This window comes from Diplotaxodon limnothrissa, linkage group LG9 (assembly GCF_057381915.1).
Source record: "Diplotaxodon limnothrissa isolate DT_005_m linkage group LG9, D_limnothrissa_male_GT1.1, whole genome shotgun sequence".
Classification (NCBI taxonomy): Eukaryota; Metazoa; Chordata; class Actinopteri; order Cichliformes; family Cichlidae; genus Diplotaxodon; species Diplotaxodon limnothrissa.
Window position 1 is genome coordinate 14,105,389 of NC_140604.1, and position 121,896 is coordinate 14,227,284.

The 121,896-nt window shown below is 41.2% G+C and overlaps 2 protein-coding genes across 11 annotated transcripts; both read right to left on the bottom strand.

Annotated features, from left to right (window-relative positions):
* Positions 1 to 49,113: 49,113 nt before the first annotated feature.
* On the bottom strand, positions 49,114 to 92,723 carry LOC146625324 (uncharacterized). Of its 9 annotated transcripts, none has more exons than XM_085362762.1 (8): positions 54,189 to 54,250; positions 53,557 to 53,657; positions 53,268 to 53,355; positions 52,501 to 52,571; positions 51,023 to 51,107; positions 50,506 to 50,644; positions 50,066 to 50,138; positions 49,114 to 49,905 (listed from the first exon to the last, which is right to left on the bottom strand). In XM_085362762.1, exons 5-8 carry the CDS (start codon positions 51,096 to 51,098, stop codon positions 49,870 to 49,872), a joined length of 324 nt encoding a protein of 107 aa, XP_085218888.1. In that variant the 5' UTR covers positions 51,099 to 51,107; positions 52,501 to 52,571; positions 53,268 to 53,355; positions 53,557 to 53,657; positions 54,189 to 54,250; the 3' UTR covers positions 49,114 to 49,869. The 9 variants fall into 9 exon arrangements, with proteins under 9 accessions (XP_085218888.1, XP_085218882.1, XP_085218883.1 ...); XM_085362756.1 differs by having other exon boundaries at positions 51,023 to 51,188; XM_085362757.1 differs by having other exon boundaries at positions 51,023 to 51,188; positions 53,557 to 53,662; positions 54,189 to 54,241.
* Positions 92,724 to 115,628: 22,905 nt separating this feature from the next.
* Positions 115,629 to 120,817, bottom strand: LOC146625325 (uncharacterized). 2 transcript variants are annotated; one of them, XM_085362766.1, is made up of 6 exons: positions 119,834 to 119,866; positions 119,046 to 119,114; positions 117,563 to 117,728; positions 117,047 to 117,185; positions 116,606 to 116,678; positions 115,629 to 116,449 (listed from the first exon to the last, which is right to left on the bottom strand). In XM_085362766.1, exons 3-6 carry the CDS (start codon positions 117,636 to 117,638, stop codon positions 116,414 to 116,416), a joined length of 324 nt encoding a protein of 107 aa, XP_085218892.1. In that variant the 5' UTR covers positions 117,639 to 117,728; positions 119,046 to 119,114; positions 119,834 to 119,866; the 3' UTR covers positions 115,629 to 116,413. The 2 variants fall into 2 exon arrangements, with proteins under 2 accessions (XP_085218892.1, XP_085218891.1); XM_085362765.1 differs by lacking the exons at positions 119,046 to 119,114; positions 119,834 to 119,866 and adding an exon at positions 120,756 to 120,817.
* Positions 120,818 to 121,896: the final 1,079 nt, after the last annotated feature.

The following is a 121,896-nucleotide window of genomic DNA, read 5'->3' on the forward strand; positions in this document are numbered from 1 at the left end:
TCTGTTTTTATTTGAAGGAGACATAGATAGAGACAAGATGAAGTCATAGAGTTCAAACAGGTCGGATAGAAAAGGGAACAAAGAACATGAGTGATGCTCAGAAGTGACATTTAATAAACGGATCTACTAGTTAAGCTGCTGATGAAAAGAAAGCAAGTTTTATTTACAGAGGTGTAAAAAAAACAAAGTTAAAAAATGAACACATACAAGTGTTATGGCGGACAGGCCCGAGCGAGAGGGTGGACCCAAACTGCAGACTCAGATGGAGGCAGTTAATGTGGCTTGGACGTGAAAACTTTACTTCACAAAACTCAATCCTTAGGTGAGCAGAGTCCCTGAAACAGAAGGAAAGAGGAGTCAGATGGCTCACTGGTGGGAGGTCCAATATATGAGTGAAAGTATCCTTTTGCTCTACTTGGAAAAAGAACGGCTTGGGTGGAGAAGCTGATGGCAAGGTCCAGGTGAGTGCTGGTTAGTCCCGAGAGTCGAGTGGATGGAGGCAGGCAAACGAAACAGTGAACCAGAATAGCAAGGATAGTGGCTGGGTTAGATTGTGAGTGCAGTGTCCAGGTGAGTGTTACCAATGGTTAGACGTGGAAGGATGATCGGAGGAAAGGAGTGTTAGCAGATAATCTGGAGATGATTCATTGATGATGCTGGACTTAAATACAATCATGTAATTAGCACCAGGTGCTTCGAGGGGCTGCCGAGGCTCCATCTGTAGGCGGAGAAACCCATCATTCACCGCGACCATAACAAATAAGAACCAAGTGAACAAAAAAGAACACAAAAACATCTGACTATGAATCTGTTTTTTAAATGAAGCCACAGACTCAATGATCTGATCTTCTCAATCTGTAAACCCCTTGTCGTGCATTAAGATCATCAGGTCACTTACTCCTGGCCCAACCTAAGTTTAGACTGAAGACCAGAGGCGATCGTGCCTTTGCTTCAGCTGCACCCAACCTTTGGAATAGCCTCCCTGCTTCTATTCGTGCCTTGGACTCTATCCAATCCTTTAAATCAAGATTGAAAGCATATCTGTTTGACTTGGCTTTCCTGCCCAGTTAATACCCTTTTAAACTTTTATTAAATGAATTATTTTGCTACTAATTTTACTGTGGTTTTTGTCTTCTTAATGGATTTTTTATTCAAGATCTGACCTTCCCTCTTTATTGAGGTTGATGCCTATTTTATTTAACTCTGGTCTGTTAGTGCCTCTATTCTGTTTGTGCTCGTGCCTGATCTGTAGCCTGTCATTGACTTATGTTGATTCTCCATATTACTGTGAAGCACTTTGGTGTGCCTTCGGGTTTTTAAATGTGCTATATAAATAAAACTGTGTTGTATTGTATAGTATTGTAATATTTACCATTTAATAAATATATTGACATGTACTGCATGTTGTTATCTATAAGTTAATGCCAATCTACGCGTGGCATTACATGTGGTACCTGGACGTGCCACATGTGGTCCAGGCTGATGCCCTTGTCCGTCTGTGCGTTGGTGGTTCTCTGTGTGCAGGACTAGGCGCTCAGTTACGTGCTGGCTCACTCCCGGCGGCTGCTTGGCGGGGACTGGCACTCATGGCTCAGTCAGGCCCCTTCTGAGAGGTGGAGAGGCCCTTGGGTCTCCAAGCCTAGGGCTCGGTCCGCTCTGGTGCAGCTGGCTGCCGGCAGAGCCTGTGGGCATGTCACTGTCCCCTGTAGCTTCTGCAACATGGCTGCTTGGACCCCTTGTCTGGGGATCTCCTCAGCTCTTTTCAGGAGGGTGGCATGACTGCCCCTCCGGTGATCCTCTGGTGGATGTCATGAGCCTGGATCTCCTGCATGCCTGCTTCATGTACTGGGGGACGGGTTATGGCTCCCCACACCCACTATCAGATTGTTACATGGAAAAACCTTTTGAATACAAGTGCTCTCACGCACACAGGTGTGCACACAGATGTTCACGGACACATACTATCTTCCTTGGCTGCTGCCTCAAAGCAAACCGTGCATTGGTGTTGTGTGCTGCTCAATAACCTCAGTATTTATGATTTACTGTTACTTATACTTATCTAGGTTGTTTCTGTGGTTTCCTTAATGTGTTTTCTTTATGCTTGTTTTCTTCTTTTTCTTCCCAGCAGGTGATCTTGCAGATTTTGTCTTGTCTCTGCGCGCCTCTTCCCCTCAGTTTTTTGTTTATCTCTCCTTTCCTTAAACTTCTGTTGTTTATGTCTCTCTCTTTCCTATCCGTCAGTCATGTCTGTTCTGTTTGTAATAAATTTAAAATAAATAAATAAATAAATATCAAGTGGGTCATTATGGCAAAGCCATAATGACCCACTTGAAAAAATAAATTTGTTGGGCACTTTTCTTGGCCTTCAGACAATAAATCTAATTGCTACAGTGCAGAACGTGACAGGAAAAAAAAAAGAAAAAGAAATAAATATGTTAATAACGTCTGATACAGTATCTCGGCGGCAGCACGGAGGCACGGTGGTTAGCACTGTTGCCGCACAGCAAGAAGGTCCTGAGTTCAATTCCAACATCAGGCCGGGGTCTTTCTGTGTGGAGTTTGCATGTTCTCCCCGTGTTTGCGTGGGTTCCCTCTGAGTACTCCGGCTTCCTCCCACCGTCCAAAGACATGCACTTGAAAAGATTCGGCATGAGCCCCCGCATCCTCAGGACCTTCTATCACTGTGCCATTGAGAGCATCCTCACTGGATGCATCACCACCTGGTATGGCAACAGCACCGCCTACAACTGCAAAGCTCTCCAGCGAGTAGTGCGGTGCTCTGAACGGATAATTGGAGGTGAGCTTCCCTCCCTCCAAGACATCTACAGGAAGCGGTGCCTGAGGAAAGCGGGGAGGATCATCAAGGACTCCAGTCACCCCAGCCATAAACTGTTCAGACTGCTTCCATCAGGAAGGAGGTTCTGCAGCATCCGGTCCCGTACCAGCAGACTGAGAGACAGCTTCTTCCATCAGGCCATCAGACTGCTGAACACGTCATAGACACCTCAGCTTCACTACTGGAACTTTAACATTATGCACTCCACACTGTATATAAATGCCACTTGTTTTGCACATATTCAACTCTGTATATTTTATATATTTTATTATTATTATTATTATTTTATTTTATTTTTTTACTATTTAATTTGTAAAAATGTGTATACACACACACACACACACACACACACACACACACACACGTAGGAAAATATTTAGTATACACATCCAGAAATGCATATACTATTATATATTGTACATTTATTAGTTTCAGGTTGGCCATTCTTGTATTTTGCTCGTTTGTGTTGTTGTGTTTGCACATCTCTGTTGCTTGTGGGGCTCGCACACAAGAATTTCACTCGCATGTGCTGTGCCAGTGTGCCTGCACATGTGATGTGACAATAAAAAAGTGATTTGATTTGATTTGATTTGACTTAGTGGGGATAGGTTAATTGGATAATCCAAATTGTCACTAGGTGTAAATGTGCGAATGAAAGTGAGTGCGAATGGTTGTCTGTCCCTGTATGTTAGCCCTGTGACAGACTGGCGACCTGTCCAGGGTGTACCCCGCCTCTCGCCCTATGACAGCTGGGATAGGCTCCAGCGCCCCCCGCGACCCTGAAAAAAAGGATAAGCGGAAGCGAATGGATGGATGGACAGTATCTCGGCTTCAAATAAACTGCAACATCTGCATGCGTGTCTGTTTTATGCTTTGGAGAGGCAAAGCATGAAAAGGACACGGTGTCACGACGTGTCTGTTACACACTTTTCTGTGCTGTCAGGATGGAGCAGCGACATTCAGTACGCTACATGTTACTGGTCACAATACAGAATTTACTGAAATTAAAACTGTATTTTTACACACAATCAGCCAAGAATTTGAGGTTAGATGGGAAATGAGTGGGAAATCACTGATACAGTATATACAGAGATTTTTGTCCATAGTTACATGAGGTAATCACACAGATACTGTTGTGTGGTCAGCAGCATTCACAAGTGGGTGCTCGGGCCTAATGCATGCAGAGACAATACCCCAGCCCCATTACACCAGCAGCAGCAGCAGCCTGAACCAATCTTCTGATTTTGGTGAGTCTGTGTGAAGGTTTCCTGATCTAAGCTGACAGGAGTGGCAAGTGGTGTGGTCTTCTGCTGCTGCAGCCCATCTGCTTCAAGAACTGATGTGTCATGAGATGCTCTTCTGCATACTTTTATTGAGTGGTTATGTGAGTAACTGTTGCTGCCAGTTTCTGAAATACTCAGAAACGCCTAGAACCATGCAATGTTCAAAGTCACTTTAATCACCTTTTGCCTGAAGCTCAGTTTGAACTTCAGGGGGTCGTCTTTACTATGTTTAAGTGCATTGAGTTGTTAGTGGGCAGCTGAACAAGAGCACCTAATAAAGTTTCATGGTTAAGAACGTTTTCTCAGGGTAATGCACTAGTGACTAATTTTAAATGATGTCGTTTTTATCTTGTTTGTTAGTAAGAATATTACAATTATGACTACTTCCAGTCACAGTTTCCTAAAACATTCTCAAAAAGGGATACGGGACAGTGAGACGCTGACAATTCTGAGAACAATTTTCATCATCATTTTGTTGGATGCTTTCTATGCTCAGTCATAGTATGAATAGGCAGTTGTGACTGAAACATAGCGGCAAGAGAAGCTTTACTCGTTCATATAACACGAATCAGTGATGCGATGATGCTATTTCGAAATAATGCCATGACTACAATTCACATGACCTCTTGCTCCTTATGTTCATCACATGAAACATCCACTTCAGAGGCAAACACGAAAATATTTTTTAAGAAATACAGCAAAACAAAAATTGCACACACACACTCACATACGTTTGGAAATAAGGAAAATAAAGAGAGAGAGTTACTACTTTTAACAGCAATGGCTACATTGCTAGCTTCCTTCTTACAGACTATTAGCGGTGGAATGACAGACCAATGAATATCTAAAAACAGATGTTATCTAAAGTGTACAGTGTTAGAAAAAGACTGAAAACAAGCTCAGACTTTACTGCAGTCAAAGGAATATGAATATACAGTTCCCTGCAGTTCCCAGAAGGTGCTCTTTGCTGCCACTATTTTAAACAAGATTAGACTACAGTATTTAAGACTTGTTTACACTTGCAAAGCTGTATAATTTTCATGGTAAACAAAAAAAATTGTAAACAAAACTGCAGAAACATGCGCGCCCTCCAAACTATGACATAAAGGAACAACTGAAATAAGGCAGAATGAGGAAATGCTGGTCATTCTGACAAAATGGAAAGAGCAAAGAAGATGGGGGGAGACAGGATGTGACTAACATCACGGTAGAAAGCAGAACTACGGACACTTAGACTTTCAGTTTAAAGTGTTCTCGTAAGCCTTTAAAACCAAAAGCATCCTTGGCCGCAACCGTTTGTCTAGAAAACAAAACTGCTGACAAAAGGATTTTTTTTTTTTTAACCACAGTGTGGAGGGATTTGGTTAGTGGATCGGCTGCAAGGGGAGGAGTGGAGCAGCAGGTTCAGGGTGTAGTGTCAGGGAAGCCTCGTCTTCATAGCCGGCAAACATCACCTGATCATGCCTTGCCTATTTCAGTAGTGCCGGGCCAGAGAAGAAAACGGAACAGCGAGCACTGCAAAGTGTCAACGAAAAGTGTCAAATGAAAAAGTGACAACACAGTCATTGTGATTAAAAGATAACAGTGAGCATTCTGAGCCGTGTAGGGTCCTTCAGGGTTACACACAGTTACAGCCAACTGATCTGAACCTGATGTGGTTTACTCTTTTAAATTAAAACTGTTATTTTTGTTCAGGAACTTGATTGTCTTGATGAGCAGCTGTTATGTCACCACAGCCTGTTTGGTCATCCTGAAGTCACTTCATGATTCACTAGGGCTGCATTTCTTGTTAGTTTAAGTGTTTGAGTGAAATGGTTATTAGCTTCTCTGTAGCAGGTGTGAGAAGCACAGGCAGGTTTGCAGAGTTTTCTGAGAAGTAAGTGTTGGTGGGCTGCCACGGAAAGTGTTGCAATGAGAGAAGACAATTGCACTGCGGTTCTCTAATGTCTACACAAACTTACACACACGATAAATAGCGAACTTGATTGTATTTCAGTTGCTACTTCAGGAGGGAAGTTTGCATATTTATGTAAAGCTGATTCTCTGAAGCCCTTATTAAATTGCATTTGAAATTTTTCTTTGAGTCTTTGAGTGGTACGCAGCACTTTTAGAATTCAAAGGAGCTTGCAAAGAAAAGCGTCTGTACTTCTTTAAGTTGCTTCACACCTTGGCTCAGGTGATTAGAGGATCATCAGGGGGTCCTTTTGTCCCTCTGTGGGGGGAAACTCCCACTAGGTTTAAATCTGGGACTCTCCACCATTTGACCTTAGAACTGAAGAAGCTTCTCGGATGAGAGGTGAAACATCTTCAAGCAACTTAAAGAAGTCCAGACGCTTTTCTTTGCAAGCTCCTTTGACTACGATGACCTGGATGACTGAGAACCTTCACAGACATAGCACTTTTAAAACTTAACTCACATAAAGAGCACTCCCCTATATTCCACAAAAAAAAAATCTAAATTAGGTTTAAAAGTTGACACAAAGGCCAAGATAAGCAATATTTAACAGCAACTGCATTTTATTTTATCCACTTACAATCAATATGTTCTGATGTTTTGCACTGAACCACCTCTAGAGGCCTAGAATAGGAATGAATGAGGCCAGGAAAAGATGTTACTTTACAAAATGGGGGTCAGTAATTCCTCACTAGGGGATTTAGTTGCTACAATAAAACGGTTGCTTGAAAGCTGAAATGGTCACTGTTTCAGCAAGCTGGCTCTCCTGAGGTTGGCTGTTCAGTACTGTGACCCCAAAGAGGTCAAATACACTGCAGCTTAAGAAAACACCAGCAAACAGAAAAACACTGAAAGGCGCACAAATCACAATGGAATTTGAATTAAAATGAGGAAATGGGAAAAATGTTGCCCCCCCAAAAGAAACAACAACAACAAAAACAAACGAACAAACATTAAACCACTCACAAAACACAACAGAGGTGTTTGTGGGGAGGCAATAAGGTGACGGACCTGTTGGAGACGTGACAGTCATCAAAACATGTGAAGATTTGCACTGAGTGTGCTTAAAAAAGCAGATGGGTCATCAGTGCTGTGAGAGAGATGCATAAAGAGATGCTGGTATTGTGCGTTTTAATTGCATGATTCATAAAATACTGTAGATACATTTTTGCTATTAGCTCTTTATTGTTAGCTTGTTACTTTCACAGCTTTTGCAGCAGTTTTTTTTTTTTTATTTGTTGGTGTTTTCTTAAATTGCAACCCAGATTTGAGCCTCATAATAATAATAATAATGGATTGCTTTAATTCTGTTTATTGAACTTTTGGAGCGTTTCAAAATGTAACTTTGAAATCAGGTTTCTGTAGTTCAAAAAGGCTTTATTTTTCACTAGAACAGATCAGAGCGTTAGTCATGCTCATCAGGAACCCTGCTGGTGTTTTTCAGCATGTGATGCACTGTATTTTGGACTTTGACCCAATTAACTTTCAAGTGAGAGCACAGAAACTGTTTGAGGAAATAAGGAGGTGAGACAAGACTCTTAAGCCTGAGTTCCCCAGAATTTACCATATCAAGATAAAAATAAACTTCCTTCCTAAGTTTCATATGACCTGCTTCTCATTTTCTGTTTCATCATGCTGGATGTTTTTCACAGGCCTCCAAATGCAAAATGGACTGTCTCTTTTTGCGTTTTGAGAATTTCCCATTCAAAAACTCTGCTCTGAAAGAAAAAAGTAGCCCAGACTGAAGAAAAATAGTCTAAAAAACCTTTTTGTTATATAAACATCGAGCTTGTACCATAATAGGAGCCAAATACTGTGTGACTGTGGCTATTTTAATAACTCAGATTCAGCACATGACATTTTTGTCATTAGCAACATGGAAAAAATGTGAAGCTTCCATCTGACACAATTTCAAAAATTCAGGGAGTGCAAATGTGGTTGATTAAAAGTTTGACCTGTTATAAATTAATGTATATTATTAACGTAGACTGTAAGTGGGGTCTAAGATGTTGGGAAATCATGTGCAACCAGCTAGGGCTGCAGCCCCACACAGTGGCTCTCTGCAATTATAAATTCTAAGTTACCAAGCTGGAAAGTTTTCCCGTTCAAAGCCATAAAACCAGCAAAGTTTGGCAGTAATATTTATTATTTATAAAATAAACCACTGTATGTAGGGGGTGTCAGAGAAAACTGACATATAATAATCTAATCAGACCAATGTGCAACCAAATATAGCACATGCAGGTGTTGCACCAAGCCCATTAGTTGGTGGCAGTGGCTCAGAAGGTTATCTGCTCCAAATGTTGGCGGTTCCATTTCTGCATGCTGGTGTCCTTGAGCAAGATACTGAAGCCTGAATTTCTCCAGGTGTTTTCATTAGAGTGTGAATGTTAGCTATAAACCACTTAGACATAGAAAAATACTTGAATGAATGTGTGGGTGAATAAGACATGTCAGATAAAGAAATTTTAGAGTAGTTGAGTAGGTCCAGTCCAATTCTCATTATAAGTCTTCTTCTGGAGTATTTTAATTTAGTGCCATGTCACAAACCTAGCATTAATATGATGTATAGCATTCACCTGTGCTTTTCCAACTGAATATTTCTATTCTTGAACAATAATCCTCTTTAATCTTTATCTTATACTGGGCCTTTGTATACCCACTGTCTGAAACAAGCTTAAAATATAGAAAATGGAAAATAAAGCAGAAAATGAAAGGAAAGAATAATCGGTCTTCTTCACACTCCCGGACTCATTCATTGATAGGACCCTCCCTTCCATCTGTATGACAAAATATCCTGCTATGGTCCATAAAATTCAAGGTATGAACTGATGGAGTGATCTGAGACTGTGGTGCATGAACAGAGAGAGATACATTTACAGAGCTTGAGTCCTCCATCAGAGGCCTGAGAGTTTGAGGGTTGTGTACAATATCTTAGCTTCCTAGAACTGCAATCTTTTGGTCAGAGACCTCTGATGTTGTTTCTGGAATCTGCTGGAGCTGCAGTTTGGGAGTTACAGCTGCTAATCCTCCTATCCTCCACTTTTTACTTTCCACATCTAATACATTCAATTTCGGGGCGCAAAAGTCATATTTCACAACATCTTGGCTGGTTTGCCAGCAGCTGTCTATCTGGAACTCAAAGGACAATGCGATATGTGCATGTATGCATTTTCTTGAGTAAACTAAAGTTTCCCACACGTAGTTTCACTTTTCAGTTTAATAACTTGAGATTAAAGAACATTTTAATTTTCCCACCTTCACATAAACAGGACACATCTGCTTCACTTGTATCCTTTTTGCTGTACACTAACATACATCATCTCTTTGAACTTTTGCCACGTCTACATAACTTGCGGTTTACCACTTGTGTAAAGTTGATGCACGAAGGCCTGTGCAAACAGCTGAGAGGTGAGGACAGTGTTGTTGACACACACCGACTAAATCTTTGAAAAAGGGGGAAATCAATAGATTCTAAATGCACTGTGGAATAACTTAAAGTGGATCAGGTCATAAAGGAGGGAACTGCTCAAACTTAGTAAAGTAGAAAATTAAATCAGGCTGAATGTCTGCAAGACGTCCTGATCTTGTGAAATCTTCAGTTTTTTCATGTGAAAATGTGTCTCATTGTACATCAGTAATCCTGCTTACTGAAACCAAAGCTTTTTTAGGTTTAGTGGGGATGTGCTTTGTCCGGTTAGTGTGGCTTCTTTGTTTTTCCTATTTCTGCTTTTTGCTGATGTTCTTTTGGCTTTCTCGTGGCATTCACCTTTCGCTTATTTAACACCTCCCCACACCCTTCCAGTGTAAGACTGGTGAGGAATTGTTTTGGCCCTGCTTTGACGTTGAAACCAACAAACTGACATTCATACAGATACTGTGGGAAATGGGTGTGAAAATGCTGGTCGTGCCCCAGTAAAGAAGGGACAACACTCTTTGGTACATTTCTCAGCACAGGCCGTGGGTGTTTGAAACACTCATTTGGTCTCGGTTTTTAAACCTCTAGTACTGATGTGGCAGCAGTGTGCACTTTTTTGGGCAACTGTGGTGTCTTGAAGTCAGCCTGAAACTAATCTCTCCCACTTCTCCCTTTCAGTGTGCTCATGAACTCGAGTAGTGACAGAAAGAAACAGGTGAAACATATTTAGGATTCTCTTTTATACCCATGAAAAGTTTCTTAATTTAGAGTTCCTGATGAATCCCATTTAAGTCTAAAGTGAAAAATATAATTTTATTTTCATGTCAAGCACAGTTTCCTTACTTTAATTGGAAAAGACCTGCAAACAGATTTGTCACAACATGCAGTAATGTGATTACACATTTGCATTCAGTTATTATATACTGAGAGGAAACCAGAACATTCAATAGTAGGGCTGCTCAAGAATATATTTATAATTTTTTTTAATGCGATTATTAATCTTAGTTATTTAACACATTTACAGCTGTTAAACTTAAAACATTTTTTAGGGGATTTCTCTGAACTTGACACTTCACTTATATTGAGTTAGCACCCTAAAAATGTGTGTTTATAGCCATAAATTCCACCTAGCAAGGGCAGTGCCTATTCCTGGTGTTGTTGGTTATCTTTGGGTACATACGTGGGCAACAAGAGTCCCAAGCTGCACTCCCTGGCAGCCAGGGGGTGGGGGATGATGGGGGAATAAAGCCAACGATCAACCAACACTGGTTGTGTGCAAACACGAAAAAAGCACCTGCAGCCAACACATCCAATATTTTTAACTGAGATCCTCTGTAATAAGATGTTCATTTTGGTACCCCAAGTAGGTTAACATTTAATAGAAAAGGGGGAAACAGAAAACAGAAAGTTGTTAAACTGGACGATGTTAAGGGGATAAATAACAAGTGATACATTTTTGGATTCTTGGTTTTCAAAGAATTTCCACTGACAGTGGAAACTGTGACTTCATAGTTTCCACGTACCATGAAGGAAAGGATTTCATTTAAAGCTCTTGGTAACTTCCTGCCTTCTCTCTAATGTCTGCTATATAAAATGCAGGAAGGGGGAAGTAATTATGCCCAGTAAGACAGATAACCAGAAGAACTGCTGGGTCATGAGCCACATGCTCAGACAAAGTCAGCTTTTTGTAATTCAAAGGGCTTTATTATTCACCAAGAAAGATCACACCTTTAGTCATGCTCACAAAGAGCTACACAGGATATGATGAAATGATGGTCACTTTGTTGCAAACATGTTAAGGCAATCGCCATGACAACCACCTGTTAGGAAACAGTCTGTGGCAGGCTGAGCTGTGAAAATAGCCACCGGATGAATCTATTAGAAGCGTTTGACACAGAGCAGGTGCACGCGCTCAATATGTTTCACACTATTGCTGGTTAATCTAATTATATATAACAGGCCACTTCATTAGTGGTGATGAAAATGTTCCACCGATTTTGGTCTAAGTTGACACGTCAATTTCGTCTCCCATCACATCCCAAAAGTGTAGAAGTCCTTTGACTAAAGTGAACTCATTGTCATGTTTAAGATACCAGTTAAGGAGAATTTGAGGTTTGTGACATGGCATATTATTCTGCAGGGAGCAGCCATCAGAAGATGGGTACACTGTGGTCATAAACGGAGGTATATGTGGTCACCAAAAATCAGACAGATGTCACAAATGAGCCCAAAGTATGTCAAGAAAATATCCCCCATACACTTACACCACCAGCAGCAATCTGAACTGTTAATATAAGGCAGGCTGGAGCCATTCTTTCATTAAATTTACACCAAATTCTATGGTAAATGGACTGGTTCTTATATAGCACTTTTCTACTCTTCTGAGCACTTAAAGCGCTTTATACAACTTGTGCATTCACCCATTCACACCAGCACATTGTTCTAAGTAACATTCACACACATTCATAGTCCGATGGATGCATCGGAGAGCAATTTGGGGTTAATATCTTGCCCAAGGATATTCGGCACGCAGACTAGGGGAAGCCAGGAATCGAACCAACAACCTTCCGATCAGTAGATGACGTGCTCTACCGCCTGAGCTACAGCCACCCCAACCCAAACGTTGCAGCAGAAATCAAGACTCATCAGACCAGGCTTTTTTTTTTAATGTCACATTTTCCAATTTTGGTGAGTGAATTATACTCTCAGTTTCATGTCCTCATCTGACAGGAAAGGCAACCACGAGTGGTCTTTTGTTGCCATCTAATCAGTTTCAAACAGTCTCCCTATTCTCTTCTGGTCCCTGGCATCAACAAGACATTTTTGCTAACTGTCGCTAACTGTATAGTTCCTCTTTTTCAGACCATCCTTGTAAACCTCAAAGACAGTAGTGTTGGAAAACCCAGTAGATTTTTGAAATTCTAAAACCAGCATGTCTGACAACAAGTCTATTACATCACTTTTCTTCCTCTTTCTGATGCTAACTTTAAGCTTCAGCTGGTCAGCTTGAACATATCTACATGCCTAATTACATTATTTAATGACATGTGTTTGGCTGATTAGATATTTGTATGAACAATCAGTTGATCAGGTGTAGCTAATAAAATTCCTGGCGATTGTGTGGTTCTCCAAGGACGTACAAAATAATTGTAATAAAACAAAAAAACAATGTCAGGGACCATATACAGCTTTTCATATGACCTCTGAGATGTGGTTTCTATCTAGTTTATCACATTCATTATTTGTCATTGATTTGATTTGTGATCCAGCCCTGAGCTGTTTTTCAGATCAAATTTTAAATAACACAGGGGGATGGCATGAAGTTTTGATGTTCACATTTAGTGCTGCCATGTCTTTTTTACTCTAATGACACATTAATGTTATCAATATTTGACATGAATTAAACCACTGAATCCACAGCAGGTGCCACCTAAAAAGTGATGCTGTTTTTATGATGTTACCTGCTGTTGACGCAGCCTTGGAATCTGTGTACTGCTAGATTGGTTCATCTGGGCCAAGGTATGACTATATTTGGTCAAAGTGCTACGACCCATTAGAAACCAGAAAATGTCATGTAAGCCACCCAGTCTTAAATATCCACGCTAATTAAAATACAAGCATCATGGGCACCAGTTTAGCTCAGTGGGTGTGCAGGGAACCATATGCTGCCAGCATGGAGAGCAGGAGGCCTGGGTTTGAGTCTGACCTGCAGCCCTTTGTTGCATGGCACCCCTGCTTTCCTGTCTCTGGCCAAAAAATATATATGGGAATAAAGTGTTTCCTTCAAGAAACGTAAACAACACAATCTGTTGTCCCTAAATTGCTAATGCTATGCAGTCATAAGCAAGGTAGTATTGCATGTGACCTACCTGCAATGGGATGCAAACTTCAATACAAGAGCAGTAATGAGTAAAATCACAAACTAATCACCTGCTATCAGCAGTATTTACTCACTTTTCATATAAATGTATCTAAATATTTAACTCTACATACTTCTGAGTAATTTCATGCATCTGTGCTTATAGTGGATGTATTAACTGATTTGCCTTGTGAAGTGTTTTTGAGATCAAATTTTAAAGAACACAGTGGGATAACACGAAGCTTTGATGTTCACATTTAGTGCTACTGTGTCTTTTTTTTTTACTGTAAATACACATTGTTATTAATATTTGATAGGAATCAGAATGAAACCACCAAAAGCACACCAGGTGCCACCTCCATAGTGATGCTGTTCACATGTTGTTATCTGTTGTTTAGAGAGTTTGAAATGACTCATCATTGGAAGTCATGTACTGCAGGCTAGGTTGTCTCATCAGGGCCGAAGTATGACAGTTTTTCTATTCTTGTAGGAGTTGGGTGTTAGTGTGAAAAACTTTTTTGTCAGTTTGCTGAAAACTTAATAAGTTGATGCCTGGTTTTATATATATATATATATATATATATATATATATATATATATATATATATATATAAAGGAATTGCTTTATAACCAGGCATGTTGTTAGACAGGCTGCAAACTAAAATTTTTCGCATCCTTCTGCATGCACACAGAACGGTGGGGAAGTCCCAGAGCAGATGCCATACTTTTGACTACAGAGATCCTGCCACCTGACAGAAACACGGTCTTATCTTTTCATTCATAAAGTCACTGTTACACCCCGGCCTAGGCAACCGGAGTGCAACACGAAAAAAAGTAAAAATAAAGGAAAAAATAAAACCACGAAGGCTCTCCACCAAAATCCCAAAACGAAATTTAAAGCAAGATACCACATTTATTTACATCACCAAACACAAGACACCAAACTATGTACAACACGGGGGGAGATCGCGACCATGACACACTGAAACACAGGGTTTAAATACATAGAAGGAGCAATTAGGGAATGGACCACAGGAGGGAAACACAGCTGGGGCAAATCAGACCTGACGAGACAAGGAAACGTAAACTGAACACACTAAGATAACAACAGACCTTCAAAATAAAACAGGAAACACATGACAGTCACGCAAAAAACAGAACACTGACAACACCGAAACGTAACATTTCCCCCCACCCAAAAATCAAACATGTAACCCCAAGTGAAATGTTTGATCAAAAGCGGATGAAGGCTGGTGGAGGCTGGAGCGGTCCCTCGGACCCTCCCGCAGACGACGAAGGCTGGAGTGGTGCCCCGGACCCTCCAGCGAAGGCAGACGAAGGCTGGAGCGGTCCCTCGGACCCTCCAGCGAAGACGGATGAAGTGTGGCGCGGTCCCACGGACCCTCCAGCGAAGACGGATGAAGTCTGGAGCGGTCCCACGGACCCTCCAGCAAAGACAAACGAAGGCTGGAGCGGTCCCACGGACCCTCCAGCAGACGACGAAGGCTGGAGCGGTGCCTCGGACCCTCCAGCGAAGGCGGACGAAGGCTGAAGCGGTCCCTCCAACGGACCCTCCAGCGAAGACGAGCAGCCCACCAGCTGCAAACACGGACACGCAGCCCACCAGCTGCAAACACGGACACGCAGCCCACCAGCTGCAGAAGGCTGGAGCGGTTCCCCGGACCCTCCAGCGAAGGCGGATGAAGGCTGGACCGGCCCTCGGACCCTCCAGCGAAGACAGACGGCTGAAGCGGTCCCTCCCTCGGACCCTCCAGCGACGGCGGACGGCTGAAGCGGTCCCCGGGCCCTCCAGCGAAGACAGACGGAGGCTGAAGCGGCCCTCGGACCCCCCAGCGATTGGACGAGCCCCCATATGTTACACCCCGGCCTAGGCAACCGGAGTGCAACACGAAAAAAAGTAAAAATAAAGGAAAAAATAAAACCACGAAGGCTCTCCACCAAAATCCCAAAACGAAATTTAAAGCAAGATACCACATTTATTTACATCACCAAACACAAGACACCAAACTATGTACAACACGGGGGGAGATCACGACCATGACACACTGAAACACAGGGTTTAAATACATAGAAGGAGCAATTAGGGAATGGACCACAGGAGGGAAACACAGCTGGGGCAAATCAGACCTGACGAGACAAGGAAACGTAAACTGAACACACTAAGATAACAACAGACCTTCAAAATAAAACAGGAAACACATGACAGTCACGCAAAAAACAGAACACTGACAACACCGAAACGTAACAGTCACTTAAAAAGGTGTCTGATATGGTTTAAATAAAAGTACTGTGGCATCAAAGAAACTCATCTCCACACCTTGTAAAAATCTACAATTCTACAAAAGTGAAACAAAAGTATTGTACAGTGAAAATAAGGCTGATATGTTCAATAAAGATCAAACAAAAAACCCTCACATTTTAGCATTGTATATTCCCAATACTCCATGATAGCTTAAACTTTTCATTTAGTCAACATTACATAATATTATTGCTTTGGAGCCTATATTTAAAGTGCCCATATATAAAAACATTAGTTGAGATGAGGGAATTTCCAAACATCAAGTTATTAAAAAAAAACCTGCTTGCTGCTCTTGGTGCTCTCGGTAGCTTTGTACAGAAAATAACGTAAAATCTCTGTGTTTTTAAAAACGAGGAAGGAAGTGGTCAGTTTATTTCCTGTGAAAGTTTCTAAGTGTTGTAAGGACAGCAAAGTGGACCTGTTATTAAATCCATTTGTACTTTTTGGGAAAGTCTCAAAGCTGTGCTGAAAGCAGTGATGTGTTCACTATCACACTATAGCTGATGAATTATGATGGTACCTGCAATTGGGAATAACTAAAGATAGGAATGGATACAGAAGATTTACATCTATTAGTAACTTTTCCCCCTCTTTTCTAGTCTAGATGTGCTGAGGGATTTTATGACAGCCACATCATTTAGTATTTCAATATATTTAGCTTAAAGCTACATGAAAAAATAAAAAAATAAAAAATGGATATGTGCTTTGTGAACACTCATTTTCATTAAAACCCTGAATCCTCTATAACTTTTGACTGACTCTACAGATGGCAGAAATTATTTATACATGAAAGGTCCAAAGTTACAGCTAAGAGGTTAAACGAAAGAAAGAACGTTGTGTCATTTGTGGCAAAAGCACAAAATGATATAAAAAAAAGTCTCCACTTTAAAATCTGCCCCATGCAAGACATACGCGGTCAATTCAGAAATGATTAAAACATAACAATCAATTAGCATCATTACCAGAAACTCAATAAATTAAGAGGACCAATCTTAAATGAAGTCAGTTATTTATAAAATGCAGTGTTTCTACTGATGTACACCGTCCTCCAGGAGTGGATTTAAATGTAACATGGAAAAGATGGAACCTGCTACCTTTACAGATTATACAGATTCATCTGTCTGGCAGCTAAAAATAACAAAGACATTCTGAGTTGTTAAAAAAAATAGATATTCATATGGTGGAGCAGGTTGTCTAAAAATCTCACTATTAGTGGTTAGAACCCCAAACCCTCCACATGATCTCTATTAGACCATTTTAGATTTCTTCAACTGAGATTATGAAAATAAACACGTGCTTCTCAACATGGTTTAAATTTTCAAGGGCTTAAGGGACTGTTTTAAATATCTTCCAGCAGAAACGTACGGTGGCCCTGAGAGGCCAAACGGGCTGCGACTTAAGAAAAAAACAGCAATAAGAAAAATGCTACAAAAGCACACAAAACACAACGGAAATAGGGAAAAACAACAACAGAAACAGGAAAAAGAAAACAGAAACAGGAAAAAACAGATTTCCTAAAGCACAAGGGAAGTGTTTCTGGGGAGACAATAACCCGACGGACCAGTTGCAGGAACCCAAAACATGGTAGGTGTGTTTTATCATGATTCATATAATACTGATGACAGATTTTTATGCTATTATGCTAACACACTTACCTCTCATCTTTTCTTTCCTCACCAAACCGAGAGATCCTCCACTTCTTTTAAGTGCCTCCCAGCGCAGTTCTGAGCATATTTTGGTTCCTGCAACTGGTCCGTCGGGTTATTGTCTCCCCAGAAACACTTCCCTTGTGCTTTTGGAAATCTGTTTTTTTCCTATTTCCGTTGTCGTTTTTCCTATTTACATTGTGTTTTGTGCACTTTTGCAGCATTTTTCTTATTGCTGGTGTTTTCTTAAGTTGCAATCCATTTAGCCTCTCAGAGCTACCGTAGAACAATCTTAAGCAGTGATTGAAGTGGCAGTAAATCTGAAACTCTGCACTGAAACCATGAAGATGAAAATCTTTGAAAGTAAGACCACACAAAGGCCGTCCACACAGTATACGGCATCAGTCTGAGGTAACAACACACTGCAGCAGTCATGGTAAGGTTAGTGTTCAGTGGTCAGTGTTTCTCACAGTTTTTCCGCCATCTAGTGGAGAAAAGAAAACCTTGAATCAACCAGTCGTCTTTACTGACCTTGCATACAGCACAACAATGTGGACAAAGTGGGAAACTGCACTTCTTTAATTATGAAGGATATTCTTAAACACAGGTTTAATAAATCAATAAATCAAGATCAGGTAATCTAAATTCAGAACAATGTTTGGTAAAATAATCTGCTTTGTGTTGTCTGCTGTGGACGCAGGATTTAATTTGGAGGATGGCTATAAATTGCACAAACTGGTTAGATCCTGCCATGCATGTATCTTCTGCTTCCCTGCACAACTACATGTGCTATGGCAGTTTAATCCATGTCTTTTTTGTTTGTTTGTTTCTAAGATAGACGGACACAAAATATCGGACTATAGACTAATATAGATAATATATATAATCAAGGCCCTGGGACTAAATCCACCCCTTTTTAAATTTGTTCAATCTATCAGTTTTGGCTCTGAAAAACTGCAAAGTTAGGGATTTGAAGACGGATGACGCAAATCAATATACCCACTTAGGGTGGCTGACATGATAAATGCCACTTTAATTAATCAGCATGGCCCTCTGAACATGGAAAATTGAGTTCAGGCGATCATTAGACTAACAATAGTAACTTTGTAACAGAGCATTCCAAAATCTCCAAAACATTGATTCTGTTCATCTGGACGTAGCATTTTGTGGGAGAAATGTTTTGTCACTCCTCCAGGTGACTTCTTCAGTCTCAGCTGACTGCAGGTTTCCCAAATCTTATAAACTGTCATGATTCGTTGTGTGGCAGGCAGGAGAAGGACCCAAGATGCAGACTCACAGACACAGGGATAAACTTAAAGATCACAGTTTTAATGCTGGCTTAAAGGTGAAACACAAAACAGTACTGAACTAAACTGGAAGAACTAAACATGAGATGTACCAGGAACCACGGGGAGAATAACACACAACATGAGGGAGAATGCGACGCCGAACAGAGGAAGACGCAGACAGAAATACACAGAGGGTTAACGAGGAAAGTGGGAACACACGGGGAACACACGGGGAACACAGCTGACACAGATAACCATAACGAGACAGGGCGGGGTGAACATAACACTGACGGGAGACGGGCAGAGTCAAACAGGAAGTACACAGAGGTTCAGACAGGAGGAGAGAGCACGGGGAGAACACAGACATAACAGGCTGGGGAAAACATGGAATAAAACACGAAAGGGGACAAGGGCTCACGAATACATAGAGGGGCACACAGGGGGTGAGAGTCACAAAGGGAAAGCACACAGGGAACAACACAACAGGGCAACTCAGGAAACAGAACCTAAACAGGGAACTAAATACAAAAATACAAGAGAACTAAGAATACTGGGCCAACACGGCCCAGGACCATGACATAAACAGTACATTTGCATAATGACTGAAACCAGCCCAGTGAAGGAACAAAGAGCTGGGAGGTCAGTTCCTTAATTTTAATTATGCGACATCGAGGGTGTGGACAAGTGGGTGAAGAATTTGTCTGACAGACAGCTCACCCAAACAGAGAAAAACATCCTTGCTAAAGGGTTGGATTTTGCTGTCACACCGAGACAAATCCCGCTAGTGGAACTAATCACAGCCACAGACACAGCAATTCGAAACAACAATATTGCAGAAGTGGAAGCAGAGCAACTACGGAGGAAAGTTTTGGCCTGTCTCAGCAATGCAAAGCCCCCAGCATCCAACATCACCATAGAGGAGAGGAAGGCACTCACATCACTTAGTAATGACAACAACATATGATCCTTCTAGCAGACAAGGGTTGGTGCACAGTTTTGCTAAACCAGAAAGACTATCATGAGAAAATTTTGTCACTGCTCAGTGATGAAAATACTTACGAGCCCCTGAAACGAGACCCAGGAAGAGGTTACAGGAAGAGGGTGATAGACTGAAGCAGTTGGAACAAGACAAGGCTATTGACCGGAACTGATACCACAGGCTATATCCAGGGGGATCTACACCAAGTCTGTATGGCTTACCGAAGATACATAAACAGGGTGCACCTGTAAGACCAACTGTCTGTATGATCAACTCTGTGACCTATAAAATTTCCAAGTTTCTGGCTTCGATCCTCAACCCGCTGGTAGGCAGCTCTGAACACCACATCCAGAACACTTTGGATTTTGTTGAGGTGGTGAGAGATGTCATTATGGAGGCAGATGAAACCATGGTCTCGTACGACATTACATCTCTCTTCACTTGCATCCCAGTCACAGAAGCGTTGGAGGTAGTCCGTAAGAGATTACAGGATGACCCCAACCTCAGCAACAGGACCACTCTAAGCATCGACCAAGTGTGTTTGCTTTTGGAACTGTGTCTTCATTCCACCTACTTCACATACAAGGGTCAGTTCTACAGGCAGAAACATGGGTGTGCCATGGGCTCCCCAGTTTCACCCATCGTAGCCAATTTATACATGGAAGAAGTGGAAAAGAGGGCTTTGCTATCCTACTCTGGAACACCACCAGATATGTGGATGACACCTGGGTGAAAATAAAATCTGAGGACGTACCACAATTCACAGATCACATTAACTCGGTGGACCGACACATCAAATTCACCAGGGAGGATATGAAAAGTGTCAGGTTAGCCTTCTTAGACTGTGAGTGGGACACCATCCCCACTGACACAGCGGCCAGGGAGGCAGATGAACAGCACATCAAGAAGGCCCTGAGTAAATGTGGTTATCCCAGCTGGACTTTTGTCAAAGCTGGAAAGGCACCTAAAGAAAGCTCCAGCCGATCCAGGAAAGAAGGACAACCACTGCCCAAGCGAAAACCTGTAGTGATCCCATATGTGTCAGGAGTATCGGAGCAGTTGAGACGCATTTTTTCTAAACACCGGGTCTCTGTGGCGTTTAAACCCCAAAACATGCTGCACCAAAAATTGGTCCACCCCAAGGATCGGGTCCCTCGACACAAACAGAGTAACATAGTGTACGCTGTTAAGTGGCAGGAGGATTGCCAGGATTTATACATCGGGGAAACCAAACAACCTCTGGCAAAGCGGATGGCACAACACAGAAGAGCTACCTCGTCAGGCCGGGACTCTGCAGTCTATTTACACCTACAGGCCAGTGGACACTCTTTCAATGATGAGGATGTACACATCTTGGACAGGGAGGAACGCTGGTTTGAGGGCGGAGTCAAGGAGGCCATTTATGTGAAAAGGGAAAGACCATCAATAAATCGAGGAGGGGGGCTAAGGGTACATCTTTTGCCATCTTACAGTGCTGTGATTACAGCCATTCCCTAACTCTCTGTGAATGGTACTCATGGCCATTGATCAGTGGTCTTTGATCAGTGGGTTTTGGTCAGTGGGTTTTGGTCAGTGGTTGTTGATCAATGTTCATGAGAATTTGCATAATTAAGATTAAGGAACTGACCTCCCAGCCCTTTATTCCTTCACTGGGCTGGTTTCAGTCATTATGCAAATGTACTGTTTATAAGATTTGGGAAACCTGCAGTCAGCTGAGACTGAAGGAGTCACTTGGATGAGAGACAAAATGTTTCTCCCACAAAAACGCTACGTCCAGATGAACAGAATCAACTTTTGGAGATTTACTTACCTGGATGATTGAGCATGCATCAAGGAGCATTCCAAAAGTTCTCTAAAAGCATCCAGTACCCCATTGTGACAAATTGAAGAAAAAAAAAGTGTACTTAAAATTATTGGAAATTTCAAGTAAACAAGATGACAAAACAAGTGAAGAGCTTTGAATACCCTCTATGAAACCCTCTGAATGACCTCCAAGGCTGAGCCCACATTCTTCAGAGGAAGCTCCCTCCTGCTCCTTGTTCCTCTCACGATCCACAATCTTACTCTTTGAGTAACTACACACAACTACTAAACCACTACTTTCCCAAAATAAATTCCATATAAGACATGAAAGACACCATGTGGGAGTGTTTGTCTGTGGTTGTGTTTCTTAGTACATCATTTCCTCAGAATAGCCTGTTTAGTTTCCACATTTCCTCTTTTTGTGACAAACTACAGTATATAAGATCACACAAGCGTCAGCCTAACAAACTTGCTTAGAGCACTGATCCAGAGTCAGATTTGACGCCTTTCAGCTCGTGAAGATGAGTCCCACTCTCTCCATCAGCCGCTGGATTTTTCTGTTCTGTCTGCCTGTTGTGATGCTCGTCCCTGTGGAGAAAGGTACAGCTTTTCTTTTAATGGTGTTTGCAGTGTTTAAAGTATCGAGAATGAAAAACTATCATTATTGTAGTACAGATGGTAATCCAACCAGAAAAATATTTAATATTTTATTTTATAGTGACTAAAAACATCCTCAACACAGCATTTCAATAAATAGCAATTAAATAAATCTTTTGAGATAAATAAGGAGCTGAAGGTTTTGAAACTTTGAAAAGCTTGAACTTCTCTGAGGAGAAGCCTTGCTCTTGTTTGCTCAGTTGTCTGTTTGTTTTTTTCTTTTTGAAGGTGGCTGATAGAAATTAGTGGACATATAAAGGATCTAGAGTTGATAGAGATTATTTTAGTTACAATATATTTTAGTTACAATATATATTTTTACAGACAAATTTACATTAAATTTACAGACAAATTTACATTAAATTACCGCATAGGCCTAATTAGTTTGCTGTAAATTTATTCCAAGTTTTATCGTGCTGTTTAATCTCATACGTGTCCTTTTTTTTCTCTTTGTCCCAGACTATAAAGCCCATTTCTCACTTCGAAGTTTGGGTTTGCCGTGCTGCCGTACGGTGATCACCCAGGAAATAACGATAATCACAAGTTGTTTGGAACAACAACCACGTTATGGCTGCAGTCAACACGCATTCCTGTGAGCAAGATGTGATTCAAACAAAGTCAAATATTTTCCATATGTAATCATGATTAGCTCTCTTTAAAGGCTTTGTAGTGAATAGATGTACTCATAGATGATGTATTACCAGATAATCTGTAAAATAACAGATGATGCATGATTTTGATAAGAATGAGAGAGGAAAACTAAGACTTAGTGTCTCAAGGCATATATGTAAAAATGTTTAACTCTTTCACATTTCTTTAGGATAAAAGACAATAAAGATAAAACATGGTGCATTGATCCAAATTCTGAGTGGCTCAAAGACAAAATAGAGAAGGTGAGTAAGGCATGGCGTTACACAAAGTTACTCTTCTTCAAACAAATGAAATGTATATTACTGGATCATGTTGTACTAATCCGACTAATCAGAAGTGCCATACTTTTGTACTTGCATTTGTTATTTAACATTTATTAATGAACAATACTTTCCCTCATAGTTGAGCTACTTGCTGTAGTGCTGAGTCTTCAGCTGCCTCAAATCTCAATGCAGTCATTAAAATTTCCAAAGACCCCCTCATTCTTCACTTTTAAATCATTTTTAAACACGTTATAGATTGTTGAATTCTTAATGCCATCTTTACTCCTAGCTACCACTGGAACGTTTAGTATTAAAAACCTTTTCAACCAAAATTCCTTCAGATAACAGACAGTCTGTTTCAGTGGAAAGATCGCCTATAATCGATCTATCTGAAAGAAACTGTACCAATAAAACATTACAAGCCCTCAAAACTTCTGTTTTGACTCTATCTTTTTTCTTCTCTTGCAGGAAGAATTGAACTGTCCTCCGGTGATTAGTGAATAAAGTAACAATGAGACCAAAAAACATCAGCGTAAAGAAGCTGCAGACAACAATTATGTTTTTTTAAATAATTAATAAATTTTATATATATTTATGCCTATTTATTCATAATGTTTTTTCCACATTGGGCAATTGATGTTATTTTAATTTATTGTGAATACAGTAATAAAAAGTTCTTTGTGACTATAAATAAAATCAATAGTATTGGACAATAAATAAATATGGAGCATATTAAAATCTACTGGTTGTTGTAATTTCTTTGACATGAATGATGGGTGGCAGTGCAGCGGGGATTTTTGTTCTGATTCAATGTCACATTTCTTTCAAATTCTAAGGATTTCAAAGCATTACAGGTAGAAATAAATAAATAAAGGAGTTAAAGTAAAAGCATTATTTATCAAAACACAGAATGCTGATAATGAAGGGAAACTTGCATGTGAGAAGAAACTAGGGATAGTTTTTTATATAGTTCATGTAACACGAGGCATAATTACATCTAATTCAGCCAATTATAATTAAAATTGCAGCACATTATGTATGATGAGGCCTGTATCTGATATGTGTTTCTCTGATGTCCCAGTTTTTTGCCCATTGAGTCAAACTATTTTTAAATTCCAGGATAACGTATTTACACAGATCAGGAGATGTGCTATGAATGTTTGCTTTAGTCCTTCTTACGCAAAAAAAAAAAATAGTGAGCAGTATCTAACCAGTTCAGGAGCTTGTTGACCCGGGGTGTAGGTTAAAGATCAACTCGTGACACTTCATTCATCTTGCACCAATCCATACAGAACTGATGGACTCGTCTTTCTTCACAACAAGAACTACACCATGTGCTGTGAAATTCTTCTCTCACCCTCCAGCACACCCGCCAATTCCTTTTGAGATATTTGGGTTTGTTTTTTCTTTTATGTAACGATAGGGGCAGGAACAAACCATCATGACAGGTAGTCAGGGACAAAATAATCGAGCAGCTGGTGTTATTTGTCTCACAGCAATGCAGCAGATTTGTTATTTAACAACACAGGAGACACAGACAACTATTTACACTGATATCAACACTTACTGGCAATTTAGAATCACCAGAAACATGCACCATATATATGTCTTTGGGAGGAAGCTGGAGTACCAGGATCATGCAAACTCCACACAGAAAGACAGTCCTGGATTTGAGGCCAGGACCTTCTTGCTATAAAGCAACAGTACTAACCACCACGCCACTGCAAGACCCTTACTTACATCAAGCACTGTAGAGAAGTAGTTATTAAAAGCTGTGCACATGTCCGAAATGTTACCTCGCTTTCCAACATAGTGAAGTTCTTCTTTTACTGTTAAAAACAAGTTGTGATAGAATCAAAAATATTAAATTTCTTGGTCTGTAAGAAAAACCAACCAAGAAGTAGTGCAGGCAGATAGATAACAGTGTTTGCTTGGAATAAATGAACCAAGTGCTTCAGTTTATCTAACTACAACTTCTCCTCTCTCTCCACTTTTGCTTTCCTCTCTCACTCTCTACACCACAGGGAGAACTACAGTGTCCTAAAGGCATCTCCTACAAACACAGATATGAATTCCTGGATGAAGATGAAACTGCGACCACAGAGAAGCATCAATAGAATAAAAAATGCTGATTTTCAGGCTCATGTTAAAAGTTGTTACTGAGAATAAATGATCAATTTAGAAAGGTGACTCTCTTTTTCCTTTGTATTGATGATTCACTGTATTTCTATGCTTACTGTCTGCAGCAGTGACAGAAACACCGGAGTTATAAATAACTGATCAGCTAGTTCACTGACCTCAGAGACCATGTCAGCTCTGACATCAGAGGTGTGCGACTGACAGCGGTTTTACTAATACACATGTTATAAATAGAGTCATTGCAGACCTGAGCTTGTAAAGCTTTGCATGTTTCACCTCTGAAACATCTCATGACACAGCTTGAATACACACAGGACCAAATGTGTCTGAATTTCCACAAGAAATGACTTTGCACAGTCAACAATGAGCGCCATGGCAACAGTAGTGGTGATGAAAAACATATGAACGAGTGAAGAAACAAATTTAATTTCTAATGCGAGTTATGGACATCACATGTTGGTGTATTTTGTCGGCAGCATAACACAGATTAAAACCATAACCTGACTGGTCAGCAAGAAAATGTAGCTTCTGTTGTGATGTCACTGTAAAATCACATATTTTATTCTAATATTTTAGACTCGTTTTGGCAAGACGGGATGTTACCTCAGCTTTAGAGCCACAGACACCTCTGGTATCATAACGCCTCCATCATTCAACATCAAACTGGATAAATCTGACAACAGCTTCCCATCTGACCTCTTCAAAGTTTTTAGTTGTTGACTTATTTACTTATTTTATATACAATTTAATGAAGGCATGTAAGATGAATCCTTCATAAGGTTTCATTTTGACTCTGATGAATAAACTAAATGTGGGACAAACACAGTGTTTGTGTGGGACAACAGCACATTACCAAAGCAGGGAGGCTGTCAAATATCTTATATTTTAATGCAATGTTTTAAATTCTCTTGCTAAGTCAATACAACAGGAAGAAAAGGAGGCTAAACTTTGTTGTTATGATCTCACACAATAGGCTGTATTTTATTCAGCTGTTCTGCCTGGTAACAGTCTTTGGGTTTCAGTAATGATGTATCCATAGATCAACATGCCTTTTTTAGCCATTTCTGTATATTTTAGCAATTTTTAGCCAAGTATGACTTACAAAGGGGCAGGTGAGTAAGTGACGGAAGTGACGGACAAGGTAAGCGACTCATGTTGTAACTGACGTCAGACGCCGGAGATTTTGGCGGAAAATTAAAGCAAATGGTAGTTTAGATTTGAACAAATTCATTTAAGCTTCAGCATTACCAAATACACTTATCAATTGTCTTATAACTAACACTATTTGTCTAAATAATCTCCAACACCCTGGAGAACAACGAGGAGAGTTTAGAGACTCTCCAAGATTACATCGATCAGTGCTTTCAGGATCTCGTGATGAAGAAGACCCCGTGTGCAGCTTCCCCGGCCAAAGCTGAGACGCCGTCGTCGAAAAGACAACGCCCGGCAGATTCCCCCGGCTCAACATCGCCAGCCGGCAAAGATATTGCCGACATATTGGAGTCAATCGACAAGCGATTGTCCAGTTTCGACGCAAGGCTGTCCTTGGTGGAGATTCTTCACCGAGAATTTAAATGCTTGCGAGAATCCCTGGAGTACAGCCAGCAGCAGGTGGAAACGCTTTTGCTGCTGAAAATGCCACGCTAAGGGAGTCGGTGAAATGTCTCACAGATAATGTTACCCAGCTCAATAAAGAAAATAAAAAAATAAAAGAAACAGTTATCGATCTACAAGCTCGTAGCATGCGTGATAATCTGGTATTTTCTGGTATTCCAGAAGCCGCTGGAGAGGACGCGGAGACCACGGTAAAAAGCTTCATCAAAACCCACCTGAAGCTGCCGGAGGACACTGTGAAGAACATCGTCTTCGATCGGGTACATCGCCTCGGCCCCATTCGGGCTACGGCCGGGAGACCACGTCCTATCGTGGCCAAATTCGGCCACTTCAAACAAAAGCAACATGTGAAAAGCCGCGGCAGGGAATTAAAAGGAACGGACTTCAGCGTGAACGACCAGTTCCCCAAAGAGATCTTGGAACGACGCAGGGTCCTCTTCCCAATCCGACGCGGCTTCATCCAGAAGGGCTCCCGCGCTGTCATCGCTGTGGACCGGCTGTACGTGGACGGACAGCTCCACCGCGACCCCAACATCACTCCGTGGCTGTATTAACCTCACACCAGATAAGAATCAGCTACACCATTTCCCTATCCACTCACACTAACTTGCATTAACATCTGTTTAACTTACCAGTATCAAATCGCATCTTAAAGTGTGATTTCATAGCAGAATTAACACCGTCACTCTCCGTCAGTGATTTAATTGGAATGTTTACGTTTTGTTTCTGTTTTTTTTTCTTCTCGTTTTTTCTTCTTTTTTTTTTCCCTCCTCTCTTTTCCCCCTCTTGGTTTTATGCTGCTCACCCCTGTCCTTGGTTTCTTTCTTTATTCCTTTCACTGCCTCGATCACCTGCTTCGACACTCATCCACAAACATCCTTTATTTCGACACATACGCACCATGCGCTCAACGGCAGCACATTTACATCAGTCAGACAGCGCACACAGTCATATAAGATACACACACACTTAAGCCAAGCCTACTCATATTAGTAACTATGCATACACAAAGTCAGACTCAGGGAGCATCTCGCCACACATTTTTTCTCTCTCTCCTTCTCTTTATTTATGAACAAGTGACGTATTCTCTCCACCTGTCTAAGCAACGCACACAGCATACATCCCTAGTTATACACAAACATCTATGGGTACACTGAGGTTCATTACATGGAATATAAATGGAGCTGGCTCCAGAGAAAAGAGGTTAAAAATATTTAACCAACTCAAAAAACTACAGGCAGATGTTGTCCTATTACAAGAGACCCACAGACCTCTTAGAGGTTCGAATGAACTTAAAACACCTGAGTTTCCTAATGTGTTCTCAGCTTGTTATAATTCTAGACAAAGGGGAGCAGCAATTTTAATACATAAAAATATTAATTTCACAGTACTCGATACAGTTATAGATCCAGAGGGCAGATTCTTAATCATTAAACTATCTATACGTGATAAAAAGCTATGTATTGCAAGTGTATATGGTCCAAATGTTGATGATCCCTCATTCTTTCACGGTTTTTTCAGTGCACTCTCTGAACACTTAGATGGCACACTTGTTCTTGGAGGTGACCTCAACCTTGGACTAAATGAAGACATGGATAGGCTCAATACAGCGGGAACTCAGCGTAATTGGCAGTCCACAAATATAATCAAACAGTATATGAGCGACTTTGGTCTTTGCGATGCATGGCGCTCCCTTCACCCCACCAGTAAGGAATATACTTTTTTCTCACGTCCATCACTCCTACTCTCGTCTGGATTATTTTTTGGTCAGCAGCTCACTGCTGAACGACATTTCAGACACTGAGATTCACCCTATAGCTGTCAGCGATCATGGTCCTGTATCTTTAACACTAATGCACAAGAATAATACTACGCCAAGAAAAAACTGGAGATTTAATATATCACTACTTAAAGATGAAGACTTTATTAAATATTTTAAAAAAGAGTGGACTTCATATTTGAACTATAATGACACTCCCGAAACATCAGCTTCTGTTCTATGGGAAGCAGGGAAAGCTGTGATGAGAGGTAAAATAATTTCTTTCTCATCACATAAAAAGAAAAAAGAAAACAAAAATATTCAGGAATTAGAAAAAAACATCAAATCACTAGAAGAAGCCTACGCGTCCCACCAAGATCAGGAAACATTGAACAAAATATGCAAAACAAAACTAGAATTAAATGAGATAATTGATAAAAAAACAAAATTCTTAGTACAAAGACTACGCCTACAAAATTATGAACATGGTAATAAATCCGGTCAATTTCTAGCAAACCAGCTAAAAATAAATAAAGAAAAAACAACTACCGTAAATGTCGGGCTATAAGCCGCTACTTTTTGCACAAGCTTTGAACCCTGCGGCTTTTAGTCAGGTGCGGCTTTTCTATGGATTGTCCGTGATTTTTGTCATATCGTAAGACGATTTGTTTTGTGTGTTCCGCTGTTGTACGGCACTACGTTGCCTGGCGGAAGGATCGGGGTTCAAGAGTGGTATGTTAGTCACATGTCCGTCCGCCAGGCAACGTAGTGCCGTACGAAGTAGCGCGAAAAACAAACTTCAAAGTAGCGCTACGCATTCAGCGGGAGGCGTGGATGATGAGCGGCGATAAACTTGCAAGTTATGCCCAACTCCACCGGTGGATTCTGACAGCGTGGAAAAGTGTGAAAACATCCACGATCACCAACGGATTTTGAAGGGCTGGACTGCTGCATGATGGAGAGGAGGACACCGCCACGGCCCTTCTGAGGGTGTTCGACTCTGACACTGACAATGAGGATTTCTTTGGTTTTGAAAGTGACAACGAAGGAGAGAAGAAGAGTGGATGACGAAGCCATCCTGAGCCTGTTTGTATCCGACACTGGAGAAGAGGACTTTGGTGGTTTTAGTGCGCAGGAAGAAGAGAAAGATGGTGAATGACTGACTTTTCTTCTTGTTAAAGCTGTGTCACTGCACCTGAGCCTAAAAGGTAGTCCGAATCTATTTTTCTGGTGTGCTGTAGGCTACTGTTATGTACTACATGTGCAAATATGTACCCATAACTTGTTTTTCAAAATATTAATAAAAGTGATGTCTCCAAACAGCCATCTCTTTCCTGACAATTCCCTTTGTGCATATTCTCTTACATATGATAAGTCAACATTGAAACACCTGCGGCTTTTGGTCAGGTGCGGCTAATGTATGTACAAAACAGGATTTTCCCCTGATTTTAGCTTGTGCGGCTAATATTTAGGTGCGCTTTGTAGTCCGGGAAATACGGTATATGTGCTGTTCAAGATTCATCTGGGAACACATTATATGATCCGATACAAATAAACAACATTTTCAGGGATTTCTATAAAACGTTGTATTCACCACAAATAAACCCATCTAAAAAAGAAATTGATCAGTTTTTGGACAACATAACTCTTCCAAAATTATTGGACACTCAAGCAATGGCACTGGATTCACCACTGACACCAGGTGAACTCCAGGAAGCCCTGATAAGTATGCACAATAATAAGGCTCCAGGTCCAGATGGCTTTCCTGCAGAATTCTACAAAGAATTCTGGACGATTCTGGAACCAGTTTTCTACAGAACGTTGTTGGAAATTAAAGAAAAGGGCAGACTTCCATCAAATATGAATTCTGCAAACATTAATCTCCTGCTAAAACCAGGCAAAGACCCTGTATATCCCTCAAGCTATCGTCCAATATCCCTTATAAATGTAGACCTTAAAATAATCTGCAAAGCTCTCTCAAAGAGACTGGAGAAAATAACCCCCCTCTTAATTCATCCTGACCAAACTGGTTTCATAAAAGGTAGGCACTCATCAACAAATACACGTAGATTACTTAATTTGATAGACTACTCATACAGTAAAAACCTAGAAACTACAATATTCTCTTTAGACGCAGAAAAAGCATTTGACAGAGTTAACTGGAAATTTCTATTTGCAACTTTACACAAATTTGGTTTTGGATCCTCTTTCATAAACTGGTTAAAAATATTATATAATTCCCCAACAGCTTGTGTTAGAACAAATGACCAGACATCCTCCAGCTTCTGTCTCTTGAGGGGCACCAGGCAGGGATGCCCACTCTCCCCTTCACTATTTGCAATTTTTATTGAACCACTAGCAGCAGCAATTAGACAGAATTCAGTAATTAAGGGCATAAAATGCAAGAACGTGGAACATAAAATCAGCCTTTATGCGGATGATGTGTTACTCTTTCTCCAAAATTCACAAACCAATATCTCTGGGGTGATTGAATTGATAAACTCTTTTGCAAGAATATCAGATTACTCAATTAACTGGTAAAAATCTACAGTCCTACCGATTAATTGCTCCTTCCTTCCTCCTCCTGCCACTTGTTTTGCACATATTCAACTCTGTATATTTTATATATTTTATTATTATTATTATTATTATTATTATTTTATTTTTTTACTATTTAATTTGTAAAAATGTGTATACACACACACACACACACACACGTAGGAAAATATTTAGTATACACATCCAGAAATGCATACACTATTATATATTGTACATATATTTATTAGTTTCAGGTTGGCCATTCTTGTATTTTGCTCGTTTGTGTTGTTGTGTTTGCACATCTCTGTTGCTTGTGGGGCTCGCACACAAGAATTTCACTCGCATGTGCTGTGCCAGTGTGCCTGCACATGTGATGTGACAATAAAAAGTGATTTGATTTGATTTGATTTGATTCCATAATTCCTCTTCTACACCACTGCAATCGGGAAATATAAAATATTTAGGTATTAATGTTTCTCCCAAGCTTGCAGATCTAACTAAATTAAACCATATCCCACTTTTAAAGAAGGTAGAAGATGATCTGGCTAGATGGAAATGTCTACCCATATCACTCATGGGAAGGGTTGCCGCTATAAAAATGATGGTCTTACCAAAAATAAATTATTTATTCTCAATGATCCCAACTAAACCGCCACAAGATTGGTTCAGATCTCTAGATTCATGTATGTCCAAATTCCTTTGGAAAAATAAACCCCCACGTATAAGCTTAAAAACACTACAAAAGACCAAGGATAAAGGAGGACTAGAACTGCCTAACTTTCAGCACTACTTCTTAGCCAACAGGCTTCAGTTTATCTCAGGATGGCTAAAACACACCCTCTTAGATGAACCTTGGCTAGATGTAGAACAAGCACTCTGCAATAAACTAGAGATCTCAGACCTACCATTTATCAGCTCAAACATCCAACGACATGAATGCTTTAAAAGCATCAACATCAGCTCTTCTCTGACAGCATGGTGGGAGTTTCTAAAATTGACGGCGTCCTCATTAATCCCATGCAAACGTACACCTATCTGGAACAACCCTGACATATTACAAAACAATAATATGATAAACTTTTCAGATTGGAGTGGTAAAGGAATCAAATATTTAGAACATATACTAGAAGGAACAGAATTTATTTCATTTGACGGACTAGTTACACAATATGGGATCAACAAGAAAAGATTTTTAGAATATCAACAAATTAAATCCATAGTAAAAAATAAATTTAAACCGGGTCAAGTTGAACTACAAACACCACCAAGTGTGGTTCAATTTCTTACTCTTAAAACCCCCAAATTACTATCCAAAATATATAGAATGCTTTCTAAAACAGATGAATCAATATCACTTCCTATTGCAAAATGGGAAGCGGATTTATCAGTTAACTTAGACCTAAACTTCTGGGCTCAGATTTGCTTAAAAACCTTTCATCTAATTAGAAATCCCAGTCTTCAATTAATTCAATACAAAATATTACATAGAGTGCACTATACAGGTCATCGGATGTTCAAGATGGGCTTTACGTCTACCAACAACTGCTCACACTGCCAAACCAATTCACCGGACAATTATATCCACGCTCTTTGGTTCTGTCCACCAGTTCAGAAGTTTTGGCGCGAGATATGTGAAGACTTATCGAAGTGTCTGAAATGTAACATTCCAACTTCCCCCTTAGTGTGTTTGTTGGGCAGCTTAGATAATGTCACTTCAGAAAAGAATATCGCCCATATGGTTTTCACTGCCCTATGCATAGCCAAGAAAACAGTCCTCATGAACTGGAAAAATAAAAATAATCTTAATTCTAACCAATATAGAAATTATCTATTAGATTACATTAGTCTTGATACAGCCTCTGCCACCACATCAGATCAATTGCTCTGGGCTCCTTTGATCAGCTCCATCACCTAGTGGGGGTGGGGGGTCATAGTTTGGTCCCGCCTTCACTGTTGTGATTGGTGTGGGGGTAGGGACAGGCTTAGGGCGTCGGGGGGTTCCCCGGAGGCATCTTCCTTGGGGGGCTCAACCCGGGGTAGCGGTCATGTCCGGTTAGGGGCTCTGTTGGCTCTCCGGTGACTGTTTCCTCGCGGCTGCGTGCAGCGGGGCTAGGGGAGGGTCTGTGCTGACGGACGTGGGTTACTGACCTGGTAGCCTGGCTGCCCCTGGGTGGGTCCGGGATGGGCGTGAGGTTCTGGGGGCGCTCCGTCTCTGGGCTGGGACCCGGACCGGGCCTCGGGGGCTTGGGTCCTGGTTGGTGTGTTGCCGGGGTTGTGGGCGGGTGGGTGCATGGGGGCCCAGCCCTGGAGCAGGGTGCCGCCGGTGCGTCGAGCCACCTGGGGGGCTCTTCAACTGGTGGGGGAGATTGTCACATCTTGCAGGAGCTTTCCTCTCCTCAGGAGCTGCCTCTGCAGGAGGGGGAGATACAGGAGAGGTGGAGGAAGGTCTCAGCCTGGGTGTTTATTGTCTTATGTAGTCTGGAAGATGAGTGGATGGTGGGGTGGGTGCAGTTTTCTCTGTGGTGGGGTTGGGTGGACTGTCCCGGGCTCTGTGGGGCCGGGCGGCGCTGCTGCACTGGGCCCGGTCTGGATGGGCCTGGGCCCCCTTTCCCTGGCGGGTCGCGGAGTATGGGGGTGCCTACTGGGGTCAGCGGGGGAGCTGGCCCCAGGGAGGGGTCACTTGCCCCTCCCTTCCTTCCCTCCCCATCTCCAGCTGCCTCCCTCTTCCCGCTCCACCACAACCACCCACACATGCAGGGCCTTAGAGTAGGGGTATGTCACCAGGGTGCAGAGGAGGCTACCCCCCCCTCTGTCCCCTTCTGGCTGCCTCTGCCTCAATTTCATCCCACAACTTAGACATTCACATTACTCACACTCTCATTACACATACATATAGGATCTTGGGGGTGGGCACGATACACGGAGTCCAAAGTACCATCAGGGTGTACACCCCACCCCTGGCATCGTTGCCCACCTCTCAATTTTAAATACACGTAGACATTGAGGGCTAGCAGGAGGGACCATGCGCTTACCTGCTGCTCTCTGGCAGGTAGCTCCAAGCCCTCCTGGGTTTTAAATGCACCTTAGAACACACATGCATCAACATTACAATGAGCGGGTGGAGGGAGGTTCGGAGTCTTCTCTCACCCCCGTTCTCTGCGACCTGCTGGAGCAGGGGGGCTAGGACTAGGAGGAGGAGTTGGCCGTCCGACTGCGGTCTGGAGTGTGGAGCCTTCCTGCTGCTGCGGAGTCGGGGCGGTCTGCCTCCCCCCACCGCAGGGAAAAGGGAAACACCACCTGGGTCTGGGTGCAGTTCCCCCCTCCAGGGGCGGGGGCACCTAGACCCGGTTTGTAGAGTATGCTTGGGGAGTGTGATTGTGTGTACAACGTCTCTTTATGTCTGTCTCCACGTTGGTTGAGTGTGGAGTAAGTGCATATGAGAGCATGAGGGTGGGAATGGATGTTTGTATCTGTGTGTGCCTGTATGTCTGTGTCTATATGTCAGGTTGGGTGTCAGGCGCCACCTCTCTGGGGACATCTCAGGCCCTCCAAGGTTTGGAGGCCTATCTCCCCCTACCACCACTTCCCCTGCCAGTGGCGGACCCCCTCAGACATCGGTGCGTTGGTGGTTCTTTGTGTCTGGGGATGGGCGTCCAGGTACACACCGGCTCACTCCTTGGCGGCCGCTTATCGGGGCCTGGAGCCTGGGGCTCGCTCGGGCCACTTCGGAGGTGGGGTGCCCCCGGCCTCTCGGCCTGGGGCTCGGTCACTCAGGCACAGCTGGCTGCCGGCGGAGCTCACGGGCGCGTCACTGCAACTCCCCCTGGCTTCTGCTCCGCGGCTGCTGAGTGAGCCCTCATCTGGGACTCTCCTCAGCTCTTTCCGGGACAGTGGCGCAGCTGCCCCTCTGTTGGTCTTCCTTGGTCTCTTGTGTTCTGGGGGCCTCTGGATGTCTGGAGTTTTGATCTCCTCCACACCTGCTTCACGCCCTGGAGGACGGGGCTGTGGCCCCCCCACACCCTCTAGCAGATTATTACATGAAGGAACCTTTTAAAAAAACAAAAAACAAGCGCGTCCATGCTCACAGGTGTACACACGGGTGATCACACCCACAAACTACACCCTTTTTGGCTCCTACCTCAAAGCACACTGTGTTCTGTTGATCTTATGTGCTGCACAATAATGTTTAACATTTAGTATTTACTGTCATATTCCCATATATCATTGTGATGATGTCTATTCTATTACTCTTGTTCTCTTCTGCTTGCTTTCTTTTTTCTTTCTCAGCAGGTGATCCAGGTGATTGATATATGCATTTTTTTTTCTCTGCCCATTCTGTTGGTTTTTGTCTTTTGCCCTTCTCCCCCGTCCCTCTTCTCAGCTGTTTCTCTTTCCCTCTTTCTTTCTCCCCTTCTTTCCCCCAGTCAAGTCTGTCCCGTATTCAGTAAGTGAAAATAAAATGAACAATAAAAGGTGAAAAAAAAAAAAAAAAAAAAAAACCAAATAATGTCACATCACATCATATTTTCCCTCAGTTTCTCAGAGTATATTGCTGCATCATTTTCTTTGTGTTCATTTCCATCATATTTACCAAAATCTGCACAGCGTGTAACTTTCGTGACTTTCCCTGAGTATCTGTGGGTATAGAATTAGACAGACTAAACTTCATTTAAGTATAAGAAATGTTTCCATTCAGTTGCACTGACTAAAGCCAGACCTTATGAAAGTGCATGTCCTGCAGAGTCGGTCAAAATGTGGGACAGGGGGACATAAAATGTTGTGCAGCTGCGCTTAAAAAGGGACATCAGGTCACCCTATACAGATACAGGGTTCATGTTCCAGTGTCCTCATAAATGCACATAATGTACATGATCCAAAGCAACACTTTTCCTCAGTTTCCTCTTACGTGAAAGTTTTCTTTCATTATCAGCTTTTCGTTAATATTATTTGTAAGGATTAATAAAAATAATGGTTTTGCCTCAGCTCTGTTATGAACTGATTTCTACCTGTTATATTTTACATGTTAACAATTTGAAAGAAATGTGACACTGAGTCAGAACAGAAATTTCTCTGCACTGCCGCCCAGAAAAGAATCACCAAACTGCATTAGATTTTACTTTAAACATGATCCATATTTATTTAGAGTCACAAAGAACAACTTTTATTACTGTCATCTACAACAAATTAGGAATGATGTTGATGGCTTAAAGGCTAAAATAATAACTTACATAATAAATAAATAAATACATCTGCAAAAAGAATTACAATTAAATAAGTACAAAATGTTGTCTTTGCTCTGATGTTTTGTGGTCTCATTGTTGCTTCATACACTTATCACCGGAGGACATTTCAGTTCTCCCTGTGGAGAAGAAAACAGAGAAATATTTACAGTTAGAAATATTTTATTATTACTGTCTGTTAGGCTGATCTATAGTTTTGTCTTTCTATGTTACTTCACAGTGGGAGTCTGACATTATCATCCATCAGTTTCACACCAGCAGAGGCTAATCAGTGGCTTCCCCCTCCTACATTTTTAGAGGAGGTTTCCTTTCATCCCATATCTCTTTATAAAACACTGACTTCACTGGATGAGCCACAGCAGTTGTGGCCAAATCTAAAAATAGCTCATTTTTCTTAGAGAAAGAAACAGTGTGTTGGAAAGTGTGGGTGTGCAGATTTATTATGAAATGGCTGCAGCTAATGACACCCGATGATTGCTCAGCACAACAGTCACTACTTACTCTTTTACATAAGTGGAGTGCTTTTACTGACCCACAGTCAAGTGGGTAATAAAAGCTTTAACTTGAAAATATGTACTTTAATATAAAAAATCCTCTTATAAATTAACCAATAATGTTGTACACATTTTGTGACAAGACGTAACAGCAGTAATCAGCTGCCTTGTTAGTTAGTTCCTAATTCCATAGTTGAACTCCACCTCCACCATGCTGGGATACAGTTGGTGACAGTCGCCAACCTCGTGTGCATAGTGACACCAGCTCTCCTGCAGGTCCTGGTTAGAGCGGCCCAAACCAGTAGCTCCCAGTGGATTTCCAGAAAAGAACGTCTGCTGTCACCAGGCACAGTTTGAGATGATGGAGCTGGAGTTCATTCAACCGCGAGATGAGAGATTTGAGGCAGCTGAAAGACACAGCGACTAAACTAGACGGGAGGGGATTTTCCAGTGATAAATTCACTGTAGTCAACGTATCGTGCTGACTATGATGGAAGATGGACGTTTGGCAACTTAGTTTAGTCGGGTGTTTCCTTTAGTGGAACTCAATCCAGTAATCTTGTTTGCAGAAGAGTCACTTTGAGCGATGTCACCTTTGACTCACCTTCTCTATTTTGTCTTTGAGCCACTCAGAATTTGGATCAATGCACCATATCTTATTTTTATGCCGCTTGTTGATGATGCTAAAAGCAGAAACACAAACAATTGAAACAAGTTGTTACATCAGTGTCTCAGTGCAACATGTATAATGTACTCGTTATTAACATGGAAAATTTCTGAGTTGTGTTTAAATCTAGGCTTGCTCACAGGAAGGCGTGTTGCCTGCAGCGATAGCGTGGTTTTTGTTCAAAGCAACTTTGGATTGTCTTTACTTCCTGGGTGATGACCTTGTGGCAGCACGGCAAATCCAAACTCTGAGCTGAGGAATGGGCTGCACGAAAAGAGAACAACAATGAGCTTAATCAGCATGACATGACACGAGTGTTATTGTAAGTATGAAATGAACTCAACAAATATTAGGAATACTGCTATTATTCATGATTATTAAATGTTCCTGAAAGACATTGATAATTTTCAAAACAATATTAAACATCTCTCTGGTGTCATTAAAGTTTGAGATACAATAAAGATAGTGTTTCCTTCTATATAGCGAAAACACTGCAAACACCATTAAAAGAAGAGCTGTACCTTTCTGCACAGAGACGAGCATCACGACAGGCAGACAGAGCAGGAAAATCCAGCGGCTGATGGAGAGAGTCGGACACATCTTCACGAGCTGAAAGGCGCCAAATCTGACTCTGGATCAGTGCTCTAAGCAAGTTTGTTAGGCTGACGCTTGTGTGATCTTATATACTGTAGTTTGTCACAAAAAGAGGAAATGTGGAAATTGAGCAGGTATTCTGAGGAAATGATGTACAGCAACAAACACTCCCACTGTGTGTTCTTCATGTCTTTATATGTTCACGTTTGTTGTTTTCTTCTCCTTTCTTCAAACTGGCCACATGCTGCCATCATCACCTCTTACTCGTCATCACGCTCATAGCTAGATTGATAAATTGTGGCTGATGTGCAATCCATGCATGTACTCATGCCGGACCTTGAACTTTGACCTATTTCTTCACCTAATAGGAGTTATGTTCGAAGGGTTTTTCAGATCCACATTTTTAGCTTTGAACAGCAGAATCCAAAGCTTGACTGTGTGGTTGTAGCAAAGCCTCCAATGAAAGGGATTTTCTTATTGTCTATCCTTTTTTAGGTTTGTTCCTTTCAGTACACCACCCTACAGTTAAAGTTACATGTTCAGTGGACATTTTTGTAACTTTTTGACTACAGACAGAGCTCATTTAAAAGTATACATTTACAGAGTAAATCAGGCCGCCAGTTTTCGGTTCGTGAGACAACACCAACTGCACAGAGCTGCCATGAAAACTGCTGTTTAAAATGAATTTTAAAAATCTATAAAGCATGTAAGAGCACAGCGTGTCATGCCTTCTATCCAATTAAAACCTTAAAAACATAAAATCATTTACCAGAGTGCACACTACACCAGAAAAAGAGCAAGATCGGGAGAGAGGAAAGTGAAGTGTAGTTGGGATCCAATTGATCCAAAGGAGAGAGCGGAGTTCTATGTTCCTACCCTAACCTATGGCCACAAGTTGGGGCCATAGTATTGAGTATTGACTGAAGGAGTAAGATCAATGATTCATGGATTCAAGCAGCTGAAAAGGGTTTCTGGACTCAGACTCAGAGATCATTCAGGAGGAACTCACTCCATCTGCTCCACATCGAAATAAAATTAATCTTCTCTCTTGTCTAAAAATTGCTGAGGTCACAACATGACAACTGACAGAGAAACACAGGGCTTAAATACACATGGGAGTAACGCGGTAATCAGACCTACAAGACAAAGGAAGCAAAGCAGAATACATTAACAAGGAACAGACTGTCAAAGTAAAACAGGAAGTATAACACAGAGATGCAGACTTGACACTGAGCCCGAGACACTACCAGTGTTGGGTAAGTTACTTTAAATTAGTAACTTAGTTACATTACTAGTTACTTCTATCAAAAGTAACTCAGTAACTTACTTAAAGTTACTGAGTTACTTTAAAAGTAACTAGTTACTAGGGAAAGTAACTTTGGTTTTACTCCGAATTCTCTTGTTAATGTCTTGATTCCGTAACTGGAAACCCAGCAAGATTGCCAGTCTTCGAGCTTGCTTACTCGCCACAAGTGCACTGTGCCACCTACCAATTGGAAGGAAAAAATAATGTGCATAATTCCACGAGAGAAATCCCACGCCTGGACCGTCGTTGGCCGCCGCCATGATTCTAGCCTACGTCACAGCGTATTGTGCGCTTTTTACATCCAACACGAAAACTGCAGTCGTGGTGCTTTCGTTTGTACTCGGAAACTCGGAAATTCTGCCTTCCGAATAGGAAGATGTAGGTAACACCAGACTGCAGATGAGCTGCATACAGGGCTGGACTGGGACAAAAAAATCGACCGACATTTTGACTAGAGACCGGCCCGCTGCTAGGGCAAGCTATAGGTAAATGCAGGAAACACAAGTTAAAAAGCCAGAACAATACTACAGCAGTGCATGCTGCAATGCTGCAGGTGAGGATGATGAGGGTATGCCAGCTTAAATGTGAATGGACAGCACTTTTGAGAAGGCTAGCCGAGTTAATCACACACAGACACTTGATAGAGAGGGATGGTAGAGATCAGCACCTGGAGGACAAGGAGGACTAGAAAGAGTAGATCATAGTTTAAAGCAGAAGAAATGAGCTTTGTCTAATAGGTGTCTGGACTCATCCTCAGATCATTCAGGTGTTCACAGCAAAACTGATAGTGCCCACATCTAACAGAAAGAACTGAGGTTGTTTGAGCAGCTGACTAAGACACTTCCTTGGTAAGGTGTTTCTGGCCATGAATAGGAAAACTCAGAATATAACAAATCATAAACAGAGAAAACTACAGCAACATGAAATCACAGACCAAGAAAGGGTATTAGCAACAGTGCTCCATGTTGAAAGATGTCACAGTTCCTAACATACCTTTAATAGACTGAGAAAGTGGGGAAAGTGAGGCCCTCTTGAAGTACATCTCCTCTGCTGGCAACTGTAGTGGGAGGGGCAAAGGTGCAAGGAGAGGAGCATAAGTTACCATGGTGATGTACGCTGATAAACAGTGAAGCACTTTGGTTGCACAGAGAACGCAGGGTTAACTAAATAAGCCTGAATCATCCTGCTTTGTACAGGCCTCTGATGTCTGTGTTTGGGTACCTCCAGGGGCGATTCTAGGATCAGAGCTTTGGGGGGGCTGAGCACCCAGAGAGCTGCCCGGCCAGCTGAGATACACTTTACTCGTCACAATGAGACTTCTTCCCTGTCTCTTTCGGTCCCTGCATCCTCCCTGTCCTCATCGTCTGTTGTCTTCGTCTCCTTTATCAGTCATCATAATTTTACCATCTCTGTGCAAGTCTGCAAATTTCTTTATTAAATCATAAGATTCTTAAATTCATCAAGTCTCTCTGTGCCTGGGTCCTCGTCACAAAACATGACATCACTGTTTTGTACATTTTAACACAATTTAATCCCCACATTTGTGAAAGAAAAGAAAAACACTTTTTTGAAAAGTCTGTAACAAAACCATCAAATCAGATAAAGGTTATTTAAATGCTGCTAAAGAAGAATGGATTGGAATAGAAAAAATACATTTCCTAACCTTAATTACTGGGGGGGAATAATAAGTGATGCTCATAGTGAGTTAAAAAGTAAACTGAGTGCATTTTTTGGACAGAGATTCACTTTTAATGCGTATGTATAATATAATACAGATACATAAAAAACACTCCAGAAACATAATAAATTATTACAAATAAATTATTACAAAATATTTTTTAAAAAAAAGAATATAAAAATGGAGGCAACTTTGCCTGTGGTAGAATTTATACAATGTATGAAAAAAATCTTTACTGCAGATGCTAATTTTACTAATTTAATAACACTAATTTTGTGTTGTAAGATTTATGAGTTTCATGCTTTCATAGTGGTCCTTAGGAGAGCTTGACATTTTATCAGGTGGTCCACACTGTAAAAAGTTTGAGAAACACTGATAAGTGTATGTGTGCTTTTAGAAAACATTTAAAGCTGCAGTACAGAATCTTTGAAACAAGCTTAAAACATTTGTAGAATATAAACAGAGCATCTGCTTCTCTTTACAGCTCCTCACTTCACCAGGGCTGTTTCGCTCTTTCTGATAGTGTGCAAATGTGATGTACGTACTGCGGCAGTCATACAGACAACTGGACAGTCCAAAAGTTGGCCTACCTATTACTGGCTGAGGTTTTAGTAGAGTTGTGGCTGAACCACATAAAAATATATCATTAATTTTAATCTCCCCGATCAATTATAACGTGATGTTGGAATGTTGTTAAAGAGGCTCAAAAATGTTTCAACCCAGTTTGTTTTGCAGATTCTGTACAGCAGCTTTAATATCGGGAGAACAACTTCCAGATTGTGTGAGTAAAATCAGGTTTTTTCTCTTTGTCAGTTTAACAGTTTGTGTTGTGCCTGTCACTGTTCCCTGTCTGTTTTCTTACCTGGTTCTTCCTGACCTTGTACTTTCTCCTCACATTCCCCTCTTTCCTCGCTCCCTCTTTGGACTGACAATCATACACAAATAGATTGTATTCAATTAGATGAAAAATTTAATTAATATATAAAAAATACTATTATGATCACTAACAAAAAGTTCTCTCTCAGTGTACTTTCAACCAAAAGGCAAATAACCAAACCACATGAACATCTAATAAAAGATAAACATTGAAACACTGATCCAACATTATTCTTGTTTGACGGATCATTTGATTTTTACACTTTTACCTGAATGTGGCTCCTTTTTTTGAAAAAACTTCCTTATATCCATTATGAACCTGGCTGTCTCTCTGTACACAATGCACACACACACACACACACACACACACACACACACACACACACACACACGCACACACACAACAGGAGTCATAAGGTTAATGGGCATCCAGTAAGTTAGCTAGTTAGTATCCATTTCAAACAGGACAGTGGTAACCACAGCAGGCTGCGGACAATTATAAGTTTTAGATTTTAAATAGGCTGTATACATTTCAATGGGAGCAACAGGACGGTCATATGTTGCTGATTTTACTACGGAGCAGGACGGATTGTAGGGTAGCAAACATAGTCGGAAACACGTTTTCAACACTGCAGGTTACCTGGGTGTAATGTTTTTCAGCTAAAAAGAAACATGGACTGACTCCTACCTAACTATATAAAGAGTAACTGAAGGTTAAATGCAGCCAACATGTTTTAAGCCAGGCACTTACACCTCCGCTCTGCTGCGTCTCAGCCACCATCGCTCTGGCAGAAAGGCGCTAGAGCCAGAGTAGGGGAGAGTTGAGCTGGAACAAACCACTTTGCAGGGGTGGGAGGGTTATCTATACTTTTGTTGTTAAAATGTTCCATCTCAACCAAGTACTGTATGCTTTTTATATTTTTAGTAGTGTGTCACACAAACAGCAAATATTGTCAAAAAAGTAAGAAATCTTTGGGGGTGCTTTGATTCATTTTGCGGTTGCTGAAGCACCCCCAAAATGGTCTAAAATTGCCCCTGGGTACCTCCCCACATTAACTATGACAGTTAGTGTTGTATTGTCACTTTAAATCCTGACAGCAAATAATAAATAATCTCACACAGACTAATGAAACAAATCAGAATTTTAAATACTTTTATTAGAATTTGACATCAATCTCATCTTGAAGACAGAATAAGGTCATTTGAAACATTCATATTTACAAACATCTTAACTAAACAGTTCCAAAAAATCTGATTTTTAAGCTCTACAAATAATTTACAGAAATAATAAAACGTTTCTCAGCAGATGTTTCTGTAAAGGTTTGAACTGGAAAATGCTTCTGTGGCTGCTTTGCTTCAACTTTGTTTGTTCCCACATCAGCTTCTTTTAGAAATCACTGGAGGACACTGCAGAGTTTTCTGTGGTGTGGAAAGAGAGAAGGTGACATGAAAAGAAGACACGAAGGAGCAACATTAGAAAAGTCCAGAGTCTTTGTATAACCTTTTAATTCATTTATAATCTGAATACTTCAGTTGGAAAGTTAATGTTGTTTTTTCTAGACTTTGTGCCCACAGTTTGATTTATATTTTGTTTCTGACCTCGTTTATTTTCTTTTTCAGCCACTTCGTGTCTGGTTTGAGAAAAAATGTCTTTCCTCCTCTTGTTTTAACCCTGGAATAAGAAAAGAAAGGAATAAGTATAGAGAGAGGAAGAGAGAAAAGCAAATCAAAGGCTCACTCCTCGTATGTAGATGCAAAAATGCTAATATTTGGATACAGCCCTACATTTTATTTACATTCAAAGGAAGTTCTGCTTACAGGTAGACAGGTGTGCAGCCCTGTTGGTCTTGTTTAAAGCAGCTGATGATGTTTTTTGTCCAGTTAGGTGCGACATGGCTGTTTTTCCTAGTTTTAGGGTACTCAGCAGCATGATAGCAGGAACTCTCCACGTGGCCAGCCCCTGCAACACACCATCATTATACTCATTATTATTCAGAGCTTTTCAGACTTTACACAGGATAAAATGAACTGTGTTCTCAGATGATTTATAAAGCTACATAAATGTTGTACTAATTATTATGTATAATATAAAACAAGTGGTTTTAATTAACCATGAAAATCTTCAAGTTGTGCTTTAAATTTGTCCAGAGTTTCTCCAAGTAGCTAAAACAAATTCCCGAATGTAGTCAGCTGCAATGTGTCAACAAACACCGGCTCTGTTACAATCTACAGTAGTTTCAGTTCCTAATGACAGTTGTTGAGTTGCATTAAGGTCAGATAGATTCATAACCGCTTTGATGAACAGACTTTTAGCTGATGATACTGAACTGTCACAACAGAGCAAACTCCAGAAATACACAAAAACTCTACCTTCTGATACGATGATGAGCATCACCACACTCAGGGAGAGCAGAAGAATCGGGCGGCTGGTGGAGAGACTCGAGCACATGTTCAGACGCTGAAAGCACCAAATATGAGTCTGGATCTGAGGTTTGTTTGTTACCAGTTGATGAACTGGTCAGAGTGTGAGAGTGAGTCATCTTATATACTGAAGCTTGTCACTGAATTAGGGGCTGTTTGGTGATGTATTGACACACAATGGAAACATGACAACCACACACTGCTGTGGTTGGTAGCTTTCTTCCTCCAGTGCTGAGGGTTGTTGTTTAGTTTGTTCCAAGCTAATATTTTCTGTAATGGGTTGAAGCCTGATAATATGCACCATAAACCCAAATATGAATAGTCATCCAACAAGCACTGACATGTTATAGCAGTAGCAGCAATATTAGCAGTTGTAGCCGAATTAAGCTGCTGTGAAGCAAGCTCTGGTCTGCATGATTCATCATTATTGCAATAATAAGCAGCACTAAAAGTAAGAATTAAAAGATTGATTTATTTACTGAAATTAGTGTAGAGGAAAGTTCTGCACCCTAAAGGGAATTTTACACCCTTTCATCAACCGTATGTCAAAGAAGTCCAAGTCCAGCTGCTGGATGATGTATTTAAATGTTTCGTAATATTTTTAAACACCCATGATTCTTAAGTTGTCACCTCACATCTATGAAACGTTGCCTGTAGCTTACTTGTTTTCTCCTCTGTGCAGAAGTCCTGTTTTGTTTCCCTGAGAGGCAGTAATCTGAAATAGGATCTGTGGAGGAGCTATCTGACCCGCTCCTGTTGGCGTTTGAGCTCAGATCTTCACGAACTAATAAATTAAGATAAATAGTTCACTGTAAGTAAAATCACTTAAAGTGACCTTCCTGAGCCCTGTGTTTGAGTTCAGCCTGCACATTGATTATGAAAATTAGCATATATGCAATAAATTTAATCAGCTGTTTTTCCAGCACAACACATTCATTTTTCACTCATATTTTTAATCCCTCATGTAAATATTGACACTTAACCATGTTATATGTTCAAGCATTTTAATTCACCTGGTTAATATATATATATATAGAAAGAGAGAGAGAGAGAGATGTTCCCTTGGTCTGTGGAAGGGCTTTCCACAGACCGAGCACAGGGACTCTCTGTGACGTGATCAGTTTCGTTCATGTTAACCTGCGGGTGTTGATTTTATTAGTGGTTTGCACCTCCTACATGTAACTTTATGGGGGTTTCCTTTCAACAACCATCTGCAATTAATGGGTGACCCAGTTTTGTGGTCAAATCTGAAAGTACTTTCCTCTATGACTTTTGTTTTTAACAGCTTTTAATGAGTGGTCACCACAAAAACCACCTCTATTCTTTGTCATTTTCAACAAATATACACCATAATTTACATGCTTAAGATTACTGGGGTCTTTTTTTAGTAATCTTTAATACTCCACTGGTCACGTACAAATTACATGATGATCCATTTCCAAACTTTATTAATAAGTCGTTTGAACTCAGGGGAAAATGTATGTTTAAAAAGCAGGTGGAAAGAGAGGAAGATAGAGGAAGCCATGACAATGATGTCATCCACTGGTTTTGACTTTCATTATCAAGTGTCATCATTACAGCCATCGCAGTGTTTCGATGTGTGAAGTCGTTAACCAGTAAGCATATCATGGTGTCACAGTTTTGGTCATTTTGATCAGGCATTTTCAGTTTCTTGTATTAAGGTGTTTTTACCGATTCTTTAGTTTTCCTGTTATTATATTCCTAAGTTTCAGTGTTATTCTGGTTAAGAGTTCTGTTCTTAGGTTTACTTTAGTGTCTAGTCTGTGCCTGTCATATTTCCAGTTTTACTTTGAAGGTCCGTGTCTCATGTTAGTGTGTCGAGTGTTACTCTCCCCTGTGTTGTTATTATGTTTCATTGGAGTCAGCTGTGTCCTCATGTGTGTACTGAAGTCCTCAGTCTCCTCGTGTTCAGCGTCGCTACGTCTGTGTTCATTACACGTTATGTGTCTTTCAGGATTTTGTGCTGGTCATGTTTGTAGTTCATGTACCAGCCCAAAGTTTAGTTCATAGTCGTCACGGTTATTTTCCCATAGTCGGTTCTCATAGTCACTTCTATTATTTCCCAGTTTAAGTTTTAGTTTAGCACTCGTCACCATTCTTGTAGTGTCTTTTATTTTTGCACTCTTGTAATCGCTCCAAATAAAGGCATGTCTTCAGCCTTTCACCTGTGTCTGCTCCTGGGTCCACACACACCTTCGCTCGGTCTGCACTGCAGAACGTCACACGTGGATAATGGTCCTTTCTGACTCTGAGCATTTACACAGTTTACAAAAATGGATTTTTGTTCTATCAGTATAAATAGAATAATTCTAGAGTGTGCTGCCTCACTAATAAGTCTCAGGTCCACTGTCCTGGACTACAGTTGGTGGCAGTCTGCAGCTGCATGAGCACAGTGGTTAGAGTGGCCCTAGGTCAAGATGATGGAGTTTGAGTCCGTTCAAGCAGAGAGATTTGAGGCAGCTGAAGGACGACACTACAGCAAGATTAATTAGCAGGGAGGTAATTACAGTAAATCCATTTTCTATTTCGTCTTTCAGTGATTCAAAATCCTGAATCATGCCTGTTTGCTATCTTAAAAGCAGAGACACAATACATTTTATCATATAAATACTAAAATATTAGGACATGGTATTTATCTTATCCTGAGATATTAAGTTTCCCCCTTGTTGTTATCAAATAAAAGCTAAGAGTCATTCACCACCTCTATGGTTTCAGATGATGTGGTAATAAGTCATCTGTGAAGACATAATTCCACAGGGAGTCGCCATTACACATGGAAAATCTTTGACTTCCCTTTAAATCGCAGCTTGCTCACAGGAAGGCGTGCTGCCTGCACTCATAATGTGTTTTTTTTGTTGAATGTAGCGTCTGATTGTCTTTATTTCCTGGGTGATGACCTTATGACAGCAGGTCAAACCCAAACTATGAGTGATGGAATAGGCTGCACAGCTGGTCACAAAGAGAGAAAAGAAGAGGCCAGCGATGAGATTACTCATCATGATTAGCTCCTCTGTTAGTCAGCAACATTATAAAAATGGAAGGAAATCAGAGAACATTAGTCACACTTCCAATAACCATTACTGGTAAATATTTGAGATTTCTGCTGTTTTTCTATTATGTTGTTTTAATGCAGAAGTTTATTTCAAACCTGCCATAAATATGCTGTAGTTATAAAACCAGATGTATAAACTACACAGAACACGACTCAAGATCATTTAAAATGGGATGTGAACAAAAATTATATTATCACGAATGTATTGAAGAAAATGTAAAGACGTACAAATATGCTTTAAAGAAAATCTAAAACCTCAGTTCTGGTATCTGCACCCATCTGCGCCCTATTGGCAGTGACTCATGGCTAATAGGGAGGAGATGTGGGAGTCGCACAGGTCAAAGGGACTTGTTGGTTATGCAAACAGCAGGAAACATCTGCCAAAGGAGGTGAAAGAGTAGAAACCTACAAAAATGGGACAGTTAGGATGCCATTCTCAGTAGTAATCCTGGTGTGTGCCTCCATCTTTGACTATTTTCAAGTCTTTGTGAAAGCACTTTGCTTTTTGAGTTTCTCTTTCTTTATAAAACATCCTTGAATATTAACTTTTTAAAAGTATATTTTCAAGAAAATCAGGCCTTCAGCTACAATTTGTGAGACGACAATAAACCGCACACAGTCGAAGGACTGCGATGATTCCTCAAAAGTAGCTGTCTGTCAACTAAGAAATCTATAAGGCATTTAAGAGGACAGAATCACAGCTTCTAAAAACCAGTTTAAGCTTCAAAATGCACAAAATCACTATTCAGAGAGAGCAAACCAGACAGAACGGATTTGAAGTGAAGTCAGTCTGGTGTGGTGAACAGAGAGTTTCTAAACACTTTGGCTCAGCTGGATATATAAACAATAAGAGAAGGAGGACTCTTTAAAAATCGATAGCTTCAGTTATTTAAGCTGATCTCACTCCTTCTGTTCCTGTGACTCAAACAAATAGGTTTGACCTGCCATTCATACTTTCTTACACTGACACCACTTTAAAACAAGGTTTCCATGATGTCTGTTAACGTCCTTGTAAGATGGACTTCCACACACACAATGTTTGTGCTCTTGGATATCAGTTTTTATAATTACACGCACATATAACGACCCACAGTCTGTTCGGCGCCGGTCTCAGCTCTCCATTCTCATGCCAGTCTCTCGCTTCACTATAAAGGTGAAAGAGATTGTCATCAGTTCAAACGCCACCAGCTGTGGCCCCACCAGCCTCTCCAGCACCGCCCCCTTGAGCTCACTGTACTACTTCGCCCTTGCAGCTGAGCCAGGGACCACACCTCCGCAATAGACCTGTTAAATCTTGTCTCATGCCTCGTCTTCACCTCTTCTGCTGTCATCTGTAGTGGGAGGGACTAAGATGTGAGGAATAGAGTTAATTATGTGCAATCTAACGAATGACAAAGACGCATGTTTCTTGGCAGACTTGGGAACGCCTCAGTGTTTCCCTAAAGGAGCTGGAGGAGGAGAGGACCGTATGAGTGTCTGTGCTCAGTCTGCTGCTCCTGCAACATTAATGAAAGTATGAATAAAATATGAATTTGTGAATAACTTTTCAAGTGATTTCTGAATGTTCACTTTTACTTCTACCATATCGGTTAAATGCTGCCTCCTGGTGTCCTGTGATCATGACGTCATCATGAAATGATCACAACAATAAGTATTTTGTTGTCAGTTATAACACCTACAGCAAATAATAATTAATCAAACAGACCATTAAACAAAATCTGATTTCAGAAGCTTTTATTGATTTATCTTTGTTCTCAGCTTGAAGACAGAATAACATTCATATTTAATGACATTTGTAGTATATTTGCTAATTCTCACCAATCACTAACTGCTGTATCTTTACTCATTTCTCTAAATTATCATGAATTCTGCCAATCCTTTGTTTGTTTCTCTATTTTACATTCTTTAAATGACTTACTGTTCAGTGTCATCATTTTACTCTTTATTCCTTACTGTGAAGCAATTTGGTGTACCCCCTGCTTTTAAACGTGTTAAAGTAAGTAAAATGATATTGTATTGTATATATATATGTGAACACAAGACTGTTAAAGCGCTATGAATAATAATTCTTAACAAATATTTCTGTCAAAGTGTGAACTAATAAATGAGCAGAAATGTTTCCAGCAGCTGCTTTACTTTAACTTTGTTTCATCGTTTTCATCATCTTTACTTAGATTAAATCTATGAAAATCAGCGTGTGAATTAAGAAACCTACGAGACATGTAAGAGGACAGACAGTCACTGCTTCTAAACACTGTGGTGCAGCTGGAATATACAAACTATAGTGGGAGGACTCATTAAAGATTAATAGCTTCAGTTATTTAAGCTGATCGATTTTCTACATGTTTATTTGAAAACATTGGAGGACACAGCAGAGTTCCCTGTGGTGGTGAAAGAGAGAAGAAGAAAAAAGAAAAGAAGAAGAAAAGAGAAGAAAAAAAGAATTAATAAATGAGCAAAAAATACTAGGGTCTTGTTTCCTACAGCTTTTGCTTCATCGTTTCCATCATCATCATTTAGAAATCATTGGAGGACACAGCAGAGTTCCCTGTGGAGGTGAAAGAGAGAAGGTGAAGCACCATTAGACAGATACACACAGTGTCTTTTTATTACCTATATTATAATCTTCACACTTTTGATAGAAAGTCACTGCTGGTTTTTCTAAACTTTGTGTCCACATTTTTTTTTATAAATAATTTGTTTCTCACCTCATTTATTTTCCTTTTAAGCCACTCGGTGTTTGGTCTGAGGAAAAATGTTCTATTTCCACGTGTTTTGACCCTGGAAGAAAAAAACAGAAGGATAAAGAAAGAAGTTTAGAGCGAAGAAGACAAATCAAAGGATTGGACATTTTCACTTTATTGTTAACTGAACATGTGCAGGGTCCATTTTGCATTATGCTGTGAGAGAACAGCTCAGGTTTCCTCCAAGCTCATAAGCACAAACTCACAGATTCCCCAACGTCACCACATTAGAAACAATCACAGAGCAAACAGTAGTGCTGTATGTTAGAGAGGGGAACATTTATCTGCTACATCAAGGTTTCAGTGCAAATCTCATTTTCATTGTTGTGTTTGTGGATTTTTAATCAAGAATTAATTTCTACATTTTATTTGGTTTAAGTGAATTTAGAAGAAGTTCTACTTACTCATAGCCATGAAGGCAGCCTGGTCTGTTGTCTTCAACGCAGCTGATGATGTTTTTGGCCCATTGAGGTGCAAACTCTGTGGTTCTTGCATTTTGGTTAGAATGATCTTTATAGCAGGCATTTCTCATGAGGTCAGCCCCTGCAGCACATCATCACACACATTGTGATTATTCTTCAGAGCCTTTCAGATATCATGGACAATTAAATAAACAACTCTCAGATGTTGTATGAATAATTTACTGATCCAGTTATTATGTGTAATATAAAAAATTATATAACTGACAAAAATACAGCTGGATTTAATCAGTCATATAAAATGTAGAGTTGCATTTTAAATTTATCCAGAAACAGCTGCTCTGTTACAGTCTGTGATAGTTTTAGTCTCTTTTCACACAGTTAATGCAACTTGCTAACTGTGAACTAAGGACAGATAGATTTATAACCAGGTTGAGAAACAGACTTTTAGCTGTTGTTACTGAACTTTGACAACAGAGCAAACTCCAGAAATAAAAACTACCTGATACGGAGTTGAGCATCATCACACTCAGGGAGATCAGAAGAATCAGGCGGCTGGTGGAGAGACTCGAACACATGTTGAGACGCTGAAAGGCACCAAATCTGAGTCTGGATCTGAGCTGTGAGCAGGTTTGTTACCAGCTGATGAACTTGTCAAAGTGTCTGAACTGTTGTTTGTCACAGAAAGAAGAACTGCATTATTTAAGCAGACTATTCTGAGGTCATCATTTACTGAGAGACCAACAAACACCCATCGACAAGCACATCCACAAGGTTATTTAGTGTGTCCTTTCATAGTCATTAAGCCCTTTATGTTATTCATACGCAATCTAATCTCAAATCATGCAGGAATAAATTCAGAATAAAGGTGACAAGAGGTCAATATCAGAAAATATATACAGAACTTTTTTATTAAACCATTTGTAATAAAATTATAGTTAAAATGAGCCTCATATGAAAAGAAAGAGTAATGGCACCAACAGGAATCCTTTAAGCTTTTTTAGTCACAAACACACAATAGAATAAACACAGTCACACACAGGCAGGTATTACATGCACTAAACATCTGGAAACAGGAGAAACTCAGAGCATCCTGTCATCATTTCATGAACACAGGGGTAAACCTCAATGAGGTATTAAGCCTCCACTCAGGGATTGTACTTTGCCCGGCTGTCGTATTGCACCATGCCAAACAAAATAACTGAAAACACGACTGTAAACCCGAGACCATTGACCTGACTCAAATAAGTAGAATGGAAAGAAGTAAGAAGGGAGAAAAGTGGAAAAACAATATCACACACAGAGGCCATCCTACAGTTTGGGCTGCATACCTGTACCAGTATATATTTACAGTTCACAGTTTTTACAGGACATTTCACACCATAAGCCAGAGGCGGACCCAGACATTTGAAACACCCGGGGCTTAGCCCTAAAGGGTAGTATGCATGTGGGATGTTTTGGGGGGGTTTAGAAATGACTGAAAGATTAATAGGCTCTGTTTTGAGTTTTGTTCAAAAAAGAATGACTTCATATAGGGAAAAATATATATCACATGTGCAGGACACCTTAAACTAGTTTTAACAAAGTCGGGGCTGTATCAAGACACGAGGACTAAACCCCAATTCAACCAGACCCAGAACTGATCCAGAATTAAAACAGGACTACAACAGTTCAAAATCAGGACTACTTAGGATTTAACCAAGACAGAACCAGAATCAGAACTAGATGATAGTAGCACTAAAAATCATCATAGACCTGCACTACACTTGTTTTTTTAATTCTACCAAAGTCCACTATTTAGATTGAGAAAAGTTTATATAATTATTTAGCCTTGTTGTGCAAACAAGCTGCATAACTTAATAAATATAGAATTTGAAAAATAACAAACCTAAAAAGAAACACTAGGTACGAGATACATGAGTACCTATGATACGGTGATACTTTTGGTAAACAACTATTTGACTAAGATGTGTGTCTCACCTGCTCTTGTTCATCTCTGTTCTGTCCTCATTCTCCATCTCCCTCTCTGTTCCTCTCTCTCCCTCTTTGTGCTGACAATCATCAAATATACAGATATTTACAAAATCTTCAGATCAAAACACAAACACGTTTTTAATTGTAACATCAAATCAGACTAAATGTTTATTTTTTTAGATTGATAAATATAAAAAACATATTTGTTAACTTTAAGAGTAAAGAGAGAAACTGTCTGTATTTATAATTGCAAATGGCACCAAAGTGTATTCAAATTGAGCCACACTTATGGAGCTCCACGATTCTCTTTCTGTTGTTTTGGTTGACATCTCTTGATGTTCCCATGTCAAAGAAACAGGCTCTGTGTTTTGCCTTATATGCATCCACAGCTGTGCCACCTGTTTACTCATATGGACTCTACTAACCTATCAGAAGCTTCTTCAGCTCAGAATGGAATCATCTGGAGTTTTCTTATTAATTAACAATAAACTTAGTGTACATGTACTCCTAATTTTGATCAAAGTGATAAAAAAATAGACAGCTCTGTCTCTCTTTATTCTGACATTTAACTAATTTAAAAGATATTTCAATATTTATCTAAAACAAAAGTTTACTCTAAATTGATGTTGTACAGTAAAAATGTTTTCTCCATAAAGTGTATGTAAATGTCTGGTTACAAATGTGAATATCCTGCTGTGTACTGAAATCCCTCTTGTTTTGCATAGAAATATACTGAACAACATACAAAACATAACATATAAAATAACATTTACCTGAGTTTTTTCTTTGAAAGAAGCCTCTAATGTCCATTCTTATATTTCAGTACATAACTGAAACCGATTTAGTCGGGGAGGGTAAGAACTGAAAATATGAAATAAACACACTTGAGCTAAGACTCTCTAAAAAAAATAGCATTTGTTCAGATTTTCATTTTGCCGTTTGTTGATTCACTTGAAGAGCAAGTAACGTAATATTGGTCAAGTGATCAGTTTGATATCAATCTTTCGTGATGCACCGTCATATTTACATTATTTGTACGGTATGAATGATTTGCTTTGGTACCTGGTCAAACTTAAGCTCTCCTTAGTATGGCTGGCTCCGTTTCTCCAACAGCGCACTCACAGGCAGCAGCTGCCCCGCCCTCTTGCTCAGTCGCTTAGTGCCTGAGCTCGGATCATACCAATATCAGGGGGGATTCACGCACAGTCGTAAATTCCCACAGTGTGCACTATGTGCTTCGAATATTGCTTGCACTTTTTGTTTTATACAGTTGTCAGCCAGGCATCTAACTATGAAAAAATTACACTCCAAAAGACCCCGGGCTTCTGACAAAACAACCCGGGCTTAAGCCCAGTAAGCCACCCCCACGCTCCGCCCCTGCCATAAACTGAATGATTCACCTGCCACACAGCGTGGTTCATTTCTTGTTAGTCAGTACTGACAAAAACTAAATGCAAAAAATGCAACACACAGTTCATTTCAAATCTTCTTTCAGTTTCATGATCCAAAACATCAAAACATTTGCTTTGTTCCTCGTCTTTCTTTTACTGTGAGCGTGCTCCTGAATGCCAACCAGCCTTATCTAAATGTTATACTTCAGCACTCCTTCCATAAGTACACACAGTATGAGCCACACTCGTGCTATATTCTCACAGGATGATACAAGTTCTAATTTTCAGTTTCATATTGCTTACCAACAACGTCTAAACATCCACACACCACATCTGCTGACTGCGACGCCTCTGTGATAGAACCGCGGAGAAAGAGTGAGCGCCCGCTGCTTTACACTCCCTTCAATCCCCTGGGTCCTAAAGCCTTTCTGGTAAAATCTCAAAACAATGATTCTGTTCATCTGCACGTAGTGTTTTCAGTGGGAGAAACATTTTTTTCACTCATCCAAGTGAATTTTTCAGTCTCAGCTGATGAAGGTTTCCTGACATAATAAACAGCACATTTACATAATGACTGAAACCAGCACCACTGATTAACAATGGGACATGAGGTCAGTTCGAGTCCTGCATTGCTGTGTAGCTGTTTTGCATAAAGTCGTTTTTAATCCTCAGACACACAACCATTGACAGAGTGTACGAGGCACAAAAGCACAAGTTACTATCGTTACTTTGGAGATTATATAGATGTTTCCCTTTTCTTGACAAAATGTCATCATACAACATGTTGCCCAGTCTCAAACAAATGCCTCCTCCACTCCTGTTATGAGCAACTGTGACAATCACATTCAACTCCTCCCAAGATATTGATGCATCATTAGTCTGAAGCACTTACATGATTTCCTCCAGAGATAAATCTGTATTATAATCATCATCTGCTTGGGGCGACCATGGTTCAGGTGGTTGGGAAGCTCATCTGTAAACGGGAGGTTACAGATGAGGCTCGATCCCCCTGCTCTCTCTGTCCTGGTCGTTGTGTCCTTGGGCAAGACACTTCACCTACCGCCTACTGGTGTTGGTCAGAGGGGCCGATGGCGCGATATGGCAGCCTCGCTTCTGTCAGTCTGCCCCAGGGCAGCTGTGGCTACAACTGTAGCTTGCCTCCACCAGTGTGTGTGAATGTGAGAGTGAATGAATAGTGGAATTGTAAAGCGCTTTGGGTGCCTAGAAAACCGCTATAAAAATGCAATCCATTATCTAAGGCTTCATCAATTAAATTACCCAAACTCCCTCTAACCCTGGCTGGAACATGGTCTAGACTATCTACAGCAATCGTTCTAAAATCAACACGCTGCTGCAGTTCTCTGGAATTAAAATCAGGTTTATCCTTAGTCCTAACCCCACCACCCCTCTGCACAGTGTCAACTTCAATCACATTATCAGCAATGTCAACTGATTCAAAATGATCACTAGAAGATGCTAGAAGATCATCAAACGTCAAAATGACCTGCGGCTCTTGAACATCAGTATCACCCTTTGCTTCAAAATGATCACTACACTGTACAACCTCATTAGTTACCAGAACTTATGCCTCAAAAAACCAAGAAAGCTTGTAATGCTGTTAAAATCAGCCCAACTTTTATGTAAGAAAGTCTACCAGCTAACATACTGGACACTGTTCTGCTGAACAACAAACAGTTATGTTGCCATCATTGTTAGAATCTTACAGTGAAACAAAGGCTCAGATTTAATTATCCTGAAACTAAGTTAAGGCTTTCCACAACTTTGTTTTGCAAGTTACATTATTTATAAAATCAAAATAAAATGTATTTACGGTTCAGCCACAAGTGCAGTCTCTAGATCACACAACACATTTGTTTTGTATTCAAACACAGAAGCTTGGTATATTGTAATATTTCAGGGATTGCTTGTTTCCAGTCGTGGCATTACTGCTCAAATGACTGTCATGGATTTAGGTGATCCAAATGTAAGTGCAGAAGAAAGTCTTTAACAGAACATAACTGTCAGAGTGATAATTTAGGATTGTCACTTGTATTTGGAAACATATCATCAAAAAAATGCACAGAAATCAATTATTTTTCAAGAAATATTAAATAGATTCAACATCTTTCTTCAACAAAATTGCAGACTGCACAGATGGTACCCTCTCAAAGGAAAAAGTACTATAGCTTACTAGGGTATATATATTAGACTTAATAGTCACTATATACAGTAATTGACTTCTATTCCTTTTACATCAAATTAAAACTTTGGGTGTCAGATAATTATTTATTAAAAGCTAGACATTTTAAATGAGAATAAGAAAGAAAAGTATGTCTTTGTGCCCCCTTTTCCCTGTTAATGCCCTATCGGCCCCCCTGGCTAAACTTTGCTAGATCCGCCCCTGCACAGTTACCAGCCAAAAAGATCCTGGTGTAGAAAGTAATATTAACTAAATTCTAACAACAGCTTATCAAGCTTAAACGTGCTGCTGTTGTTCAGCCGCTGGTTTCCTCTTTCTGGTGCAAAGTGGGCCAAAAACAAACAAGAGAGACAGACTCACAACAGAAAAGCCGATCAGCTGATCATTAAGCCATTTCATGATTGAAGTAGCAGCAAGAAGAGGCAGTCGCTTGTTAAGCTTAACACAGGAATGCTTTACAAACATTCAGAGATGGACTTACACACTTGCTTTACTTCTCTCGGGGATAACTTTGTCGGAGATGAAATGCCAGGTTGCTAGCGAAGCTCCACATGCTATCCAGACCACCGACAGGTCCCGCATGCCACAGCCGCTCTATCACGTGATGCATACTGCTCCGACGTGCTAACGTTCTGAGGTGAGTTACGGCGTGTTGCAAGTTTTGTGAGGTGCTTTCGTGATATTTAATGGATCGGATTACATTTTTTATTGTTCTCCGATATCCGATCCAGTAATTTAGGTCAGTATCGGACCAATACCGATACGTAATATCGGATCGGTCCATCTCTAGATGAGACTATGCATATTCATGTAATTGCAATAAAAGGAGCACTAACGGGAGTTTCTGCAGACACTCTGACGTGGTTCGAGTGGAAGGAACAGCGCTTGACCTCAGTTGGCCTCCCTCGCGCGTGATCACACGAAGAGCTGTGTTTTGTTTTGCTGCTGCAGTTGATTGTCTAATTGTTCCAGCAGGGTTTGTACTTAGATAAACCCAACAATAACTTCCCTTAAGTGCAGTGACAGTGGATGTAGGTTGGAGATGCAATGAGCTTGAACCTGCAGGTGACCATCTTCACTGACCAACCATCTGTGACAGAGGACTCATCTCCTGCTGCTGTCCTGCAAGCAAACAATCGTGTTTTTTAGAGCACCAACTTATTTGCTGTCTTAAAACCTTTTGTTCTGCATTTGCGATAGAACAGACTCCAATTTAGACAATCTCAGGCTCCCTCCCCACCGGAGTGGTGACCTTGAATGTCCCGCTTGTCAGTCTGGATAGCCCTGAGCACCACCTGACATACAATAATGTTGTGGAATCTTTTTTTTTTAAAAGGGGCTGTGCAATCATGGCCAATAACTTTTCATTCTGATGATCTCCAGAATAATTTAGGGACAAAACAAATTTCAATGTTCAAACACCTGCAGACTTCACTATATACAGTGTAGACAGTGTGGTCTCTCTAAACTAAGTTTGTGGGATATGATCTTTCAAGAAGTATTTTTAGAGATAATCAGGCCTTTAGCTACAGTTTGTTAGACAACACTAAACCGCACACAGTTTAAGGACTGCAATGATTCCTCAAAAGTAGTTTTCATTATGAAAATCAGTGTGTGAATTAAGAAATCTAAAAGGTGTTTGTGACCCGCAGGAGGTACCTATTTCAATAGTACAGAGCTGCAGGCACACAGTCAGTTAAAAAGGGTTTCATGTTAATACAAAATAAAATTAACCATGTAACAGTAGTACCTAAAACAATTAAAAGCTTTACTTTATTAAATACGGTTGTTGGGTAGATAGCTTGTACTGGAAGGACTGTAAGGTGCTAGTTCAGGTTTGCAGCTACCACTCCCCGGAGTGTCGGCCAGAACACTGCTCAAGGCCCGGATGAATGTTCAGAAGGGAGACAATGAAGACACCGAGGATAGTGCAGACTCTTGTATTGACTTCACACAGTTGAAGGTAACAGAGGTTGTCAGAGGAGCAGGTATTGCATACAGGTTTAGGTGCGTGGGCATGGATGTGTGTGTGTGTGTGTGGTCTCTGAACGGAACAGAAAGAAAATGCTACATTACTAAAGTGTTCACAACAATATCTCCAGAGTACATCAACATAAACACAGGCAGGAAATAAACCAACATCCCCTTTAATACCATAGGCCATATATTACCCACGACTCACACGTAGACCCCCTGAGAGAGCTAACCAGGTACACAGCTATACCCAACCACACGGCAGGAAAGTTAGCTTAGCTTAGCTTAGCTTAGCACCCGCTAGCGGCACAGACAGAAACATAATCATTTCCCCCCTAACCTTGGTTACAGTCCCAAACACATCTTATTATCACATCCTCACACATCACCAACTTACGTTGCTCATTAACGCACACTTCTCACGGGATAACCAATTCTCTGCCAGTAATCTGGAGCAGAAAAGCTCAGGTGCTTTGCCCACGTCTCTCCCTGGACATAGTCTCTCATACAAAGCGGTGGGGTGACCTCTACTGGCCACTCTAAAAACTACAGGTGAACTAACAACTGAACAGAATAAACCCATAACTACGGGGCCTTTTGTACAGCCGCCCCCAAATGTATGAAGTACATTTGCTCACAACAAAAGGCAATTTTACAAACAAAGTTACGGTGATTGTCCTTTGCCTTCGTCCGGGAGGGCAGGCAGCACCACCAGCCTCGCCACAGGTCGGGTGAAGGTCCGGTCCTTCACCTTGATGTCAGCAGACCTGATGTGCCCGTCGGGACTGGGGTGGACTTTGGAGATGCAGCCCACGAGCCAGGAAGCACGAGGCAGCTGAGGATCTACGATCATCACCACCGAACCTTCTGTGACATCTGCGGGGGATGACCTCCATTTCTGCCGAACCTGCAGGCTTGGAAGGTACAGCCGGATGAATCGAGACCAAAAATGGTCAGCCAGCACCTGGGAGTGCTTCCACCTCCGGCGACTCAGGAGCTCTTCTTTGGGATAAGCCACTTGAGGAAGTGCTCCGTCAGGCCGCCCCATCAGAAAGCAGTTGGGGGTCACTGGATCAGGATCACTGATGTCAGACGGGACATAACCTAGTGGTTTGGAGTTCAAGATGCCCTCCACCTCCACAAGGACCGTGCGGAGGACCTCTTCTTGAAGGGGTTGGGATCCTACTGTAGTGTAGAGTGCCGTCTTGACAGACCTAATCTCCCGCTCCCACACTCCCCCGAAATGAGGAGCCGCTGGTGGATTGAAGTGGAAGACGATCTTATGGGGAGCCAGGAGCTTCTGCAGGTCAGAGGTCATGGCTGCAAAAGCTGCTTGCAGTTCCCTTTCTCCCCCACGGACGTTGGTCCCTTGGTCTGAGTACAGCTCAGCTGGAGTTCCTCTCCTGGCAATGAAACGGCGAAGTGCCATTAGGAAGGCATCCGTATCGATGGAGGTTAGGACATCAAGGTGGACCGCTCTGATAGTTAGGCACTTAAAGATGATGCCCCACCTCTTCTCCACACGGCGCCCGATTTTGACCTCAAAGGGTCCAAAACAGTCCACGCCTGTCGAATAAAAGGCAGGTTTGTAAAGGCGGAGGCGCGCAACTGGCAGGTCCGCCATCTTGGGAACAGTTGGTCGAGCTCTCCATCTGCGGCACTCAAGACAGGTCCTTTGAAAACGCCTAACTGCTTCCCGGCCTCTCAGGATCCAATGAGTGCGCCGAATCTCCGCAAAGACCCTCTCTGGCCCTGGATGGCGCAGGCGACTGTCGACGTCCTGGATGAACAGGCGGGTGACTGGATGTGTCGGATCCAAAACTAAAGGATGGGAGCTGGTAAAGGCGAGATCTTCAGAGCGGCGAAGACGTCCACCTACACGGATGACCTCATTCTCGTGGTCGAACTCAGGGGATAGTGCAAGGAGACGACTGCTGCGACTGATGGATTTCCCCTGCTTAAGGAGTCGATACTCCTCAGGGAAGCTCTCCTGTTGAGCTTCTCTCAGGACATCCATCTCTGCTCGAACATAGTCATAAGCCGATGAAGTTCCACCGCCTCTGGCCGCCCCATGCAACTGCGTAATAGCCGCTTCCAGCAGCTGTGTCCAGGTGTCATATTTGCTGAAGTTCGAAGTGGCGGGGTCAAAGGTGGTAGAAAATCCACAAAAGGTCTCTTTACGGAGCTCAGATGGGCCTGGAGGCTCAGCCAGGGTGCCACTTGGCTCTGGGGGCCACTGTTCTGGACCTAGGAGCAGGAAAGGAGGCCCTTGACTCCATCTATTGGGTCTGGTGAGCTCGAGAAGGGACTTCCCCCGGGTTATATCATCTGCGGGGTTCTGGGCTGAGTCCACATAGCGCCAGGTGTGCGAGTGAGTTAATTCCTGGATCTCAGCCACGCGGGTGCCGACGAAGACCTTGAAGTGGCATGACTGGGACCTCAACCAGGTGAGTACAGTTGTGGAGTCAGACCACAGCACTATTCTCTTTATGTCCAGAGTGAGCTCATTTTTAAGGAGACGGGAAAGATGAGCTCCGGAGAGGGCACCACACAGCTCAAGTCTGGGCATGGAGAGAATGCGTTTAGGGGCAACACGGGAGCGAGCCATCAGGAAGGCTAGATGTGAGCTGCCATCACCTGTCACTGTTCTCATGTAGGCCACTGCGCCATAAGCCTGCTCTGACGCATCACAGAATATGTGAATCTCTCTCTCACTAACTGACTCCGTGATGTGCTTTGGGAGATACGGGCGAGGAAGCAGGACTTGTGCAAGGAACGGCAATTCCTCTTCCCAGGTTTTCCACTGCTGGAGTAGTTCTGGCGGAAGCTGCGGGTCATCCCATCCCCTCTGTTGATCCCAAAGGCGCCTCACCAGCATCTTGGCTCGGGTGGTGTACGGTAGAATAAAGCCCAGTGGGTCGTATTGGCTTGCGAGAACCTTATAAATATTCCGCATAGTGGGGGCGCCATAACTGATTTTGCGGTGTCTGTAACCCAAGGTGTCCGTGGGGAAGTGCCAGCTAAGGCCCAGAGTTGGCTCAGAGGTGTCTGATTTGTCTTGAGTGAGCCAAAGTTCTGCACTTGTGGATCTGAGGTCTTCAGGTAGGTGGCCAATGGTGCTGGGTTCATTACTGGCCCACTGGCGAAGGACAAATCCAGCAGAAGACAGGAGGGCTCTTAGCCTGTCCACTAGGTCCCGGGCTTCTTCAGGGGTCGGCACGCTCTGGAGAAGGTTATCAACATAGAAGCACTGTCCCACAGAGTGACGTAGCGGATCATCTCCTTCCGTGTGGTCCCTGGCGTGGCGCTGCAGAGCAAAGGTTGCACAGCATGGGCTGCAAGTTGTACCGAAGGGGAGGACCTGCCATTCATAAACGGCCACCGGTTCCTCGGGGTGTAGATCCCGCCACACAAACCGCAGGAGGGAACGATCTTCGGGAAGAAGGCGAATCTGGTGGAACATACCTTTAATGTCACCACTGATGGCTACGGCATGCTCTCGAAAGCGAAGGAGGACACCAAGGAGCGATGCGCTCAGGGTGGGCCCAGGTAGAAGATGTTCGTTGAGGGCTTGGCCTTGGAACTGGAACGAACAGTTAAACACAAGGCGATCTTTGCCATTGTGGCTAACAAGGTGGTGAGGGATGTACCATGACTCATCTGCATGAGCAACCTCAGAGGGGGGCACCTTAACCACCGAACCGGCCTGGACCAACTTCTCTATCTCTGCCCGGTAGACCTTAGCTCGTTCTGGATCTTTCTGGAGCCTTCTCTCCACACTTCTCAAACTGGGAACGACAGCGTTAGGGCTAGCTTTAAGGTGTGGCATGTTCTCGCGGCGAAGGAGGGGGGTGGCATAGCGTTGGATGCCCTCGACATCTACACGAACTGTCTTCTGCTCTAGCAGGCTAACTGCATAGTTATCTTCTCTTGAACGGGTAACCACCTTGCCTTCTGGCACCGGGACAACATCTACCTGCCATAACTTCTCTACATGTTTGAGTAGCTCACTCACCTGGGGAGGAATGGCGGTCGTGAAGAGGCACTGTTGTGGCAGCGAAGAGGAACCTATAAGGCTGGAGGGACCCTGTAGTGTCCACCCTAACCTGGTGCGCATAGCGGCGGGACCACCCGGTGGACCAAGACGGACAGCTTCAGTTGGAGTGACGAGCTGTGGGTGGTCACTGCCAATCAGAAGGAGAGGTTTGACCTTCTTGAAGGACTGGAGAGGCAGGCCTCGGAGGTGTCTATACTTCCGCTGCAAGGACTCCACCGGGTAGCTGTGCTCGGCTAGGTCGATACGGGTGGCGGTGAAGGCGTTGCGGACTTTGTACTTCAGCTTAGGTTTGCCACCAGGGGAGATCTCGAATGAGACACATGATCCTTGCAGAGTTTGCACATCTTGCCTGATAGTGCGCAATGGAAGTGTCTCTGGGATGCCTTGAAGGTCAAGCTTCTGGGCAGCGGTGGGTAGCAGCATAGTCCTCTCTGACCCATCATCCAAAACTGCGTGAGTGCTCAAAGTCTTGCCATTATGGTGAAGGATGACTGGGACAACCTTTAACAGGACTTGGCCGCTCTCTGTAGGACGATCGAGGTACAGGACGCCCGTAGGATTCTCACCTTCTCGTGGGGGAGCAGACACTGAGCCATGTGGCTTTAAGAACTTCGAATTCACGTCGTGAAGGACCTGCAGATGACGACCCTGACACAGGCTGCAGGGTTTCTTGAGGGTACACTGTGCTGCCTGATGGGAGCGTGCGCAACGCCAGCACCTCTTGTTAGTCTTTATCCAGTCTGTGAGTTGTTCGCGACTCAGTTTGATGACCTCCTGACACTGACTCAGGTGATGGGCACGGTTATCGCAAAAGGCGCAGTAGGGTTGCTGCCTAGCTTTGTTTGGAGTGGTACCTGGTGACCTGGGTGAGCTCTCTGCACTGTGAAGGACCGCAACAGAGCGTCTGCTTGGTCTGACATCAGGCTTCTCTCTGGTGATCGCTGGGGTGGGCAAGCCGTCATAGTCCTGACACCAGGATTCGTACTTTAACCAGGTAGCCAGGTCATCCAGGGTGTAAGCCTGACCAGAATGGTTGTACATGCACCGACGGAAATCAGCTCTTTGCTCTGAAGGAAGCTTACTAAGGAGTCGAGCCACATGGGAGCCACACTGGAGTTCAACCTCCCCATCAGGGCCTAAAGTCTTCAGCATGCCCACGAGCGACTGGATGTGGAGAGAGAATCGCTCAAATGCGGCTGCATCCCCTCGGCGGATGTCAGGTGAGTCCATGACAGCAGCAATTCTTCTCAGGGCAAGCTGGTGGGGCTGCCCAAGCCTGTCGTTAAGAGCGTTCATAGTGTCACTGAAGGGCGTGGCAGAATGGAGGTAAGCGTCCGCTATCAACTTTGCTTCCTCCAGGTGTAGATGATCTAACAAGACTTGGTACCTGAAAAGCTCTGAACTCTCCGGGGGCAATAAGTTCTCTAGCGCCATCTTTAGACGAGCAAATTCCCCAGGATCACGGCGTGAGAGCTTGGGAATGCTTGGACGAGGCCCCCTGTAGGTCAAGAAAGGAGTAGATGAGGACGGGGATGGAGTTGACAGTGGTTGCAATGGAGGGGGGTGTGCTCTCGGAGGCGGCGCTGGAGGGTAGGTGATCCTTGGCTGAGGAGAAGTGAAACCTGGCCTAGATTCATGTGGGGGGATGATCTTACTCTCCTGTGCAGCCATAGACTCCCTCTTCAGATCCTGGAGCTCTTTCAGCATCGTATCGATGCGGTCCGCAACTGGACCCTGGCTGGAGACAGACTCCTCCTTGAACACAACAGGAGGAGGTGGTGGAGGCCAGTCCTCTTCCTCTTCAGCAGGGGGTGGCTGGAGATGAACAGCAGGGGCTCTGGGCGGTGGACTGAGCTGCAGACTCTCTACACGGTCCAACAACTGCAGCAAACTAGTATGAAGGGCCTGGACATTAGCCAGCCCAGCTTTCATCTGGTCATGCGACTGCTGGAACAGGAACCTTTCACGTTGTATATCTTCTAATTCTGCTCTCAGTGGTGTGACATGACCGTGTGAGCGGTCATCAGAGGGGTCAGACGGAGGATGGTGGGAAGAACGGGTGTCGCCTCCTGTCTCACTTTCCTCCTGGTAACCTGCACCAAGCCCGGGAAAGTCAGTCTCATAAGCTTCATAGCGGAGGGGACGCCGTACATTACGCCGTGGGCGCGCACCAAGAGCTGAGAAGTTCTGAATATCATCCATCTTGTTAGGGTAGAAGCAGCTTACATCCGGCTCGAAGGACCATTAATGTTGGGTAGATAGCTTGTACTGGAAGGACTGTAAGGTGCTAGTTCAGGTTTGCAGCTACCACTCCCCGGAGTGTCGGCCAGAACACTGCTCAAGGCCCGGATGAATGTTCAGAAGGGAGACAATGAAGACACCGAGGATAGTGCAGACTCTTGTATTGACTTCACACAGTTGAAGGTAACAGAGGTTGTCAGAGGAGCAGGTATTGCATACAGGTTTAGGTGCGTGGGCATGGATGTGTGTGTGTGTGTGGTCTCTGAACGGAACAGAAAGAAAATGCTACATTACTAAAGTGTTCACAACAATATCTCCAGAGTACATCAACATAAACACAGGCAGGAAATAAACCAACATCCCCTTTAATACCATAGGCCATATATTACCCACGACTCACACGTAGACCCCCTGAGAGAGCTAACCAGGTACACAGCTATACCCAACCACACGGCAGGAAAGTTAGCTTAGCTTAGCTTAGCTTAGCACCCGCTAGCGGCACAGACAGAAACATAATCATTTCCCCCCTAACCTTGGTTACAGTCCCAAACACATCTTATTATCACATCCTCACACATCACCAACTTACGTTGCTCATTAACGCACACTTCTCACGGGATAACCAATTCTCTGCCAGTAATCTGGAGCAGAAAAGCTCAGGTGCTTTGCCCACGTCTCTCCCTGGACATAGTCTCTCATACAAAGCGGTGGGGTGACCTCTACTGGCCACTCTAAAAACTACAGGTGAACTAACAACTGAACAGAATAAACCCATAACTACGGGGCCTTTTGTACAACGGTTAAAACTATAAAACTGTATCACAGTATGCGAGAGACAGGATAAGCGACAGTGAACTTGATAAAAACAAATCAACATGTGACACACATTAAAAAGGAGGCAACTCACAATTAAACCCCGACTTGGCAAAAAACTTTAAAAAGGTAAATCATCAGTGTCATCTCCCCTAAAGCTCAAGAGCGGCAATGTGTGTGGCATTGATTGATTATTTGTGTTTTATGGTGTTTTAGTCTTAACTTTTTATTATATTTTGTTAGGTTTTAAAGGTTGCCTGTGTGTGTTTGTTCCTTTTTCTCTGTTTATCATTTACTGAGTTGTTTTGTGTTTTATGTTGCTTGATTTATAGGTTTCTTTTATTTTGCTTTAGTGAAGGCACGGCCGCTTGCTGTGGGGGCTAGGGACGTGTGGTGGAATTCCCTCTGATGCATATGAGTGTACACACTGGGAAACAAGTATAACACACAATTTAAGTTACAGAAAGACTGCACGGTAGAGTAATTGGTGGCACCCTTGGGCACTCCGATCTGTAGGTTGCCTCCCCAGGTGGCCGGTCTCCACCATTTTGATTAACTATTTTATTGAGCTGCTATTTTTAACTAGGGCAGCACGTGGCAGCGAACCTTGTTCTTTTAAGTAATGTTTGTGTCTTAATGAAATGTCTTAATCTAAGGTTTGGTATTGCTAATCCTGCTATTTAAGTCGGTTTCTTATCTGCGGCTCTATATTGGTGGTAGTTTCTCTAATAAGTTGTCTTCTATGAAATTGACTTGCCAAACCTCTGCTTGTTAATGACGAGCCTGTGTGCCTTTTGTTACTGTTACAACGTTTAGACTGGCTGTTGTAATCTCTCCTGGGGTGTACTCCCTCCCCAGGTGGCACCCTTAACACTATTTAGTTACCTTTACCAGTTTTCCTCCTTCACACCACCACACATACAATAATAATAATAATAATAATGGATTGGATTTATATAACGCTTTTCAATGCACCCAAAGCGCTTTACAATTCCATTATTCATTCACTCACATTCACACACTGGTGGAGGCAGCTACAGTTGTAGCCACAGCTGCCCTGGGGCAGACTGACAGAAGCGAGGCTGCCATATCGCGCCATCGGCCCCTCTGGCCAACACCAGTAGGGGAAATGTCTTGCCCAGGGACACAACGACCAGGACAGAGAGCCCGGGGATCGAACTGGCGACTTTCCGGTTCCAGGCTTTCCAACCTCCTGCGCCACGGTCGCATACAAGAGCCCATCAAGAACTATACACACTGTAAAAAAAATCCGTAAAAATACAGTACAATCTACTGTATAAACGTGAAGGAATTTTCCGTATTAGTCATTTACAGGTATTTTTCTGTATTTCTCAACTACTGCAATGCATTGTGGGAAAAAGAACCTGAAAAGGAGGGAAAAGTAAGCGCAAGAGCAGCCATTAGGCTTCTTTCAGGCTTCATCTGGATTTTGGATTCTGAAGTTGGAGAAACTGCCTTCAAATTTCTGTGGTAAGTATTAAAACTCATGTTTCGTTTTATTAAAATAATGTTTTTCAAAAGACTCCGTGTTTTTATTTAGAAAGAATTGTTAATTTATTTGTTAACTGGTTTCGGCTGTCTCCAGACAAGTCAGGAATATTTTGCTGACTCATTTTTTAAAAATAATTGTTATTTAGGTTTAACATGACTTAAGCTTTATTTTAGTTAATGTTAAAATAATTTTTACTGTGATACCACCAGTTTTGCCCTTCAGTGGCTGAACCAGTTTTCATAAATATTATAGTTAGCTGTCTGTGTCTCTCTGGGTATTACACAGCTGTGACTGCTAACTAGCTAATTAGCGAAAGTCAGCGATGTGGATAACTGGGAAAGTGAGAACTTCATGGTTCTAGAAATTATTCTAGGACTCTAATAAGTACTGTATCAATACCTGTGTTTTACAGTTGGCTCTACTGTACACTTTAAAGGGTTTCAGGCAAAGTTACACTAACCCTAGTTTAAGCCTCAGACCTTCCTGGCTGACGCTAGCAAATGCTAATGTTAGCCTCTGATTTGGGCTGCTAAAGTAAAGACTTTTAGCTAGCTGACCAGCATAGATTATTTCGGTGGTTAACAGACTGTAGTGGTAAAATTATTGAAAGTATAGTTTCACCTCAGCACATTTACAATTACAGTATGTCTATTTTGTAGCACATAGAAATGTTTAGTTAATATTTACAGACAGACACATTTTCCCTGTAACTGTGTTTTTACTCCAACATTTGTTGAAAATGTAATTTATGAAATGCTGAGCAGCATTTCTTGTATGTGGAATATTTTTGTCACCCCACTGTGCTAATGTGATTAAATACTAAAAATTATTACTAAAAAAATTCAATAATAAATCAATAATAACTATTTCTTGATTGAACTATAATGGGGTTTTTTTTGTTTGTTTTTTTTTTTTTTTGCCTGTCCCATTTGGTTCTTTAGCCATCAGAATTGTTGTCTGAAGACCAACAAGGATACCCAATGGATTTACTTTGCCAAATGGATCATCGTGGCATTGCCGTATTGGTCCATTTGGTCGATCTTTGTTTTTATTATTTATTATATTTTATTTTCAGATGTTACAGACGGGACAGACATGAGTGAGGGATAGGAAAGGGAGAAAGAAAGAGGAAGGAAAGGAAAAACAGAAGGGGAGAGGGACAGTGAGAAAGGGGGGGAGAAAAAAAATAAAAATCTCCTGGATCACCTGTTGAGAGAAGAATAGAAAACAAGCAGAAAAAAAACAAAGCAACATACTAAACACAACACCATCACATTAATCTAGCTAAGTGTAAACAGCAGTAAATACTAAATATTCAATGTTGTTGTGCAGCACGCAGGACAGATGTGCTTCGAAGTAGCAGCCAAGAAAGGTGTAATTTGGGTCTACGAGCAGTGAACACCCGTGTGCATACCTGTGTGGATCAGCGCGCTTGTATTCCAAAGGTTGAACTATAATGTAAGCGCAGTGCTGGTGTGCAGGGGTTCTATATGCCTTGTCTATATCAAGCTTTTAGCCAAATATAAGCAGAGATATTTGTATCTTTCTTAAAAATCCAGATCCTTACAGATTATTTGAGAAATGGATCAACAGCTATCACTACTTGAAGCACTTTAAGTCCTGCAGTGGAAAAATATCCCTTATTTCACCTTTGATCACACACTTTGGTTTTCCAGTGCAGAGCAATGGCCAAGAAAAGGAAAGACTTCCCCGAGTGGAAAAAAAAAGATGAAGATACAAGCTGGTGATGATCCAGAGCAGCTGGTCTCAGGAAATGAAGAAAAACCCTGATCACCTTCTCTACAAACACAAGGTGAGTTTAATGTTGTGGTTGATTTAGTTTTTCAAGGTATGTATGTTACTTTAATTATAAACTGCTTTTGTTGCAACAGAATGGTGTTATGTGTATGCAACTCTACGTGAATTATAATCCTTTGTAGGGCTGCGTGATATGACCAAAATCTCATATCCCAATATAAGACGTATCTCTCCTGATAACGATATATATCACAAAATAGTGCATTTTCTGTAAATTCTGTGATTCTCGGGCAACTCGACTTATGTGAAATGTTTTCAGTTGGGCATCGTGTACCTAGAGTCGAGTGTTTTGACCGATGCATGAAACTATACATTTTTAGACATGAGTTTAAATGGCCGCCATTTTCTTTCTGAGTATTTATTACACGGCGTGCTGCAAGGAAAAGCCTGTTCTAACGTTTGAGTCTAAGGATTATTTTGAGCACCTGACGACTCTTTTTTGCTTTTCATTCGTAAACTCTCTCGAAACTCTTTCATGTGATTCTTGTGTAGGTGGTTAAAGAGGTTTGTCGTGTTCGAGTGGTGGTGGGGACCAGTTTGTGGCATAATTTGCATAGTACAGTTTTCTGGGGCGTGTCAGACTTTTCATAACCAAACCATGTCCATGCTACAGAGGTAGCCCCTCATTTAACAATAAGGTCCTCGATTTCTTTTGACTGGTCCTTCTGGTTCTGCCTCATCCTTGCTGGCCATGCTGGTATTCTCTGTGCCTTCATCTGCGTGGTGACTGTAAGCGCCATTTATAGTTACTTGATGTTTTTATTTGAGGTCATTTGTTTGATGCATATTCTGAAATTTTATGTTTGAGAATAATGTATATCATTTCAGTTTAGTTTGAAAAGTCTCAACAGAAACTTGAGCTTTATTGTGAAAGGTTTATGTGGAAAATAAACAAGCGGACGGCGGAGCCACACGATGGTTTTATCCTCATTGTTGGTAACGAAAGTACGCGTAAAAACAGTCACTTGTCCGTCCATAGTGTGGTTATTTTAAGTATAAGAGAAGGAGAGAACTTTAAGAAATAATATAGCCACTACAGTGACCATCAAAACCATGAAAAAAATATTGCCGTAAACAGTTTATTTTGCAACACCACAAAACAAAGAATAGTGTATAATATGAAACGATAGACATTTTTATATCGTAATCTGATATATATCGTCATATCGCACAGCCCTAATCCTTTTTTTGTTTATGTTGTTTATGCTCTAGGTAAAAAAAAATTATAAAAATACAAACTTTTTAAAAATGTCTTGTTGTTTCTCTTTTTTTCCTCAGAATAAATTGCGACTAGTCTCAATGGCTGACACGGAGGAGCAACACAGCGACACGTTAACTCCGACTGCTGCAGTTCCTGTATGAACTGAGCAACTCTTAAAATCCAAGGAAAAGCTGAGTGTATTTTACTTAAAGCTCAGATGGACCTTGATGTACTAACACGCAGGCTGCATTCAGGACTTTGTCACACTGTTATATGAAGAGCGGTAACAAGACTTTGTAGTAATTTGTCTTACTATTGTCTTATTTGTTGTGATTTAGGGTCTGTGCGCACAAGCAGAGGTTTTTGTTTGTAACTGTAACCTCGTTTTCAGAGCCTTGTCTAACATTTAATGGTCATGAAATATGTCAGACTTTTTCCTCTACTTAACCAGCTTAGAGAATTTGAACACCGTGGAGAAAAAGGTGTGCATTAAGGATTTTGAACTATGATGTTTAAGTGTTGTCACTGCTGAGGATTCGTGGACACAGATCCTTATTCACTATGCTGCTGTTTACAGTTTAACTTTTCATCAGAACAAGCACTTCTAATTATACTTTGCTCCTCACTGACAAAACAAGTCCCGTAAATACACTTTTATCTTTAAGTTTGGGACAGTAATCTGTCTTAATTTATTATGTGTTGTAGTTATCATATGGGGAAAAGTCCTGTGGTTATCTATCAGTCCTGTTCGAATAAACCCAAAGTTCAGGAACATCTTCTTTAGATCTGTTCAGTTGTATTCATGTGGCACCACTTAAACAGTCAACAAATTTTGACTCAAGTATGTTATATTGTAAGGTAAAGAGCCCAAAGAGTTAATCTCAGACAAATGTTCACACAAATGTGAATTACATTCACTTCATTAATGAAGTGAATGCAATTCAGTAATCAAAGGTGTTTGGCTATAACTGACTACATGTGTATACTGTATCATAAGTGGACAGAGATGGATGTAAACCACACCTTAACCATTTGGCTGAGGCAAAACTACCACAAGGCAGTGATTCTAACTCAAAGGTACTCTGGATATTATTAAATGTGAACATGTCGTTAAATATGACATTTTTTGTTTGTCAGGTGTCCTGTTTGAAGAAAACACTTGGTAGCCACTTGAATGAATGTAAATAAACACATTTACATGAGGGCAACCTGATTTCAAGGAAATAAAAATGCTCAAATTTGAAAGCTTGTGAGTTATTTTGTTCATGTATCAGCTGTTTAGTAGTTTTATGACAAGATGGATGCTGTCATTATATTTTAGTATAGTGTTTGAGTTAAGGAGAATAAAAGAATATTTAACATTAATTGTACCAATGTTGTTGTGTACGAAGCACAAATTAATTTAAGTTTTAATTTATGAATTTTTGAGTACATGGTGTACTAGGTTGTAATTGCATAGAAATGTACGTTTAAGGATATAAAGAACTATATTTAATGAGTTGCAGTGAAAAGAAGTGCTTGGAAATAGTAATATAAACAGAAATTTCAATTTTTCTGTTAACGGAAAATATCAGTTAATGATACAGAAAATATACTGTGAATAAACGGAATTTTCTGTTTTATAGCTGAAGGAAATGTCCGTAAATAGTACAGAGAGTATACTGTAAATCTACAGAATTTTCCGTTTTATCATTTACAGAAAGGTCCGTCAAACCTCCGTAAAAAAACAGAAAATGTACTGGCAGAAAATTACCAGGACATTTTCTGTTTTTCTACGGAATATTTTTTACAGTGCAAACAAAAACAACTGGGCTGACTGCAATTTCATACGAATACATTTCAGGGCTGTAGCCAAATATTTGACTACACTGATACACATTACATTTTTTTAAATGATTTTGGTTTTTGCTTTGCTATTTTCTTTCAATCAGTTTTTCAACAACGTTTTCATGTTTTTAAGTTTAATTGAGGTGTATTTCCATTAACCATTTTTATGGTCACCACAAACATGCACCATATATATGTCTTTGGGAGGAAGCAGGAGTACCAGGATCATGCAAACTCCACACAGAAAGACAGTCCTGGATTTGAGGCCAGGACCTTCTTGCTATAAAGCAACAGTACTAACCACCACGCCACTGCAAGACCCTTACTGACATCAAGCACTGTAGAGAAGTAGTTATTAAAAGCTGTGCACATGTCTGAAATGTTACCTCGCTTTCCAACATAGTGAAGTTCTTCTTTTACTGTTAAAAACAAGTTGTGATAGAATTAAAAATATTAAATTTCTTGGTCTGTAAGAAAAACCAACCAAGAAGTAGTGCAGGCAGATAGATAACAGTGTTTGCTTGGAATAAATGAACCAAGTGCTTCAGTTTATCTAACTACAACTTCTCCTCTCTCTCCACTTTTGCTTTCCTCTCTCACTCTCTACACCACAGGGAGAACTACAGTGTCCTAAAGGCATCTCCTACAAACACAGATATGAATTCCTGGATGAAGATGAAACTGTGACCACAGACAAGCATCAATAGAATAAAAAATGCTGATTTTCAGGCTCATGTTAAAAGTTGTTACTGAGAATAAATGATCAATTTAGAAAGGTGACTCTCTTTTTCCTTTGTATTGATGATTCACTGTATTTCTATGCTTACTGTCTGCAGCAGTGACAGAAACACCGGAGTTATAAATAACTGATCAGCTAGTTCACTGACCTCAGAGACCATGTCAGCTCTGACATCAGAGGTGTGCGACTGACAGCGGTTTTACTAATACACATGTTATAAATAGAGTCATTGCAGACCTGAGCTTGTAAAGCTTTGCATGTTTCACCTCTGAAACATCTCATGACACAGCTTGAATACACACAGGACCAAATGTGTCTGAATTTCCACAAGAAATGACTTTGCACAGTCAACAATGAGCGCCATGGCAACGTTAGTGGTGATGAAAAACATATGAACGAGTGAAGAAACAAATTTAATTTCTAATGCGAGTTATGGACATCACATGTTGGTGTATTTTGTCGACAGCATAACACAGATTAAAACCATAACCTGACTGGTCAGCAAGAAAATGTAGCTTCTGTTGTGATGTCACTGTAAAATCACATATTTTATTCTAATATTTTAGACTCGTTTTGGCAAGACGGGATGTTACCTCAGCTTTAGAGCCACAGACACCTCTGGTATCATAACGCCTCCATCATTCAACATCAAACTGGATAAATCTGACAACAGCTTCCCATCTGACCTCTTCAAAGTTTTTAGTTGTTGACTTATTTACTTATTTTATATACAATTTAATGAAGGCATGTAAAATGAATCCTTCATACAGTTTCATTTTGACTCTGTTGGATTTCTATGTTCAGCCTTCAGATTATGATGAATAAACTAAATGTGGGACAAACACAGTGTTTGTGTGGGACAACAGCACATTACCAAAGCAGGGAGGCTGTCAAATATCTTATATTTTAATGCAATGTTTTAAATTCTCTTGCTAAGTCAATACAACAGGAAGAAAAGGAGGCTAAACTTTGTTGTTATGATCTCACACAATAGGTTGTATTTTATTCAGCTGTTCTGCCTGGTAACAGTCTTTGGGTTTCAGTAATGATGTATCCATAGATCAACATGCCTTTTTTAGCCATTTCTGAATATTTTAGCAATTTTTAGCCAAGTATGACTTACAAATAATGTCACATCACATCATATTTTCCCTCAGTTTCTCAGAGTATATTACTGCATCATTTTCTTTGTGTTCATTTCCATCATATTTACCAAAATCTGCACAGCGTGTAACTTTCGTGACTTTCCCTGTGAGTCTCCGTGGGTATAGAATTAGACAGGCTAAACTTAATTTAAGTATAAGAAATGTTTCCATTCAGCTGCACTGACTAAAGCCAGACCTTATGAAAGTGCATGTCCTGCAGAGTCGGTCAAAATGTGGGACAGGGGGACATAAAATGTTGTGCAGCTGCGCTTAAAGAGGGACATCAGGTCACCCTATACAGATACAGGGTTCATGGCCCAGTGTCCTCATAAATGCACATAATGTACATGATCCAAAGCAACACTTTTCCTCAGTTTCCTCTTACGTGAAAGTTTTCTTTCATTATCAGCTTTTCGTTAATATTATTTGTAAGGATTAATAAAAATAATGGTTTTGCCTCAGCTCTGTTATGAACTGATTTCTACCTGTTATATTTTACATGTTAACAATTTGAAAGAAATGTGACACTGAGTCAGAACAGAAATTTCTCTGCACTGCTGCCCAGAAAAAAATCACCAAACTGCATTAGATTTTACTTTAAACATGATCCATATTTATTTAGAGTCACAAAGAACAACTTTTATTACTGTCATCTACAACAAATTAGGAATGATGTTGATGGCTTAAAGGCTAAAATAATAACTTACATAATAAATAAATAAATACATCTGCAAAAAGAATTACAATTAAATAAGTACAAAATGTTGTCTTTGCTCTGATGTTTTGTGGTCTCATTGTTGCTTCATACACTTATCACCGGAGGACATTTCAGTTCTCCCTGTGGAGAAGAAAACAGAGAAATATTTACAGTTAGAAATATTTTATTATTACTGTCTGTTAGGCTGATCTATAGTTTTGTTTTTGTACGTTACTTCACAGTGGGAGTCTGACATTATCATCCATCAGTTTCACACCAGCAGAGGCTAATGAGTGGCTTCCCCCTCCTACATTTTTAGAGGTTTCCTTTCATCCCATATCTCTTTATAAAACACTGACTTCACTGGATGAGCCACAGCAGTTGTGGCCAAATCTAAAAATAGCTCATTTTTCTTAGAGAAAGAAACAGTGTGTTGGAAAGTGTGGGTGTGCAGATTTATTATGAAATGGCTGCAGCTAATGACACCCAATGATTGCTCAGCACAACAGTCACTACTTACTCTTTTACATAAGTGGAGTGCTTTTACTGACCCACAGTCAAGTGGGTAATAAAAGCTTTAAATTGAAAATATGTACTTTAATATAAAAAATCCTCTTATAAATTAACCAATAATGTTGTACACATTTTGTGACAAGACGTAACAGCAGTAATCAGCTGCCTTGTTAGTTAGTTCCTAATTCCATAGTTGAACTCCACCTCCACCATGCTGGGATACAGTTGGTGACAGTCGCCAACCTCGTGTGCATAGTGACACCAGCTCTCCTGCAGGTCCTGGTTAGAGCGGCCCAAACCAGTAGCTCCCAGTGGATTTCCAGAAAAGAACGTCTGCTGTCACCAGGCACAGTTTGAGATGATGGAGCTGGAGTTCATTCAACCGCGAGATGAGAGATTTGAGGCAGCTGAAAGACGCAGCGACTAAACTAGACGGGAGGGGATTTTCCAGTGATAAATTCACTGTAGTCAACGTATCGTGCTGACTATGATGGAAGATGGACGTTTGGCAACTTAGTTTAGTCGGGTGTTTCCTTTAGTGGAACTCAATCCAGTAATCTTACTTGTTTGCAGAAGAGTCACTTTGAGCGATGTCACCTTTGACTCACCTTCTCTATTTTGTCTTTGAGCCACTCAGAATTTGGATCAATGCACCATATCTTATTTTTATGCCGCTTGTTGATGATGCTAAAAGCAGAAACACAAACAATTGAAACAAGTTGTTACATCAGTGTCTCAGTGCAACATGTATAATGTACTCGTTATTAACATGGAAAATTCAGAGTTGTGTTTAAATCTAGGCTTGCTCACAGGAAGGCGTGTTGCCTGCAGCGATAGCGTGGTTTTTGTTCAAAGCAACTTTGGATTGTCTTTACTTCCTGGGTGATGACCTTGTGGCAGCACGGCAAATCCAAACTCTGAGCTGAGGAATGGGCTGCACGAAAAGAGAACAACAATGAGCTTAATCAGCATGACATGACACGAGTGTTATTGTAAGTATGAAATGAACTCAACAAATATTAGGAATACTGCTATTATTCATGATTATTAAATGTTCCTGAAAGACATTGATAATTTTCAAAACAATATTAAACATCTCTCTGGTGTCATTAAAGTTTGAGATACAATAAAGATAGTGTTTCCTTCTATATAGCGAAAACACTGCAAACACCATTAAAAGAAGAGCTGTACCTTTCTGCACAGAGACGAGCATCACGACAGGCAGACAGAGCAGGAAAATCCAGCGGCTGATGGAGAGAGTCGGACACATCTTCACGAGCTGAAAGGCGCCAAATCTGACTCTGGATCAGTGCTCTAAGCAAGTTTGTTAGGCTGACGCTTGTGTGATCTTATATACTGTAGTTTGTCACAAAAAGAGGAAATGTGGAAATTGAGCAGGCTATTCTGAGGAAATGATGTACAGCAACAAACACTCCCACTGTGTGTTCTTCATGTCTTTATATGTTCACGTTTGTTGTTTTCTTCTCCTTTCTTCAAACTGGCCACATGCTGCCATCATCACCTCTTACTCGTCATCACGCTCATAGCTAGATTGATAAATTGTGGCTGATGTGCAATCCATGCATGTACTCATGCCGGACCTTGAACTTTGACCTGTTTCTTCACCAAATAGGAGTTATCATCGAAGGGTTTTTCAGATCCACATTTTTAGCTTTGAACAGCAGAATCCAAAGCTTGACTGTGTGGTTGTAGCAAAGCCTCCAATGAAAGGGATTTTCTTATTGTCTATCCTTTTTTAGGTTGGTTCCTTTCAGTACACCACCCTACAGTTAAAGTTACATGTTCAGTGGACATTTTTGTAACTTTTTGACTACAGACAGAGCTCATTTAAAAGTATACATTTACAGAGTAAATCAGGCCGCCAGTTTTCGGTTCGTGAGACAACACCAACTGCACAGAGCTGCCATGAAAACTGCTGTTTAAAATTAATTTTAAAAATCTATAAAGCATGTAAGAGCACAGAGTGTCATGCCTTCTATCCAATTAAAGCCTTAAAAACTTAAAATCATTTACCAGAGTGCACACTACACCAGAAAAAGAGCAAGATCGGGAGAGAGGAAAGTGAAGTGTAGTTGGGATCCAATTGATCCAAATGAGAGAGCAGAGTTCTATGTTCCTACCCTAACCTATGGCCACAAGTTGGGGCCATAGTATTGAGTTTTGACTGAAGGAGTAAGATCAATGATTCATGGATTCAAGCAGCTGAAAAGGGTTTCTGGACTCAGACTCAGAGATCATTCAGGAGGAACTCACTCCATCTGCTCCACATCGAAATAAAATTAATCTTCTCTCTTGTCTAAAAATTGCTGAGGTCACAACATGACAACTGACAGAGGAACACAGGGCACAGGGAGAGGATGAGAGAAGAAGAGGCAGCTGTGCAGCAAAGACACAGAATAACTCCAGCTTTGTGTCTTTTTTTCTATTCTAGCTGAAGTACGAGACAAGACATTCACCTGGGACAAAATCAAGATTTGAAAAAATAAAGATTAACTCACATCATCTGTTTGATCGGAACCACTAATGTGTACAACTATGTGTACAACTAGCAGAGGTGGGTCTGAGAGCAGTCTTCCTGACTTCATGTGAGAGGTCAGTGTGTCACAGCTTCTAAAAATCAGTTTCAGCCTTAAAGTGTATAACATCACAAATCAGACTCTGCAAGAGAAGAGAGAGCAAGCAAGAAGGAAGTGCTGAGTTAGACTGTGTGTGCTACTCTGTTTGTGGGTAACAGAGCAGAGTCTGACAGCAAAGCTATTAATTTACTGGTTGATTTATGTTCCTACCCTCACGTTTGGCCACATGTTGTGGGTAGTGATTGAGTGTGAGATCTGTTATTCGGGGGTTTCCAAGAGATTTAGAACTGACAAACTAAAATGGTTAAATGTCAATAAGTCTTATTGTAACTAATGAAACTGAGATAATGCAAAGTGAACCTAAAGGATTGTCCCTCAGGAGACAGATTTGTTGTTTCCTGATGCAAGGACTCACAGACAGATGGTTCATTTATTCAACTGCATACTTTTCCCAGTTCTCCAAAATAAGCTCATCCAAAGCTCCTTTATAAAGTCCAAATCCTCTTGGAATGTGTTGCAAATGTAAAACTCCCGAAAACTAAAACTCTCTAAAACTCAAATCTATTACGAAGAAACATGCTAGGGCAAGCTATAGGTAAATGCAGGAAACACAAGTTAAAAAGCCAGAACAATACTACAGCAGTGCATGCTGCAATGCTGCAGGTGAGGATGATGAGGGTATGCCAGCTTAAATGTGAATGGACAGCACTTTTGAGAAGGCTAGCTGAGTTAATCACACACAGACACTTTATAGAGAGGGATGGTAGAGATCAGCACCTGGAGGACAAGGAGGACTAGAAAGAGTAGATCATAGTTTAAAGCAGAAGAAAGGAGCTTTGTCTAATAGGTGTCTGGACTCATCCTCAGATCATTCAGGAGGTGTTCACAGCAAAACTGATAGTGCCCACATCTAACAGAAAGAACTGAGGTTGTTTGAGCAGCTGACTAAGACACCTCCTTGGTAAGGTGTTTCTGGCAACTTTGGAGATTATGGGATGCATTCGCATGAATAGGAAAACTCAGAATATAGCAAATCATAAACACAGAACACTACAGCAACATGAAATCACAGACCAAGAAAGGGTATTAGCAACAGTGCTCCATGTTGAAAGATGTCACAGTTCCTAACATACCTTTAATAGACTGAGAAAGTGGGAAAGTGAGGCCCTCTTGAAGTATAACTGGTTTCATTCAGTGGGTATGATTCAGAAAAGGTTACTTTTAACTGGCATCACGTTAAGACAAGTTTCCAAAGTGAGGATGTCCCAGTCTGTTACATCTCCTCTGCTGGCAACTGTAGTGGGAGGGGCAAAGGTGCAAGGAGAGGAGCATAAGTTACCATGGTGATGTACGCTGATAAACAGTGAAGCACTTTGGTTGCACAGAGAACGCAGGGTTAACTAAATAAGCCTGAATCATCCTGCTTTGTACAGGCCTCTGATGTCTGTGTTTGGGTACCTCCAGGGGCGATTCTAGGATCAGAGCTTTGGGGGGGCTGAGCACCCAGAGAGCTGCCCGGCCAACTGAGATACACTTTACTCGTCACAATGAGACTTCTTCCCTGTCTCTTTCGGTCCCTGCATCCTCCCTGTCCTCATCGTCTGTTGTCTTAGTCTCCTTTATCAGTCATCGTAATTTTACCATCTCTGTGCAAGTCTGCAAATTTCTTTATTAAGCCATAAGATTCTTAAAATCATCAAGATTTTTTGAAAAGTCTGTAACAAAACCATCAAATCAGATAAAGGTTATTTAAATGCTGCTAAAGAAGAATGGATTGGAATAAAAAAAAAAATTTCCTAACCTTAATTACTGAGGGGGGGGGGGGAATAATAAGTGATGCTCATAGTGAGTAAAAAAGTAAACTGAGTGCATTTTTTGGACAGAGATTCACTTTTAATGCGTATGTATAATATAATACAGATACATAAAAAAAACACTCCCAAAACAAAATAAATTATTACAAATAAATTATTACAAAATATTTAAAAAAAAAAAGAGAATATAAAAATGGAGGCAAATTTGCCTGTGGTAGAATGTATACAATGGAAGAAAAAATCTTTATTGCAGATACTAATTTTGTGTTGTAAGATTTATGAGTTTCATGCTTTCATAGTGGTCCTTAGGAGAGCTTGACATTTTCTCAGGTGGTCCACACTGTAAAAAGTTTGAGAAACACTGATAAGTGTATGTGTGCTTTTGGAAAACATTTAAAGCTGCAGTACAGAATCTGTCAAGGCTCGGCTGTGTGGCAGGCAGGAGGAGGACCCAAACGCAAAACTCACAGACACGGGGATGAACTCAAAATCACAGCTTTAATGCTGGAATGGCAGAACATAGGAAATACAAAACTAAACTGGGAAAAGTAAACTAACATACGCAGAGAGACACAGGGAGATCCACACAACATGAGGGACGACGTCACACTGAACAGAGGGAGACGCAGACAGAAATACACAGAGGGTTAACGAGGGAAGTGGGAACACACGGGGAACACAGGTGACACTGATAATCATAACGAGACAGGGCGGGGTGAACTGAACACTGACGGGAGAGGTGAAACAGGAAGTACAGGAGGAGAGAGAGCACGAGTAGAACACCAACGTAACAGGCAGGGGGGACATGGAATAAACACGAAAGGGGACGAGGGCTCATAAATACATAGAGGGCACACAGGGGGAAGAGAGAGAGCACGGGGAGAACTTAGACATAATGGGCAGGGGAAGCATGGAATAAAATACAAACATACAAGGAAACTAAGAACACTGGGCCAACATGGCCCAGGACCATGACAGAATCTTTGAAACAAGCTTAAAACATTTGTAGAATATAAACAGAGCATCTGCTTCTCTTTGCAGCTTCTCACTCCACCAGGGCTGTTTGGCTCTTTCTGATAATGTGCAAATGTGATGTACGTACTGCAGCAGTCATACAGACAACTGGACGGTCCAAAAGCTGGCCTACCTATTACTGGCTGAGGTTTTAGTAGAGTTGTGGCTGAAACACATAAAAATATATAATTAATTTTAGTCTGCCCGATCAATGATAATGTTATGTTGGAATGTTGTTAAACAGGGTCAAAAATGTTTCAACCCAGTTTGTTTTGCAGATTCTGTACAGCAGCTTTAATATAGGGAGAACACAACTTCCAGATTGTGTGAGTAAAATCAGGTTTTTTCTCTTTGTCAGTTTAACAGTTTCTGTTGTGCCTGTCACTGTTCCCTGTCTGTTTCCTTATCTGGTTCTTGCTGACCTTGTACTTTCTCCTCACGTTCCCCTCTTTCCTCTCTCCCTCTTTGGACTGACAATCATACACAAATAGATTGTATTCAATTAGATGAAAAATTAAATTAATATATAAAAAATTTAATTAAAATTAAATTAATATATAAAAAATACTCCCCTCCTTGAATCGCTACCTTATCGTGGTGGAGGGGTTTGTGTGTCCCAGGGATCCCAGGGGCTATGTTGTCTGGGGGCTTTTGCCCCCTGGTAGGGTCTCCCATGGCAAATTGGCCCTGGGTGAGGGACCAGACAAAGAGCGATTCATAAGACCCTTATGAAAAGGACACCGAGGGAACAGTTTACCCTGCTCGGGATAGGGTTACCGGGGCCCTGCCCTGGAGCCAGGCCCGGGGAGGGTGCCCGAGGGCGAGCGTCTGGTGGCCGGGCCTTAGTCCATGGGGCCCGGCCGGGCACAGCCCGAAGAGGAGACATGGGCCCATCCTCCCGCAGGCCCACCACCCGCAGGAGGCGCCATAGGGGTCGGGTGCATTGTGTGTCGGGTGGCGGCCAGGAGCGGAGGCCCTGGCGGACTGACCCCCGGCTGCCAAGACTGGCAATAGGGACATGGAATGTCACCTCTCTGGTGGGGAAGGAGCCTGAGTTAGTGCGTGAGGTTGAGAGGTACCGGCTAGATATAGTCGGGCTCACCTCTACACATGGCTTGGGCTCTGGAACCAGTCTCCTGGAGAGGGGCTGGACTCTGTCTCAGTCTGGAGTTGCCCCTGGTGAGAGGCGGCGGGCTGGGGTGGGTATCTTAATATCCCCTCGGCTTGCTGCCGGTACGTTGGGGTTTTTCCCGGTGGACGAGAGGGTTTGTTCCCTGCGCCTTAGGGTCGGGGAACGGGTCCTGACTGTCATCTGCGCTTATGCGCCGAGTGGCAGTTCAGAGTACCCAGCCTTCTTAGAGTCCCTTGGGGGGGTGCTGGAGGGTGCTCCACCTGGAGACTCTGTTGTCCTGCTGGGAGACTTCAATGCTCACGTGGGTAACGACAGCGAGACCTGGAGGGGCGTGATTGGGAGGAACGGCCTCCCTGATCTGAACCCGAGCGGTGCTCTGTTATTGGACTTCTGTGCTAACCACAGTTTGGCCATAACGAACACCTTGTTCGAACATAAGAGTGTCCATAAGCGCACGTGGCACCAGGACGCTCTAGGCCGTAGGTCGATGATCGATTTTGTAATCGTATCAGCAGACCTGCGACCATATGTTCTGGACACTCGGGTAAAGAGAGGGGCTGAGCTGTCAACTGATCACCACCTGGTGGTGAGTTGGATCAGGTGGCGGGGGAGGACGCTGGACAGACCTGGTGCACCTAAACGCGTAGTGAGGGTGTGCTGGGAACATCTAGCAGAGGCCCCAGTCCGCGAGATCTTCAACGCACACCTCCGGCAGAGCTTCAACAGCATTCCGAGGGAGACTGGGGACATTGAGTCCGAATGGACCATGTTCAGCGTCTCCATTGCCGAAGCTGCTGCATTGAGCTGCGGCCGCAAGGTGGTGGGTGCCTGCCGTGGTGGTAATCCCCGAACCAAATGGTGGACACCAGAGGTGAAGGGAGCCATCAGGCTGAAGAAGGAGTCCTATCGGGCTTGGTTAGCCTGTGGGACTCCGGAGGCAGCCGACAGGTATCGACAGGCCAAGCGGAATGCGGCTCGGGCAGTGGCTGAAGCAAAAACTCGGGTGTGGGAGGAGTTCGGAGAGGCCATGCAAAAAGACTGTCGGACTGCCTCGAAGAGATTCTGGCAAACCGTCAGACGTCTCAGGAGGGGAAAGCAGTGCTCTACCTGCACTGTGTATAGTGCTGGCGGAGCGCTGCTGACGTCGACTGAGAAAATTGTCAGGCGGTGGAAGGAATACTTCGAGGACCTCCTTAATCCCACTGACACGTCTTCCGAGGAGGAAGCAGAGTCTGGGGATGAGGGGAATGACCCGCCAATTTCCGGGGGCGAGGTCACTGAGGCAGTTAAACAACTCCTTGGTGGCAGAGCCCCTGGTGTTGATGAGGTCCGCCCCGAGTTCCTGAAGGCTCTGGACGTTGTAGGGCTGTCCTGGTTGACACGCCTCTGCAATGTTGCGTGGAGATCAGGGGCAGTACCTGTGGACTGGCAGACCGGGGTGGTGGTCCCCATCTTTAAGAAAGGGGACCGGAGGGTGTGTTCCAACTACAGGGGGATCACACTCCTCAGCCTCCCTGGGAAAGTCTATGCCAGGGTGCTGGAAAGGAGAGTTCGTCCGTTAGTCGAACCTCGGATACAGGAGGAACAATGCGGTTTTCGTCCTGGTCGCGGAACACTGGACCAGCTCTTTATCCTCTCCAGGATACTTGAGGGTGCATGGGAGTTTGCCCAACCAGTCTACATGTGTTTTGTGGACTTGGAGAAGGCATTCGACCGTGTCCCTCGGGGTGTCCTGTGGGAGGTGTTGCGGGAGCATGGGATGGGGTGTCTGGCCCATTGCTACGGGCCATTCAATCCCTATACAACCGTTGCAAGAGCTTGGTTCGCATTGCTGGCAATAAGTCGGACTCGTTCCCGGTGGGTGATGGGCTTCGCCAGGGCTGCCCTTTGTCTCCGGTTCTGTTCATAATTTTTATGGACAGGATTTCTAGGCGCAGCCAAGTGGCGGAGGGCTTTCGCTTTGGTGGCCTCAGAATCTCATCTCTGATTTTTGCAGATGATGTGGTTCTGTTGGCTTCATCGGGTGAAGGCCTCCAGCTCGCATTGGAACGGTTCGCAGCCGAGTGTGAAGCAGCGGGAATGAGGATCAGCACCTCCAAATCTGAGGCCATGGTTCTCAGCCGGAAAAGGGTGGAGTGCCCACTCCGGGTCGGGGATGAGTTCCTGCCCCAAGTGGAGGAGTTCAAGTATCTCGGGGTCTTGTTCGCGAGTGATGGGAGAAGGGAGCCGGAGATCGACAGACGGATTGGGGCTGCAGCTGCAGTAATGCGGACGTTGCACCGGTCCGTCGTGGTGAAGAGGGAGCTGAGTGTAAAAGCGAAGCTCTCAATTTACCGGTCGATCTACGTCCCTACCCTCACCTATGGCCACGAGCTGTGGGTAGTGACCGAAAGAACGAGATCGCGGATACAAGCGGCAGAAATGAGCTTCCTCCGAAGGGTGGCTGGCCTCTCCCTTAGAGATAGGGTGAGAAGTTCGGCCATCCGGGAGGGGCTCAGAGTAGAGCAGCTGCTGCTCCACATCGAAAGGAGCCAGCTGAGGTGGTTCGGGCATCTGACAAGGATGCCCCCTGGGCGCCTCCTGGGTGAGGTGTTCCAGGCATGTCCCACCGGGAGGAGGCCCCGGGGCAGACCCAGGACACGCTGGAGAGATTATATCTCTCGGCTGGCCTGGGAACGCCTTGGTATTCCCCCGGACAAGCTGGAGGAGGTGGCTGGGGAGAGGGAGGTCTGGGCCTCTTTGCTTAGGCTGCTGCCCCCGCGACCCGACCCCGGACAAAGCGGATGACGATGGATGGATGGATGGATGGATGGATGGATGGATGGATATAAAAAATACTATTATGATCACTAACAAAAAGTCCTCTCTCAGTGTACTTTCAACCAAAAGGCAAATAACCAAACCACACGAACATCTAATAAAAGATAAACATTGAAACACTGATCCAACATTATTCTTGTTTGACGGATCATTTGATTTTACACTTTTACCTGAATGTGGCTCCTTTTTTTGAAAAAACTTCCTTATATCCATTATGAACCTGGCTGTCTCTCTGTACACAAACACACACACGCACACACACAACAGGAGTTATAAGGTTAATGGGCATCCAGTAAGTTAGCTAGTTAGTATCCATTTCAAACAGGACAGTGGTAACAACAGAAGGCTGCGGACAATTATAAGTTTTAGATTTTAAATAGGCTGTATAAATTTCAATGGGAGCAACAGGACGGTCATATGTTGCTGATTTTACTACAGAGCAGGACGGATTGTAGGGCAGCAAACATGGGGTGTAATGTTTTTCAGCTAAAAAGAAACATGGACTGACTCCTACCTAACTATATAAAGAGTAACTGAAGGTTAAATGCAGCCAACATGTTTTAGGCCAGGCACTTACACCTCCGCTCTGCTGCGTCTCAGCCACCATCGCTCTGGCAGAAAGGCGCTAGAGCCAGAGTAGGGGAGAGGTGAGCTGGAACAAACCACTTTGCGGGGGTGGGAGGGTTATCTATAATTTTGTTGTTAAAATGTTCCATCTCAACCAAGTACTGTATGCTTTTTATATTTTTAGTAGTGTGTCACACAAACAGCAAATATTGTCAAAAAAGTAAGAAATCTTTGGGGGTGCTTTGATTCATTTTGCGGTTGCTGAAGCACCCCCAAAATGGTCTAAAATTGCCCCTGGGTACCTCCCCACATTAACTATGACAGTTAGTGTTGTATTGTCACTTTAAATCCTGACAGCAAATAATAAATAATCTCACACAGACTAATGAAACAAATCAGAATTTTAAATACTTTTATTAGAATTTGACATCAATCTCATCTTGAAGACAGAATAAGGTCATTTGAAACATTCATATTTACAAACAACTTAACTAAACAGTTCCATAAAATCTGATTTTTAAGCTCTACAAATAATTTACAGAAATAATAAAACGTTTCTCAGCAGATGTTTCTGTAAAGGTTTGAACTGGAAAATGCTTCTGTGGCTGCTTTGCTTCAACTTTCTTTGTTCCCACATCAGCTTCTTTTAGAAATCACTGGAGGACACTGCAGAGTTTTCTGTGGTGTGGAAAGAGAGAAGGTGACATGAAAAGAAGACACGAAGGAGCAACATTAGAAAAGTCCAGTCTTTGTATAACCTTTTAATTCATTTATAATCTGAATACTTCAGTTGGAAAGTTAATGTTGTTTTTTCTAGACTTTGTGCCCACAGTTTGATTTATATTTTGTTTCTGACCTCGTTTATTTTCTTTTTCAGCCACTTCGTGTCTGGTTTGAGAAAAAATGTCTTTCCTCCTCTTGTTTTAACCCTGGAATAAGAAAAGAAAGGAATAAGTATAGAGAGAGGAAGAGAGAAAGGCAAATCAAAGGCTCACTCCTCGTATGTAGATGCAAAAATGCTAATATTTGGATACAGCCCTACATTTTATTTACATTCAAAGGAAGTTCTGCTTACAGGTAGCCAGGTGTGCAGCCCTGTTGGTCTTGTTTAAAGCAGCTGATGATGTTTTTTGTCCAGTTAGGTGCGACATGGCTGTTTTTCCTAGTTTTAGGGTACTCAGCAGCATGATAGCAGGAACTCTCCACGTGGCCAGCCCCTGCAACACACCATCACACATTATACTCATTATTATTCAGAGCTTTTCAGACTTTACACAGGATAAAATGAACTGTGTTCTCAGGTGATTTATAAAGCTTCATAAATGTTGTACTAATTATTATGTATAATATAAAACAAGTGGTTTTAATTAACCATGAAAATCTTCAAGTTGTGCTTTAAATTTGTCCAGAGTTTCTCCAAGTAGCTAAAACAAATTCCCGAATGTAGTCAGCTGCAATGTGTCAACAAACACCGGCTCTGTTACAATCTACAGTAGTTTCAGTTCCTAATGACAGTTGTTGAGTTGCATTAAGGTCAGATAGATTCATAACCACTTTGATGAACAGACTTTTAGCTGATGATACTGAACTGTCACAACAGAGCAAACTCCAGAAATACACAAAAACTCTACCTTCTGATACGATGATGAGCATCACCACACTCAGGGAGAGCAGAAGAATCGGGCGGCTGGTGGAGAGACTCGGGCACATGTTCAGACGCTGAAAGCACCAAATATGAGTCTGGATCTGAGGTTTGTTTGTTACCAGTTGATGAACTGGTCAGAGTGTGAGAGTGAGTCATCTTATATACTGAAGCTTGTCACTGAATTAGGGGCTGTTTGGTGATGTATTGACACACAATGGAAACATGACAACCACATACTGGTGTGGTTGGTAGCTTTCTTCCTCCAGTGCTGAGGGTTGTTGTTTAGTTTGTTCCAAGCTAACATTTTCTGTAATGGGTTGAAGCCTGATAATATGCACCATAAACCCAAATATGAATAGTCATCCAACAAGCACTGACATGTTATAGCAGTAGCAGCAATATTAGCAGTTGTAGCCGAATTAAGCTGCTGTGAAGCAAGCTCTGGTCTGCATGATTCATCATTATTGCAATAATAAGCAGCACTAAAAGTAAGAATTAAAAGATTTATTTATTTACTGAAATTAGTGTAGAGGAAAGTTCTGCACCCTAAAGGGAATTTTACACCCTTTCGTCAACCGTATGTCAAAGAAGTCCAAGTCCAGCTGCTGGATGATGTATTTAAATGTTTTGTAATATTTTTAAACACACATGATTCTTAAGTTGTCACCTCACATCTATGAAACGTTGCCTGTAGCTTACTTGTTTTCTGCTCTGTGCAGAAGTCCTGTTTTGTTTCCCTGAGAGGCAGTAATCTGAAATAGGATCTGTGGAGGAGCTATCTGACCCACTCCTGTTGGCGTTTGAGCTCAGATCTTCACGAACTGATAAATTAAGATTGTTCACTGTAAGTAAAATCACTTAAAGCGACCTTCCCGAGCCCTGTGTTTGAGTTCAGCCTGCACATTGATTATGAAAATTAGCATCTATGCAATAAATTTAATCAGCTGTTTTTCCAGCACAACACATTCATTTTTCACTCATATTTTTAATCCCTCATGTAAATATTGACACTTAACCATGTTATACGTTCAAGCATTTTAATTCACCTGGTTAATATATATATATATAGAAAGAGAGAGAGAGAGAGATGTTCCCTTGGTCTGTGGAAGGGCTTTCCACAGACCGAGCACAGGGACTCTCTGTGACGTGATCAGTTTCGTTCATGTTAACCTGCGGGTGTTGATTTTATTAGTGGTTTGCACCTCCTACATGTAACTTTATGGGGGTTTCCTTTCAACAACCATCTGCAATTAATGGGTGACCCAGTTTTGTGGTCAAATCTGAAAGTACTTTCCTCTATGACTTTTGTTTTTAACAGCTTTTAATGAGTGGTCACCACAAAAACCACCTCTATTCTTTGTCATTTTCAACAAATATACACCATAATTTAGCTTAAGATTACTGTTTTTTAGTCATCTTTAATACTCCACTGATCACATACAAAATACATGATGATCCATTTCCAAACTTTATTAATAAGTCGTTTGAACTCAGGGGAAAATGTATGTTTAAAAAGCAGGTGGAAAGAGAGGAAGATAGAGGAAGCCATGACAATGATGTCATCCACTGGTTTTGACTTTCATTATCAAGTGTCATCATTACAGCCATCGCGGTGTTTCGATGGGTGAAGTCGTTAACCAGTAAGCATATCATGGTGTCACAGTTTTGGTCATTTTGATCAGGCATTTTCAGTTTCTTGTATTAAGGTGTTTTTACCGATTCTTTAGTTTTCCTGTTATTATATTCCTAAGTTTCAGTGTTATTCTGGTTAAGAGTTTTGTTCTTAGGTTTACTTTAGTGTCTAGTCTGTGCCTGTCATATTTCCTGTTTTACTTTGAAGGTCCGTGTCTCGTGTTAGTGTGTCGAGTGTTACTCTCCCCTGTGTTGTCATTATGTTTCATTGGAGTCAGCTGTGTCCTCATGTGTGTACTGAAGTCCTCAGTCTCCTCGTGTTCAGCGTCGCTACGTCTGTGTTCATTACACGTTATGTGTCTTTCAGGATTTTGTGCTGGTCATGTTTGTAGTTCATGTACCAGCCCAAAGTTTAGTTCATAGTCGTCACGGTTATTTTCCCATAGTCGGTTCTCATAGTCACTTCTATTATTTCCCAGTTTAAGTTTTAGTTTAGCACTCGTCACCATTCTTGTAGTGTCTTTTATTTTTGCACTCTTGTAATCGCTCCAAATAAAGGCATGTCTTCAGCCTTTCACCAGGAACCGTCTCCTCACCTGTGTCTGCTCCTGGGTCCACACACACCTTCGCTCGGTCTGCACTGCAGAACGTCACACGTGGATAATGGTCCTTTCTGACTCTGAGCATTTACACAGTTTACAAAAATGGATTTTTGTTCTATCAGTATAAATAGAATAATTCTAGAGTGTGCTGCCTCACTAATAAGTCTCAGGTCCACTGTCCTGGACTACAGTTGGTGGCAGTCTGCAGCTGCATGAGCACAGTGGTTAGAGTGGCCCTAGGTCAAGATGATGGAGTTTGAGTCCGTTCAAGCAGAGAGATTTGAGGCAGCTGAAGGACGACACTACAGCAAGATTAATTAGCAGGGAGGTAATTACAGTAATTACATTTTCTATTTCGTCTTTCAGTGATTCAAAATCCTGAATCATGCCTGTTTGCTATCTTAAAAGCAGAGACACAATACATTTTATCATATAAATACTAAAATATTAGGACATGGTATTTATCTTATCCTGAGATATTAAGTTTCCCCCTTGTTGTTATCAAATAAAAGCTAAGAGTCATTCACCACCTCTATGGTTTCAGATGATGTGGTAATAAGTCATCTGTGAAGACATAATTCCACAGGGAGTCGCCATTACACATGGAAAATCTTTGACTTCCCTTTAAATCGCAGCTTGCTCACAGGAAGGCGTGCTGCCTGCACTCATAATGTGTTTTTTTTGTTGAATGTAGCGTCTGATTGTCTTTATTTCCTGGGTGATGACCTTATGACAGCAGGTCAAACCCAAACTATGAGTGATGGAATAGGCTGCACAGCTGGTCACAAAGAGAGAAAAGAGGTCAGCGATGAGATTACTCATCATGATTAGCTCCTCTGTTAGTCAGCAACATTATAAAAATGGAAGGAACTCAGAGAACATTAGTCACACTTCCAATAACCATTACTAGTAAATATTTGAGATTTCTGCTGTTTTCCTATTATGTTGTTTTAATGCAGAAGTTTGTTTCAAACCTGCCATAAATATGCTGTAGTTATAAAACCACATGTACAAACTACACAGAACACGACTCAAGATCATTTAAAATGGGATGTGAACAAAAATTATATTATCATGAATGTACTGAAGAAAATGTAAAGACGTACAAATATGCTTTAAAGAAAATCTAAAACCTCAGTTCTGGTATCTGCATCCATCTGCGCCCTATTGGCAGTGACTCATGGCTAATAGGGAGGAGATGTGGGAGTCACACAGGTCAAAGGGACTTGTTGGTTATGCAAACAGCAGGAAACATCTGCCAAAGGAGGTGAAAGAGCAGAAACCTACAAAAATGGGACAGTTAGGATGCCATTCTCAGTAGTGAACAGAGAGTTTCTAAACACTTTGGCTCAGCTGGATATATAAACAATAATAGAAGGAGGACTCTTTAAAGATCGATAGCTTCAGTTATTTAAGCTGATCATACTCTTTCTGTTCCTGTGACTCAAACAAATAGGTTTGACATGACATTATTCTTTCTTACACTGACACCACTTTAAAACAAGGTTTCCATGATGTCTGTTAACGTCCTTGTAAGATGGACTTCCACACACACAATGTTTGTGCTCTTGGATATCAGTTTTTGTAATTACACACACATATAACGACCCACAGTCTGTTCGGCACCGGTCTCAGCTCTCCATTCTCATGCCAGTCTCTCGCTTCACTATAAAGGTAAAAGAGATTGTCATCAGTTCAAACGCCACCAGCTGTGGCCCCACCAGCCTCTCCAGCACCGCCCCCTTGAGCTCACTGTACTACTTCGCCCTTGCAGCTGAGCCAGGGACCACACCTCCGCAATAGACCTGTTAAATCTTGTCTCATGCCTCGTCTTCACCTCTTCTGCTGTCATCTGTAGTGGGAGGGACTAAGATGTGAGGAATAGAGTTAATTCTAACGAATGACAAAGACGCATGTTTCTTGGCAGACTTGGGAACGCCTCAGTGTTTCCCTAAAGGAGCTGGAGGAGGAGAGGACCGTATGAGTGTCTGTGCTCAGTCTGCTGCTCCTGCAACATTAATGAAAGTATGAATAAAATATGTATTTGTGAATAACTTTTCAAGTGATTTCTGAATGTTCACTTTTACTTCTACCATATCGGTTAAATGCTGCCTCCTGGTGTCCTGTGATCATGACGTCATCATGAAATAATCACAACAATAAGTATTTTGTTGTCGGTTATAACACTTACAGCAAATAATAATTAATCACACAGACCATTAAACAAAATCTGATTTCAGAAGCTTTTATTGATTTATCTTTGTTCTCAGCTTGAAGACAGAATAACATTCATATTTAATGACATTTGTAGTATATTTGCTAATTCTCACCAATCACTAACTGCTGTATCTTTACTCATTTCTCTAAATTATCATGAATTCTGCCAATCCTTTGTTTGTTTCTCTATTTTACATTCTTTTAATGACTTACTGTTCAGCGTCATCATTTTACTCTTTATTCCTTACTGTGAAGCAATTTGGTGTACCCCCTGCTTTTAAACGTGTTAAAGTAAGTAAAATGATATTGTATTGTATATATATATGTGAACACAAGACTGTTAAAGCGCTATGAATAATAATTCTTAACAAATATTTCTGTCAAAGTGTGAACTAATAAATGAGCAGAAATGTTTCCAGCAGCTGCTTTACTTTAACTTTGTTTCATCGTTTTCATCCTCTTTACTTAGATTAAATCTATGAAAATCAGCGTGTGAATTAAGAAACCTACGAGACATGTAAGAGGACAGACAGTCACTGCTTCTAAACACTGTGGTGCAGCTGGAATATATAAACTATAGGGGGAGGACTCTTTAACCCTGGTGAACCAATGGGGTCAGATCCAACCCCATTGGTTCACTATGGAAACCATGGGGTCAAATTTGACCCCATGGTTTCTCCAGGGTTAAAGATTAATAGCTTCAGTTACTTGAGCTGATCAGATTTTCTAATATTTTCTAAATCATTGGAGGACACAGCAGAGTTCCCTGTGGTGGTGAAAGAGAGAAGGTGACATGAAAAGAAAAAGAAGAAGCACCATTAGACAGATATACACAGTGTCTTTTTATTACCTATATTATAATCTTCACACTTTTGATAGAAAGTCACTGCTGGTTTTTCTAAACTTTGTGTCCACATTTTTTTTTATAAATAATTTGTTTCTCACCTCATTTATTTTCCTTTTAAGCCACTCGGTGTTTGGTCTGAGGAACAATGTTCTTCCTCTGCTTATTTTAACCCTGGAAGAAAAAAAACAGAAGAATAAAGAAAGAAGTTTAGAGCGAAGAAGACAAATCAAAGGATTAGACATTTTCACTTTATTGTTAACTGAACATGTGCAGGGTCCATTTTGCATTATGCTGTGAGAGAACAGCTCAGGTTTCCTCCAAGCTCATAAGCACAAACTCACAGATTCCCCAACGTCACCACATTAGAAACAATCACAGAGCAAACAGTAGTGCTGTATGTTAGAGAGGGGAACATTTATCTGCTACATCAAGGTTTCAGTGCAAATCTCATTTTCATTGTTGTGTTTGTGGATTTTTAATCAAGAATTAATTTCTACATTTTATTTGGTTTAAGTGTATTTAGAAGAAGTTCTACTTACACATAGCCATGAAGGCAGCCATGTCTGTTTTGTTCAAAGCAGCTGTTGATGTTTTTTGCCCATTTAGGTGTAGACATGTTTATTACAAGTCTGTTAGAATGTGTTTTATAGCAGGTTTTCCCCACGTGGTCAGCCCCTGCAGCACATCATCACACACATTATCATTATTCTTTGAGCCTTTCAGATATCATGGACAATTAAATAAACAACTCTCAGATGTTGTATGAATAATTTACTGATCCAGTTATTATGTGTAATATGAAAAATTACATAACTGACAAAAATACAGCTGGATTTAATCAGTCATATAAAATGTATAGTTGCATTTTAAATGTATCCAGAAACAGCTGCTCTGTTACAGTCTGTGATAGTTTTAGTCTCTTTTCACACAGTTAGCTCACAGTGAGTAAGTTGCATTAAGGTCAGATAGATTTATAACCATGTTGAGAAACAGACTTTTAGCTGGTGTTACTGAACTTTGACAACAGAGCAAACTCCAGAAATAAAAACTACCTGATACAGAGATGAGCATCATCACACTCAGGGAGATCAGAAGAATCAGGCGGCTGGTGGAGAGACTCGAACACATCTTCAGACGCTGAAAGGCACCAAATCTGAGTCTGGATCTGAGCTGTGAGCAGGTTTGTTACCAGCTGATGAACTTGTCAAAGTGTCTGAACTGTTGTTTGTCACAGAAAGAAGAACTGCATTATTTAAGCAGACTATTCTGAGGTCATCATTTACTGAGAGACCAACAAACACCCATCGACAAGCACATCCACAAGGTTATTTAGTGTGTCCTTTCGTACTCATTAAGCCCTTTATGTTATTCATACAGAATCTAATCTCAAATCATGCAGGAATGAATTCAGAATAAAGGTGACGAGAGGTCAATATCAGAAAATATATACAGAACTTTTTTATTAAACCATTTGTAATAAAATTATAGTTAAAATGAGCCTCATATGAAAAGAAAGAGTAATGGTACCAACAGGAATCCTTTAAGCTTTTTTAGTCACAAACACACAATAGAATGAACACAGTCACACACAGGCAAGTATTACATGCACTAAACATCTGGAAACAGGAGAAACTCGGAGCATCCTGTCATCATTTCATGAACACAGGGGCAAACTTCAATGAGGTATTAAGCCTCCACTCAGGGATTGTACTTTGCCCGGCTGTCGTATTGCAAGAAGGGGAGAAAGAAAGAGGGAAAGAGAAACGGCTGAGAAGAGGGACGGGGGAGAAGGGCAAAAGACAAAAACCAACAGAATGAGCAGAAAAAAAAAGAAAAAAAATGCATATATCAATCACCTGGATCACCTGCTGAGAAAGAAAAAAGAAAACAAGCAGAAGAGAACAAGAGTAATAGAATAAACAACATCACAATGATATATGGGAATATGACAGTAAATACTAAATGTTAAACATTATTGTGCAGCACATAAGATCAACAGAACACAGTGTGCTTTGAGGTAGAAGCCAAAAAGGGTGTAGTTTGTGGGTGTGATCACCCGTGTGTACACCTGTGAGCATGGACGCGCTTGTTTTTTTGTTTTTTTAAAAGGTTCCTTCATGTAATGATCTGCTAGAGGGTGTGGGGGGGCCACAGCCCCGTCCTCCAGGGCATGAAGCAGGTATGGAGGAGATCAAAACTCCAGACATCCAGAGGCCCCCAGAACACAAGAGACCAAGGAAGACCAACAGAGGGGCAGCCGCGCCACTGTCCCAGAAAGAGCTGAGGAGAGTCCCAGATGAGGGCTCACTCAGCAGCCGCGGAGCAGAAGCCAGGGGGAGTTGCAGTGACGCGCCCGTGAGCTCCGCCGGCAGCCAGCCGTGCCTGAGTGACCGAGCCTCAGGCCGAGAGGCCGGGGGCACCCCACCTCCGAAGTGGCCCGAGCGAGCCCCAGGCTCCAGGCCCCGATAAGCGGCCGCCAAGGAGTGAGCCGGCGTGTACCTGGACGCCCATCCCCAGACACAAAGAACCACCAACGCACCGACACCTGAGGGAGTCCGCCACTGGCAGGGGAAGTGGTGGTGGGGGGAGATAGGCCTCCAAACCTTGGAGGGCCTGAGATGTCCCCAGAGAGGTGGCGTCTGACACCCAACCTGACATATAGACACAGACATACAGGCACACACAGACACAAACATCCATTCCCACCCTCATGCTCTCATATACACTTACTCCACACACAACCAACGTGGAGACAGACATAAAGAGACGCTGTACACACGATCACACTCCCCAAGCGTACTCTACGAACCGGGTCTAGGTACCCTTGCCCCTGGAGGGGGGAACTGCACCCAGACCCAGGTGGTGTTACCCTTTTCCCTGCGGTGGGGGGAGGCAGACCACCCCCCACAGCAGGGAGGCCCCACACTCCAGACCGCAGTCGGATGGCCAACTCCTCCTCCTAGCCCCCCCCGCTCCAGCAGGCCGCAGAGAATGGGGGTGAGAGAAGACTCCAAACCTCCCTCCACCCGCTCATTGTAGTGTTGATGCATTTGTGTTCTAAGGTGCATTTAAAACCCAGGAGGGCATGGAGCTACCTGCCAGAGAGCAGCAGGTAAGCGCATGGTCCCTCCTGCTAGCCCTCAATGTCTACGTGTATTTAACATTGAGAGGTGGGCAACGACGCCAGGGGTGAGGTGTACACCCTGATGGTACTTTGGATTCCGTGTATCGTGCCCACCCCCAAGATCCTATATGTATGTGTAATGAGAGTGTGAGTAATGTGAATGTCTAAGTTGTGGGATAAAATTGAGGCAGAGGCAGCCAGAAGGGGACAGGGGGGGGGGTAGCCTCCTCTGCACCCTGGTGACATACCCCTACTCCAAGGCCCTGCATGTGTGGGTGGTTGTGGTGGAGCGGGAAGAGGGAGGCAGCTGGAGATGGGGAGGGAAGGAAGGGAGGGGCAAGTGACCCCTCCCTGGGGCCAGCTCCCCCGCTGACCCCAGTAGGCACCCCCATACTCCGCGACCCGCCAGGGAAAGGGGGCCCAGGCCCATCCGGACCGGGGCCCAGAACAGCAGCGCCGCCCGGCCCCACAGAGCCCGGGACAGTCCACCCAACCCCACCACAGAGAAAACTGCACCCACCCCACCATCCACTCATCTTCCAGACTACATAAGACAATAAACACCCAGGCTGAGATCTTCCTCCACCTCTCCTGTATCTCCCCCTCCTGCAGAGAGAGCTCCTGAGGAGAGGAAAGCTCCTGCAAGATTTGACAATCTTCCCCACCAGTTGAAGAGCCCCCCAGGTGGCTCGATGCACCGGCGGCACCCTGCTTACAGCCATACCACCCTGAGCACGCCCGACCTCGTCAACTGATTCTAGATGATCACTAGAAGATGCTAGAAGATCATCAAACGTCAAAATGACCTGCGGCTCTTGAACATCAGTATCACCCTTTGCTTCAAAATGATCACTACACTGTACAACCTCATTAGTTACCAGAACTTATGCCTCAAAAAACCAAGAAAGCTTGTAATGCTGTTAAAATCAGCCCAACTTTTATGTAAGAAAGTCTACCAGCCAACATACTGGACACTGTTCTGCTGAACAACAAACAGTTATGTTGCCATCATTGTTAGAATCTTACAGTGAAACAAAGGCTCAGATTTAATTATCCTGAAACTAAGTTAAGGCTTTCCACAACTTTGTTTTGCAAGTTACATTACTTATAAAATCAAAATAAAATGTATTTTCGGTTCAGCCACAAGTGCACACAACACATTTGTTTTGTATTCAAACACAGAAGCTTGGCATGTTGTAATATTTCAGGGATTGCTTGTTTCCAGTCGTGGCATTACTGCTCAAATGACTGTCATGGATTTAGGTGATCCAAATGTAAGTGCAGAAGAAAGTCTTTAACAGAACATAACTGTCAGAGTGATAATTTAGGATTGTCACTTGTATTTGGAAACATATCATCATTTATGCTTAGAGATATATAATCGTTTGTATGTTGATAAAATGTCTCATCCTTATTTAGGTCTGCTAAGGGTCTGGGTGCACCATGACGGGGGAGGACGTTCACTCCCTTCTGTTGTTCTGGCATAGCTCATACGCATTCACGGGAAGTTCACGGGAAGGTCGCATCTTGTTTTGTGATATATGGTCTGGCGGAACACACACTCTATATCTGTCTAGTTTGTCTTAGTTGGGCTGCTGCAAGGGAGGCTCCTGGCACCGGGCATATTGGGAGTTGCATCTCTTTGCAGACAACATAGTAAAATATGGTTAGGCCTGTCTGAGCAGGTTTCACAGGGTCATATTTTGACTCACACATAGAGGCATATACTCTGTTCACACACACATGCCCGTTTGAAACTGTCACATGTTGATGAGACTATGCATATTCATGTAATTGCAATAAAAGGAGCACTAAGGGGAGTTTCTGCAGACACTCTGACGTGGTTCGAGTGGAAGGAACAGCGCTTGACCTCAGTTGGCCTCCCTCGCGCGTGATCACACGAAGAGCTGTGTTTTGTTTTGCTGCTGCAGTTGATTGTCTAATTGTTCCAGCAGGGTTTGTACTTAGATAAACCCAACAATAACTTCCCTTAAGTGCAGTGACAGTGGATGTAGGTTGGAGATGCAATGAGCTTGAACCTGCAGGTGACCATCTTCACTGACCAACCACCTGTGACAGAGGACTCATCTCCTGCTGCTGTCCTGCAAGCAAACAATCGTATTTTTTAGAGCACCAACTTATTTGCTGTCTTAAAACCTTTTTTCTGCATTTGCGATAGAACAGACTCCAATTTAGACAATCTCAGGCTCCCTCCCCACCGGAGTGGTGACCTTGAATGTCCCGCTTGTCAGTCTGGATAGCCCTGAGCACCACCTGACATACAATATTGTTGTGGAATCTTTTTTTTCAAAGGGGCTGTGCAATCATGGCCAATAACTTTTCATTCTGATGATCTCCAGAATAATTTAGGGACAAAACAAATTTCAATGTTCAAACACCTGCAGACTTCACTATATACAGTGTAGACAGTGTGGTCTCTCTAAACTAAGTTTGTGGGATATGATCTTTCAAGAAGTATTTTTAGAGATAATCAGGCCTTTAGCTACAGTTTGTTAGACAACACTAAACCGCACACAGTTTAAGGACTGCAATGATTCCTCAAAAGTAGTTTTCATTATGAAAATCAGTGTGTGAATTAAGAAATCTAAAAGGTGTTTGTGACCCGCAGGAGGTACCTATTTCAATAGTACAGAGCTGCAGGCACACAGTCAGTTAAAAAGGGTTTCATGTTAATACAAAATAAAATTAACCATGTAACAGTAGTACCTAAAACAATTAAAAGCTTTACTTTATTAAATACGGTTAAAACTATAAAACTGTATCACAGTATGCGAGAGACAGGATAAGCGACAGTGAACTTGATAAAAACAAATCAACATGTGACACACATTAAAAAGGAGGCAACTCACAATTAAACCCCGACTTGGCAAAAAACTTTAAAAAGGTAAATCATCAGTGTCATCTCCCCTAAAGCTCAAGAGCGGCAATGTGTGTGGCATTGATTGATTATTTGTGTTTTATGGTGTTTTAGTCTTAACTTTTTATTATATTTTGTTAGGTTTTAAAGGTTGCCTGTGTGTGTTTGTTCCTTTTTCTCTGTTTATCATTTACTGAGTTGTTTTGTGTTTTATGTTGCTTGATTTATAGGTTTCTTTTATTTTGCTTTAGTGAAGGCACGGCCGCTTGCTGTGGGGGCTAGGGACGTGTGGTGGAATTCCCTCTGATGCATATGAGTGTACACACTGGGAAACAAGTATAACACACAATTTAAGTTACAGAAAGACTGCACGGTAGAGTAATTGGTGGCACCCTTGGGCACTCCGATCTGTAGGTTGCCTCCCCAGGTGGCCGGTCTCCACCATTTTGATTAACTATTTTATTGAGCTGCTATTTTTAACTAGGGCAGCACGTGGCAGCGAACCTTGTTCTTTTAAGTAATGTTTGTGTCTTAATGAAATGTCTTAATCTAAGGTTTGGTATTGCTAATCCTGCTATTTAAGTCGGTTTCTTATCTGCGGCTCTATATTGGTGGTAGTTTCTCTAATAAGTTGTCTTCTATGAAATTGACTTGCCAAACCTCTGCTTGTTAATGACGAGCCTGTGTGCCTTTTGTTACTGTTACAACGTTTAGACTGGCTGTTGTAATCTCTCCTGGGGTGTACTCCCTCCCCAGGTGGCACCCTTAACACTATTTAGTTACCTTTACCAGTTTTCCTCCTTCACACCACCACACATACAATAATAATAATAATAATAATGGATTGGATTTATATAACGCTTTTCAATGCACCCAAAGCGCTTTACAATTCCATTATTCATTCACTCACATTCACACACTGGTGGAGGCAGCTACAGTTGTAGCCACAGCTGCCCTGGGGCAGACTGACAGAAGCGAGGCTGCCATATCGCGCCATCGGCCCCTCTGGCCAACACCAGTAGGGGAAATGTCTTGCCCAGGGACACAACGACCAGGACAGAGAGCCCGGGGATCGAACTGGCGACTTTCCGGTTCCAGGCTTTCCAACCTCCTGCACCACGGTCGCATACAAGAGCCCATCAAGAACTATACAAACAAAAACAACTGGGCTGACTGCAATTTCATACGAATACATTTCAGGGCTGTAGCCAAATATTTGACTACACTGATACACATTACATTTTTTTAAATGATTTTGGTTTTTGCTTTGCTATTTTCTTTCAATCAGTTTTTCAACAACGTTTTCATGTTTTTAAGTTTAATTGAGGTGTATTTCCATTAACCATTTTTATGGTCACCAGAAACATGCACCATATATATGTCTTTGGGAGGAAGCAGGAGTACCAGGATCATGCAAACTCCACACAGAAAGACAGTCCTGGATTTGAGGCCAGGACCTTCTTGCTATAAAGCAACAGTACTAACCACCACGCCACTGCAAGACCCTTACTGGCATCAAGCACTGTAGAGAAGTAGTTATTAAAAGCTGTGCACATGTCCGAAATGTTACCTCGCTTTCCAACATAGTGAAGTTCTTCTTTTACTGTTAAAAACAAGTTGTGATAGAATTAAAAATATGAAATTTCTTGGTCTGTAAGAAAAACCAACCAAGAAGTAGTGCAGGCAGATAGATAACAGTGTTTGCTTGGAATAAATGAACCAAGTGCTTCAGTTTATCTAACTACAACTTCTCCTCTCTCTCCACTTTTGCTTTCCTCTCTCACTCTCTACACCACAGGGAGAACTACAGTGTCCTAAAGGCATCTCCTACAAACACAGATATGAATTCCTGGATGAAGATGAAACTGTGACCACAGAGAAGCATCAATAAAATAAAAAATGCTGATTTTCAGGCTCATGTTAAAAGTTGTTACTGAGAATAAATGATCAATTTAGAAAGGTGACTCTCTTTTTCCTTTGTATTGATGATTCACTGTATTTCTATGCTTACTGTCTGCAGCAGTGACAGAAACACCGGAGTTATAAATAACTGATCAGCTAGTTCACTGACCTCAGAGACCATGTCAGCTCTGACATCAGAGGTGTGCGACTGACAGCGGTTTTACTAATACACATGTTATAAATAGAGTCATTGCAGACCTGAGCTTGTAAAGCTTTGCATGTTTCACCTCTGAAACATCTCATGACACAGCTTGAATACACACAGGACCAAATGTGTCTGAATTTCCACAAGAAATGACTTTGCACAGTCAACAATGAGCGCCATGGCAACAGTAGTGGTGATGAAAAACATATGAACGAGTGAAGAAACAAATTTAATTTCTAATGCGAGTTATGGACATCACATGTTGGTGTATTTTGTCGGCAGCATAACACAGATTAAAACCATAACCTGACTGGTCAGCAAGAAAATGTAGCTTCTGTTGTGATGTCACTGTAAAATCACATATTTTATTCTAATATTTTAGACTCGTTTTGGCAAGACGGGATGTTACCTCAGCTTTGGAGCCACAGACACCTCTGGTATCATAACGCCTCCATCATTCAACATCAAACTGGATAAATCTGACAACAGCTTCCCATCTGACCTCTTCAAAGTTTTTGGTTATTGACTTATTTACTTATTTTATATACAATTTAATGAAGGCATGTAAAATGAATCCTTCATACAGTTTCATTTTGACTCTGTTGGATTTCTATGTTCAGCCTTCAGATTATGATGAATAAACTAAATGTGGGACAAACACAGTGTTTGTGTGGGACAACAGCACATTACCAAAGCAGGGAGGCTGTCAAATATCTTATATTTTAATGCAATGTTTTAAATTCTCTTGCTAAGTCAATACAACAGGAAGAAAAGGAGGCTAAACTTTGTTGTTATGATCTCACACAATAGGTTGTATTTTATTCAGCTGTTCTGCCTGGTAACAGTCTTTGGGTTTCAGTAATGATGTATCCATAGATCAACATGCCTTTTTTAGCCATTTCTGTATATTTTAGCAATTTTTAGCCAAGTATGACTTACAAATAATGTCACATCACATCATATTTTCCCTCAGTTTCTCAGATTATATTACTGCATCATTTTCTTTGTGTTCATTTCCATCATATTTACCAAAATCTGCACAGCGTGTAACTTTCGTGACTTTCCCTGAGTATCTGTGGGTATAGAATTAGACAGACTAAACTTCATTTAAGTATAAGAAATGTTTCCATTCAGCTGCACTGACTAAAGCCAGACCTTATGAAAGTGCATGTCCTGCAGAGTCGGTCAAAATGTGGGACAGGGGGACATAAAATGTTGTGCAGCTGCGCTTAAAAAGGGACATCAGGTCACCCTATACAGATACAGGGTTCATGTTCCAGTGTCCTCATAAATGCACATCATGATACATGATCCAAAGCAACACTTTTCCTCAGTTTCCTCTTACGTGAAAGTTTTCTTTCATTATCAGCTTTTCGTTAATATTATTTGTAAGGATTAATAAAAATAATGGTTTTGCCTCAGCTCTGTTATGAACTGATTTCTACCTGTTATATTTTACATGTTAACAATTTGAAAGAAATGTGACACTGAGTCAGAACAGAAATTTCTCTGCACTGCCGCCCAGAAAAAAATCACCAAACTGCATTAGATTTTACTTTAAACATGATCCATATTTATTTAGAGTCACAAAGAACAACTTTTATTACTGTCATCTACAACAAATTAGGAATGATGTTGATGGCTTAAAGGCTAAAATAATAACTTACATAATAAATAAATAAATACATCTGCAAAAAGAATTACAATTAAATAAGTACAAAATGTTGTCTTTGCTCTGATGTTTTGTGGTCTCATTGTTGCTTCATACACTTATCACCGGAGGACATTTCAGTTCTCCCTGTGGAGAAGAAAACAGAGAAATATTTACAGTTAGAAATATTTTATTATTACTGTCTGTTAGGCTGATCTATAGTTTTGTCTTTCTATGTTACTTCACAGTGGGAGTCTGACATTATCATCCATCAGTTTCACACCAGCAGAGGCTAATGAGTGGCTTCCCCCTCCTACATTTTTAGAGGTTTCCTTTCATCCCATATCTCTTTATAAAACACTGACTTCACTGGATGAGCCACAGCAGTTGTGGCCAAATCTAAAAATAGCTCATTTTTCTTAGAGAAAGAAACAGTGTGTTGGAAAGTGTGGGTGTGCAGATTTATTATGAAATGGCTGCAGCTAATGACACCCGATGATTGCTCAGCACAACAGTCACTACGTACTCTTTTACATAAGTGGAGTGCTTTTACTGACCCACAGTCAAGTGGGTAATAAAAGCTTTAACTTGAAAATATGTACTTTAATATAAAAAATCCTCTTATAAATTAACCAATAATGTTGTACACATTTTGTGACAAGACGTAACAGCAGTAATCAGCTGCCTTGTTAGTTAGTTCCTAATTCCATAGTTGAACTCCACCTCCACCATGCTGGGATACAGTTGGTGACAGTCGCCAACCTCGTGTGCATAGTGACACCAGCTCTCCTGCAGGTCCTGGTTAGAGCGGCCCAAACCAGTAGCTCCCAGTGGATTTCCAGAAAAGAACGTCTGCTGTCACCAGGCACAGTTTGAGATGATGGAGCTGGAGTTCATTCAACCGCGAGATGAGAGATTTGAGGCAGCTGAAAGACGCAGCGACTAAACTAGACGGGAGGGGATTTTCCAGTGATAAATTCACTGTAGTCAACGTATCGTGCTGACTATGATGGAAGATGGACGTTTGGCAACTTAGTTTAGTCGGGTGTTTCCTTTAGTGGAACTCAATCCAGTAATCTTGTTTGCAGAAGAGTCACTTTGAGCGATGTCACCTTTGACTCACCTTCTCTATTTTGTCTTTGAGCCACTCAGAATTTGGATCAATGCACCATATCTTATTTTTATGCCGCTTGTTGATGATGCTAAAAGCAGAAACACAAACAAGTGAAACATGTTGTTACATCAGTGTCTCAGTGCAACATGTATAATGTACTCGTTATTAACATGGAAAATTCAGAGTTGTGTTTAAATCTAGGCTTGCTCACAGGAAGGCGTGTTGCCTGCAGCGATAGCGTGGTTTTTGTTCAAAGCAACTTTGGATTGTCTTTACTTCCTGGGTGATGACCTTGTGGCAGCACGGCAAATCCAAACTCTGAGCTGAGGAATGGGCTGCATGAAAAGAGAACAACAATGAGCTTAATCAGCATGACATGACACGAGTGTTATTGTAAGTATGAAATGAACTCAACAAATATTAGGAATACTGCTATTATTCATGATTATTAAATGTTCCTGAAAGACATTGATCATTTTCTCTTAATTTTGACATTAAATGATTCATTTCATTCAAGAGATTTTCTTAAAAGAAAAGAAAGTGGGCTCTAGATCTTTACGTGACCCCTAGTTTCTGTTATCCAATAAAAAATTATTACAACTAAGCAAACAGGCATCAGGTTTCTCTTAAGAGGATCAAAACGTGAGATTTAACCTCTAAAAGTACATTTACTGATTGAATTGCTGTATTGAGGTTGTTTGCACTCACAATAAAACTGTCAAAACAATATTAAACATCTCTCTGGTGTCATTAAAGTTTGAGATACAATAAAGATAGTGTTTCCTTCTATATAGTGAAAACACTGCAAACACCATTAAAAGAAGAGCTGTACCTTTCTGCACAGAGACGAGCATCACGACAGGCAGACAGCGCAGGAAAATCCAGCGGCTGATGGAGAGAGTCGGACACATCTTCACGAGCTGAAAGGCGCCAAATCTGACTCTGGATCAGTGCTCTAAGCAAGTTTGTTAGGCTGACGCTTGTGTGATCTTATATACTGTAGTTTGTCACAAAAAGAGGAAATGTGGAAATTGAGCAGGTATTCTGAGGAAATGATGTACAGCAACAAACACTCCCACTGTGTGTTCTTCATGTCTTTATATGTTCACGTTTGTTGTTTTCTTCTCCTTTCTTCAAACTGGCCACATGCTGCCATCATCACCTCTTACTCGTCATCACGCTCATAGCTAGATTGATAAATTGTGGCTGATGTGCAATCCATGCATGTACTCATGCCGGACCTTGAACTTTGACCTATTTCTTCACCAAATAGGAGTTATCATCGAAGGGTTTTTCAGATCCACATTTTTAGCTTTGAACAGCAGAATCCAAAGCTTGACTGTGTGGTTGTAGCAAAGCCTCCAATGAAAGGGATTTTCTTATTGTCTATCCTTTTTTAGGTTTGTTCCTTTCAGTACACCACCCTACAGTTAAAGTTACATGTTCAGTGGACATTTTTGTAACTTTTTGACTACAGACAGAGCTCATTTAAAAGTATACATTTACAGAGTAAATCAGGCCGCCAGTTTTCGGTTCGTGAGACAACACCAACTGCATAGAGCTGCCATGAAAACTGCTGTTTAAAATGAATTTTAAAAATCTATAAAGCATGTAAGAGCACAGCGTGTCATGCCTTTCCAGCCAATTAAAGCCTTAAAAACATAAAATCATTTACCAGAGTGCACACTACACCAGAAAAAGAGCAAGATCGGGAGAAAGGAAAGTGAAGTGTAGTTGGGATCCAATTGATCCAAAGGAGAGAGCAGAGTTCTATGTTCCTACCCTAACCTATGGCCACAAGTTGGGGCCATAGTATTGAGTATTGACTGAAGGAGTAAGATCAATGATTCATGGATTCAAGCAGCTGAAAAGGGTTTCTGGACTCAGACTCAGAGATCATTCAGGAGGAACTCACTCCATCTGCTCCACATCAAAATAAAATTAATCTTCTCTCTTGTCTAAAAATTGCTGAGGTCACAACATGACAACTGACAGAGAAACACAGGGCTTAAATACACATGGGAGTAACGCGGTAATCAGACCTACAAGACAAAGGAAGCAAAGCAGAATACATTAACAAGGGACAGCCTGTCAAAGTAAAACAGGAAGTATAACACAGAGATGCAGACTTGACACTGAGCCCGAGACACAACCAGTGTTGGGTAAGTTACTTTGAATTAGTAACTTAGTTACATTACTAGTTACTTCTATCAAAAATAACTCAGTAACTTACTTAAAGTTACTCGTTACTTTCAAAGTAACTAGTTACTAGGGAAAGTAACTTCGGTTTTATTCAAAATTCTCTTGTTAATGTCTTGATTCCGTAACTGGAAACCCAGCAAGATTGCCAGTCTTCGAGCTTGCTTACTCGCCACAAGTGCACTGTGCCACCTACCAATTGGAAGGAAAAAATAATGTGCATAATTCCACGAGAGAAATCCCACGCCTGGACCGTCGTTGGCCGCCGCCATGATTCTAGCCTACGTCACAGTGTATTGTGCGCTTTTTACATCCAACACGAAAACTGCAGTCGTGGTGCTTTCGTTTGTACTCGGAAACTCGGAAATTCTGCCTTCCGAATAGGAAGATGTAGGTAACACCAGACTGCAGATGAGCTGCATACAGAGCTGGACTGGGACAAAAAAATCGACCGACATTTTGACTAGAGACTGGCCCGCCATTATAGGAAAAAAATCACAAAGCCTTTGAATGAAAATAAACACTGTTGTGACAGTGATGCACTGTTCTATATATGCATCAATCTATCAATCATTTGTTGTAAGATTCAGATAATTATTTGTTAAAAACGAGACATTTTAAATGAGAATAAGAAAGAAAAGTATTTCTTTGTGCCCACCTCTCCCTGTTAATGCCCTACCTGCCCCCCTGGCAACACTTTGCTAGATCCGCCCCTGCACAGTTACCAGCTGTCAGCTACGTAGAAAAAGGATCCTGGTTTTATTTGTCTCTCAGAAACAGTTCATAACTTCCCTTCAACTCATTCTTGTTACCTAAAAGGTAAACCTGTTTCTCCATCACCTGTTCAGCTCTGATGATTCAGTAAGGACATCTCCTGGTTTCATCTTCATGTTTCCCTCTCACCACATATCCAAACCGATATCATGACCAGCTCCAGCAAACATCAGCTGATACTAGAAATTAATATTAAATAAATTCTAACAACAGCTGATCAAGCTTAAACGTGCTGCTGTTGTTTAGTGCGACATCCACTGGTTTTGTCTTTCTGGTGCAAAGTGGGCGATAAACAAACAAGAGAGAAAAGCCGATCAGCTGATCATTGATCAGTTTCATGATTGAAGTAGAAACAGGAGAGGCAGGGGAGAGAATGAGAGAAGAAGAGGCAGCTGTGCAGCATAAAGACACAGAATAACTCCAGCTTTGTGTCTTTTTTTCTATTCTGGCTGAAGTACAGGACAAAATATGGAAAATAAATCCTCTAAAATATTCTTACCAAATTGGCTCTTTCTTCTGAAGACATTCACCTGGGACAAAATCAAGATTTGAAAAAATAAAGATTAACTCACATCATCTGTTTGATCGGAACCACTAAGGTCTACTTGGGTTACGTGTACAGCTAGCAGAGGTGGGTCTGAGAGCAGTCTTCCTGACTTCATGTGAGAGGTCAGTGTGTCACAGCTTCTAAAAATCAGTTTCAGCCTTAAAGTGTATAACATCACAAATCAGACTCTGCAAGAGAAGAGAAAGCAAGCAAGAAGGAAGTGCTGAGTTAGACTGTGTGTGCTACTCTGTTTGTGGGTAACAGAGCCGAGTCTGACAGCAAAGCGATTAATTTACTGGCTGATTTATGTTCCTACCCTCACGTTTGGCCACATGTTGTGGGTAGTGATTGAGTGTGAGATCTGTTATTCGGGGGTTTCCAAGAGATTCAGAACTGACAAACTAAAATGGTTAAATGTCAATAAGTCTTATTGTAACTAATGAAACAGAGAAAGTGAACCTAAAGGATTGTCCCTCAGGAGACAGATTTGTTGTTTCCTGATGCAAGGACTCACAGACAGATGGTTCATTTATTCAACTGCATACTTTTCCCAGTTCTCCAAGATAAGCTCATCCAAAGCTCCTTTATAAAGTCCAAATCCTCTTGGAATGTGTTGCAAATGTAAAACTCTCTAAAACTCAAATGTATTAATCATACACAGACACACTTGATAGAGAGGGATGGCAGAGATCAGCACCTGGAGGACAAGGAGGACTAGAAAGAGTAGATCATAGTTTAAAGCAGAAGAAACGAGCTTTGTCTAATAGGTGTCTGGACTCATCCTCAGATCATTCAGGAGGTGTTCACAGCAAAACTGATAGTGCCCACATCTAACAGAAAGAACTGAGGTTGTTTGAGCAGCTGACTAAGACACCTCCTTGGTAAGGTGTTTCTGGCAACTTTGGAGATTATGGGATGCATTCGCATGAATAGGAAAACTCAGAATATAGCAAATCATAAACACAGAACACTACAGCAACATGAAATCACAGACCAAGAAAGGGTATTAGCAACAGTGCTCCATGTTGAAAGATGTCACAGTTCCTAACATACCTTTAATAGAAAGTGGGAAAGTGAGGCCCTCTTGAAGTATAACTGGTTTCATTCAGTGGGTATGATTCAGAAAAGGTTACTTTTAACTGGCATCACGTTAAGACAAGTTTCCAAAGTGAGGATGTCCCAGTCTGTTACATCTCCTCTGCTGGCAACTGTAGTGGGAGGGGCAAAGGTGCAAGGAGAGGAGCATAAGTTACCATGGTGATGTACGCTGATAAACAGTGAAGCACTTTGGTTGCACAGAGAACGCAGGGTTAACTAAATAAGCCTGAATCATCCTGCTTTGTACAGGCCTCTGATGTCTGTGTTTGGGTACCTCCAGGGGCGATTCTAGGATCAGAGCTTTGGGGGGGCTGAGCACCCAGAGAGCTGCCCGGCCAGCTGAGATACACTTTACTCGTCACAATGAGACTTCTTCCCTGTCTCTTTCGGTCCCTGCATCCTCCCTGTCCTCATCGTCTGTTGTCTTCGTCTCCTTTATCAGTCATCATAATTTTACCATCTCTGTGCAAGTCTGCAAATTTCTTTATTAAATCATAAGATTCTTAAATTCATCAAGTCTCTCTGTGCCTGGGTCCTCATCACAAAACATGACATCACTGTTTTGTACATTTTAACAATTTAATCCCCACATTTGTGAAAGAAAAACAAAACACTTTTTTGAAAAGTCTGTAACAAAACCATCAAATCAGATAAAGGTTATTTACATGCTGCTAAAGAAGAATGGATTGGAATAGAAAAAATACATTTCCTAACCTTAATTACTGCGGGAGAATAATGACTGATGCTCATAGTGAGTAAAAAAGTAAACTGAGTGCATTTTTTGGACAGAGATTCACTTTTAATGCGTATGTATAATATAATACAGATACATAAAAAACACTCCCAAAACAGAATAAATTATTACAAATAAATTATTACAAAATATTTTTTTTTAAAAAAAGGAATATAAAAATGGAGGCAACTGCCTGTGGTAGAATGTATACAATGCATGAAAAAATCTTTATTGCAGATACTAATTTTGTGTTGTAAGATTTATGAGTTTCATTCTTTCATAGTGGTCCTTAGGAGAGCTCGACATTTTTATCAGGTGGTCCACACTGTAAAAAGTTTGAGAAACACTGATAAGTGTATGTGTGCTTTTAGAAAACATTTAAAGCTGCTGTGCAGAATCTTTGAAACAAGCTTAAAACATTTGTAGAATATAAACAGAGCATCTGCTTCTCTTTACAGCTTCTCACTCCACCAGGGCTGTTTGGCTCTTTCTGATAATGTGCAAATGTGATGTACGTACTGCAGCAGTCATACAGACAACTGGACGGTCCAAAAGCTGGCCTACCTATTACTGGCTGAGGTTTCAGTAGAGTTGTAGCTGAAACACATAAAAATATATAATTAATTTTAATCTCCCCGATCAATTATAATGTTATGTTGGAATGTTGTTAAAGAGGGTCAAAAATGTTTCAACCCAGTTTGTTTTGCAGATTCTGTACAGCAGCTTTAATATAGGGAGAACACAACTTCCAGATTGTGAGTAAAATCAGGTTTTTTCTCTTTGTCAGTTTAACAGTTTGTGTTGTGCCTGTCACTGTTCCCTGTCTGTTTTCTTACCTGGTTCTTCCTGACCTTGTACTTTCTCCTCACGTTCCCCTCTTTCCTCTCTCCCTCTTTGGACTGACAATCATACACAAATAGATTGTATTCAATTAGATGAAAAATTTAATTAATATATAAAAAATACTATTATGATCACTAACAAAAAGTTCTCTCTCAGTGTACTTTCAACCAAAAGGCAAATAACCAAACCACATGAACATCTAATAAAAGATAAACATTGAAACACTGATCCAACATTATTCTTAATTGATGGATCATTTGATTTTACACTTTCACCTGAATGTGGCTCCTTTTTTTGAAAAAACTTCCTTATATCCATTATGAACCTGGCTGTCTCTCTGTACACAATGCACACACACACACACACACACACACACACGCACACACACAACAGGAGTCATAAGGTTAATGGGCATCCAGTAAGTTAGCTAGTTAGTATCCATTTCAAACAGGACAGTGGTAACCACAGCAGGCTGCGGACAATTATAAGTTTTAGATTTTAAATACGCTGTATACATTTCAATGGGAGCAACAGGACGGTCATATGTTGCTGATTTTACTACAGAGCAGGACGGATTGTAGGGCAGCAAACATGGGGTGTAATGTTTTTCAGCTAAAAAGAAACATGGACTGACTCCTACCTAACTATATAAAGAGTAACTGAAGGTTAAATGCAGCCAACATGTTTTAGGCCAGGCACTTACACCTCCGCTCTGCTGCGTCTCAGCCACCATCGCTCTGGCAGAAAGGCGCTAGAGCCAGAGTAGGGGAGAGGTGAGCTGGAACAAACCACTTTGCGGGGGGGAGGGTTATCTATAATTTTGTTGTTAAAATGTTCCATCTCAACCAAGTACTGTATGCTTTTTATATTTTTAGTAGTGTGTCACACAAACAGCAAATATTGTCAAAAAAGTAAGAAATCTTTGGGGGTGCTTTGATTCATTTTGCGGTTGCTGAAGCACCCCCAAAATGGTCTAAAATTGCCCCTGGGTACCTCCCCACATTAACTATGACAGTTAGTGTTGTGTTGTCACTTTAAATCCTGACAGCAAATAATAAATAATCTCACACAGACTAATGAAACAAATCAGAATTTTAAATACTTTTATTAGAATTTAACATCAATCTCATCTTGAAGACAGAATAAGGTCATTTGAAACATTCATATTTACAAACATCTTAACTAAACAGTTCCAAAATATCTGATTTTTAAGCTCTACAAATAATTTACAGAAATAATAAAACGTTTCTCAGCAGATGTTTCTGTAAAGGTTTGAACTGGAAAATGCTTCTGTGGCTGCTTTGCTTCAACTTTGTTTGTTCCCACATCAGCTTCTTTTAGAAATCACTGGAGGACACTGCAGATTTTTCTGTGGTGTGGAAAGAGAGAAGGTGACATGAAAAGAAGACACGAAGGAGCAACATTAGAAAAGTCCAGAGTCTTTGTATAACCTTTTAATTCATTTATAATCTGAATACTTCAGTTGGAAATGTTGTTTTTTCTAGACTTTGTGCCCACAGTTTGATTTATATTTTGTTTCTGACCTCGTTTATTTTCTTTTTCAGCCACTTCGTGTCTGGTTTGAGAAAAAATGTCTTTCCTCCTCTTGTTTTAACCCTGGAATAAGAAAAGAAAGGAATAAGTATAGAGAGAGGAAGAGAGAAAGGCAAATCAAAGGCTCACTCCTCGTATGTAGATGCAAAAATGCTAATATTTGGATACAGCCCTACATTTTATTTACATTCAAAGGAAGTTCTGCTTACAGGTAGCCAGGTGTGCAGCCCTGTTGGTCTTGTTTAAAGCAGCTGATGATGTTTTTTGTCCAGTTAGGTGCGACATGGCTGTTTTTCCTAGTTTTAGGGTACTCAGCAGCATGATAGCAGGAACTCTCCACGTGGCCAGCCCCTGCAACACACCATCACACATTATACTCATTATTATTCAGAGCTTTTCAGACTTTACACAGGATAAAATGAACTGTGTTCTCAGATGATTTATAAAGCTTCATAAATGTTGTACTAATTATTATGTATAATATAAAACAAGTGGTTTTAATTAACCATGAAAATCTTCAAGTTGTGCTTTAAATTTGTCCAGAGTTTCTCCAAGTAGCTAAAACAAATTCCCGAATGTAGTCAGCTGCAATGTGTCAACAAACACCGGCTCTGTTACAATCTACAGTAGTTTCATTTCCTAATGACAGTTGTTGAGTTGCATTAAGGTCAGATAACCGCTTTGATGAACAGACTTTTAGCTGATGATACTGAACTGTCACAACAGAGCAAACTCCAGAAATACACAAAAACTCTACCTTCTGATACGATGATGAGCATCACCACACTCAGGGAGAGCAGAAGAATCGGGCGGCTGGTGGAGAGACTCGAGCACATGTTCAGACGCTGAAAGCACCAAATATGAGTCTGGATCTAAAGTTTGTTTGTTACCAGTTGATGAACTGGTCAGAGTGTGAGAGTGAGTCATCTTATATACTGAAGCTTGTCAGTGAATTAGGGGCTGTTTGGTGATGTATTGACACACAATGGAAACATGACAACCACACACTGCTGTGGTTGGTAGCTTTCTTCCTCCAGTGCTGAGGGTTGTTGTTTAGTTTGTTCCAAGCTAACATTTTCTGTAATGGGTTGAAGCCTGATAATATGCACCATAAACCCAAATATGAATAGTCATCCAACAAGCACTGACATGTTATAGCAGTAGCAGCAATATTAGCAGTTGTAGCCGAATTAAGCTGCTGTGAAGCAAGCTCTGGTCTGCATGATTCATGATTATTGCAATAATAAGCAGCACTAAAAGTAAGAATTAAAAGATTTATTTATTTACTGAAATTAGTGTAGAGGAAAGTTCTGCACCCTAAAGGGAATTTTACACCCTTTCGTCAACCGTATGTCAAAGAAGTCCAAGTCCAGCTGCTGGATGATGTATTTAAATGTTTCGTAATATTTTTAAACACACATGATTCTTAAGTTGTCACCTCACATCTATGAAACGTTGCCTGTAGCTTACTTGTTTTCTCCTCTGTGCAGAAGTCCTGTTTTGTTTCCCTGAGAGGCAGTAATCTGAAATAGGATCTGTGGAGGAGCTATCTGACCCACTCCTGTTGGCGTTTGAGCTCAGATCTTCACGAACTAATAAATTAAGATAAATAGTTCACTGTAAGTAAAATCACTTAAAGTGACCTTCCTGAGCCCTGTGTTTGAGTTCAGCCTGCACATTGATTATGAAAATTAGCATCTATGCAATAAATTTAATCAGCTGTTTTTCCAGCACAACACATTCATTTTTCACTCATATTTTTAATCCCTCATGTAAATATTGACACTTAACCATGTTATATGTTCAAGCATTTTAATTCACCTGGTTAATATATATATATATAGAAAGAGAGAGAGAGAGAGATGTTCCCTTGGTCTGTGGAAGGGCTTTCCACAGACCGAGCACAGGGACTCTCTGTGACGTGATCAGTTTCGTTCATGTTAACCTGCGGGTGTTGATTTTATTAGTGGTTTGCACCTCCTACATGTAACTTTATGGGGGTTTCCTTTCAACAACCATCTGCAATTAATGGGTGACCCAGTTTTGTGGTCAAATCTGAAAGTACTTTCCTCTATGACTTTTGTTTTTAACAGCTTTTAATGAGTGGTCACCACAAAAACCACCTCTATTCTTTGTCATTTTCAACAAATATACACCATAATTTACATGCTTAAGATTACTGGGGTCTTTTTTTAGTAATCTTTAATACTCCACTGGTCACGTACAAATTACATGATGATCCATTTCCAAACTTTATTAATAAGTCGTTTGAACTCAGGGGAAAATGTATGTTTAAAAAGCAGGTGGAAAGAGAGGAAGATAGAGGAAGCCATGACCATGATGTCATCCACTGGTTTTGACTTTCATTATCAAGTGTCATCATTACAGCCATCGCAGTGTTTCGATGGGTGAAGTCGTTAACCAGTAAGCATATCATGGTGTCACAGTTTTGGTCATTTTGATCAGGCATTTTCAGTTTCTTGTATTAAGGTGTTTTTACCGATTCTTTAGTTTTCCTGTTATTATATTCCTAAGTTTCAGTGTTATTCTGGTTAAGAGTTTTGTTCTTAGGTTTACTTTAGTGTCTAGTCTGTGCCTGTCATATTTCCTGTTTTACTTTGAAGGTCCGTGTCTCGTGTTAGTGTGTCGAGTGTTACTCTCCCCTGTGTTGTCATTATGTTTCATTGGAGTCAGCTGTGTCCTCATGTGTGTACTGAAGTCCTCAGTCTCCTCGTGTTCAGCGTCGCTACGTCTGTGTTCATTACACGTTATGTGTCTTTCAGGATTTTGTGCTGGTCATGTTTGTAGTTTATGTACCAGCCCAAAGTTTAGTTCATAGTCGTCACGGTTATTTTCCCATAGTCGGTTCTCATAGTCACTTCTATTATTTCCCAGTTTAAGTTTTAGTTTAGCACTCGTCACCATTCTTGTAGTGTCTTTTATTTTTGCACTCTTGTAATCGCTCCAAATAAAGGCATGTCTTCAGCCTTTCACCAGGAACCGTCTCCTCACCTGTGTCTGCTCCTGGGTCCACACACACCTTCGCTCGGTCTGCACTGCAGAACGTCACACGTGGATAATGGTCCTTTCTGACTCTGAGCATTTACACAGTTTACAAAAATGGATTTTTGTTCTATCAGTATAAATAGAATAATTCTAGAGTGTGCTGCCTCACTAATAAGTCTCAGGTCCACTGTCCTGGACTACAGTTGGTGGCAGTCTGCAGCTGCATGAGCACAGTGGTTAGAGTGGCCCTAGGTCAAGATGATGGAGTTTGAGTCCGTTCAAGCAGAGAGATTTGAGGCAGCTGAAGGACGACACTACAGCAAGATTAATTAGCAGGGAGGTAATTACAGTAATTACATTTTCTATTTCGTCTTTCAGTGATTCAAAATCCTGAATCATGCCTGTTTGCTATCCTAAAAGCAGAGACTCAATACATTTTATCATATAAATACTAAAATATTAGGACATGGTATTTATCTTATCCTGAGATATTAAATCGCAGCTTGCTCACAGGAAGGCGTGCTGCCTGCACTCATAATGTGTTTTTTTTGTTGAATGTAGCGTCTGATTGTCTTTATTTCCTGGGTGATGACCTTATGACAGCAGGTCAAACCCAAACTATGAGTGATGGAATAGGCTGCACAGCTGGTCACAAAGAGAGAAAAGAGGTCAGCGATGAGATTACTCATCATGATTAGCTCCTCTGTTAGTCAGCAACATTATAAAAATGGAAGGAACTCAGAGAACATTAGTCACACTTCCAATAACCATTACTGGTAAATATTTGAGATTTCTGCTGTTTTTCTATTATGTTGTTTTAATGCAGAAGTTTATTTCAAACCTGCCATAAATATGCTGTAGTTATAAAACCAGATGTATAAACTACACGACTCAAGATCATTTAAAATGGGATGTGAACAAAAATTATATTATCACGAATGTATTGAAGAAAATGTAAAGACGTACAAATATGCTTTAAAGAAAATCTAAAACCTCAGTTCTGGTATCTGCACCCATCTGCGCCCTATTGGCAGTGACTCATGGCTAATAGGGAGGAGATGTGGGAGTCGCACAGGTCAAAGGGACTTGTTGGTTATGCAAACAGCAGGAAACATCTGCCAAAGGAGGTGAAAGAGTAGAAACCTACAAAAATGGGACAGTTAGGATGCCATTCTCAGTAGTAATCCTGGTGTGTGCCTCCATATTTGACTATTTTCAAGTCTTTGTGAAAGCACTTTGCTTTTTGAGTTTCTCTTTCTTTATAAAACATCCTTGAATATTAACTTTTTAAAAGTATATTTTCAAGAAAATCAGGCCTTCAGCTACAATTTGTGAGACGACAATAAACCGCACACAGTCGAAGGACTGCGATGATTCCTCAAAAGTAGCTGTCTGTCAACTAAGAAATCTATAAGGCATTTAAGAGGACAGAATCACAGCTTCTAAAAACCAGTTTAAGCTTCAAAATGCACAAAATCACTATTCAGAGAGAGCAAACCAGACACAACGGATTTGAAGTGAAGTCAGTCTGGTGTGGTGAACAGAGAGTTTCTAAACACTTTGGCTCAGCTGGATATATAAACAATAAGAGAAGGAGGACTCTTTAAAAATCGATAGCTTCAGTTATTTAAGCTGATCTCACTCCTTCTGTTCCTGTGACTCAAACAAATAGGTTTAACATGACATTATTCTTTCTTACACTGACACCACTTTAAAACAAGGTTTCCATGATGTCTGTTAACGTCCTTGTAAGATGGACTTCCACACACACAATGTTTGTGCTCTTGGATATCAGTTTTTATAATTACACGCACATATAACGACCCACAGTCTGTTCGGCACCGGTCTCAGCTCTCCATTCTCATGCCAGTCTCTCGCTTCACTATAAAGGTGAAAGAGATTGTCATCAGTTCAAACGCCACCAGCTGTGGCCCCACCAGCCTCTCCAGCACCGCCCCCTTGAGCTCACTGTACTACTTCGCCCTTGCAGCTGAGCCAGGGACCACACCTCCGCAATAGACCTGTTAAATCTTGTCTCATGCCTCGTCTTCACCTCTTCTGCTGTCATCTGTAGTGGGAGGGACTAAGATGTGAGGAATAGAGTTAATTATGTGCAATCTAACGAATGACAAAGTCGCATGTTTCTTGGCAGACTTGGGAACGCCTCAGTGTTTCCCTAAAGGAGCTGGAGGAGGAGAGGACCGTATGAGTGTCTGTGCTCAGTCTGCTGCTCCTGCAACATTAATGAAAGTATGAATAAAATATGAATTTGTGAATAACTTTTCAAGTGATTTCTGAATGTTCACTTTTACTTCTACCATATCGGTTAAATGCTGCCTCCTGGTGTCCTGTGATCATGACGTCATCATGAAATGATCACAACAATAAGTATTTTGTTGTCAGTTATAACACCTACAGCAAATAATAATTAATCACACAGACCATTAAACAAAATCTGATTTCAGAAGCTTTTATTGATTTATCTTTGTTCTCAGCTTGAAGACAGAATAACATTCATATTTAATGACATTTGTAGTATATTTGCTAATTCTCACCAATCACTAACTGCTGTATCTTTACTCATTTCTCTAAATTATCATGAATTCTGCCAATCCTTTGTTTGTTTCTCTATTTTACATTCTTTAAATGTCTTACTGTTCAGTGTCATCATTTTACTCTTTATTCCTTACTGTGAAGCAATTTGGTGTACCCCCTGCTTTTAAACGTGTTAAAGTAAGTAAAATGATATTGTATTGTATATATATATGTGAACACAAGACTGTTAAAGCGCTATGAATAATTTGCAAAAAATTATTTACATTTCTTAACAAATATTTCTGTCAAAGTGTAAACTAATAAATGAGCAGAAATGTTTCCAGCAGCTGCTTTACTTTAACTTTGTTTCATCGTTTTCATCATCTTTACTTAGATTAAATCTATGAAAATCACTGTGTGAATTAAGAAACCTACGAGACATGTAAGAGGACAGACAGTCACTGCTTCTAAACACTGTGGTGCAGCTGGAATATACAAACTATAGTGGGAGGACTCATTAAAGATTAATAGCTTCAGTTATTTAAGCTGATCGATTTTCTACATGTTTATTTGAAAACATTGGAGGACACAGCAGAGTTCCCTGTGGTGGTGAAAGAGAGAAGAATTGGTGAAAGAAGATGAAGAAAAAAGAAAAGAAGAAGAAAAAAAGAATTAATAAATGAGCAAAAAATACTAGGGTCTTGTTTCCTACAGCTTTTGCTTCATCGTTTCCATCATCATCATTTAGAAATCATTGGAGGACACAGCAGAGTTCCCTGTGGAGGTGAAAGAGAGAAGGTGAAGCACCATTAGACAGATACACACAGTGTCTTTTTATTACCTATATTATAATCTTCACACTTTTGATAGAAAGTCACTGCTGGTTTTTCTAAACTTTGTGTCCACATTTTTATAAATAATTTGTTTCTCACCTCATTTATTTTCCTTTTAAGCCACTCGGTGTTTGGTCTGAGGAAAAATGTTCTATTTCCACTTGTTTTGACCCTGGAAGAAAAAAAACAGAAGGATAAAGAAAGAAGTTTAGAGAGAGGAAGAAAAATTGAAGGATTGGACATTTTCACTTTATTGTTAACTGAACATGTGCAGGGTCCATTTTGCATTATGCTGTGAGAGAACAGCTCAGGTTTCCTCCAAGCTCATAAGCACAAACTCACAGATTCCCCAACGTCACCACATTAGAAACAATCACAGAGCAAACAGTAGTGCTGTATGTTAGAGAGGGGAACATTTATCTGCTACATCAAGGTTTCAGTGCAAATCTCATTTTCATTGTTGTGTTTGTGGATTTTTAATCAAGAACTAATTTCTACATGTTATTTGGTTTCAATGTATTTAGAAGAAGTTCTACTTACTCATAGCCATGAAGGCAGCCTGGTCTGTCGTCTTCAACACAGCTGATGATGTTTTTTGCCCATTGAGGTGCAAACTCTGTGGTTCTTGCATTTTGGTTAGAATGATCTTTATAGCAGTCATTTCTCATGAGGTCAGCCCCTGCAGCACATCATCACACACATTATCATTATTCTTTGAGCCTTTGAGATATCATGGACAATTAAATAAACAACTCTCAGATGTTGTATGAATAATTTACTGATCCAGTTATTATGTATAATATAAAAAATTACATAATTGACAAAAATACAGCTGGATTTAATCAGTCATATAAAATGTAGAGTTGCATTTTAAATGTATCCAGAAACAGCTGCTCTGTTACAGTCTGTGATAGTTTTAGTCTCTTTTCACACAGTTAGCTCACAGTGAGCAAGTTGCATTAAGGACAGATAGATTTATAACCATGTTGAGAAACAGACTTTTAGCTGGTGTTACTGAGCTTTGACAACAAAACAAACTCCAGAAATAAAAACTACCTGATACGGAGTTGAGCATCATCACACTCAGGGAGATCAGAAGAATCAGGCGGCTGGTGGAGAGACTCGAACACATGTTGAGACGCTGAAAGGCACCAAATCTGAGTCTGGATCTGAGCTGTGAGCAGGTTTGTTACCAGCTGATGAACTTGTCAAAGTGTCTGAACTGTAGTTTGTCACAGAAAGAAGAACTGCATTATTTAAGCAGACTATTCTGAGGTCATCATTTACTGAGAGACCAACAAACACCCATCGACAAGCACATCCACAAGGTTATTTAGTGTGTCCTTTCATAGTCATTAAGCCCTTTATGTTATTCATACGCAATCTAATCTCAAATCATGCAGGAATAAATTCAGAATAAAGGTGACGAGAGGTCAATATCAGAAAATATATACAGAACTTTTTTATTAAACCATTTGTAATAAAATTATAGTTAAAATGAGCCTCATATGAAAAGAAAGAGTAATGGCACCAACAGGAATCCTTTAAGCTTTTTTAGTCACAAACACACAATAGAATAAACACAGTCACACACAGGCAGGTATTACATGCACTAAACATCTGGAAACAGGAGAAACTCAGAGCATCCTGTCATCATTTCATGAACACAGGGGTAAACCTCAATGAGGTATTAAGCCTCCACTCAGGGATTGTACTTTGCCCGGCTGTCGTATTGCACCATGCCAAACAAAATAACTGAAAACACGACTGTAAACCCGAGACCATTGACCTGACTCAAATAAGTAGAATGGAAAGAAGTAAGAAGGGAGAAAAGTGGAAAAACAATGACAATATCACACACAGAGGCCATCCTACAGTTTGGGCTGCATACCTGTACCAGTATATATTTACAGTTCACAGTTTTTACAGGACATTTCACACCATAAGCCAGAGGCGGACCCAGACATTTGAAACACCCGGGGCTTAGCCCTAAAGGGTAGTATGCATGTGGGATGTTTTGGGGGGGTTTTAGAAATGACTGAAAGATTAATAGGCTCTGTTTTGAGTTTTGTTCAAAAAGAATGACTTCATATAGGGAAAAATATATATCACATGTGCAGGACACCTTAAACTAGTTTTAACAAAGTCGGGGCTGTATCAAGACACGAGGACTAAACCCCAATTCAACCAGACCCAGAACTGATCCAGAATTAAAACAGGACTACAACAGTTCAAAATCAGGACTACTTAGGATTTAACCAAGACAGAACCAGAATCAGAACTAGATGATAGTAGCACTAAAAATCATCATAGACCTGCACTACACTTATTTTTTAATTCTACCAAAGTACAATATTTAGATTGAGAAAAGTTTATATAATTATTTAGCCTTGTTGTGCAAACAAGCTGCATAACTTAATAAATATAGAATTTGAAAAATAGCAAACCTAAAAAGAAACACTAGGTACGAGATACATGAGTACCTATGATACGGTGATACTTTTGGTAAACAACTATTTGACTAAGATGTGTGTCTCACCTGCTCTTGTTCATCTCTGTTCTGTCCTCATTCTCCATCTCCCTCTCTGTTCCTCTCTCTCCCTCTCTGCTCCTCTCTCTCCCTCTTTGTGCTGACAATCATCAAATATACAGATATTTACAAAATCTTCAGATCAAAACACAAACACGTTTTTAATTGTAACATCAAATCAGACTAAATGTTTATTTTTTTAGATTGATAAATATAAAAAACATATTTGTTAACTTTAAGAGTAAAGAGAGAAACTATCTGTATTTCTTAATTGCAAATGGCACCAAATTGTATTCAAATTGAGCCACACTTATGGAGCTCCACGATTCTCTTTCTGTTGTTTTGGTTGACATCTCTTGATTTTCCCATGTCACAGAAACAGGCTCTGTGTTTTGCCTTATATGCATCCACAGCTGTGCCACCTGTTTACTCATATGGACTCTACTAACCTATCAGAAGCTTCTTCAGCTCAGAATGGAATCATCTGGAGTTTTCTTATTAATTAACAATAAACTTAGTGTATATGTACTCCTAAATTTGATCAAAGTGATAAAAAAATAGACAGCTCTGTCTCTCTTTATTCTGACATTTAACTAATTTAAAAGATATTTCAATATTTATCTAAAACAAAAGTTTACTCTAAATTGATGTTGTACAGTAAAAATGTTTTCTCCATAAAGTGTATGTAAATGTCTGGTTACAAATGTGAATATCCTGCTGTGTACTGAAATCCCTCTTGTTTTGCATAGAAATATACTGAACAACATACAAAACATAACATATAAAATAACATTTACCTGAGTTTTTTCTTTGAAAGAACCCTCTAATGTCCATTCTTATATTTCAGTACATAACTGAAACCGATTTAATCGGGGAGGGTAAGAACTGAAAATATGAAATAAACACACGTAAGCTAAGACTCTCTAAAAAAAATAGCATTTGTTCAGATTTTCATTTTGCCGTTTGTTGATTCACTTGAAGAGCAAGTAACGTAATATTGGTCAAGTGATCAGTTTGATATCAATCTTTCGTGATGCACCGTCATATTTACATTATTTGTACGGTACGAATGATTTGCTTTGGTACCTGGTCAAACTTAAGCTCTCCTTAGTATGGCTTGCTCCGTTTCTCCAACAGCGCACTCACAGGCAGCAGCTGCCCCACCCTCTTGCTCAGTCGCTTAGTGCCTGAGCTCGGATCATACCAATATCAGGGGGGATTCACGCACAGTCGTAAATTCCCACAGTGTGCACTATGTGCTTCGAATATTGCTTGCACTTTTTGTTTTATACAGTTGTCAGCCAGGCATCTAACTATGAAAAAATTACACTCCAAAAGACCCCGGGCTTCTGACAAAACAACCCGGGCTTAAGCCCAGTAAGCCACCCCCCACGCTCCGCCCCTGCCATAAACTGAATGATTCACCTGCCACACAGCGTGGTTCATTTCTTGTTAGTCAGTACTGACAAAAACTAAATGCAAAAAATACAACACACAGTTCATTTCAAATCTTCTTTCAGTTTCATGATCCAAAACATCAAAACATTTGCTTTGTTCCTCGTCTTTCTTTTACTGTGAGCGTGCTCCTGAATGCCAACCAGCCTTATCTAAATGTTATACTTCAGCACTCCTTCCATAAGTACACACAGTATGAGCCACACTCGTGCTATATTCTCACAGGATGATACAAGTTCTAATTTTCAGTTTCATATTGCTTACCAACAACGTCTAAACATCCACACACCACATCTGCTGACTGCGACGCCTCTGTGATAGAACCGCGGAGAAAGAGTGAGCGCCCGCTGCTTTACACCCCCTTCAATCCCCTGGGTCCTAAAGCCTTTCTGGTAAAATCTCAAAACAATGATTCTGTTCATCTGCACGTAGTGTTTTCAGTGGGAGAAACATTTTTTCACTCATCCAAGTGAATTTTTCAGTCTCAGCTGATGAAGGTTTCCTGACATAATAAACAGCACATTTACATAATGACTGAAACCAGCACCACTGATTAACAATGGGACATGAGGTCAGTTCGAGTCCTGCATTGCTGTGTAGCTGTTTTGCATAAAGTCGTTTTTAATCCTCAGACACACAACCATTGACAGAGTGTACGAGGCACAAAAGCACAAGTTACTATCGTTACTTTGGAGATTATATAGATGTTTCCCTTTTCTTGACAAAATGTCATCATACAACATGTTGCCCAGTCTCAAACAAATGCCTCCTCCACTCCTGTTATGAGCAGTGTTGGTCAAGTTACTTGAAAAAAGTAATCAGTAACTAATTACTGATTACTCCCCCCAAAAAGTAATCCTGTTACTTTACTGATTACTTATTTTCAAAAGTAATTAATTACTTAGTTACTTAGTTACTTTTTAAAAACACGATTTACAACCTGAAGAGGTGATAAAGTGATAGATCTTTCAGCCCAATTCTACTTTTTCTACATAATCCATCATACAAAATGTAATCAAATGGAAAAGTCTCTTTTTTTAACTTGTTTTATCAGTTTTAATCTTTTAACTTTATGCATCAAGCAAAACATTTAATTATATGCAACATTCTCTGACTTGAATAAATTAGTTTAACATTTAAACCTATTTTCTACACATTCCAGCACATAAAATAAAATATTTTTTGTGTTTTCACTCACTCTTTCAAACAGATGCAAGTAAAACACAGCAGAAAATAAATAAAGTCAAAGACTCAGCGGTCCTTTTGCTCTATTTTCACCTGTAAAGCAGGAGCAGGGTAGGCGGAGGGTTACCCTGGTGTAGGTGTGCTGCGGTCAGTTGAAGAATCCGCGCGAGTGTCTCTGTGAGTTTCCCATCACGTCGTAGCTACTCGGTGCTTGCTCGGA

Bases quoted from the DNA above. Each gene is read 5' to 3' on its own strand.
- LOC146625324 (XM_085362755.1), bottom strand. From the start codon at position 51,098: ATGTGTTCGAGTCTCTCCACCAGCCGCCTGATTCTTCTGATCTCCCTG. The intron at 50,645-51,022 runs GTAGTTTTTATT...GATGTGCTGCAG, and splicing joins GATGCTCAACTCCGTATCAG to GGGCTGACCTCATGAGAAAT. The intron at 49,906-50,065 runs GTGAGAAACAAA...TCACCTCCACAG, and splicing joins TTAAAAGGAAAATAAATGAG to GGAACTCTGCTGTGTCCTCC.
- LOC146625325 (XM_085362765.1), bottom strand. From the start codon at position 117,638: ATGTGTTCGAGTCTCTCCACCAGCCGCCTGATTCTTCTGATCTCCCTG. The intron at 117,186-117,562 runs GTAGTTTTTATT...GATGTGCTGCAG, and splicing joins GATGCTCAACTCCGTATCAG to GGGCTGACCTCATGAGAAAT. The intron at 116,450-116,605 runs GTGAGAAACAAA...TCACCTCCACAG, and splicing joins TTAAAAGGAAAATAAATGAG to GGAACTCTGCTGTGTCCTCC.